Raw genomic sequence first — 144,179 nt, 5'->3', positions numbered from 1 at the left:
TATTTTTTATTTTTATGTATTTGTTTGTAATGTGTTGGTAGCCCTCAGGCATCAGGGCACAGACACTACCATTGTGTTATAGGTTAACCTTTAGTTCAGTGGAACAACCTTTGACTACAGACAGTTCTTAAATGTCTTATCTTTTGTTAATGTTACTACCATCTTTTCTTTTTAAAATATGGCTCTTAAATGTATGACATGGAATGTTAAGCATCTCAACAGCCCAATTAAGAGCCAAAGAGTTCTTGCACACATCAATAGATTCAAACCAACTATTGCCTATTTTCAAGAAACACATCTTTCATTACAGGAATCCATGAAACTGAAGAGATTCTGGGTAGGTGATGTACTTGCTAGTCAGGCAGATGGTAAACGCAATGTTGGTGTTGCTATCCTGTTCAAGTATGGTACCAATTATTAGATTCTTCATACAGACGCAGATAAAGGTAGATGGGTTTTGTCCAAATCATCAATTCATTCTCAAATCTTTTTAATTCTAAATATGTATGATCCCAAGACCCCGGATCCCATGTTTTGGTGTGAGATGAAACAGATGATCCTGCAAACTGATCTCCCGAATTTGATATTATGTTGAGACTTTAATGATATTATTGATACCTCCCTTGACAGGTGATCCTCTTGTCAATTCAAGTGCAGTAAATCACATACTGAGTTTGCAAACTGTTTGGCTGAAATAGGTGTTATAGACACATGGAGGTTTGCTCATCCAACTGATTTAGAATTCACCTTTCATTCTCTCCCACATAACACACTGTCACGCATTGATTATATCTGTGTTACCAAATCTTTAGTATGTGCAATAATTGTCTCTACCATCAAATGCTCACTAATATCAGACCATTGCCCTGTAATCACTAACATATAACTAACATAGAACTGGGATGTGCAAATAATCCCACAATTAGATGTAGATTTAACAACTCACTTCTCCAAGATAGTAACTTCCAGAAATCCTTTCTCGAATTTCACCAATATTTTTTTCAGATTAACAAAGATGAGGACACCTCTACTGGGGATGCCTAAAAAGCAGCCCTATGGGGACATATTATTTCATTTGTTGCTAAAGGAAAGAGGGAGGCTAGCAAAGACTTAGACACCCTATATAATGATTTACAGGCTCGAGAGAGAGAAGGTATAGTGCCACTGCAAGTGATGCCTTGCTAAAACAAATTCTAATCCTCTGGTTCAAATCCAAAAGGTATAATTCATCCAATAAAGCAGGTAAAGCCCTGGCCTTGTATCTTAAAATCAAGAAGGAAAGATCCAGGATATCTGCTATTAAAAATGATACAGGTGAAACAGTAACATTTGATGCAGACATCCTGAATGTCTTTAATAAATTCTATAAAAAGTTATAGTCCTCTGACCAAACTCACTTCAACAATTGTTTGATTGTATGAAGCACAACCACCCTATAAATATTGATCTAAGAAGCCTAATTGGTCCCATTCACATTTATAAAATCAATAGAGCAATTAAGGATCTTAAAAAAAGGTAAAACCCTGGGATCTGACATGTTTTCTATGGATTTCTTTGCACATTTCTCTTCTACCCTTTCACCCAAGCTTCAATCACTCTACAAATTATTTTCCAAGTTTGATAAACAACAAGGTTCCATTACGGATGCCCTTCTGATCCCTTTTCCCAAATAAAATAAAGATAGTGAACTACCCAAGAATTATAGACCGAGTTAATTAATTAATTCAGATTGTAAAATATTTACAAATAGAATCAAATCCTTTACATATAAATTAATCAATCCAGATCAAGTGGGATTTGTCAAAGGTAGAATCATTTCAGGAAACTCCAGACTATTCAGGAATCTCTTGCACTATATAGATAAAAAACACACTAAGACACCCTATATGGCGATTGCTCTTGACACAGAAAAAGCCTTTGATCGTCTTGAATGGGATTTTCTGTTTCAAGCCCTTAAATGAAATGGTTTTGGGGATGGTTTTATCAATTTAGTTAAACTCTTATATTCAGAGCCAAAAACCTCTATCTTTATCAATAATCAATTCTCTCCTAGATTCTCCCTCCCTTAGGGGTAACAGACAAGGATGACCCCGTCACCTATTCTATTCGTGCTTGCCATTGAACCACATTTAGAATTAATATGCACCAAAAAATATCGTTGGGATTAGATGTGGGAGCTCTGAGTTTAAATTGGCTGCTTATGCAGATGATATATTGGTCTTCCTTAACAACCCACATACAACTCTTCCACACTTACTGGATGTGATTGATCTATTTTCCCTTTATTCAGGATACAAGCTGAACAAGGACAACTCATAGATCCTCCCCCTTAATGCTACTGTATTAAAGAAGATTGTGTCCCCTTTGGTCTCAATTGGAATTTTACCTCTACCGGTTACCTTGGTATATCAATTGCACCTTCATTGCCTCAAATCATTAAAATTAACCTACAAACATTACAATCAAAACTAACCAAATGCGTAACTACATGTTCTCCTCTATACTTGTCCTGGAATGGAAGATTAGAGGACATTAAAATGATGTTCACACCCGTGATCTTGTACTATTTGCAAATGCTTCACATCCCTTTACCATCCACCTGTGTAAAATCTTTTTACAAGATACTTATAGATTTCCTTTGGGGTCCTAAGAAAAAGAAAAGAATTGCAGCTAGTAAACTAAGATATCAATTTCCCTAATTTCAAGAATTATCACAGAGCCTATGTTCTCAAACAAGTCAACAATTGGTTCTCTGTTAATGATGATATACACTCACCTACTTGGTTAACTGTTGAAAGGGTTATTGTTCCACCATTTGATATCAAAGATACAACATATCTTTTTAATGGACCCAAGTTGGGCTTCTCTAAAATGATTTGTTCACTAGTTTGAATTTGAAGGACTTTCTGTCTTATCAGATCAATAAACCAGCTGAGGCCCTTTACCCCTTCCTTTGGTGCAATAGGCATATAACCATAAATAATAGAACTCTTTTCCTTTGAATTAATGAAGGGATTAAATATAGTGAACAACTAATTATGTATGACAATATCCTTTCTGCAGAAGAATTTAAAAACAAATTCTTATTGCCAACATTTCCTCTCAGTCAATATCTGACTATAATGAATGCATATCTGGATGCCAGAAGCAGAAGTGATTCCCAGCAATTACTTGTTGATACTCCCAGAATGCATATTATTGAATCCCCTGGTGTAATTAAGGCATCCAACATTTATAAAAGAACCCCCAATAATGTATGGTTGTCTGACTTGCAACGGGAAGAAGATTGTGGTTACATTTGGGGTCACATTTTGGGCAAAGATATGGTATAAGACTAAAATGATTTCTACATCAGCAAGCCTAACCCAAACCCTTTAGTTTTAAGTAGAGCATTTATCACCCCTAAGAAACTTTCCCTATCTAAATTAACATTAACATACAATGATTTATGCTGGTCATGCCACTCAGCTCCTGGGTCCTTCGACAGATGTTTTAGACTGTTCATTTGTAAAGTTGTTTTGGAACCAGGTTTGGACACTCTTCAACAGATTTTCAAGATTTCTATTCCTTTGAATTTGACCAACATCCTACTTGGTAGCCTAGCGTTCATTTAAAGCAGAAATAAGTCATCTTTCATTATATTTGATCTGTTTATACTTCTGGCGGTACGTTTAATTACATCAAATTGGAAAGGTTTCAACAAAATGTCCATAAAAAGCTGGTGGAATATGCGATGTCCATACAATGGAAACACGTATTGCTACCTCACCCTCTCTCTCTCTTTAAGACATGATAGAAGATGGTGTTTTTTTTGTTGATTACTTAAATAATAAAAATATTTTATTTACCTGACTGATATATTGTCAACCATGTATATGGATATACTACTATTCTGCGTTATTCTAATATCAATTTGTGTTCCCCCTTCCTTAATGTTACCCCCATTATGCCCCTGTCTTATACTCAATTAGTCTGAGTAACTCAAGCATATACATTTATACTAACTGGATTCCTAGTTAACATGTTACATATTTCTTAAAGTTAATGAATTTCATACTATAGCTGTTCCCTAATTATTACTGCACAAATACATCTATATGAGCTTGTGTGCTTTGTTATATAATTGATATGTCATGTATACTGAGATTGTAATTGTTTACTCTTGTACTAAATAAATAAAATCCTTTAAACTCAAAAAGATAACTGGAATCAATCCATTGAGCCAGAAGCTTCAGTAGATACTCTGTAACCACACTAATGAGATATTTCAGAAGGAAACTGAAGGATTTGTGTTTTTTTGGCAGGATATAAATAATTGTAGTTATAGGGTGTGGATTGTTCAAAGACTGTTATATGTCGGCTTTATACAGTGACTTTTCAATTAATGCTATCACCCCTAATGTATGCTCATAATCTAGATTTTGATATATAAAGGAGTCATCCTGTTGTCTCAAACAATGGTCAGTATGTACCATAACTAGGACTGTACTATGTCACAGGTTTAATAATGTCTGAATAATGTGCTAAGTAAATCCATTGTTTAATTATATCACTTGTAAAATTTAAATGTGTTTTGAGTTATATTTAATCAGTTTGTATTAACTACAATTACATTCAAAATTGAGGGTGTTAGTATGGGATGTGAACCAATGAAAAACACTGTCCAATAAGAAATTGTTTTAAATAGTGTTGCATGTGTGAAAATGGTCAGCTATTTAAGCTCAAACATACAGAACAAATGGAGTTCTGGGATTCTTGGCATGTCTGCATACTGGGGATCCCTTGCCACTGCAGAAGTGCTGTTGTGGATTCTACCTTTGAGAATGCTTGAAGTTCCTCCTAGGAATGTGTTTTTGTCAAGAGGAACCCTGGTGCAGAAACCTTGACCAAATCAATCAAAAGAGAGTATGACAATCACTGTGCAATTACAGATATGTCCTTAGAACTAGTTAAACTGATGGAAGCAACTGAAACTCCTTACCAGCTCCTTCATTAAATAAGGACTGGACGTTAAGGCTAACATTGAGGAAGTGCATTTAAATATGGAATGCCATAGAATTTTGAGTGTGAAATGTACATATATATTATTTTTGACAGTAGCCAAACAAATTAATTCCTGAGCATTCACAGCCAAATTGGATCTTTGAAATGGCGTACCACATATTCACAGATGTGCAAGAAATTATGGAAACCATAGTGCATACAAATAGACTTCTCAGGTGAAGCACAATCCTTACAAGGGAAGATGGTTATTGTGTCCACTTAATTGCAATTATTTTACCTGGATTTTGTGATGTCCAAAAATAAACCCATCAATTCCAATACCAAGCATTTAGACAAAGTAGTCCAGCATTACACACTGTATCCCAAGTAGGAACTTATCGTACATTCTCTTAGGAGAAGGATTGTTTAAAGAATCATCAAGTTATATGTAAATCCAATGTATATTGTAAATTCTTTCCCTAGAGCCAGCACTTGTTGGCGGGGTTAGGGAAAATAAATTGAAATGAATATTAAGAAGTTTTTCTCTGGTCCCAACACTTGTCGGTGTTAAAGAAAATTGAGTACACAGATACATTGTCAATTACTGATAGAAGTACTTCAGTATACAGACCGACAAGTCGTGATAACTTAAATTTTCATTTAATATTGCTGTCTAGAAAACGTATTCAGACTTCATTTATGTGAATGGAGGTCTGCATTGCTATTTAGTGAGATAAATCAGGTAGGTTATTTTTCTCTTTTGGATGCAGGTTACCTTTACTGTACAAAGTATAGTAGGTGAAGTAAGGGGATCATCTTTGTTTTTGATATGCTATTTTAAATAAAGCAGAATTTAATTATCAAAAACATCCTATTTTTTGTCCCAGAGGTTTGTGGTGGGATTGTTGTAATAGGGGGCATTCGGTCAGGGAGTACCTTGCCGCATAAATATGCAAATTACATTACATTGTTTTACATATTGAATGATAAAATATAATTTGCAAATATTGAGAAACAATTCTTTAGATGTTTCCCTATGTATCTCTACTAGCAGTGTATATCATTAAGGGTGGACTATGAACGAGTTTCTGAAAGCTGTGCTGCAAAAGGTAGAAAGAGAAAAGATGAATCAGAGTCCAGACATACAGCAGCAAAAATGTGGTGTATATATTCTGATAAACAATTGTGGATTTTTTCTCTTATTGCTATTGTCAAAAAAGATCTTCATATTTCCATATCACTCAATTATTCATATCTTTGACAAATTCAGAGCAGAAAAGTCCCACAACACTCATAACATTAAATGATTCTACAGATCTGTGAATAAGCCACTTCTTTAGGTTTTGGCTCTGGTCGCTATTTGCAGATTTTCCTCACTGTTGTTTGTTACTTGTTTTGTCCTATCTTCATTGTCCTTCTTTGATTCATGAACGTATGTACTGTTCCTCAATGAACTATTCTTCTTAATGTTTGTTCTTCAACCTTTCATTCCAGCTCATTTTTAACAGAGAGTTCCTTTTCTTCACAATATATTTTCAGCAGTACTTTATAATGCTCCATATGCCACGATATGGATAGAATTACAACAATCCCTTCCTTCTAAAAATAGATTTTGTGTATGTTTCCTTGATGATCAGGATTAACTCATCCAGTAAATCTAAAGAGTTAGAGGGTTTTGCTGCACATTTTTTCACAAAGTTTCAGCAATTGTGTCAGGGGACATAGAATAAGGCTTTAAGTCACTGTCTGCACATCTCCTCACCTTAAAGAGTATCTTCTTCTATTAAGGTTATCACATTCTCATCAAGGTTTTTATGGTGACATCCTCACATTGATTCTATGAGAAGCTCAAATGAAATTCACTATCTTTGGGTGTAAACAGGCCAATTTAAGAAGTATTCTCCCCATCGGTAACCTGTTAATCCAAGTTTGAGTTTTCGAAATAATGCCATCCTCACAAAATGAGAAATAACAATGAAAAAGGAAACAATTATCCGATTATAAAGGTGAGTAGAAATGTGGGGGCCCTAGAAGCCATCTATCAACATATTCACCAAGTAATCTAGTTCTGCCACTGCACCTGTTTGCAACCATCTGTTTACTCTTCTCCCAACCTCAAATATGGTGACATTCCGTTCTTCTGCAGTGGTGACCCCAATTCATGTATAGATTTACCACAGGTGCTGGCATCATCCCTGTGAAAAGCTTGCTTGGCGCACAATTCACACTAGAATGTTGGCCGCTCCCTCACAGCTGATGTTCCTGTCATGCTGGAGACTAGCATGCCTTGATGGTATGCTAGGGGTGCCACCAGTGTCCCCGCAGACAACTTTGCTTCATCATACCTGATTAATGCTGGTGTGCTGCTCCCCTTTTAAGCTTCATGACCAGTATTTTGTGGATTTTGAACCCAGATACGCGGATTGATCTACTTATGCTTCTTTACTCTTGGGTTGGCCCGCTTGCAGAGGCTGACTGCATGCTTGAGCCGGTCGTGGGCCTCTCACCCTCGCACTTGCAATGTAACTACATGCTGCACAGGGTTTGTTGGAACATGGGGCCTGCAGGTCCATAGTGGCCCGAGCTTGAAAGGTGGGAAACGTCAATTGGCTTTGAGTTCCTGTGCCTCCTCTATGGTACTGTGTTGGGGAACTATATCCCTCACTTCAAGATTTGTTTGGAGTTTGGCGAACACCTCACATCTTAGAGCAATCCCATGCCACTTCTTTGTCTTTCCACCTCCTGTCTGCTGAGCTATTATTTCACCCCTTATTCTGGTCTCTATACCTGCCATTGGGATACCATTGTGAACTCCACGTGTTCTGTCTGTGAGACTGCCACCATTCATACCTGCTGCTTGGGCTAACAGTGTAGGATTCTTGGAAATCATAATCGTCCTTTTATACTAACTCTCTCATGGTGCTGGCCACATTGATTGCTGCACATGCATGAAATCCTGTAAAGTGTATGCTTCTTTTGGTTTGCCTCTCCGGCCGACAGTGTTCCTCTTTTCATCCAGTGACTCAAACAGAAAGATCTTCCCTTCTTATCCTATATCATTTATGCTTTTGCTAGCCATCTTCTATGCGAAATCCTGTACATTTCCAATTAGACGACTGCCTCCTCTGCTGCCCTTCGGTCACAAGAATAACTGATGCCGAAAGGTAGCAAGAAGCAAACCCAGCTTGATTGTATGAAGGCAATGCCTTCTGAATCACCACACGTGACCACTGGAACTACCAGTGCTGATGAATGTGTGCCAGTCATTGCCATTGCAGCCATCCAGGCAGAGAAACAAGTGGATTCGACTCTATGGGCCAGAAGATTGATCACTTGACATTTAAGACCCTCCAGGCAATGATCGATAAAGGAAGTTACCGAGTGTCTAAGCTGAAAACAAATTTGATGCGTTTGAGGACAGAGCAATGACAATGTATAAATAGCTTGATAAATGAGCATGCAAAATGAAGATCATCCAGGTGAAGATTACAGACTTGGTGTCTCAGCTGTGCTGTGATAACACGTGGAACCATAGTTTCCCCTAGTCAGCCTCAATACCCCACATGGAACCCTTGGTTGAATCCAGGCTGAAGCAGGTGTGACATGATCTGCCAATCTCACATCCTTTCACTTCCTGCATAGATGTCTGACATCACCTTGTAAGCCCATCCAGCCTCCTTGCCCTATTTTTGCATGCCCTTTTAGCTACTGTGACCTCATTCTCTCCAAGCCTAGGGAGCTTGGCAAACTGCAATACAGGAATGCAATGATCTCTATTTATCTCACCTTTTCAGTCATGCCGATGCAAGGGGCCTTAAGTATGTGATGCTATTTCCTGCAAACTCTGCATCATACACAAGGACAAGGACAGCTTGTTCTTAAGCCATGAGGAGGCATTTGGATTTCTTGAAAGTTTGTCACCGGGATCTACTCAGCCTCACTGGAAAGAACAAGCAGGTGACTACTTCACTGGTATTAATGTTTGATTTTTACTGCACTACTCTGATATATTGCTGCTACAGGCTGGTGGTCTGTTTTGCTGTGCTCATTGTTGCAAATGAATGCTGGACATTCAATATTTCTCTGCATTTGCTCGACTGATAATGATAGCCTCTCTTTTCACACGATCGAGATGCATGTTAATATCTACCACAACAACATTAATGCCCCTACTGCGCAGTGCCGGGGAGTATACTCCTCCACTAATTATTGATTTATTTGATGTTACCATTCCGTATTGTTAATACATGCTCGAGGCTGTCTTGCTTAGGCTCATCTGTTCAAATTGATGAGTGCAAATCATTGCTTTTCCGACTAACCTGTCATGATACAATGTGAATGAGCATAATATTATGCACCGATATTCTGATGATGCCCGTGCTGAGCGGTGCACATTTAGGTTTGCACGTGCCCTGCCTACCCCAAAAGAGTGTTACACACCTACTCCCCCCACCCCTTTTTTGTGGGCTCCCTTATTCAGACACCTCTTGGATTTGTATTGCTTTGGATATTGGGGGAGGGTATAGGTGGGAGGTGGCATTGCTTTTCTTTATTTCGGTGGAGTGAGTGGCTCACCCAGGAGGATCTCCATCTTTAGGTTGTCTGGATTCTATTGTATACCCATCAAAATCTTATTTCTGTTTTGAGTAATATTAAAATACCAACACAGACAGTTTTAGGGATGCAATGGTTAACTCTATATATTCTGCTCGCTCCTGATTTGATGCTACTGCACTTGCCTTCATTGGTGCACTGTGATGGATGAATTTGGCAATGCAGGCACTCCCCCTCCCTCTGAAAGTAGCAACGTGGCTTTGGTGGGCTGTATTTGGGTTTTGGTGCTCTCATGGTAGGTTCTTCACTGTATGATGGTGTATTTCAGTGTGTGTGTGGCAGAGGGCTATCTGGGTTTGTTGAAATGCTATTTTGGAAGAAAAGTTACAAACATTGAAGTGACTGTGTACAAATTGATCTGCCATGTGGGGAGGTTATGTAATGAGTATGTGTTGCTCTATGTTGATGGTTATGTGGGCGAAGGCCTAATGGGTTCAGTAGTTGCGCAATGATTAGTTGGATAACTATATCAAACCCATATGTGTCAAGTCAAGGCTTGTGTGCATAGGTTGGAAACTCAACTTGCATTCCTACTGAAGAGTAATTAGTTTGGCCTGTAAATGATACCATAAATATTCCTGGGGTGAAATAATTTGTATACTTACTACTCTTCATGCTCAAGAGGGCTCACTAGTCTAAATTCATAGACCACTACTCTTTGTCCCCATGATAATCGAAGTAGTTGCTGATGGGAGATGTCTTTGGGGTTAGCCATTAAGTTTCACTCTTATTATGTTTTGCTACAAATGGTGAATAGGTGCCAGAGATTCCTGGACACATGTCTTATCTGGGCTGTTTAATTTAACACCATTTTCATTTGTGCACTTGATCGAACTTCCAAAGTTTCTCAGCGGCTAACGCAAGCTGCCTGGGTGATTATCCAGTCCTTGCCTTACCTTGGCCTAGTGGATCTTTGGAGGATTCTTCACTTGAGGTCCTGTGAATATTCATTCTATTTGTCCATCCATGGCGTGTATTAAAGCATCAACTTGGTGTTTGCCTCTGCTAATATGTCACTGGCAATTTCAGAATGCTTGGCAATGTCTTATTCTGACCCATCTCCTGTTACTATAACTGTCCTTTGTCTGGAGCAGCCCCTGGAGCCTTTTGCTCTTGATGATGCATCCTTTCCGGTTGAGGTTGAATCCCTAATTGCATTCTATTTTCAACATATTTTGGTCACAGTTTCAATAGCTTTGTGGAAGGCCTGCAAAGTTCTTTTGTGACACGTATGCTTTGGAATTGAGAACTGGTTTCTCTGAGGTTGGCATCATGGAAGGAGACACAGACTACATATTCAAATTTGAACATGTTTTATTAAAGTGGAATTTTAAGGTGGAATTTCCCTACCTAAACAATATGGAAAGGTATGTGCCAATATGTTCAGCTAAAAAGTCTGCCTGTGTCAAAATCCTATACTTGCCCTCACAACTAATACAAACAATGTGTAGGGATATCAATCATAACTTAAATAGTGTGTCCAACATAAAGTTCTGGGCCAAGTCCAGCTCTGGCTTACTCTTCAGCTTCCTTTCCCAAATATTCAAAAGTTCACACCATAAAGTTCAATGTATCTTCCATCAAGCATCAGAAGAAATACAGTTTATTAAAGGGCCTGAGTGTCCTTCCCCAAGTTCAACACAGTTCTTGGGCAAAACAGTACCAGGATACCAAAACTTAGGGTTCCCTCCCTAATCTTATTATCACTAGAAAAATGAAGTATCTTGAACACAATCCCAGGAAAACACAGTTCAAAGATGCCAAAGCTAACGCTTCCCTTCCCCAAGCTTAGTCTTAATCTCAAAAGGAAATATCTTGAAGCTTTGGTCTTTCAGCTCGACTTTCACGTCTCAGGATTCACTTCCCTAAGTCTGATGGTATCTGGTTTCCTACTTTAACCGCAGTATGCTTCCTTGCTGACATTAAGCAGTTTTAGACCACAGGTCCACCCATTAGAGGTCACTCAACCAGGAAATTAACATTTGCATTGTCTTTATTTCACAAGTAGCAGCTCTCTGGTCAAGGCGTAGTTTTAGATGACAGGTTCATCCATTACAGATAACGCAACCAGCAACCAAGAGCTTTCAGCTTTCCTTCTTAGTTCAATATTTAATTAAATTAACAGTTCTTATAGTGCAGCTTTACAACGTTTACCACAATTATTTGCTCTAGACATGCCTTTTGTTTTATACATTATCTCTTGGTCTTGGCTTTTCAACTCTGTATTCAACCAAGGCCAGTTTGCTTGTTATACTCAATGCAGTATTCAATAGGAATAGCTTGTTCATAGTTCATTCAATCTGGCATTCGAAATAAGTTATTTTCACTTGATTAACTAACTTAATTATTCATTAAGAGCAACATGTTATGTTTCAATAATTGCGTTAAATTGCTTTCATCAACTTAGTTCAGTTCGATATTCAATATTAGTAATGAAGTTTCTCTCATTGAAATTAAGGGAACAACGTGTTCCGTTTCATTCATTTGCATTTTCCACTCTTAATAGTCTTTGGGGGATTTTTGCTCACACTAAGTTTCTTACATAGCTCCCCCTTTTAGTATTTATATTTTGCTCCCACTTCGTTTCCGCACACAGCTGCCCTTATCTGGTGAGACTTTTTTAGTCATAAAGAGACTATCAAGAACGTGATTTCATAAATGAGACAACTCTGAAACTATGTATCACTTAATTGTTCTAATAACAGCATGCAGAGGTTCAAACAAAAGCATCTTTCTTTCTTACACACTTGCTCTGTTTCTTTGCATTCACTCACTCAATACACATACTGGGTTGCTTCTTGCATTCGACTCACCGGTTGTGTTTCTCTTGGCTTTCCCAATGAACGTCTTTTACCTCTGAGGTCAGGGTCTCAGTGCCTGCCCCTCAGACACTCCTCGGCTCCTTTCTTAGCCCAGTGGAACAAGCCTCTTCTTGAAAACACTTCAAAAGAGAATAACACTCCTTCCGGCTCCCTTTCATGGACTTCTCCTGATGCTTCGAGGCATGACCCCCTCGCCAAGCTTCCTCTTGCTGCTTCAACTTGCAGACCCTCAGCATCTTGGCATGTCGTCCTCCTCCATCTGATCCTGTGTAACTCAGGCTGTACCACTCTCCTTCCAACTCGCTCTCCCTCTAACTGCCTTTTCTTCCTGCAGCCCCAACCTTTTTACACCTGTGTGAGGCTAATAGGTTGTAGGTGTAGGTTAAGGGTGTGCCTTGCCTGACTTGCCTGACCATAATTACGCGAGTCTATGAGACATGCATGACCTTCAGGCCTCTTCCTCGTCCCAGTACCTGAATTGTGTTGTCAATCGGTAATCTGCATTGCTCCTAGAGGCATCTTCCTCTTCTCAGTATTTTGTGAACTCTCAGGAGAAATAACGGGACATGACCCACTGTCAAGCTTCGAACCGTGGAAAGTGTGGCAAAGATGGAGGCTCCACAGAGCCACTGTCAGGACTGCAGCAGCGTTCTAGCCTTCCTAGGCCTCTGTTTATATAGGAGGCCATGCCCCCTTTCTTTGGCGCTGCAACTCGCATGTTCAGTTCCCGGACTGTTTCGCTTGCGTTTGCAGTGCTTCGTGCCCTCCCGTGCTTTGTTTATTTCCCTGGGCAGCGTATCCTCGGTTCCTTCTCTCTTGACCTGCCTTCTCAGTGCCTTAATCCCGCACCTTCATTTATTCTCTCGGGGTGCTGTTTCTAGCTCTCGCTCTCCGCTTCTTTCGGCTCCTCTCTTGTTTTCCTCTTCCCGCTCTGTCTCTTTCACTTTCCTCTTCATGACAACTGATGTTTCATTCTTCGTTTCCTCGCTTTCTCTTGTCTTTTTCTGTAGACCGAACTAGTGGCTAAGCCCGTTTTATCTCTCATCTGTCTATTCTACTTCGGCTTTCTCTTCTGCTCTCTCTCTGACCTGCTTTTCTCATATCCTCTTTCCTTGCCGTTCCTGTTTTCTTGTACTCTCTATACATTCCATACTCCTCCCTTTTCTACTCTCTTACCTTTTTTCCTTACCTTTGTTTCTTACCATTCTCTCTGCTGGCTGTCCTTTAGGAGGCTCTATTCCTCTAGATGTTTCTCACCCTGCATCTTCTTAATTCTGCATCCCTCGCTTTCCCTACTTACCGTCTGGCCAGGAGTCCGGCACTCTAGCAGTTCTCTGGATTCCCTCATTGCTTCGGACCCGATCATCCTGGTGCTGTTTGGTGCGGACAGTCATCCAGCCTCTTCAATCTCCAATCTCCAATCTTCAATCTTCAGTCTTCAATACAGCCACCATCAGCTTCTCCCAGCAAGTCCAGTCTCTCACATACAAGGGTTTTTTTATGCCTTGTACTTTGGGACAGGCTCCCTTGGGTTCGCCTGACTGCTGTCACAACCAGAGTCAAGGTGGCCTCAGGTGGAGCTCATCCCTATCTCTACAAACGGAAGAAAGGGAAGAAGATTACAGAGACAGAAGGAGACCAGGAAACCCTCAAGAAGGAGAAGAGGAGAAGAAAGAAGAAATCCCTCCAAGGCTATTCTTCAGAGGATCCAGGTGAGGAGATTCAGGGGGAAAAAGGCACAGACTTTGACACCCTCCCTTGATTACCTGGGAGGAGTTTCTAAGTGGTTTAAATGGAAGAATGCCTCAGAATTCTCACATACCCGTCCCCTATTTTTTTTTTATCTATTGTATATGGTTTACAAAAAGAAACCTTTACAAATACATTAAGTAGAAAACACAAGAAAGGAAAAAAAATGTTCATTTCATATACATTAGAAAGATACTTAAAGACCCAATTATCCCAATTATTGAGGATGAGAAACACATTAAAAATCAGTTTTAGATAAAAGAATTCAGTGCAAGTTAAAAAAAATACAAGATGATTTTGATTTTGCCGATTAAAGATAATAAAAAAGCCAGCTTCCCTTTACATAGCATCAGATCTTAAAGAGATAACAGTAATGTTACACAATGTCATCATACAGATTATCATACAATTTAATCAGAGGGAAGGCGCATACAGATCTAAAGATTTTATAAATCCAGCCACAGCAAGACCATCTTTAATATTAGACACCGAGACCAGATGAGATTTTCTGCCCCCAAAATACCCAGGGTATTGAATCTTCCTAGATAAAGATCCCTAGGACCTTTCAAAGCTATGCAGTCTAAAAAGAAATGTCGAGTAGATTCAATTACCCCAGGAGTATGACAAAACCGGCATGAAAGGTCTAAATCACTAATCACCTTCCTTCTATGAAGAACTTCCCTAATAGGGAGGAGATTCCATCTAAGCTTAAGAAGAAGTAAGCGAAAATGACGGTTAGGGAATTGAGTCAGTATAAAAGTCAAGCAGCCTCTCTTCTTATGGGCAAATTGTAGACCGTTAAGAGAAGGATAAAGATGCAGTTTTTCAAGCATGTGACTCCAATCAGCACTAAAAATGGATTCCTTGACTTTATTAGGGTTAGTTATCTGTGGAAAGGTCTGATAATGTCCTGTCACAGAGGTCACAAAAACTAGAAAAATATGGGTTACAGTCTAAGGATCTCTTTGCAAAGAGGGTTTTATCCACATCAACGTAGAGGGTGTCATGTTTGGGAGAGAGCAAGGCAGAGAAACGGATTAGGACTCTCCAAAGAATTCTGGCTCGCAGAGAGACCAAGCCCAATTTATATAGCCACTATTGGGACACAATTAGGCAATTTCATGATTTTCCTCCAATAAATACCATCAAGAGTATCCCAAAAGGTCAGAAGGGCTAAATAGGGCAATCCCATTCCATACATTAGCTTTGGGGTCACCTTACCATTGATGAAATCAACAATAGGCTTAAATGAGAACATACCATATTTTATTTTTTATCAAGCTTAATAGATTGTGAAATAAGCGGGAGAATTTTATGTCTAAGGGAACGTCTTAATTGAATGGCCGATGGCTGGGCCAGAATAAGGAATCCAAAATAGACAATATTGTGTGCTGTGGCTATGTTTTCCGCGCTAATTTTCCAGATTCTTTTTTTACTCCCCTCTCTCCCCCTTCAGAAGACCATTGTACGGGTTTTACACGGGTTGATTTTTAACCCGTTAAGAATGGCATATTCTTCGAATTTGCAGATAAGCCTCTGTAGACCGACTTTAGTATGGTCAAAGAGAAGGAAATCGTCAGCATAAGCCAACCATGAAAGCCTAAGACCCCCCAGTTTAGCATTGACCATGCCTGAATTTCCAAGAAATTCCTCAACATCTGCAAGATAGAGGATAAAGAGGCATGGGACTAATAAGCAGCCCTGTCTAACCCCAATACGAGTCCTAATCCTTCTAGAAAGTGTTCCTTCAAGACCAATCCTAATATGGACTCCTGATTTCTCATACATTGCCATTATTAAGGAGAGAAGACCTGGGGGGATCCCCCACTTTGACAGCTTTCCCCAAAGTCTTGACCTAATCACCAAGTCAAAAGCATTTGACAAATCAATTGAGGCAACATACAGAGAAGCACCATATTTTCCCCAGGTTGAGCTCTGGAGGGCAGTTAGAATGAAACCATTAAGATTGGTAGAGTGGCCAGCCCTGACACTTGTTTGTTGCTTCGGGGGAATATGATTTTCCTTAATCCAGACAGTCAAATGGGAGAGAAGCATAGAGGCAAAGAGCTTACAATCCGCATAAATAAGAGAGATTGATCTATAATTTTTGACCAAAGTTCGTGGACCTCTCCTGAAGATGGGGACAATGTGTGCCGTCTGCCAACTAGTTGGGACATTGCCAGAGTCAACGATATCTTGGAATAACAAACATAGTGATTTTGCCCAAATTTCCGGTCCCGCTTTAAAAGTATTATTTGTTAAACCATTGGGCCCAGGGGCCCTTGAATTCTTAGCTCTTGCAATGAGACCAAATATTATCTCGTAATCAATGAGGGGGACCCAAGGATCATTTAGATCATTCTGCCCCATTGTGCAAGGTTCTAGCCCCTCTCCCCCTGTGCCATAGAGTTCAGTGTAATGCTCGACCCATTGATCCTCTGGAATGGCATTCAGCTGGTCAACCACCATCACATCATTTTGGCTAGAAAAAATGGCCCAAAAAGCCCTAAGATCTCTCTTAACAAGTACTCTAAGCATAGACTCTGCATCATGTTGTAGCAAGCTAGCTTTTCTTGATTTCAATAATTTTTATATTTTTGGCGGATAGTTTTAATTTTGTTTTTTTTATTATCCCAATCAAAGTTGAGTACTTGAACCTCTCTAATAAGTTTCCGAGTATGTGCCTTTTCATTGGCCAACTCCTGATCAAACCTATGAGAATGGGATTTTTTAGGGAAACCCTTCCTAAGAGAGCCAGAGATACTACTATGGAGAGCACTGAGAAAGCTATCAAAGTGTAAAGTGTTAAATACTGCCAATTTCCACTAGAAAGAAGTATGGTTAAACGAGGAGATCAATTTACAATTAAGGAGATTAATATTGGCAGGTGACCAAAGTATCCCTGTTTCTTATCCCAATGTTTTAAGATGGGAAGGACCCCCAGTGGGCAACAATTTCATAGGGAAGGGAGAGGGAAAGATAACCACCAAAGACCCATGGTCACTCCATGGGTTAAAAGAAACCTCAACCTCAGGTGAGAGAGAAGACAAGGAGTGGTCTATATAGACGTAGTCTATATTAGACATTGAGAGACCTCTAAGCCAAGTAGGGCGTGATGGAAGAGTAGCATCAAAAAAAATGTTAATGTAGATTAGCCCAACCAAGACTAGAGCTAGATTCCAGAGTTTACCCCAATCAAATTTCTGTCCTCGCCGATTATCATCCTCCCAAACCAAAGCCAAATCATCATATTTGGCCTCGGATGAAATGGAACAGTCAGAATTAAGATCACCAGCCAAGATCAACTTCCCCTTGGGGCATGAAGATCTCCATGTAATTACCATATCCGTAAGACTTTCCAAAAACGAATCAAGTACAGCAATGCTCTTATGCCAATATACATTAATCAGAAGAATATTAACCAAACCATCAAGGGACGTGACCTCCAAAACCAAAATACCAAAAGGCGTATCCGCAATAACCTTGCTCCTGAAGCCAAGAGAAGCTCTAGTTCCAATAAGAAGGCCCCCTGAGGCCCTCCCTCCTGAACTGGATTAAGCGTTTTGAGAATGGATTACATATCCATCAACAACGGGTGGGGAGAGCAATCAGGTTTCCTGTAAGAAGAAACAGTGTGAAGCACTAATCATACGTACTGTATCAGTATTAGTGAAAAGATGGGTACTTCCCCTGGAATTCCAGGAGAGAAAAATAAACTTATTTGTGGAAAAAGCATGAGTACGATGTAACAGGGCACTTAAAAGAAAGATCACTTACACAGACCTGAGGTAACCTGGGCCCAGCTTCTTGCGTATCCATTGAATTTGGGCGTAAATTGCCTCCGCTGATACTGTGGAGCTCTTTCCTGGTGGTACACCATTGTAAGGTTTCCCCTATACTCTTCACACCCTCCATGTTTACCAGGCGGATGATTAGTTTGTAACAAATTTACTTCAAAACCAAGCTGCATTAAACCGTCCCTTTGGGCCATTATTAGTTCTAAGACCACTCTGGATTTAAGAACAATATTGCTCAAATCTACGCGTCCCTTAATGGGAAAGAAAATCCTTTTGATATCATAACAGGAAATGAGTGAGAGAGAGGGAAGTTGATGGAACATTTTTAAAATATTTCTACGATTGAGACAGATAGGCATATCCTGACCCCAAAGGCTAGTAAGCTGCAAGATATTTAGAGAATCTTTAACCTCCAGTGAATGAGGTAAAGAGTCAGTTATACTTTTAGTGAACTGACTTAGAGAATCAACTTCCAGATCAGAGCCCCTAGTACCCCTTAATATAGACCTACTTTGAGAGGCATAAGGTCCCAAAGGAAATCTTTCAGACAAATGAGGAGAAATCTCATTTTGAGGTAGTTCGGGGCTGGTGGAAGAGTTATGATGACCATTAATTAAGCCTCCATTTGGCGGCTTAGACTTGGTTAAATTAAGAGAATTAGGAACATAGAGGCCCACCACTGGCTAAATCCCATAGCACTCAGCCCCATTATAGACTCTGTATTGGTCAAATGACCATCGGAGTGACAAGATGGAAGGCTATCTATAGGGAGAGGAGAGGTATTAGGGGCCCCGTCCTGAGTCAAAAGTGTAATTGGAGTAGGAACCCCCCCCCAGTAAATGAATTTGTACTAAGAAGCTCCTGAAATAATTGTTTTACCATGTTGAGATTAACCAGATTCGCCGATAAAGGAGGGATAATAGGCTCAGGGTGGATAGAAACTGATGTAAATGAAGCATTACAGAGGGTATTAAGGGGAGCTGCGTCCGAAACGGGTGCCATCTGCTTACATACAATTTGGGCATCCGATACAACTGGAGCGTTATTGTTTATAAGTTCCGGTTGAATTGAAACCATTTTTGGAGGGCAGGTAACAGGAGTTTCCTCGACCCGCCCACTATAGCCGTCCTCCACCCCAGGGATATTATCCCCTAGTATAGGACTAACTGCCAAAGGATCAGGCTGACTAGGTATAGACAGAGTAGACGGTAGTGAGGTTAGTCCAGCAGAAGCAGTAGCTAAAGTTGAAGTAGCAGTCTCAGGTACTGCTAATTACACCGGATTCTTAATTCCCTTGGGAGGGGTAGGAATTGTTGCACACATAGGGGCACTTGCCAAAAAAAGATTTTTAAAGAATTGATTAGTATGAGTTTATTTTTTTCATATTCTTCTGATTTTTTGTTTTCTTTATTTGTTGGTTATGTTTTTTTTAAATATATGAGCAAAGGCCTTTGACTGTACCGAAAACCTTAGTAAGGTCGATAGTGTCAACCGGTTTTTCCAAAGTAAGATCAGATTTAAAATCAAATAACGGGGCAATATTGTGTCCTTTAGGTGATTCAGCCATTGCTTGAAAAGTAGGTCCTGAGGATAAACCCAAAGAGATTGGGCTTAAAGATTTAAGGATCGGCCCCTCTAGGGCTTTCTCTACTAGGGGTTTGGTAGTTACTTTTGTGGAGGTGGTAGCGAGTTCTGCATCAGGGATGTTGCTCCCTTGTACAGCCTCAGGCTTGGTAGGGGAAATCAAAGGAGGTTGATTAGAAATCCCCCTGTCCATACCATGAATGGAAGTCCCTGAGGTCCTGTTAGTGGGGTCCCCTGGGAAATTAGCCGTTTGAACACTTAAGGCTATCTTGACCGAAGGCACTTCCGTAGTTGGTTGAGTAGGAAAAGCAGAGTCTGGAGACTGTTTTATTTTTGAGGGATGTTCTTCTTTGATAATTTTTACCAATTCTTCAAATCTGTCCAGACCTTCCAGCCTGTTATAGATTTCAGAGAGTAAAAGGGTATGCGATCTAACCTCTGACCATATATTGTCATAGAGACTCACAAAAGAACTGAGAACCATGTTCAATGCAGATAAAGTGGGTTGAGTTAATTTAATTCTATCATCTGCCTCTTTCAGAGTGTGGTGCATAACAGACTGGCTATCATGATCCTTTTGTGTGTCTGAAAGTAGACCCCTTTCTCTGAGCCAATTTTGCTTCTCAGTGTACTCATCAATAAAATTAGTGAGTTCTGAGGGAGAGCCCACATAAGAGGCGTCACAAGTTTGCTAAGTTACATTATTTATGTTAATGGAATCAGAATCCAAATGACTCTCAGCTATTGCCTTGTCTGCACACTCTATAATACTAATATCAATATTACTATCTCCGGGGAGTCTTCAGTCTCCAACTTCTTCACTACATCCACCAAATGCGTGTGATCCAAGGTAGCCATTGTTACAACTGAGTGCAGAAGTTTGATAAGGGTGCTAGTGGCTGTCCTTTTTCCAAAGAAATTAGATTTGTTTTTCCCTTGGATAGGTTTACCCTGAGAACCCGTATAAGATGTTATTTTAGGAGAATTAACCAAACGTCTTGTGAGTGGAGTTTTAAACAATATGGGTTTCACTGTGGGAGAGTTGGCAATGCCAGCAGGTGTAGCAGAGAGAGTAACATGAATAGAGGAAGTATGGTTAACCCCAGAGGAAAATGCCTCAGTTAATAAGTTAGTACCAGAAGTACCATAGTTCCTATCAACCTCTGTTGGAGGCAGTTGTTGCACAGTAGACTCTTTAGAAAGAACAGGAGATTCAATAACTTTCACAACAGAGTCATCCAACAGTAAGGAAGGTAAAGGCAGACTAGGTTGGAGTGGAGCGGGGGTTGGGTGCACAGAGTTCACCGTACTAACATGCAGGTGATCAGTGTGCATCCTTGCACTAAATCGGCTGCCCGCTTCCTCCAAGTTTGAAGCTATAGTGGCTACCAGACGATCTTCCTGTGCATCTATGGAGATATCTTGTTTTCCAGAGAAGATGCAACTGTTATTAGCTGGGGTACGTGGAATAATACCCATCGAATTAAGTAAATCAGTCCTATCTTGCGAATGAATTTGGGCATGAGCCATACATTTTTTGGAAACAGAATCCTCTAGAATGTCTGCTATTGTATGTTGTGACTTCCACAAAGGAATGGTAAGGGATTTTCCTGATGGAATACAATGTATCGAGGGAGGAGAAAGAGCCAACACTACGGGGAGAGGAGAGTCCAGAGAAGCCTCCACAGCAGCCTGACTCCTAAGTCCCGTACGTGTCATTCAAGCCAGTGGAGACCACGAAGGGACAAAGGCAGAGAGCCGTAGGGTTTAACAGCAAAAATCTCTATAGGTAATAAAGTAGAGGGGCTCCTAGAGATAAAATCTATGACCAATAGAGTAGTAAACAATATTTAAAAATGCACTGAATACAAGAATTAACAGAAATACATGAAATAGTCCAACCGGTACAGTTTAAAAACACTATAATAAAATATAAGTAAATATGGATCTCCTTCAAAAATAGGGATACAAATCGGAGCAGAGTATAGCAGTAAGTATGTCAGTTGATTGTTCCGAAAAGGGTCAATACTTAAATGATGAAACCATTAGGTAGCGTAGATCTTGAGGAGCCCCGAGGCTTGGCTGACCTCTTTTCTCTCTGATCGACCCTCCCAGGTCCAACTCGGGTCCTTCCTATCATCTATCTTCCTCTCTACCTGCGGAGTTCCCCAGGGTTCTAACCTCTCACCCTGGCTTTTCAACCAATACCTGGCAACTCTTGCCCACTGCATTGCCATTTTCTGCTCAAATTTCTAGTGCTACGCTGACAACACTCAACTAATTTTCCGGCTGCCCTCTTCCACCTCCTCCACATCTCTCATCTCTGACTGCCTAACCACCATTCAAGATTGGTGTGCCGCCAATGATCTTTGTCTGAATGCCAGCAAGACTGAGATCCTCCTCATCGGCAAACCATCTCCATCCTTTTCACTCACTCTCTGGCCTGCCTCCCTTGGCCCGCCTCCTACCCCTGCCTGCAAGGCTAAGAACCTTGGGGTCATCTCTGACTCCACACTTTCCTTCTCGGCCCATATCTCTGAGGTCTCTAAAAAGTCAAACTTGCTACTGCACCTCCTAAGAGGTACTTTGCCTTTCCTCTCCTTCCCTCAGAAGCTCACTGTCTCTCAAGCTCTGGTTCTCTCTAAGTTGGACTATTGTAACAGCCTCTTTCTAAATCTACCTGTCTCTACTCTCCGCCCTCTGCAACTTATCTGTGATACTTGTCCTTGGCCTCAAGCCCTGGGATCGTATCTTTCCAGCTCTGAAATCCCTCCATTGGATCCCAGTGGATGCAAGGATTAAATTCAAAACCCTCTGTATTGTCCACAAGACTTTCTGGGGCCTGGGTCCAAAATATCCTCAGCTATCCCTCCGCGAATACTTCCCCTCTCGAGCTCTTCGCTCCTCTACCTCTATCTCCCTCCGGGTTCATCATTTTTCAAAGAAATGAGCCGGGGGTAGATCTCTATCTTCGGCAGGGGCCTCCCTCTGGGACAGCCTCCCTGCCACTCTAAAACTTGAGGAGAACCATCTCCGGTTCCGGAAGCACCTAAAGACCTTCCTCTTTGTTTCTGCCCTCTCTCCCCCTCTCCCCTGCTGACCCGCTCTCTCTTGGCACTGTGCACCTGGCCATCCTCTTTCCTCTGGGTCCAGGTGCCTGCTCACCCTGCCACCCTCCTGCATTGCCTCCCGGCCACCCCTTGGACTGGATGGACTGTATCTGTACCCATACAGCCCCCCACCCCATTTTCTTCTTTTCTGCACTTATCAGACTTACCCAGTCTTTACCATAAACACAGCACTTGCCACATTCTGGCTGCACTATCACTGTTTATTGCCTCCTTTCTATTTTTTGTATTTGTATTTATTATTTATTTATCTACTCTCCTCTGCTGTGCACTTTCCACTCTCCCCCTTCCATGCACTTTTTCCCTTTTCCCCATCCCATGCTCTTGCGCGTTCTCAATGTCACTGGGCCTAGTAAGATCGTTATTGTTTGTGTTCTCCCTTGTTTCCCCTTCCTTGCCTAGTCGCGCTCTGAAACACCTGTGTAATGAGCGTGATACAAATAAAATATCATATCATATCATATCATATCATATCATACTAGGGTAAGGAACGCCTGACAGCTAGAGGAACGGCCAGAGTCCGACTCTCCCCCTTACCCTAAAGACTATTTAGTATACGGCTAGTGATGGAATGTAGGACCTAAGTCAGTGTTACTCACAAGACCGTTACTCAATCACAGGTCACAGCAGAACAGCAAAACAGCAGCTCCAGCCCTTACTGCCTCCAGGGCTTAACGCCGCAAGGGTGGTTGGGCCGGGAGTAAATGGACCTTCAAAGTCACGTGGTCCGTCACGTGACCGCAGTTAGGTCCGCCTACTCCAGGAAGCAAAAATGCCTCAGCAAGAGCTTCGCTCGCAGTGCTGAGGACACGCAGGGCACTTGAAATGCTGCAGTGGAAAACAAACGTAGAAGCAATAAAACGCTCCTTTCAATAAATGCTGAACACCCCACTCGGGCGGTTGGGCTGGGAGTAAATGGTCCTTCAAAGTCACGTGGTCCGTCACGTGACCGCAGTCAGGTCCACCTCCTCCAGGAAGCAAAAATGCCTCAGCAAGAGCTTCGCTCGCAGTGCTGGGTACACGCAGGGCACTTGAAATGCTGCAGTGGAAAACAAACGTTCAAGCAGCAAAACGCTCCTTTCAATAAATGCTGAACCGTCCCCTATAATAATGGCCTTCCGCCCAAGGAATACCTGGTGAAGAGTTTTCGAGAGATTGACGTTGGTAATCTATTTGGCTAGAGGAATTAATCTGAATAGAGTTTTCGGCAAGAGATGTCCTTGAATTACATTTTTCTCCCTTAGAACTTTGGGAATTTCTCTGGCTACTTGGGAAATTCATTGCTCAAATTAGGGATCCTATGACCAATGGGGTTGGTACATTTGTAATCAAAGCCACAACTAGATAATATATTTTACCCAAGATGGTAATGGAGATGTGTGTGTATGGATATTGCTTTCTGTGGCTATGAATATAATTTACTTTTTCATTCCCAATTTTCTTCCACTTTTGGGGAAGTACATCTGAGTTTAGCTCACCATGTTGGTTAAATTTGTCCATTCATGCCCAAATAAGTTTTTCTTCTAGGATATTAGGGATCTGATAGATTGCTTTGGCTCCCCATATAAAAAGGCAGAGGTTGTTTCCCTATTCTAACTTTCCTTCACCCTTTTGGTAGCATTCTTTAAATTCTTTTCCTCTTCAGTCCATGTAACTGAGTATATAAGATGTTTTTGGGTGATGGTTTTACCTTTTCGTTAAAATTCGATCTATCCAAAGTGAGGTTTTCCTTTTCTTGATCAATGGTAATATCAAGTTTGTTTAGAGGACAATTCTGTGTTGCATGACCAACCTTTCTACATGAGTAACATGGAAAATCTGAGGTAGAAAATATTTGTCCCTCTTTGGTTTCCCAGGATAATGGTACTTCCTTGGAATGGGTACACAAACCATTGGCACCAATCACTTCTGGTTCTGATTTCTTTGAGTTCTCTAGGACTTGGTGATCACAGGGAGGTTGTAACAGGGATGGAGCTTCTTTTCCCTTTTGGTTTAATTCCCACTCAGAGTACTCTTTGGGCATTACAATAGTAGATGGGGATATAAAATTTTCCATCTTCAAGTCTTACTTCTGGTTGATAAGAAGCACAGGTCCTCTCTCCTATAGAGCCCTTATCAACATATCCTTCGGGAAAGTCTGTGATATACCCATCCTCCCCTATTCTCGCACCTGCCTATCCATGGGTGTTTCCCGTTCTGGGAAATTGAAGGGTGTCCCGGGACGGGCTATATTCTTTTCTTATTTATCTAAAGAAACATTTCCCGAAGATGGTCCAAATTCTTCTTTTTAAGGGTTGGATTCGCTATCAGTAGAAAACCAGGACCCTGTAGATGGTATCCCTGGGATTCGAGATTTTGGACAGGGAGGTAACACAGGTGGTACTTTATTGGAGCCCCCTAGAAGAGGATTTCCCAGGACAGTTTTTTCCACTTTGCCTGTCAGGTGTTCAGAAACATTTTCTGGATTGTTGTCACCCCCTTGCTCTCCCTGAGCCTCCCCAGTGGATGTCTCCCATGGCCTCTCCCCTTCTAATTGTCCTAATTTGTCGTCTTTGATGATCTTCATAAGGTTTAGGTTTGATTGACTTCTCTCACACTGAACTAGCTTGTCTGTTTTGTGTGAGCCATTGAAATATTTTTCTGGGGCCGATGGTTCTATAGAGGAGCATGTGGACACGTAATCCCTAACTCCAACCCACTCACCTTCGTCATCCTGGAATAGCAGAAGAGCCCTATGTGGGACACCAGGTATCATCACAATACTGCATTGAGTGTAAGAGAGACAATATGCACTCAGACAACCGTATCGAATGTAACCTCGCACTGAGAGGGTGGAAGGATGTCTGCACACACCAATGGACATCATAGAGCTATAAGTGAAATCTCACAAGAGCAGAGTGACATCATAGAGGAAAGATACTGAGTCTCACTGACACGATATCCAAATACTCAAAGAATAAAGATGTAACTGAAGTAATAAGAGAAACATGTAATCAAGTATGAAGAAATCAAATATGCAAAGAAGATAAAGTAACCTGCTGACTAATAAGTGTATATATGCAGAAATGCGAGGTACATGAGTTATATAGAAGCTTGTTGCAGAGGAAAACATAACATGGCTAGAGCGGCCATGATGGAAATATGGCCGCTGGACTCGTATTCAAACCAATCAAGCTAGCTCGGAGACAGATCAGGGGTGCAGAGTCAGGAGATGCTGGAAAAACAGCTTTATGTGAGGAATAAAGAGGAGTATGTTGGCCTGAGATCAAGGATGTTACTTCAAGGAATAATTGCAAGGCACAAGTGGAGTTAAAAGTATAAGCCATGTACGTAAGACATATTTGTCTTAGATTAAGCAAAGAAGAAAACATGTGCAAGAGCCAAGTATTAGACAATTAAAGATGCAGAAACTGGTTCTGTGTGATTTTACTCCAAACATTTTTGATGGATTTTTTACAGAATAAAATCCATCGAAAACAATCACAGAATTATTATTTTTTATTTGGGGTTTCACCCCAAACCTCCCATTTCCCTTAGTGTTTTACCACCTCAAACCTATCCCCACCTGTTTTAACCACTTACCCCCATATATATACTGTTGTAAACAAAATTGATGTTTTTCAAGAGATTTTTTCGGTACAAAATCCATCAAAAATGTTTTAGGTAAAATCACTGGATACCAATGAAAACCTATGCAAGATGGAGTGAGCAAGTATCCAGAGGCCAATAAGGGTAATGACACCCGGCTTAATTGATTCAAATAGCAGTAAATAGAAGATTGCGATGGACACATTTGTAGTTTCTTCACACGTGATTCATAAGTCGAAAACAAGGACTAGTCATTAAGCCCAAATGAAGATAATAGAGTGCCCACACTCCCTTGAATGTCCCAGAACAGAGAACAGGCTTTGAGGGCAACTACAAAGGAGAAACCTTGGCTTGGGGCCTGACTGATGAGAGATGATGGACTAATTGGGAAAGTGGGGAGTAGTCTGATGTTATTCTCAGCACCTGAGTTTCATTTTGCTTGCGTGTTGCTAACGAGCCGAAAGTCCATGGTTGGGAAAGCATGTCAACTAATCAGAGGGTCTATGTAGCAACATGCTATACAATGTTGCAAAGACCAACCCGCTGCATTTTTCCATTATATTCAGTATTATACATATTTAGATGTAGTTTGAGGCATTCCCACCATTTAAGGATCAGCCAATGATGTTAAAAACACTTATACATACTACAGATACATATGTCCCCTTCAATATAATTTACAGTTTGCCATGTAGAATGAAGTCACAGATGACACATATTGAGGTATAAAACCTTTGTATAATCACATTTAGGTGTGAGTGTGAGAAGTACGGCTTGTTGTACACCAGATTGCCCTACTTTATTCTATGCTAATAATAAAGTAGTACTTTGCCATATTCTTTGAGTCTGTCTGGTTAATTTGGTCTGAGACCGTTATTGGTAATTCCATCTAGCACACAAAATGCTTCAAAGTGCTAGAGCACATTTTGGTAGCAGTGCTCGGACTCTCGATTCATTCCACCAGTGGCTAGAAGACCATGGAGCTTCCTTTGAAGATTGACACACAAAAACACATGTGTGAGAAGAATTGGTTAGCATGTGCCCCTTTGACAATATTCCTGTCCGTGCTCCACAGGTGCCCCACAGACTTGAAGGTGATCTGGTCGATTGAGGAAGAGTCGATGCCGAGGGACTCAAGCTGAGCCACGGATGTAAGTAGAACATTGAGTGTGGCAAAAATAGGGGGAGGGACTGTATTGTTTATTTATAGAAGTAACAGTACTTCTGGGGATTAGAAAGAAGAGAAATAGATGCATCGCTGTCCTTGGGGCAGTTCCACAATATAATTCAGAACCACTGGAGTATTAAGCCCCAGATCGCACGCAGAATCAGGCATGTGCGCTGCAGCCACAGCAAAAGCCACTACAAATGTAATTGCCACAAGGACAACCATAGCAAGTGGCTACGCAAGCCCAACAGATACAGACCCAGCAAGCATATACACAACAGGCCATGGCACCACACTGGAACACAAATGTAGGGATACTGCAAACAACGACACCTAAAATAGGGAGTGTGACCATGGTAGGAAGAAATCCTTTCACAGGTGCAGGGATGAATTTATATCCACAATAGTACAGCCCACAGAGTGACTTGATGTGTTCAGTACTATCAGTGACACCGGACCCCTAAGTGGAACCAAGGGTCAAGGTAACCATAGGAGGCAAGTAATTTTTGTTCCTTGAAGACAATAGAGCACCTTGTTCCTATGTCCTGGAGGGAAAATACCAATTGTCAGGCATTGCCATGAATATGCACAGATTCTCTGGGGTGATGAGCTTAGTTACTTTTACAGATGAATTGCCAATCTCTATAGGAGAACACATGACTATGCCATTATATTTTCGGCAGACACCAGTTATCATATTAGGACATGACTTGATGGCAAAGCTTAACGTGACGATATATTTTACTGACAAAGTAATAGTGTGCTCCACTCCAGGGATACATTATATGAATGTGAAAGAGATTATATAGGCTTTTACAGGCCAGAAGGCATTATGGGGAGTCCCTTTAAAACCAGAAGTATTTTTTTTTTTTATTATCGTGGTTACCCAGGTTGGTAGGTAACATAGTGAGAATACCTGAAGAGTTTTTGTTTAGACCAGAAATACTTATGGATGATGAAGAAGGACATGTTATTCCTTTAGAGCTTGAAGCATCAGTGGTCAGAGAGGAAAGAGTGGTTGTTCATGGAAAAGATGATGAAGGGAGAGGATGGATAGCAGTGATAGCACTCAGTGAAGGATATAGGCTGACAGACTTGACAGATGAAGATCTTTTTAGAGATGATTATAGTGATGATGAATGAGTATTGTCACTTTTTGGATTAAAGTGGAGAATAGATACATACTGCAGAGAATGGCGATGTAAATAAACAAACCATCATTTTTCCAAAAAGATTTGTGGAAAATGCCAAATCTTTTATGGACCACCAGTCCATATGATGTGGGCCTATTGAAATGAGTAGGAGCAGTTAAAATCAAGCTTAAACCAGGAGCAATTATGATTTGTCTTTTCTTCCTTATTATTATGGCATTTAGATAGATAATGATTAAAAATGCAGATACGGTGAGGGAAAATGAAACATCCTTTAGGATGCCTAACACAAGCACAAGCAGCATCTGCCCTAATTTTACTAAACAAATTGTTTGACTAAAAAGAGATGTTGGGGAAGATCAAGAAGGCATAAATACATATCTTGATGAGTCAGCTCACTTAAAGAATGACCTTTGGTACAGCACATAAAGGAAGTTGGAGAGAGAACGTCAGATGAAAGCTGCTACATGTGTTCTCTCATCCCTTATGCAATGAATGCAGCCAGAACATGTATTGCAAAAGAGATGTCTGCCCATGATGCGAAGTGCCTTAGTCATATAGCAGCATCAACAACAAGAGGGCAAATTTGAAGGAAAATGGGCAACCCTATGATGGCGATCAAGGGGATCATTTCCTTATGAAGATACTAATGTGATGGAGAAAGGGATAGGTTGGACAAGCAAGAAACCTATGTATCCATCCCAGATTGTAGAACCAATGAAGGTTGTTGACATGAAGAGGATGGAGTGTTCGGACATATTGGAAAGAACAGGAATACCAGGGTGCTGGGAGAGACCTCAGCTAATGGTGTATGGATGAGTTGCTACCAGCACATGATGGGAAGAAGGAATGTTATATTGCCCTGCACACTTATTAAAGAAGGAACCAATGAGCATAGTCCAAATAGTTAATGACATGTGTTTGGAGTCATGAGTGAAGTACTGTAAGCTACTAACATGGGTTGACAATGAAGCAGGACCAGTCTCTATAATACAACAAAAATATTTGACTACACGTTTCAAGAATGAAGGCCTGTTTCTGGTTTCAGAAAATAAAGGATGTATGCAGGTGCTCAAAGTGCCAGGAATGAATGGAGGAACTGATATTCTGATGGATCGATAATGGGTCTGTGTATACAGAGCATATATGCAGCTGCTAAAAAATTGGGGAGGAGTAAACTCACTTGTGTTCATACACATTCCTGTATTAGTGATTCCTCAAAGTGATCTCAATATTGACAAATTTCCAAGAGAAGGAAGAGGTCGCTCAACCTCTGCTGACTGAAGAGTGTGAGCAACCTGAAGGTGTCTCACCTTCTAGCCCCCGGGGATCTGTCATTCAGGTGGCCAGGACACAGCCATTGCTATTGGATCCAGTTCCTGGGGGTGGAGCAGTGCGGGGGATCACGTGGGTCAGGGGTTTTAGGGGAGTTGAAGTGGCACACCGATGGGTGAGATGCAGTATCCCCTTCCCAGTACCGCTTTTTCCCCATCCTACCAGGTAGGATACCCAGAAGCTCAACCCTCCACCCCCTTTCCTGACACAAACACTTTCTCATGGACAGTTCATTGTGAGCGGCAATGGACTAACACAAGAGCCATATACCTGACATGTCCCAATACAAGGGGCAGGCAGAGTCAGGCAAGTACTGATAAATACAAACACATGACTTCCATCACACTTCCCCACACGGATAAAAGGCGGAGCATGAAAGCACACTCCGAGCAAGACCAAATGCAGGAGGAAGCAGCTATTCCAGGACGGCAGTTTAAACTGAGGAGAAAGGCAGCAAGACCAGAGAGGACGACAAGGACGGAGTTACCCTCGTCCTTTTCACGAAAGGATTGTGACTTTCAAGAAGACTCACGGAAAAGAAACATAAGACCAGGAATTCCAGCTGACAAGCAGTGTAGCATGTTTTAAAGGTACATGGGGCCCTCATGCATTGATAGATAAGGTGGGGAGAAGTGATTTCCACCGTGTCCAGTCCTTGACTCTGACAGTAAAGCAGCGCCAATGAGTTCAGCACAGCGGTGAGTCGGGAGAAACTGAGAGCAGATCAGACTGTGTTATGCTCAAGGTTGCAAGCAGCAACATTGTATGAACAAAGAACTTGTGTGTGATTGAACTTTAAGAAAACCCACTTAAGTACCAGATACAGAATGGGCTGGTGCCACATGGGTGCTTGCTTGAAGATCTCTGTTTAGTAAACCCAGAGCGTGTAAATGTTGAACAGTGAAATCGAAGTGGTCCTGCAGCTGGTTAAGTTAACTCCTTTGCACATTCTAAATACTTTGAGTGCCTAAGAACTAAAATTGATCTGAGCCCGGAAGAGGAGGACTAATTGGTTGAAGGAGATCTGAACCTAGAAGAGGGGGATCGGGGTTGAACAGTAAAACTCACCTGTGAAGATATTGTGGTGACAATTGTGAACCCGATTTAGGGATGCTTGTGAATTAAAGTTGGTCTGAACCTGACCAAGGGAGGCTAATTGTGAAAGGAGGATCTGCGCCCGGCTGAGGAGATCCTGTGCAATGAGCAAACCATCCAACTTGATGCTTTTTTTTTGGAAGGAGCTTTTCTTTGTTGTTTTGGTGCATCAGGCCCTCTGAAGCAAAAGACTTTGTACGAAAGAGAGCTGGGTCCAGAAGGCCCTGATGTTGGTAAAAGGAACTGTAACCTTGTGCTCTTGTGTCAAAGAATCCCATGAGTGTGCTGTGCTCGAGTGACCCGCCTTGTGCGGTGCTAAAAAGGTGGGGAAGGGAGGCCAATGGCCTAAACATCCTGACTTACTTTGTGTACCCTTCTTTCTTTTTGTGAACATTATCCCACACACTTTTTGTTATATAGAGTAAGGTGTGGCATTCATTTTCTTTTTAGTATAGGCCATCTTTTATTTTGACGACGCGACTAGGACAGCGTTTTCTATTATTTGATGGTTGTTGCTTGCTCCCATCTTAGATTTAGGTTTAGATAAGCATTTTTCACACCCCTGATAAAGTTCAATAAACACCCTTGAACTGTGATGATTTATGTCTGTCTTACTTTGATGCTAGGCCTTCCTTACAAAAGGGAGAACTATTTCTCATGAAAATCAATAGAAGCCTATAATGACATACCAGATGAGATAAATTATTCGGCACGACAGCAATGATAATGACATCTATATTCATACTAGTACTTCAGACTGTAGTCAATGCTAAGTGGCTGCAGATCACCAGGTGGGAGGTGCAGCAAACGATCAATGCAACATTAAAATGTTTTAATGCAATCAGTGAAGAACTGAGGGCCATTAGGCATATGACCCTCGTGAACAGGTATGTGTTGGACTTAATTACAGCAAAGGAAGAAGGCGTGTGCGCCAAGGTCAGGCCTTCTTGATGTTCTTTTATGCTTTCCCATGATGGAGAAAATGGAACCGTGACAGAAGCAATAACTATGCTGACAACCCTGCAGACGAAGATGGAGGATGTAGTTGATGAGACAGCAGGAAATTATTGGTTTTTGTCTCTGTTTTGGTGGATTCCAAACTGGCTGACAAATGCCTTGAATCTATTTGTAGCAATACTTGTATTGGTATTGCTAGAATTCTGTCTCATAAGGATCATTTTGGTACAATGCCATAAGACTGCCAAAAAAGCTGTTGCGATGAAGATAATGATTGATGTGAATGGAGACCATACTCCACAGACTGAAGACACCACCCATGAGGACAGAACGAAACGTCCCCTGGCACTACCAGGAACAAAGTTCAACTACTCTAAGGATCACAAGAAATATGTAGGACATTGGGTATTCTGTCAACCAACTGGAGAATGCTGTCAAATGACCTGGAGTCTGGATGAGCATGCAGGTGACCTGACGGGGTTGACGAAAATATAGATCCCTAAGAAACCTAAATGAGAAGAGAGGATGAAGAAGACTGAAGAAGTGGAGGTGGTCGAAGGACTCGACCAGAGGGGGGAATGGAGAGGAGCACCTGGACACGTTATCCCTAGCTCCTGCCCCCTCAACTCCATCATACTGGAACAGCAGGAGAAGAGCCCTATTTGGGACACTAGGTATCATCCCAATACTTCATTGAATGTATGAGAGACCATATGCGCTCAGACAACCATATCAAATATACCCTTGCACAGAGGGGGTGGAAAGATGTCTGAAAGATGACAAGAGCAGAGTGATATCACAGAGGAAAGATACTGAGATTCACTGAAACGATATGCAAATATTCAAAGAATAAATATGTAAATGAAGTAATAAGAGAAACATGTAATCGAATATGAAGAAATCAGATATGCAAAGAAGAAGAAGAAGTAACCTGCTGACTAATAAGTGGATGTCAGACTCGTATTGAAACCAACCAAGCTACCTCCAAGACAGACCAGGGCTGCAGAGTCAGGAAATGCTAGAAAGACATCTATGCGTGAGGAATATAGAGGAGTCTATTGGCCTTGGATCAAGGGAGTCAAAAGGATAAGCCATGGACATAAGACATATTACTCTTAGAGGAAGCAAAGAAGAAAACATCTGCAAGAGCCAAGTATTAGACAATTAAAGATGTGGAAAAACTTTGCAAGATGGAGTGAGCAAGTCTCCAGAGGCCAAGAAGGGTAATGACACCCAGCTCATTTGAATCAAATAGCAGCAAATAGAAGGTTGAGATGGACAAATGTGTGGTCTTCTCACATGTGATTCAGAAGTCGAAAACAAGGACTATTCATTAAGCCTAAACAAAGATAATAGTGTGCCTACACTCCCTTGAATGTCCCAGAGCAGAGAACAGGCTTCGAGGTCAACTACAAAGGAGAAGCCTTGGCTTGGGGCCTGACTGATGAGAGAAGATGGACTAATTGGGAAAGTGGGGAGTAGTCTGACACTACTCTCAACACGAGTTTCATTTTGCTTATCTGCTGCTAACGACCCGATGGGCCAAGGTTGGGAAAGCATGTCAACCAATCAGAGTATCTATGTTGCAACATGCTATACAATGCTGCAAAGACCAACTCACTGCCATGTTTCCATTATCATCAGTATTATATGTAATTAGGTGTAGTTCGAGGCGTGCCCACCATATAAGGGACAACCAATGATATTATGAACACGTATACATACTATCGGTGCATATGTTCCATTAACCAATCCCTCCCTTCATAGGTTTTACAGTTTGCCACAAAGGAGGACATCGTAGATGATACATATCGAGGTATAAAACCTTTGTATAATCACATTTGGATGTGAGTGCGTGAACTACTGCTTGTTGTGCACCAGATTGCCCTACTTTATTCTATGCTAATAATAAAGTAGTACTTTGTCATATTCTTTGAGTCTGTCCAGTTATTTGGGTCCGAGATCATCATTGGTAATGCCATTTAGCACATGGGATACTTCATGGTGCTAGTGTACAGTTCCTGCTCGTTATGCTTACAAGGGCAATCCCTCTGAGGCAACCTCAACTCTTGCAATGAGGGATCTGTGTCATAGGAAGAAATGAGTGGCTAGTCCGGTGATACCTCTTTTTCTCTAAGGATGTTAACTTTAAAGATCTATCCCTCTCAGAGTGTGAACATTCTTCCCCTGATCCTTTCAACAAATTAGGAAGATCATTCTGGGGGTAGTCAAGGATATTTGGGGTGTTAATGGTCTTCTTGGTAGGTGTTCCCACATACTTTCGTACACACGTTTTCCCACTAACTCACCCCTATTTATCTCTATAGGAGTGGAAGAAAAATTGAGCAGAACAAATCTTTGTTCATCTCCACAAGAGAGAAGAGGTAGTATTTTCAATTATTTTTTTCTGCGGGGCCATCACATAGACAGCTGAGGTGATAGAAAAATGTATTTGTAAATCCAAAGAGGTCATGATCTTGTCTCTTCCTGGTAATAAATAGTGTTGGGGACACAGAAGGTGATAGATATTGCCTTCCACCACTTTACTTTCAGGAGGAACAGCCTGTGAGACTAAAGCATGAAAAGTAATTGCCATTCTGCAGTTTGCATACTCATGTGTTGGGTCAGGTTCCTTCGTACTACTGCAGATATCGAATCCGATGGTACCTTATTCTGTCACTCAACTTCTTAGGTTCGAGGGTTCCCCAACTTGTATCAGTTGAACAGCATCCCACTCCAGACACCATTTGTGAGGTTAGCATCATGAACGGAGACACAGACAGCGGATTCAAAGTTGAACAATATTTTATTAAAGAAAATGTCAGGATGGATTAAGGCCCAACTTGCCCTTGCTAAGGTGGGATGTCCCTACCCAAAGAAATGAAGGAAAGTCTCTGTCAGTATGTTCAACTCACAAGTCTGTCTGTGTCAATATCCTATACTTGCCTTCACAACTAATACAAACAATGTGTTGGGATATCAACTGTATCTCTAATAGTGTTTCCAAAATTAAGTTATGAGCCCCTTCCAGTTCTGGCTTACTCTTCAGCTTCATTTCCCAAATGTTCAGACATTCACCATAAAGTTCAATTTATCTTCCATCAAGCATCAGAAGAAAAACAGTTTCATAAAGGCAAGGGTGTCCTTCCCCAAGTTCAACACAGTTCCAGGGCAACACAGTACCATGGCACCAAAACTTAGTGTTCCATCCCCAACCTTAGTATCACTATAAAAGTGGAGTTTGTTGAACATAACTCCAGGAAAACACAGTTCCAAGAGGCAAAAGCTTAGGGTTCCCTCCCCCAAGCGTAGTGTTAATCGCAAAAGGAAATATCTTGGAGCTTTGGTCTTTCAGCTGGACTTTCACAACTCAGGATTCACTTCCCTAAGTCTGATGGTATCTGGTTTCCAGCTTTAACCACAGTAAGCTTCCTTGTTGACATCAAGAAGCTCTCTGGTCAAGGCACCGTTTTAGCCCACAGGTCCACCCATTACATGTCATGCAACCCGAAAAGTAACATTTGCTTTTCCTTTATTTCACAAGTAGCAGCTCTCTGGTCAAGGCATAGTTTTCGAGCACATGTCCATCCATTACAGATCACACAACCAGGAGCTTTCAGCTTTCCTTCAGAGTTCAATATGTAATGTAATGAACAGTTTTTCTAGTGCAGCGTTACAACATTTGCCACAGTGATTTGCTATAGACATGGCTTTTGTTTTACACATTATCTCTTGGTCTTTGCTATTCAACTCTGTATTGAATCAAGGCCAGCTTGTTTGTTATACTCAATGCAGTATTCAATAAGGGTAGCTTTTTCATAGTTCATTCAATCTGGCATTCAAAATAAGTAATTTTCACTTGATTCAGTAACTTCAGTATTCATTAATAGCAGGGCTATAGTCGAGGGTACACCTACATTTTTCAGAGGGTAGACTCAGTCCCCTCTAGCTAAAATGAGAAACATTGAAAGTTGTCCTTGAATTCATGAATTTAAGCTGACCTCAGGGATCGAACGCAGTCGCCAGGTTTGCAGACCGGACACTTCACCACTGCACTATACAACCTGATGACAAATAACAAACAACTAAAGGTCAAATATCTAATTTCAGGACTGTATGTTCCAGGGAAAACATTTGTATTGGTTCTTGGAGTTTAAAACATGAACACCTTTTACCATTTTCAAAAACACTATTAGAAGAAAATGTCCTCTCTTGGTTTTGTGTATGTGTTGATTTTATGAAAGGCAAATGCCATTCGTCCTGTGCAGTTTTGGGTTGTTATAAAAAGCCAATTTAATGAAATGTGAATATTTCACCTTGATATGCTAATTTCTGGTGATGCCACATCCCATTGCATTTGTTAATCAGTCCCACCACTTTTATTTTTATAACTTGACCCCTAATTAAGAGCAAAATGTTCTGTTTCAATCATTACGTTAAATTGCTTTCATCTACTTCGTTCAGTTCGGTATTCAATATTAGTAATGTCGTTTGTCTCATTCAAATAAAGGGAACAACGAGTTCCATTTTATTTGTTTGCTTTTTTCACTCAATAATCTTTTGGGGATTTGTGTTCACACTACGTTTCCCCAGTAGCTCCCCCTTTTCAGATCTTTATTTTGCTCCCACTTTGTTTCTGCACACAGCTCTCCTTCTTTGTTGAGACTTCTTGGATTCATTCAGAGACTTTCAAGCACATGATTTCATTCACGCGACAACTCTGAAACTATGTATCACTTCATTGTTCTATTAACAGCATTCAGAGGCCCTAACAAAAGTGTCTTTATTTCTTTTGCTCTTGCTCTGTCACTGTGTATTCACTCGCGTAATACATATACAGAGTTGCTTCTTGCATTCGACTCACTGGCTATGTTTTCTTGGCTTTCCCAATGAACGTCTTTTCAGGGTCTCATCTACTGCCACTCATACACTCCTGGGCTCCTTTCTTAGCCCAGTGGAAAGAGCCTTCTCTTGACAGTACTTCAAAAGGGAATAACACACTTTTCAGCTGCCTTTCATTGACTCCTCGGGCTCTTTGGAGGCGCAACTTCCTCGCCACGCTTCCTCTTGCGTCAACTTGCAGGCCTTCAGCATCTCGGCTTGTCGTCCTCCTCCAGCTGTTCCTGTGTAACTTGGGCTGTTCCACTGTCCTTACAACTCGCTCTCCCTCAAACTGCCTTCTCTTGCTGCAGCCCCAACCTGTGTGGGACTTATAGTCTGCAGGTGAAGGTTAAGGGTTTGCTTTGCTTGACTTGCCTGACCATAATTAAGCGAGCCTAAGGGAGATGCTTGGCCTTCAGGCCTCTTCTTCGCCCTACTACCTCAATGGTATTTTGCATAGGGAATCTGCATTGCTCCTGGAGGCATCTTATCAGTATTTTGTGAACTCTCAGGAGGAATAACGGGACATGACCCTCCCTCGATTTCCTGGGAGGAGATTCAAAGGGTTTTAATGGGAGAATGCCGTCAGAAGTCTGACAATCCTTAAATGTATCTTCCATGTGATCACCAGGATAGAATGTATGTAGCGTTCATTAGAGAATAAGAATGCATTGAAGGGGGACATGTCCGTTCTGCAATTGATCATGTTAAACATTGATTAAATACACTCTGTAGAATACCGTGAACTAACATTTAGATTGCATCCATTGGTCACTCAGAGGTATCGAGGGGGTGACAGACAGGGAAGAGCTTTAGCCAAAGGCAGCATGGCTCAGATGGCAATCACTTCAATTGTGGACAATGGTGGAATTTTAAATTGAAATCAAGTGTAATACTTTTACAAAGTATGATTATTTACTACTTAGCCAAGTAAAGTATGATTATTTACTTTACTTGGCTAAGCAGTGTGATGTTGGTATCATGGATGGATACACAGACAACAGATTTAAAGTTGAACAATCTTTTGTTAAAGAAAATGCCGGTATGAAGTAAGGCCTAACTTGCCCTGTTATAAGGTGGGATTTCCCTACCCTACCTAAATTATCTATGGAACGTTAGTGTCAGTAAGTTCAACGTAAAAGACTGTCTGTGTCTAAATCCTATACTTGCCCTCACAACTAATACAAAATGATGTGTAGGGACATTAACCATAACTCAAATAGTGTTCCAAACATAAAGTTCTGAGCTGCTTACAGCTCTAGCTTATTCATCAGCTTTCTCTCCCAAATGTCCATAGTTCACCACAAAGGTCCATTTCTCCTCTTTCAAGTATTAAATGAAATACAGTTCTTTAAAGGTCAGGAGGCCCTTTCCCAAGTTCAATACAGTTGTAAGATAACATAGTTCCTGGGCACCAAAGCTTAGGCCTCCCTTCCCCAAGCTTAATGTTAATATCAAAAGAAAGTATCTTGAAGCTTTCATTTTTAAGCTGAACTTGCGTAACTCAGGGTTCCCTTCCACAAGTCAGATGTTTATCAATATTTGGTTTCCTGCTTTCACTTCTGCAAGCTTTCATGTTGACGTAAAGAAGTTCCCTGGTCAAGGTGCACTTTCAGATGACACGGTCCACCACCAATTACAGGTGATGCAACCAGAAACTTGACATTCGCTTGTCCATCATCCTCTCTTTCACCTTAAGTAGCTCTGGTCTTGGCGCAGTTTTAGACTACACGGTCCACCGGTTACAAGTCATGCAACCAGGAACTTTCAGGTTTCTTTAAAAGTTCAAGATTTGATTCAACAAACAGTTTCTTAAAGTGCAGCTTAACAATTTTACCATCTTTGTTTCTTTCCTTCAGTTTGCTATAGGTGTTGCTTTCATGCAGTTCAATATTTCTTTGCTTCTGCATTCCAATAAAGGTCAATTTACTTTTTTCACTCAGGGCAGTATTCAATAATGGTGGCTTTTGTTCAGTTCCTTCAGTGTGGTTTTCACCATAGGTTCTTTTCACTTATTTCATTAGAAGCAACGTAGTTGGTTTTATTCGATACGTTAAGTTATTTTCACTTGTTTCATTCAGTTTTCAATGTAAGTAAAGTTTTTCAATTCATTCAATGTGCTAGGCTACTTTTGCTTATTTCATTCAGTTACGTATTTAGTATTAGTAATGTTGTTTGTTTAATTCAACGTGCTAAGCTACTTTATCTCCTTTCATTCAGTTTGGCATTTAATAAAAGTAGTGTAGTTTGCTTCATTCAATACGTTAAGTTACTCCTGCCTAATTCATTCAGTTCAATCTTCAATATAAGTAACGTAGTTTGCTTCATTCAATTGACTGTAACTGCTTGTTCAGTCTCCTTTGAGCACCCTGGCTATTTTAAGTGTCTCAGATACTTACCCAGTATCAGCTGCTCCTTCTTTCTTGTTTTGTCTTTCGAGGGACAGCCAAATAGCTGGGTGCTCCACTTCACACTCGCTGGCTGTTATGCAAAGCTTTGCCTTGGCCTTGCTGCTCACCTATCCCATTTTGGGAACACCAGTCATCGTTCACCCTCCACCAAGATTCCCAAGGCTTTTTGTGGTGTAGTGGCATCTCGCCTTCTCAACCCGCACAGCTTCCACTCTGGTCCTTCTGCTCTCCAAGTTTCCTCTGTCTAACTGACTGCTGCTGATTACTCCATCTTGTATGCAACTGTGCACCAGTTGCAGGTGCAAGCCAAGGGTTTGCCATACCTTATTTGCCTGACCATAATTAAGCAAATAAATGGGACATGCCTGACCTTCAGGTCTCTTCTTCGTCCCAGTACTTGAATAGACAATGGAGGTAATCTTCACAGCTCCTAGTTGTTTCTTCCTCATCGAAGTATTGTTATCCACATTAAGGGGGAAGTGAAGTGGAACATTTTTATAATGACTCTTAAAGGTCGGGTAAGATCAAGTTGACTATCCTGGGGATAAGAGGGATACTGAGATGTATTCCCATGCAGCTTATCCCTATCTTTTCTCTTACTTTTAAAATAGCTGGTGTGATACGGATTCCCACCTTTCTCAGATACCATGGAACCAGGTCAACAGTATCCCATAACCTTTTCTGGCATAGGGGTATCTCCCGGAAAGGAAGATATGGAATACTGTGTCTCACCAATGGGCATCCAACTTCAAATCTCAGTGGATTCTCTATCCAGGTGATCCTCCCTCGCTTGTCCGCCACCAGGTGCAGGATCCAAAAGCGAAGGCCTTTCCCTCGCACCTGTATAGAGGACCCCAGGTGAGTAAATGTGAAAACTGGTTTTCTCACAGTAGGTTTTTAGACAACATTTCTCTCCATACATTGCCAACTAAATCAATAGCAGTAGTTAATGGGCCTTCTTCACTCTGAACATTTTTGTGGGTTTCAAGGCTCTCCCTTCTTCCAAAGCACCTGGAATAGATGGTCTTAAGTCTGAACTTTCTAAAGAATCTGGGATACTTCTGGCTCTAAATCTTCTAAATGCCTGAGAGGAGACTTTTGGTTCTTCCTCTCTACACAGCACTATGTGTAAAATCCTGATTAGGTTGTTTGAACCCAGCAGAAAATCCTGTCCTCTGTGGGTCATATCACCTCCTCAAGTTATTAAATGCAGATATCAGGATGTACTCAAACATCTTGGAAGAGCAGTCTGGTTTTATCCCGAGCAGGTCTATGGAATTTAACTTACCTTGGTTATTCTGCATCCTGATCCATTTAAATCCCGAAGCAGTTGCAGAAAAACCATTTCATTCAGCGTAATGGACTTACCTGTTTGCAGTTTTGAAGAAAATGGGATTTCAGAGATAGTTTCTCGATGCGGTCCAGCTGGTGTATAGAAAGCCTGTGACTAAAGTCTCTGAAGCAGGTCTCTAATGTGGGGGTGTCTTGTTGGGGTACGTAACCAGACAGGGGTGTCTGTTGCCTCCACATGTATTCATTCGTATGATGGAGCCTCGGTCTGCATTAATCAGGGAAAGGCACACACTACAAGGCTGGCATTGGGTGGCCACAGATCCATCATATTGCTTTCTGCATCTGATATCATTCTTTACATAAAAATTCCCATGTTGTCATGGAATAATGAGGATTTTTAGGGTAACATATTAATTCTGCAAAATTCTACTTATTTCCTTAACTGTCACATGCCACCCTTTGGAGATAGGGAAGAACAGACGGCTCCAGACAGGCTTGGACATGTGATAGCCTTGCATTCAATGGCCTTTCAGGAGGTGGGCCAGCTCACGCCTCCGGTCGTGGATTGGTTAACATATGGAATACTGCAGCCAATTGTAGATCAGGGCAGCAAGTAGATGGGCTGCGTGGAGGATATCAATAGGATAGGGGGGCCATCTTTGAATGGATTCTGCCTCGTGGAGCCCAATGGTGAAGATATGAAACACTGACTTCACAGGTGTAGTGTAGCAGAGAAAGAGTTTTTGCAGCAACTAGGTATCTGAAGCACAATAATGGCAGAAAAATGCCACCAATTACTGCGCTGGATGCGCTAAGAGTAATCTTAATAGGAATTCCATCAGAACGTGGTGCAGCCTGAATGCTTACCTCGGGCAGCTGGAGAGAGATGTGTGCTGCATGGCGCTGCTCCGGCAGCTTTGTGGAGCTCCTGCTCCTCCGATGGCCTCTCCCGTACAGACTCATGAGTGATTGATGTGATGTGAGTGATGAGTGAGTTGAAGAAGATATAATTCCGTCTAGAGATCTACATCTACACAGTAGGTAGTCTAGTCACCCAACACATCAGATCCCCTTACAGGACCACCACCTGGGTACATCCAGCCAACACAGGGCAAAATACCTCTGTTGTGGTGCACTGCAACTGTCTCCATGTTGACTGAGAAAGGCATGGGGGATGGGTGGCTATCAACTCTGTTGAAGGGGGTTACGGACCCCTGGCTCCAGTTTCAGCATGTCCACATGGCCAAGGGTGAATTACCATTGGCACACACTCCGCTGGCAACCATCCCAGCATCTTTCAGGTGTCACCAGGTTTAAGGAACTCATGGTGACAAAAGTAAAGACAGACACAAGTGATCACAGCTCAAGGGTGTTTATTAAACTGTATGTGCAGGGTGGAAAAACACCTAACCTAAACCTAAATCTAAGATGGAAGCAAGCGTCGATCATCAAATGAAAAATAAGGCAGTCCTTGTAGCGTCTTGGCAAAGTAAAATGCCTATACAAAAAAAAACCTGATGCCAATTCCTTACAACTAATTACAGAAAGAGTGTGGGATAGGATTTTCAAATAAAGGAAAAGGTGTTCACAAATAATAAATCATGATGTGATTGCCTTAAGGTCTCTCTTGCCCATGTTTTTTAGCACAGGACAAGGTGGAGCTTTGGAGCACAGCACACACTCAAGCCTTCTCATCACAAGGCAGCAGTTCAGTATGAGCTATCAGGTTCTTGGATGATTAAGTCTTTTTTCAATAAAAGTCTCTTGTCTTGGAGTGCCAGATGTTCTCAACACACAAACACAAAGTTCTGTTCCACGAATACTTTAGGTGATGGCTTCACCCCTGGGACCCCCTCTTCCGAGCACAGACCCCAATTGACAGGGGGGAAACTTCACTTCCCCTTGTCTTGCAATGCTTCTTGCTTTCACAAATCTTAATGTCTTCTTTTTAAACATTTGCTCAGGATTCATCCCCGTTTGTCGGCCTCCCTCTGCCGGGTTTACTCAGGCCACCTTTTGCAGAACAGTTCACTGTGGACATCCCTTGGTAGGGTTCACTTGTGTCAACACTCTGTTCATAAGGACTTTAGACTTTGCCCCTTTCCATTAGTATCCCTTTGTCTGGTTCACTCTTGCCAACCTTAACAAAACAGTTCACTCTTCATCACATTCATTTCACTAAGCGGAATTCATTTCCCTTAGTTTCCCAATCATCTGTCGGTCAAAGACTTTCTATGGTGCAGATGATTTTACAAGACCCCTGTATGATCACTTTGACCTCTTCTTGCCTTTTCTCAATGCTTTTTGGGTATGTTAGTTTACAAACGAGTAATCGTTCAGTGTTTCCTGCATGAGCACCCACGTGGTGCCGGACACCACTGTTGCTGTGGCTTTCCCCCTCTTTCACCAATAGTTTTTTTTAAACCGTTCAAAGTTTAAATTAGCCATTTGCTACTTTTTGTTCAAAACAGTTTGGCTTCTTATTGGCTCTGCCCTCGACTCACCAGCTGTTATGAACCTCTTGGCCTTCTTCCTCTCCTGAGTCAAGGTTGGTACCACGGAGACCAGCGTGACTCCCCCGTTTGGTTATCAGTGAAGGTTGGGTTTTGTATACCATAGACATCTCCTGCAAAACACATGCTGGCTATTGTTTGTGGTTTTATGATTCCTTATGCAGAGGTTTCACAGGCCTTGGTCAGAAAGGGAGAGGTTGCTTCTCTCCTTATTACCTCCTTAGTATGCACTGTCTTTCTCCTCCTCTTTATCTGCTGTGCTGAGTTAGCTCTCACATCGTGTGGTCGGCCTTCCTCCTCCTGTGCTCTTGTGCTCCACATTATATCCCTGTGGGTAAAGGAAAGGGCTGTCAGGTGTGTGTGATTTGGGTAAATTGCCTGACTCTGCCTGACTCTTGGGTTGGGGCATGTCAGGTAAACAGTTTTAACATTAGTCCATTTTTTATCACAGTTTAAAAGAGTGTTCGTATTGGAAAAAGAGGGGTTTAGAGTTTCTGAGTGTCCTATGGGGTAGGATGGGGAAAAGGTGCCATAAGAAAGAAGGTGGTTAGGCAACTCGGAAAGGTAGGATTTGTAGGGGTCCGGAAACAAACAGTAATGGTAGGGTTTGTTCAAATAGGACTGGGAGTTTGGAAAATAGTAATTCAAGGGACGAGCAGAAGAGTGACCCGGAGTATTCGGATAGGAATCAGCAAAACAGGGTTTGTGGGAGTTGTGGTTCTTAGCAAGTTTACAAGATGCAAATGGGTTGTTGGCTTTACCTTTAGGTAAGGGAGATTCAATGGGTGCAATGGATGATAAGCGGGAATAGCTTATAAAAGCTTTGGGGACTTTGTTCCCCTCTCCATCCTCCCCGTGATGGTACCACATCCCACCTGGGGTATATCCCAGAGCATAGCCCTGGGCTCACTACCCAGGTGATCCTCCCCTACTGGGCCAACCCCAGGAACTAGGTCCAACTGTGATGGCCTTGTCCCGGCCACCTGATTAAGGAATTCCTGGGATCTATCTAGGGAAGTATCCTTAGGTTTCTTACATAGGGCAGAGACAAGGTAAAGAGGCCCCAGCTCCCAGTGCAACTGTCAACTGGGGTGGACTGTCCTCAGTGTATCCCAACCATGTAACACCACCAGGCAGGGAGGCCCACCAAGGGTGTCAGGGGTCTGCAGTGATGTTGTTTACCCACCCTACTCATCGTGTGACACAGACCAACGTGTACAAGTTGGTGAGCCAAACCAAAGCCTATGGCACCATGTAGGTAAGGCCAATGTACACCAGCTGAAATGTGATCCCATTGCACTGTTCATGCCACCTGCACCTCTCATCCACTCTGTGGTGGAGGTGTTACATGAGCGTGTGTGACAGGACCTGAGACATGGTGCATTATGTCTGGCCAGTGTGATGGCAGAAGGTAATGCGGTGGTGGTCCATAGCAGCTCTGACATGCTACTCGTTTGTCCAATGTGTATGGGGCCAGATGAACATTTAGTCCATCTGGTGCTTGGTTCCCTCTGACGTTTCACTCAAGATAGTTGTTACTCTAATACTTCTGTTTAAACTGGTGAGGAAAACGATTACAGTTGTTGCATGGCGATCAGGGGCCACACAGGGGTGGTGTTGTGGGTGGGATTGTGTCACTCTGTGGAGTGTTTTTCAGTGAGTTGACCTGAGGTGAGCGGGTCCAGCTGCATGGGTTCGGAGGGAGACATGGAGATGGGAGGCTGGTGAGTCCTTCCCTGCAGTTGCTGCATGGCACTCAGAGGGGCACAGGGTACAGTGTCATTGGGTGCAGGGGCTGTGTTAGCTGCTCTGACAATGTGCTTTCCTTTCTTCTGAGGCAATCTACTATCAAAGACTGTTGCTGCTATGCAAGGACACATAGCTTTGGAATGCCTGCACGACACACCTCGACAGTCTAGGTTGGTTTTAGCAGTTACAGAGTAGTGCAATGCCACTTGACAGGAAATAGCTGGAGGATACTCTCAAGGGAAAACTCTGAGGTGAGATGAGCATCTTTCTTGAGCTGAACTTGAACTTTTCTCAGTCTATATGACTATTTCTATATAGATGTGTTTAATGAGATGTATTGTTGGCAGGCAATGGGGTAGCAACTTCAGTGTATCTGTGCACTTGATTTGACACATATTCTCCGGGTTTTGTTTTGTGCACGAAGGATTAACCCCAATTCATCATTGAAGGGCACCAGGTATGTGGCTTCACTGTGTGTGCTCCACAGGGGCTGCTATTCAGGTGAAGTAGGTTTGCTTGATATGATGTGTGCATCCGGTCCCTGTACCCTTTGGCCTGCCAATGGGATGGGTAGTGCCTGTGACTGATGGTGTAGTCACTCCTGCAAATCGACAGGTATTGTCATGATCACTGGCAAATCATCATGTGGGAATTCCCAAAAGGATTGGACAGCAGCCTACCGTTCCTGTTAACACACAAATAGAGTATTACAGAAGAGGAATTGCAATGAGCTGTCAGGGAACTTCAGTCGACCCAACATGGCGGCCCTGTTGGTACCCAGCATGTAGTGGTGTTGTTCGAGGCTTTCAGCTCTGGTTCCCTTTTAAGCCCCGCCCACCAGCAAGTCTCCGCTTCGCGTTGAATATGCTTCGCGCAGTGTAACGTTTACCGCGGCTCTGTTCCTGCTCCTTAGCCCTTAGCCCCTCACAGTTCCACAGTCCTTGTTCTGTTCCCATTTCTATATTCTTTTTCTCCTGCTTTGTCCATTTCTGCGCACTCCGAGTTTCGAGTCGTTTTCCATTTTTTTCTTTTACTCTCACCTCAGAAGCAGCTTCAAGTCAGGCACGCGTACCTTGGAACTCCTCAGTCTTCCCATTGTTCCATGTGTACGCATTGTCGGCGAACTACAAAACTGCAAGTACCATCGCAAGTCATGTTAAATGAAGGACAATGTATTGCCTCATAACGTTTGTCAAGAAGCTGTTATCAGCACTTAAGTAGTGTTTCCTATCGTTGCAGTAGTTACGTTCTGTTTAAGCTGAGGCACTTTTGACCCTGTTGTCAGTAGTTTATCTCAGCTATAAGCTTTTCATCAGTTCTCTGTGTATGTGGACATTTACATTGCACAAGCCATTTATTAAAAAATAAGTAGGTGATGTAGTAGTGAATTAATTCTACTCCCAATTATAGCTACGCTACTTATTATGAAGAGCCTATAAACTTTGATCTTCAGAATTCTCTTCAGTCCTCATTTTCTTTCAGTTGTTTTCCACAGCACTACACAGTTGCTGGAGACTCATCTCTGAATAGACATGAATTATCCGCAGTCCTTACATCAACTAATTACACATATAAAAACTCTAATTCCGCTCTCCAATTGTGGTAGTTGACATTGCCAGCTAGAATCTCCATAGACTGTTTCCCATTGGAGTTTTAGACGTCTCACTTCAGAATGTACTGTCCAGTGATTCCATTCCTCCTTTGAAAGACTTAAAGAAGACTTCATCCGTCTTGAAATCCGCTTCAATATTCCTGCCAGTCTTGGATTAATTCTTCAGAACAAGCGCCCCTGTATGCATGCAGGATGGAGAGCTCATAACATAATCCATACAGGTGAGCAGTGCAATCTACCGTATCTTAGATATACATTCTAAGCACGACTGCTAAAGAAAGGATTAGACCCAAGCCTATGTTTATAGAGAGTGTTCACTGTCATATTTCCTCAGAGCCTATGTGACGGATTCTTCCATAGTACCCTTCCTGAAGAACTTACGCAGCCAGGGTGTTCCCGCAGAGTTCAGGTAAGCGTTGCAGAACGCGAAGACGTACTAAAACTACTCTGCCTGGACACCATGTAAACCCCAGAGTTGGATCAGTTGGCACAATTGTTGGGTGAATTAAGTGCCAAAGTACAGTCCGCTCGTTCGGAAACCAGTGCACTTAGGCAAGAGTTGGTGGTAAATCGTGACCGGACAGAAGAACTGGGCCATCAGTTGATACAGACCCAAGCAGGGCAAGTTCCCCTTCCCCAAAGGAATCCGCAGGCTTCAGCCCCAGTTGTCCCACTAGTTCCTGTTTAAGTGGTTCTGCCTGGAAACATGATTGGCACCTCCAGAGCGTTTCACGGGGGACCCAAAGAAATGTGCGGTATTTTTAAACCAGTGCATACTACATTTTCTTTGCAGACCTGGTGTGTTCCCTACAGACCAATCTAAGGTGTCCTTTGTGTTATCTTATTTGGGTGGTTATGCAGCGGATTGGTCCATTCCCCTGGTAAATAAAGATGATCCGGTGCTATGGAATTTACAAGGTTTTCAGCGGGAGCTGGAGAAGCTCTTTGCCCGCCATACCAAAGGACAGGCATTGGACAATGAGTTGTTATGCCTACGACAAGGCAACAAAGATTTACTGGCTTATGTGGCCACCCTCAACCGATTAGTGGCAAAGACAAATTGGCCTACTGAAAAAAGGACAACCTTGTTTTATCGAGGCCTTCACAGTGAGTTGAAAAATGTCTTGACACAGGTGGTGAATCTCCCGGAAGGGATAGCTGAATATAAAGATTTGACCATCAAATTGAGCCATCGTTTGCAGGAGCGTAGGGCGGACCGAGCCCGTCCAGAGAATCAAACATATTTTTTATCCAAAAATAAATCCAGTGAAAGGGGTATCCGAGACTCGTTCAGAACCAGTGCAGCTGGGAGGCATCAGATGATCATGTCAACAACAGTTATGCCTCTATTGTGAAAAGGCTGGTCACTTTCTTAAGGACTGTCCGGTGAAGCCACCCCAAAAACCGTTGGGGTGAGTCAATCAAGATAAGAAAGACCAGTGTCTGGAAAACTCCAGTGCCTGACAAGTTTAGAGGTCAGCTTGTCGAGCATGGAAAAGGTTTCAGTGACCTCACACTTTGTGTTACCCATAATCCTAATTAGTCAAGAGAATCCCACTTGAATGCATGCCTTACAAGCTTACATAGATAGTGGGGCTATCTGCTATTATATGGATTTAAATTTGGAAAGCAAGTTAGGGTTTTCCATAATGGATAAGTTAAAGGCCGAGAACGTTTCAGCTATGGACGGCACTCCATTAGTGGCACACCCTGTAAAACAGTGCACTAACGATCTTTTATTGCTCTGCCAAGAAGAACACAGAGAGAGGATCTCTTTTTACATTATTAGCGCTCCACAGTTTCAGATAATTTTAGGCATGCCTTGGCTGGAAAAGCATAACCCTGCAATAGATTGGCGTTCAAGAACTCTGACCTTTACTCAAGAATGTAACGCCACTTGTAGTCAGTCGGGAGGTCCCAAGAAGACAGCGCACACCTTGCTGTCTGTAGACTCCATCTTGGGATTGATTTGTATATTACCTCCAGAGTACAGATAATTCAAAGATGTGTTCAAGGAAGAAAGACAAGCAGAGGTATTACCCCCTCATCGTCCATACGACTGCCAAATTGACCTTACCCCAGGGGCCCACATTCCATGCAGTCGGATATATGCATTAACTGAGAAGGAAAATACTCATTTGAAATCATATCTGGATCAGTACCTGGCAAATGGATTTATCAGACCATCTAAATCTCTGGCTGCTTCCCCCTCTTCTTTAAACCGAAGAAGGAAGGAGATCTAAGAAACTGTATTGACTACCACGCCTTGAATCAAATCACAGTAATGAACAGGTACCCGCTTCCTCTCATCTCCACCCTTTTGGATCAAGTAGAGCAAGCGAAAATCTTCACTAAACTTGACCTCAGGGTAGCTTACTATCTAATCCATTTAATCATTTCATTTTACGAAGACGCGAGCAGCAAGCTGTCCGCGCCACTGTGAACGCGATCCTCTGAGCCTTTGCTGCTTGGATTCTGAGATCCTGTGGTTCTCTCGCCCCGAGGAAGGCTGGACATTGATGCCGCCAATTCCGGCAAGCCGAAACCTGATATAGTGCTTGAACATTTGTAGGAAAAACGCTTGCTATTTTAATAACAGCAATCTCTGCAGAAATACCTGTGTCAGCTGCAGCACTGCGAGCCTGCTAGCTCTTGCTGCCGTGCATATCGCTTCCTGGAGGAGGCGGTCTTGAGCTCGTCACATGACCAATCACGTGGTTTTAGACATCTACTTCAAGGCAAGCAAGCCGCCCGAGCGGCGTGTTTGAACATTTGGAGGAAAAACGCTTGCTATTTTAATAACGGCAATCTCTGCAGAAATACCTGTGTCAGCTGCAGCACTGTGAGCCTGCTAGCTCTTGCTGCCATGCATATCGCTTCCTGGAGGAGGCGGTCTTGAGCTTGTCACGTGACCAATCACGTCGTTTTAGACATCTACTTCAAGGCAAGCAAGCCGTCCGAGCGGCGTGTTTGAACATTTGGAGGAAAAATGCTTGCTATTTTAATAACGGCAATCTCTGCAGAAATACCTGTGTCAGCTGCAGCACTGCGAGCCTGCTAGCTCTTGCTGCCGTGCATATCGCTTCCTGGAGGAGGCGGTCTTGAGCTCGTCACGTGACCAATCACGTGGTTTTAGACATCTACTTCAAGGCAAGCAAGCCGCCCGAGCGGCGTGTTTGAACATTTGGAGGAAAATCGCTTGCTATTTTAATAACGGCAATCTCTGCAGAAATACCTGTGTCAGCTGCAGCACTGCAAGCCTGCTAGCTCTTGCTGCCGTGCATATCGCTTCCTGGAGGAGGCGGTCTTGAGCTCGTCATGTGACCAGTCACATGGTTTTAGACATCTACTTCAAGGCAAGCAAGCCGCCCGAGCGGCGTGTTTGAACATTTGGAGGAAAAACGCTTGCTATTTTAATAACGGCAATCTCTGCAGAAATACCTGTGTCAGCTGCAGCACTGCGAGCCTGCTAGCTCTTGCTGCCGTGCATATCGCTTCCTGGAGGAGGTGGTCTTGAGCTTGTCACGTGACCAATCACGTGGTTTTAGACATCTACTTCAAGGCAAGCAAGCCGCCCGAGAGGCGTGTTTGAACATTTGGAGGAAAAACGCTTGCTATTTTAATAACGGCAATCTCTGCAGAAATACCTGTTTCAGCTGCAGCACTGCGAGCCTGCTAGCTCTTGCTGCCGTGCATATCGCTTCCTGGAGGAGGCGGTCTTGAGCTCATCACGTGACCAATCACGTGGTTGTAGACATCTACTTCAAGGCAAGCAAGCCACCCTTGCGGCGGTAAGCCCGGTGGAGACAAGTTCGCTGGCTGTTATGCGGCTGTTAGGCGCTGGTGGCTCCTTCGGACGGGAGACTGCGGAGGTATTTCCTCTTTGATTCCTTCTGGACATCTATGATTTATGAAGAGCCTTGAGTGATTGTTTTGTGCAGGACATTTGAACAGCACTTTGCTTCCTGTAAATTACTATGGTAGCTCGTAAATATACATTGAAAACTGGCATGCCTGAAAACATGGTGGACCAGGCGAGCATGGTAGCCGGTTTATCTTTAAAACAGTAAACTTTACATTTTGCAAGCTCCACTGGTCTTAAGCATCAACGTTCAAAATCTCTCTCATCTGGGGTCGGTTGTCAACGCATGCATGAAACCCTTCCAAGTGAGACAATGATTGTTGCACCCCAAGTGGTATCAATGGTTCCCCCGATCACGACCATCTGCGGGGCACAAGACTCACCACTTGTAGTGACCAATACTATTTCAGAAGTGCCTGATTCTAATATTCTAGTTCAATCAGAAGCTCCTTGCTCCCCCCCAGGTGTGGAGATAAGCCATATTAATCCCGAAAGTTGCGCAAATAAACATGCCACTGCAGAAGTCACTTACATAACTTTAGAATCCGCCTGTCTTGCAGGCGAATTACATGCTGATGCTCACCTGAAATCATCTAGCCTTGATTCGGTCAACCCAGCTATTGACATAAATACTAGTAGCAATTCACAGGGCACGCCAATTACAGCACTCCCTATGAAACCTGAGCTATGCTCAGTGGCCGCCCAAGTGCAGCTACGCCAAGCTTATGGGCAACTCTGCCTCACGGGTGATGTCGATGATGATGCCATAGAGTTCATGAATTCGTCTAATAACTCCTCTTGCCCCGCATCTGACATACTATATATATGTTCAAATACAGGGGATCTAATACAGCTACAAGAAGATCTTTCACATAATAGTACCATTATACCTGCTAAAAATTCCCTTCCTTCCCAATCCACTTCCACCAATTCTCCAGCCTCACTTATCTTGAACAAATCTCACATAGATATTGTAAACAAATCACTATCCTTTATAGCGCCTACTCCTCGTCGGACAAGATTTTGCGAAGTCGATAAGACCTCAGAATTCTTTATAGAACGAGCACAGGACAAGCGCTTTTCATTCCCGGAGGCCCCAGCACTGAATAACACCTTGAGTGCAATGAACACCGCCTTATTAACCATTGCAAAATTGTTTGAGGCCCTAGATAATATGGTCACTCGCCAATCAATGCTCATAGAGCAATACTTCAACAAGGATCTTCTAGATGAAAACAAAAAATCCATATCTAATGCCTCAATAAATCCCATTACTCTAATGACTACAGATTTTGCAACTCAGACCCAGGCGACCAGGTGCCCCCAACCTGCACAAATACTAGTGGTTGAAAAAAATAAGGCCATTGTCTTGGCAGGTGTTACTGATGCCTGTCTTTCTCTACCTCCCTAGATTAATATTGATGATACCATACAATCACCAAGTAAAATTGTCTCAACTTCGAATCCCAAATTGCCTCTTAAAGACTCTGCCAATATTTTTTAACTATTCGCCCCAGCTGTCACCAATTCCTCATCCAAATCTTCTACCTCTCACCGTTCGAGAAAAGATTGGAAAAGAATGAAAAAAGCTGTGCAAAAAACAAAATCTTGTACAAAAGTAAGTGAGAACTCCTGAAAATGTATTAAAATCCCATTGCGACTAGAAAAATCTGTAGTATCATCTACTCCTGAAGTTTTAACTAAGGTGGTTCCAGCAATAATACCACATCAACCACTTGATGATCTTATAGCCCTAGCAAAGCAGGCTATCACTACTTCTGTCACGCCTCCATTCATGTTTCAAAATAAACCTGGACCTGGCTCGCTAATGCCACCTGACTCAAGAGTTCCACCAGGCACCATTCCATCTATGCCAGTAGTCACTACACTCAATCCCAGTGTACATGTTGAATCAGTCATTGCCCAGTTAAGAGAAGAAATTAGAGCTTCGATCAATGCCTATACTGCGCATTCTAACTTGACTTCACAATTGGCTCTTCCATCATGTACAGATCAAACACAAGACATGAAGAATCCAACTATATGGTCACCCATGAGTCACATTGAACAACTCCCTATCTTAAAGCTTGCTACTGCACACTTATCCAATGGCTCACAGGCAGAATATGTGCAGCCTAATGCATCTGAGTCTGTAAAATCTGTACAGATGCAAGTAACGTCTGTATCAAATCCTATACCAATTAAGGATTCGCATATAGAATCAGTTTCTCAATTGCCAACTTTAAAACAAGATCTAGTAGAATATATTAAATCCTCCATTGAGTCTTGTTTTGCGGAATTAAAGTCCACTAGTCAGGACTATAAACTAACTTCTGCAGCTCTCACCTCAAAAACAAATACGCAGCAACAAACTATTAAAACACCAAACGAACAGCTGCCTCACGCTCTGACCGAACCCATGCCTTGTGATTCAAGTATGGAAAAGTCAATTGTGAGTCCTCAAAATTTGTATTCCAATGCCAAACTGCAATTATACTCACTGAATATGAAATGTCGTGCAGCACCTTTTTCAATGTATGTACTTAATAGATCAAGTATACTGAACATTTGTGCTGATATTGCGATTCTTAAAGACTTATCCACCACCGATATTGAATACATAGAGTTTGTTAATCAAGATGACCTGTCGGAAGTTAAGATATATGTACGCTCAGGTCAAGTGTTTAACATGTTGTGGCAGGCGCGAATGTCATTATTTGACCTAGGATTTATTCTGTCTCAAGATATTAAACCAGTCAGTGACAAAATGGAGAAACTCCAAGTCCCGACGTACCAATCAAAACAACATGCCACATCTCAAAGTCTAAACTCTCATCAAGCTTCCGTAGTCATTGGACCCCAAGAGTATGTGAAGCAATCATAACTAACTCTCAATCAAGACGTTGTTTCCTTGCTGTGCTGGAATACCTGAGGTCACACTCACTTTATAAATTCAACCGTAAGTGACTTGCCTCGATTTGATATTATAGCCTTGCAAGACACATGGCTTATAACTGCCCCGATTTGTGCTTCGCATACAATTGTTTCTTCATTAGCGGTCAAAAATTCCATGGGACGCCCCTCTGGTGGCTTGTTGCTAGCAGTCAAGCATAATAGTGTTTTAAAGTGATCCAGTATCCCTCCTCATCCCCATATTTCCAAGTAGTTAAATTAACTTGGGACATGGCGAGCTTAGCCATTATTAATATATATTGGAGTAGGCAGAACATAACGGATGAGATGTTCTTCATGCACTTGACCCTACACTTGGACAAAATAATCGCTGACACTAGTATCGTGTGCTCTATTGTTCTTGTTGACTTAAATTTACATATTTTACCAATGACCAATAGCAGGTCTGGGCTCGATGAGCAAACCTGGTGCACTATTATGAAAGAAAGGGGGTATGTAATGGTAAACAACACTGTGGACGGTGATGTCCCTGCCTGTGTAACTTGGTCTTCCGGCTCTCGGCAGGCAATTTTAGACTATATCTATATAAACAAGAAATGCCTACCCCAGGTACAGTCTATGAATGTGATTCCTTCATTAGTGAGCGATCACAATAAACTCGTCATGCACTTTAATTTTTCAGTGGGGCATCATTTATTAGATCGAAACAGCTATCCATACTCCTTTAAAGTGAATAACAGCGGCACCCGTTTATGTTGGAATCCAATGACATTGAATCAGCTTAAACAGGCTTTGATGGACTCCCATAGACCTCTATCTTCCAAAGATTCGCAGTGCTATGTCACTACGATGCAAAGTTTCAGGCAAGTAAAAATGCCTGACTCTAGCATCAGACATAAGCTTACACACAGTTATGATGCTGAAATACAGCAAAGAAAAGCACAGCTAAGGCAAGCCATACGTAACCTAAGGGATGACCCAGCCATTAGCAGACCAGCCTCGAAGAGATTTCTGAAAGCCAGATATAGAAAAAGGCTGAAAGGCCATAAGTGCTTGCGATATCAAGAAGATGGAGAGAATATGTTGATGCAAATGCTCACTAAATCCACCAGTGGCATTTGGAATTGCCTAAATACAGCCACCCATAGACTACAGTCTGCCGTGCTTACTTCTGCACTCCCAAGTGAAAAATGGTCTGAACACTTCAACACCATATATCGTTCTCCATTCCCAGATCTCCTATTAGAATTTCTGAATATACACTCACCTCATGCCTTCAGAATGGACCAGGTAGACATTTTAAGTTGCATCAAAAATCTCAGCCGATCCAGAGCGGTTGGCCCTGATGGCCTCCATAATGGCATGCTTAAAGATTACCCTCTCCAATGGGCTTCTATTCTTCATGACATTTTTCAACACATTTTTCATGTCGGGGAAATCCCCAAATCATAGAAGCGCTCTATCATTCTGCCAATTTTTAAAAAGGGCGATAGGGCCGATCCTACAGTTTATCGTCCTATCGCCCTTCTTGACTGCCCAGGCAAAATGTTTGCCCGCCTAATTTTGAGGCAGTTCAATCTCTGGCTTCATTCAAGTGATTCTCGTGATCCATTTCAAACAGGATTTCTACCTGGCTTAGGCACCGCCATTAATGTCATCACACTAAATTCCGTTATCCATCAGGCGCGTCAACGATGTCAAGTATTATACATGGCTTTCAATGACTTCCGCATGGCGTTTGACGCAATTCCACGGGAGCTGATATATAAAAAACGTGTGGATAGAGGCTGTCCTTGATTTATTCTGAAGTGGGTTATTCAGTTGCACTCAGGCACCTCTATCCAGGTTAGACTAAATAGTGAAGGCTTATTGTCGGAACCAATAGAGACTGCACGAGGCCTCAAACAGGGCTGCATTTTGGCATCAGCGATATTCAATTTTTTTATTTCTGATATAAGACAAGTTTTTGCTTCACTTGTCACAGACTCCCCGAAACTTAACAACATCCAAATCAGGCATTTGTTGTATGCTGATGATATGGTTTTACTATCGAAGACTGCGAATGGCCTTTGTGTCCTATTGAAAGCTTTGGATCGCTATACTGTGGAAAATCGTATAACTGTTAATATAGCGAAAACCAAGGTTATCCAATTCAGCACAAGAAAACAGAGATGTGTCAATCATCTATGGCCCTTACAATGCACAATACTGGAAACCGTACCATCCTATATATATCTAGGCAACTTTGTTACAAACAACATGAATCTTAACGCTCATGATCATCATGTAAAACAAAAGATTACGACAGCTGTCTCACAGGCACGCCTGATTAAAGCCAAATATTGCAAGTTCTCCTTGGTTCCGACAATTGTTTATTAAAAGCAAAAGTTTGTTCCAGTAATAACGTATGGAGTGGAGGCTTCTTTGAAAAAAACCTATATTTACTGGACTGCCATAGATGGATGTTATTGGAAACGAGTCTTGCCTATACCACTTTCCTATCCTATGTGTATCGTGAGACACGAGTTGGACCTAGTGTCTTTATATGCCATTTGTAAATGGAAAATTTGTTCACTTTATAGGAAATGTGTTATGGCAGATAATAAATCGGGTCTAATTAAAGTGATTGCAAAATATCTCTTACAGTCAATGGATGCATTTCCCTATGGTTGGAGGCAAAAAGCGCAGGAGATCATTAGCGAGACCGGGCTTACAATAACATTGTTGATAGAGAACCCGAACCGAGCAAAAATACTTTTATGGGAGTACGATTGGATACAGACGCGACCTGCGTGCATCCACTATTAGGTTTTTGCAGATACTCCATTCAATCTAAAACGCTATGGTGCAGTCGAAAGTTACTTAGCCTTGTTTCCTAGTCCTCAACTGTGTGATGATTTCCTTCGCTATCGATTGAACCTTTGGCCCACAAATGAGTTACTTTACAAACGCAAATTAATACCTGAGAATGAGCGCCGCAATGAACACCGCCTTATTAACCATTGCAAAATTGTTTGAGGCCCTAGATAATATGGTCACTCGCCAATCAATGCTCATAGAGCAATACTTCAACAAGGATCTTCTAGATGAAAACAAAAAATCCATATCTAATGCCTCAATAAATCCCATTACTCTAATGACTACAGATTTTGCAACTCAGACCCAGGCGACCAGGTGCCCCCAACCTGCACAAATACTAGTGGTTGAAAAAAATAAGGCCATTGTCTTGGCAGGTGTTACTGATGCCTGTCTTTCACTACCTCCCTAGATTAATATTGATGATACCATACAATCACCAAGTAAAATTGTCTCAACTTCGAATCCCAAATTGCCTCTTAAAGACTCTGCCAATATTTTTTAACTATTCGCCCCAGCTGTCACCAATTCCTCATCCAAATCTTCTACCTCTCACCGTCCGAGAAAAGATTGGAAAAGAATGAAAAAAGCTGTGCAAAAAACAAAATCTTGTACAAAAGTAAGTGAGAACTCCTGAAAATGTATTAAAATCCCATTGCGACTAGAAAAATCTGTAGTATCATCTACTCCTGAAGTTTTAACTAAGGTGGTTCCAGCAATAATACCACATCAACCACTTGATGATCTTATAGCCCTAGCAAAGCAGGCTATCACTACTTCTGTCACGCCTCCATTCATGTTTCAAAATAAACCTGGACCTGGCTCGCTAATGCCACCTGACTCAAGAGTTCCACCAGGCACCATTCCATCTATGCCAGTAGTCACTACACTCAATCCCAGTGTACATGTTGAATCAGTCATTGCCCAGTTAAGAGAAGAAATTAGAGCTTCGATCAATGCCTATACTGCGCATTCTAACTTGACTTCACAATTGGCTCTTCCATCATGTACAGATCAAACACAAGACATGAAGAATCCAACTATATGGTCACCCATGAGTCACATTGAACAACTCCCTATCTTAAAGCTTGCTACTGCACACTTATCCAATGGCTCACAGGCAGAATATGTGCAGCCTAATGCATCTGAGTCTGTAAAATCTGTACAGATGCAAGTAACGTCTGTATCAAATCCTATACCAATTAAGGATTCGCATATAGAATCAGTTTCTCAATTGCCAACTTTAAAACAAGATCTAGTAGAATATATTAAATCCTCCATTGAGTCTTGTTTTGCGGAATTAAAGTCCACTAGTCAGGACTATAAACTAACTTCTGCAGCTCTCACCTCAAAAACAAATACGCAGCAACAAACTATTAAAACACCAAACGAACAGCTGCCTCACGCTCTGACCGAACCCATGCCTTGTGATTCAAGTATGGAAAAGTCAATTGTGAGTCCTCAAAATTTGTATTCCAATGCCAAACTGCAATTATACTCACTGAATATGAAATGTCGTGCAGCACCTTTTTCAATGTATGTACTTAATAGATCAAGTATACTGAACATTTGTGCTGATATTGCGATTCTTAAAGACTTATCCACCACCGATATTGAATACATAGAGTTTGTTAATCAAGATGACCTGTCGGAAGTTAAGATATATGTACGCTCAGGTCAAGTGTTTAACATGTTGTGGCAGGCGCGAATGTCATTATTTGACCTAGGATTTATTCTGTCTCAAGATATTAACCCAGTCAGTGACAAAATGGAGAAACTCCAAGTCCCGACGTACCAATCAAAACAACATGCCACATCTCAAAGTCTAAACTCTCATCAAGCTTCCGTAGTCATTGGACCCCAAGAGTATGTGAAGCAATCATAACTAACTCTCAATCAAGACGTTGTTTCCTTGCTGTGCTGGAATACCTGAGGTCACACTCACTTTATAAATTCAACCGTAAGTGACTTGCCTCGATTTGATATTATAGCCTTGCAAGACACATGGCTTATAACTGCCCCGATTTGTGCTTCGCATACAATTGTTTCTTCATTAGCGGTCAAAAATTCCATGGGACGCCCCTCTGGTGGCTTGTTGCTAGCAGTCAAGCATAATAGTGTTTTAAAGTGATCCAGTATCCCTCCTCATCCCCATATTTCCAAGTAGTTAAATTAACTTGGGACATGGCGAGCTTAGCCATTATTAATATATATTGGAGTAGGCAGAACATAACGGATGAGATGTTCTTCATGCACTTGACCCTACACTTGGACAAAATAATCGCTGACACTAGTATCGTGTGCTCTATTGTTCTTGTTGACTTAAATTTACATATTTTACCAATGACCAATAGCAGGTCTGGGCTCGATGAGCAAACCTGGTGCACTATTATGAAAGAAAGGGGGTATGTAATGGTAAACAACACTGTGGACGGTGATGTCCCTGCCTGTGTAACTTGGTCTTCCGGCTCTCGGCAGGCAATTTTAGACTATATCTATATAAACAAGAAATGCCTACCCCAGGTACAGTCTATGAATGTGATTCCTTCATTAGTGAGCGATCACAATAAACTCGTCATGCACTTTAATTTTTCAGTGGGGCATCATTTATTAGATCGAAACAGCTATCCATACTCCTTTAAAGTGAATAACAGCGGCACCCGTTTATGTTGGAATCCAATGACATTGAATCAGCTTAAACAGGCTTTGATGGACTCCCATAGACCTCTATCTTCCAAAGATTCGCAGTGCTATGTCACTACGATGCAAAGTTTCAGGCAAGTAAAAATGCCTGACTCTAGCATCAGACATAAGCTTACACACAGTTATGATGCTGAAATACAGCAAAGAAAAGCACAGCTAAGGCAAGCCATACGTAACCTAAGGGATGACCCAGCCATTAGCAGACCAGCCTCGAAGAGATTTCTGAAAGCCAGATATAGAAAAAGGCTGAAAGGCCATAAGTGCTTGCGATATCAAGAAGATGGAGAGAATATGTTGATGCAAATGCTCACTAAATCCACCAGTGGCATTTGGAATTGCCTAAATACAGCCACCCATAGACTACAGTCTGCCGTGCTTACTTCTGCACTCCCAAGTGAAAAATGGTCTGAACACTTCAACACCATATATCGTTCTCCATTCCCAGATCTCCTATTAGAATTTCTGAATATACACTCACCTCATGCCTTCAGAATGGACCAGGTAGACATTTTAAGTTGCATCAAAAATCTCAGCCGATCCAGAGCGGTTGGCCCTGATGGCCTCCATAATGGCATGCTTAAAGATTACCCTCTCCAATGGGCTTCTATTCTTCATGACATTTTTCAACACATTTTTCATGTCGGGGAAATCCCCAAATCATAGAAGCGCTCTATCATTCTGCCAATTTTTAAAAAGGGCGATAGGGCCGATCCTACAGTTTATCGTCCTATCGCCCTTCTTGACTGCCCAGGCAAAATTCTTGCCTGCCTAATTTTGAGGCAGTTCAATCTCTGGCTTCATTCAAGTGATTCTCGTGATCCATTTCAAACAGGATTTCTACCTGGCTTAGGCACCGCCATTAATGTCATCACACTAAATTCCGTTATCCATCAGGCGCGTCAACGATGTCAAGTATTATACATGGCTTTCAATGACTTCCGCATGGCGTTTGACGCAATTCCACGGGAGCTGATATATAAAAAACGTGTGGATAGAGGCTGTCCTTGATTTATTCTGAAGTGGGTTATTCAGTTGCACTCAGGCACCTCTATCCAGGTTAGACTAAATAGTGAAGGCTTATTGTCGGAACCAATAGAGACTGCACGAGGCCTCAAACAGGGCTGCATTTTGGCATCAGCGATATTCAATTTTTTTATTTCTGATATAAGACAAGTTTTTGCTTCACTTGTCACAGACTCCCCGAAACTTAACAACATCCAAATCAGGCATTTGTTGTATGCTGATGATATGGTTTTACTATCGAAGACTGCGAATGGCCTTTGTGTCCTATTGAAAGCTTTGGATCGCTATACTGTGGAAAATCGTATAACTGTTAATATAGCGAAAACCAAGGTTATCCAATTCAGCACAAGAAAACAGAGATGTGTCAATCATCTATGGCCCTTACAATGCACAATACTGGAAACCGTACCATCCTATATATATCTAGGCAACTTTGTTACAAACAACATGAATCTTAACGCTCATGATCATCATGTAAAACAAAAGATTACGACAGCTGTCTCACAGGCACGCCTGATTAAAGCCAAATATTGCAAGTTCTCCTTGGTTCCGACAATTGTTTATTAAAAGCAAAAGTTTGTTCCAGTAATAACGTATGGAGTGGAGGCTTCTTTGAAAAAAACCTATATTTACTGGACTGCCATAGATGGATGTTATTGGAAATGAGTCTTGCCTATACCACTTTCCTATCCTATGTGTATCGTGAGACACGAGTTGGACCTAGTGTCTTTATATGCCATTTGTAAATGGAAAATTTGTTCACTTTATAGGAAATGTGTTATGGCAGATAATAAATCGGGTCTAATTAAAGTGATTGCAAAATATCTCTTACAGTCAATGGATGCATTTCCCTATGGTTGGAGGCAAAAAGCGCAGGAGATCATTAGCGAGACCGGGCTTACAATAACATTGTTGATAGAGAACCCGAACCGAGCAAAAATACTTTTATGGGAGTACGATTGGATACAGACGCGACCTGCGTGCATCCACTATTAGGTTTTTGCAGATACTCCATTCAATCTAAAACGCTATGGTGCAGTTGAAAGTTACTTAGCCTTGTTTCCTAGTCCTCGACTGTGTGATGATTTCCTTCGCTATCGATTGAACCTTTGGCCCACAAATGAGTTACTTTACAAACGCAAATTAATACCTGAGAATGAGCGCCTCTGTCGTTTTTGTAAGGTCTCCCCAGAAACTTTGAAACATCTGCGTTCAGTCTGACCTGCGTTACTTATACAAAGAATCAAGTATATGAAACCCTTGTTGATAGATCACATAATACTTACCAGTGACAGATTGTTGGAACTGCTATTTCATACTAATAATCAGCCATTGAGATGTGCAATATTGATTTTCTTGCACAGTTTAAAATTGACAAACAAAAGATCGACTCAGAGCAAATTATGATCGTATGCATTTCTTTCCTGTGATATCTTATTGCTTTTCATTTTTACTGCTTAAATAAGAGTTGTTGTTGCTTTACACTGCCAGTTTCATTGATTAAGTGGAGTTGTTATGTTTACTTTATAGTTTTATTTCTTATTTTCTTTTTTTCTTTTTTCTTTTTCTTTTGCTTGTTATCTTTTTTGAGATTTGTTGTATTGTCTTAATGAATTTTAATAATATTATGTAATTGAATTTGTTGAAAAATCAAGTTTACTTGATTAAAACAACTTTCTAATAAAAAAAGAAGGTGACGAATGGAAGACGGCCTTCTGAACTCGGTTTGGTCTCTTTGAATACCAAGTTATGCCCTTTGGGCTATGTAACGCACCAGCTGCATTTCAATCTTTTATGAATTATATTTTACGCGAACTATTGGATGTTTGTACGGTGGTGTACATAGATTAATATTTTTGTTTTTTCTGTAAATCCTCAAGAGCATGTGCAGCATGTGAAATCTATTCTTCAGAAGCTTAGGGAAAACTCTCTGTATGTCAAGCTGGAAAAAATGGTCCTTTCACGTTCCCGAAGTTGAATTTTTGGGCTTTATTCTCTCCTCTCAAGGAGTTAAGATGGACAATCGAAAGGTTGACGCAATTCTCACCTGGCCAGCCCGCACTTCGGTGAAAGGAGTCCAAAGTTTTTGGGGGTTCGCGAATGTTTATCAGCGTTTTGTGTCAGAATTTTCTCAGTTAGTGCATCCCATCACATCCTTGCTTCGAAAAAATAAGAAATTTGAATGGACCAGAGAAGCAGGAGAAGCCTTCCTGAAATTGAAAGAAAGGTTCACAGCAGCTCCGATTTTGCAGCACCTGTGACCAGATCTTTCCTTTTTCATTGAGACAGATGCATCTAATGTGGCTATGGGCGCAGTTTTTTCTCAACGCAATCCCGACACTCAAATTCTGTATCCAGTAGCATTCTGGTCAAAAAAATGAACTCAACTACACTGTGACAGATAAAGAACTGTTGGCCATAAAAAGCACACGAAAAGAGTGGAGACATTATTTACTTGGAGCTCAGCACAAAGTTACAATATTTACTGATCATTGAAATCTGCAGTATCTACGTTCTGCCATAGGCTCAATCTTTGCGGCAGTTTACGATGGGCTCTTTTCTTTGCTGAGTATGATTTTGTTATCACATTCCGGTCTGGAGTGCGAAACGGCAAAGCTGACACATTATCTCGCATTGGAAATGGCAAAGAGGCATATGCAACCCCAGCACCAGTGGATATTATTTCCGGGGAGAAAATGCTTGGAGTGGTGAGCAACCTTGATGCATCCCTCGAAGAACTAAGGAGAGAGGTTCAAGCAAGCATGTCCTCAACCGAAAAACAGGAGTGGCTGAACGGCAAAACCCAATGTTATATTCAGGCTGGCTTGCCATTTTATCAAGGTCGATTGTATTTACCAACCCCAAAACTGCAGACACAGGTGATTGCCAACTACCATGGTTCATTGATCGAAGGTCATCCTGGGGTCACTAAGACCTTGGAAAAAATCAAGAGGTGTTATTGTTGGCCAATTTGGTGCAAAGATTTAGTTCAGTTTTGTGGAAATTGTGCTCAAAACAAGGCTCTGAAACAGAAACCTGCAGGACTGCTCCAACCTTTGAGGTTGCCGCCTGCTCCATGGCACACCCTATCATTGGATTTAATCACTGATTTGTCCCCATGTCAAGGACTTGTTACCATCTTGGTTGTGGTAGATCTACTTTCGAAAATGGCTCATTTCGTGGCTTTAAAAGGGCTTCCGTCTGCACCTGTTCTAGCAAAAACATTTCTAGAAAATATTGTGAAACTACATGGTTTCCCTTCAATCTTAGTATCTGATAGTGGGAGCCAATTTATTTCAAGATTCTGGAGAAAGTGTTGCGAGTTGGCCAAGATCGATGTACGTTTATCCACCAGCCATTACCCCCAAACAGATGGACAGACTGAGCGAACCAATCAAACTCTGGAGCAGTATCTGCGATGTATTATTCATCAAACAGAAGATTCTTGGGTGGATATTTTGTGGGTAGCAGAGTACGCCTACAATATCTCTGTGCATTCATCCACAGGACTAAGCACCTTTTATACTTTACACGGTCGACATCAACGAACATATGTCTATGATCCTCCGGAACCATCCAGATGCCGGCAGTAAAAACCCTGCATGACTACATTGCCAATGCAATTGAGAAATACAAAACCAGTTGTCCACTGCCAAAGACTCTCAGAAGAGCTTTGAAGACCGCCATCGTAGGGAGGCTCCTGACTATCAAGTGGGGGACTTAGTTTGGCTAGTCTCTAAGAATCTTGTTCTAAAAAGGGTCTTGAAAATTTCTTCCAAGATTTCTAGGCCCATTTAAAATTGAAGCTGTTGTCAACCCAGTAGCTATGAAGCTAGAACTTCCGAAGAAAATGAAAACTCACCCAGTGTTTCATGTATCCTTGCTAAAGTCAGTTTGCCCAAATACCCGTATTCCCGAAGCCCCAGCACCAATTGATCTGGAAACGATCAGCCAGAGTATGAAGTCAAGTCAATCCTGGATTCAAAAATGGTGCGTAAGAAGCTAGTCTATTTGGTAGACTGGAAGGGCTATGGACCACAAGATAGGACCTGGGAACCCTTTGATAATATCTATGCTTCTAGGTTGTTGAAAACTTTTCACCAGAATCATCCAGAAAAACCAGGAAGGGGAGTGTTGAACCTGAGAGGGGCCTTGGGGGGGAATACTGTCATTGTCACTGGGAAATCATCAGGTGGGAATTCCCAAAAGGATTGGACACCAGCCTACCGTTCCTGGTTAACACACACATGGAGAATTACAGAAGAGGAATTCCAAGGAGCTGTCAGGGAACTTCACTTAAACCAACATGGCAGCCCTGTTTGTACCCAGCATGTAGTGGTGTTTTTCTAGTCTTTCAGCTCTGGTTCCCTTATAAGCCCCGCCCATCGGCAAGTCTCTGCTTCGCGTTGAATCTGCTTTGCGCAGTGCAACGTTTACTGGGGCTCTGTTCCGGCTCCTTAGCCCTTAGCCCTTAGCCCCTCACAGTTCCACAGTCCTTGTTCTGTTGCCATTTGTATATTCTTTTGCCCTTTTCTTTGTTGATTTCTGCCCGCTCTGAGTTTCGAGTCATTTTCCATTTTTTTCTTTTTCTGTCACCTCAGAAGCAGCTTCCAGTCAGGCGCGCGTACCATAGAACTCCTCAGTCTTCCTATTGTTCCATGTGTACGCATTGTCGGCGAACTAAAAAACTGCAAGTACCATCGCAAGTCATGTATTGCCTCATAAAGTTTGTCAAGAAGCTGTTATCAGCACTTAAGTAGTGTTTCCTATCGTTGCAGTAGTTACGTTCTGTTTAAGCTGAGGCACTTTTGACCCTGTTGTCAGTAGTTTATCTCAGCTATAAGCTTTTCATCAGTTCTCTGTGTATGTGGACATTTACATTGCACAAGCCATTTATTAAAAAATAAGTAGGTGATGTAGTAGTGAATTAATTCTACTCCCAATTATAGCTACGCTACTTATTATGAAGAGCCTATAAACTTTGATCTTCAGAATTCTCTTCAGTCCTCATTTTCTTTCAGTTGTTTTCCACAGCACTACACAGTTGCTGGAGACTCATCTCTGAATAGACAAGAATTATCCGCAGTCCTTACATAAACTAATTACCACATATAAAAACTCCAATTCCGCTCTCAATTGTGGTAGTTGACATTGCCAGCTAGAATCTCCATAGACTGTTTCCCATTGGAGTTTTAGACGTCTCACTTCAGAATGTACTGTCCAGTGATTCCATTCCTCCTTTAAGAGACTTAAAGAAAACTTCATCCGTCTTGAAATCTGCTTCAATATTACTGCCAGTCTTGGATTAATTCTTCAGAACAAGCACCCCTGTATGCATGCAGGATGGAGAACATAATCCATACAGGTGAGCAGTGCAATCTACCCTATCTTAGATATACATTCTAACCACGACTGCTAAAGAAAGGATTAGACCCAAGCCTATGTTTATAGAGAGTGTTCACTGTTATATTTCCTCAGAACTTATGTGGCGGATTCTTCCATAGAACTCTGCCTGAAGAACCTACGCAGCCAGGGTGTTTCCACAGAGTTCAGGTAAGCGTTACAGGTATGCCACGCAGTGTGGCAACATAGTGCAGGATACAAGATGCCACAATGATCTTGCATACCACTGGTGGGGCATGTAGCAATATGTTGCCAGAGTGGTCAAGGGAAAGGAAGTGTCACTTAAGCAACCAAAATGTACGCCACCACTATGCTCCTAGTGGCTATGTGTGCTGCGTTATACCTTACCTCAGCTGGGGTGGCAGGATTCCCGAATGGCGTGTCCCCAGTAAATGTGGAAATGGTTGTTGTTAGCATTGATTGTCATGTGCTGTTATTCCGTGTGTCATGTGACTGCTTGCTGATACTCAGCGATGATTTGGGTGTTGCCAAAGGTTCCCAATGCCAGGGTTTGTTATCGGAAGAATAGCAGTAAATTATGCGTTCATGTGTGCTTCTGGAGAAATTTGCAATCAAAAGCATGATGACTCCCATTGCATCACAGATAACCTGTGCATCAATTAAATGCCAATGCTTCTGGTTGCGTTACATGTTCTTGTACACTCCTGGGGCGTGTTATTGCATAAAACTCCTGGCAAACTCTCTGTGGGGCGTGTTATGGCATAAAACTCCTGGCACACTCTCTGTCTTGCCTGCAGTGTGTGTGACATGTATATGTGCCAGCGCAAGCATGATGTAATGCAGCGCAATACCTGGTGTACTCACCGGTAATTGCGTGGCCTCCGATATGCCTCCACATAGACAGAGGTGTGCTGAAATGAGCCCATAGCCAAAAGATGTAGGGCTGGCAGCACTTTATCTAGGGGTGTGAGTGTATGGGAGCAGATGTTGGGTGATGTAAGGTATTCCACCCATTCCTTGCCCAGGTCTAGGATGAGGAGGAAATCTGTATCTTGCATACACCTCGTCATCTGGCATCCAAAAAAGTGTTGTGCGACAGTGTAAAATCCTGCCCGTCACCAATCTCCCCCTCCTCCATCTTACATGAACATGTACGAGTGCTTCCACTGCTGTGGGATTCATTCAGGAAATGCAATTTTGTAATGGTGTGCATTCAGTGCTTTTACACGTGCCCTTTGTGATTTGTACGTTGCGTCGCATATCATTCACTCTGGTAAATTGTGGTTGGGAATCCATGAATTGCATGTCAATTGTGAGTGGGCCTTTTAATTATTTACATGCCTTGTCCCTCAACACGCCCACATTACTCCTCGCGCTTCTTCATTATGCAAAAAGAATGGGGAATATGCATGTTCTGCCCCCTATTTATTTCTTTGCGCAGGCCCTTCTCACACGTGGCGCTATGTGTCACCCAAAGCACTCAGCTCCTTGAGTTTTGCATGGTGCAAAGTGCACTTTTTGTGCACAAATTGCTTTTGTGCCACACAAAACCTTCTCTGAATCGGGCCTCCTGTGTTTAACAAAAGTGTCCAGAGGTTATTACACCTTTGAAACTGTCAAAACATACTGTTAAAATACTATCTAACAAGCCTGTCACAATATTGTGCATACATGCTAAAATACATTTGCAGAAAAAAATATTTTGGAGAACCAACTAGGTATTGTAAAGACAGAACTGTTGAGCAGACAGATATAGTAACTCACAACACAGCTTCATCACTGGCGGGCCACTTCATGGGAGCAAAAGCTACAGGGCCCAATTCTGATGTCCACTTAGAAAAGTTATGTTCCATGTCTGAACAGCACTTTCCAATCCTCCTCCATGCACGCATCTATAAGAAATGTGGTGGCTCCGGCAGGTGTTTGCCATTTTTGGGCACTGAATATTGTTTGTCTTTTACAGAGTGGCAACTTCCCTGCTGATCGCTGAAAGGGGTGGGGGCTAAATGTGAGGATATTCTCCCTGTGCAGCAACACTTGAACGCCTGAAAAAACTGGTGCAAAGATCCTGCACTGTGAGAGGTGTTGATGACAAGGGAAAATTACCGGCCTGAATGAACCTTTGGCTTCCGGTTCACCCAAGGTTGAATCTTTCTTTCAGTTTTTTGGACTGAGTATGGCAGAAAGCCAAACTTTTGCCTATTCTTTAGAGCAAACTGCAGACATCATTAAAGGACCCTCTATTTTTGACCCCAGTGGATCAAACCCTGGAATAGCCCAATCCACATGTAGTGAGGACCTGCTTAAATTAAAAAAGAAGAATTTCCAAACTGAACTACATGGACGTTTCTTACGGGAATACTTACGAGCAGACACTATTCCAACCGGCCTAATTGTTAGGAATGAGCCCTGTCTTTTTCTCATAGACAGGGAGTACACAACCAAATTTAGTCACTTTGCAATTAAATGCAGTAGGGACCTTATGGTGTTGACTATTACAACAGCCCAACGCCTGAGCATTGAGGTCCAAAAAGAATTAGATATTGAAGAAAAACAGTTTCTCGAAAATCAGGCTATCACTAATGCATTAGACAAACTAAGAGAAACTAATAAACTCTTTGATGAGTTTAAAACATCAACAATTGCCAAAAAACAAATAAATTAAATAAAGATATTCAGGAATTCAACTCGAAAAGAGTTTTCCTTACACAACAGCTAAATTTGCAGAGGCTGCCAAAAAACAACAAGTCACGCAAAATAAAGGGCGACGCCCTTGGGTATCATTTCAAACTCTAGTAGCAGCGGTTCGGACAACTAGCAAAGATACAATCAATCACAGCAACGCCAGTTTCCTAACTTCCAACCCCTACCACCGCCCCCTTTTTTAGGCAGTGGAGGGCAAGGAAACCCATACTGGGGTCAACCATGGTTCCCCTAATATGCACTCCTGCGCCGTCAAGCATGGGGCAGAAGACGCCTGACACGATAAGAACAGATGCTAAAGACATTCCAATCTTCAATTTGGCTAAGGTAGTTTTGACACCACCACAAATATCACTTATTTCAAAGGGCTTATCATTTGTGCCTTTTCGAACAACGGATTGGTTCACAACCGAAATGGAGATCCGTCGTTTTTTCAGGACTATTCGCCTGAAAGCATTTTTTGAGGACATTCCAGCAGAACCCTCAGACACAGACTCTGGTTTACATGTCCCATCCACTTTTAGACCTCAAGATAATGAAATCCCCAAAGAAATTATCACCTTCGAATAATGTATTTTGAAGGAGTTGGGTAAACTGAAAGATGACTACAACTTTTCAAACCAAAATCTGTCCAAAATGAACATAAGGCGCTGACTGAGCTCTCAAATAATCCCAATATAGTGATAAAACCAGCTGACAAAGGCGGTGGGATTGTGATCATGTCCAGTGACCAATATTCCACTATGGTCAATGACCTCCATCAAGACAAGGAAAGTCACAAAAAACTCAAAAAGGATCCAGCAAGTGAAATTAAATCTGAAATAGAAACTGTGGCTCAATATGCCCACGAAAGGCATTGGATTAGTGACAAGGAACTAAAATTCCTAACCACAAGTCAAGGTCACACCCCATCACTATATGCACTACCTAAAATTCACAAAAACCCTGATAATCCACCAGGTAGGCCAATTGTTTCTGTCTGCGGTTCAATTTTGGAACCAGTGTGCAAATTCATTGATGTTTTTCTAAAACCCTTAAGCGTAAATACAGCAACTTATTTACGAGATACTACGCACACCATACAAACATTTGAAAATCTTCCCTTTGATTCCCAGACTCAGAAACTAGTGACAATGGATATAAAATCATTGTACACAAGCATCCCTCAAGATCAGGCTATTCAGTGTATACACCAAATACTCACCCATCATGACCAACAAAATAGGTTGCCTTCCAACTTTATTCATGAATTAATGACCTTGGCCTTATGTAAATATTTCTTCTAATTCAATGGCCAATTCTATTTACAGATCAACGGAACAGCGATGGGCGCTATGTTTGCCCCTTGTCTTGCGATCCTATATATGTCTACCTTCGAGTCAAATAACATTCTGTGCGACAAGAATCTGTATAAAAACTGCATCTCATATTGGAAACGATATATTGATGACATTGTCTTCATATGGAGTGGTTCAGAAAATGACCTCGATCTTTTTTTGATCTGGCTTAATAACATTGACAACAATATCCAGTTCACCATGGAATGCAGCAATGCTGAAATTCCCTTTTTGGACCTTAAAATTAGACATGAACATGGCTCCCTGAAATGTTGCCTTTATCGCAAAACCACTGCATGTAACACTCTTTTACATTTTTGAAGTAACCACCCATGACATTTGAGAGAAAATCTGCCATATGGCCAGTTCCTCCGGGTAAGGAAGCTGATTTCTACCAGCAATCTGATGACCTTGACAACCGCCTGATGGTAAGAAGCTACCCAAAAAAACTCATTTCTAATGCCAAGAAAAGAGCAAGGTTTACTGACAGAGACATCCTTTTAAGCCAAATACCATCCAGAAACCAGAGTCAGAACCCAACAAAATGACCTGTGTGATTACACATGGTTCACATACCTTTTGAATCAAGAAATTGATTTGCAAATATTGGCCCATCGTCAAATTAAGTCTGCCCAACTCACCAATAACACATTTTGCCTTTAAAAGAGCCAAAAACATCAGTGATACTTTGGTACATTCCAAATTCAAAAAGACAGCTCCCACAACAGGTCTCTGGGACCTCAGGAAGACAGTGGGACATTTCCCGTGTGGGTCCTGCTCAGTCTGTCAATTCACTTGCAAAATGAAGAATTTCAACATTGGGACAAGGACCTGGAACTTGAATTCAATGACAAACTGCAAAACAAAACAAGCAATTTACTGTTTTGAATGTCCGTGTGGCCTACGGTATGTAGGCCAGACAAGCCGATCGGTCAACATCAGAATTTCTGAGCACCGATCTCGCATCAGGTGCAAAAATACTTCGGCACCGTTAGTAAAACATTTTTTGGAAAGGCACCATACTCCTAATGACATCAAACGGTGGATCCTAGATGTTGTCAAGGAATCTGCAAATATACTGCGCAGTCTCCAGCTCAAAGAAGCAAGATGGATCCACAGAATTTCTAGCCATAGCCATGGTCTGAACGAAGAATTCCTGCACTTAATTTGATGCACATAGGCTAATCCCCAACATGAAGTCGGAGATTTAACCACTTCATACCCTATGAGATGATGCCATGTCTGTCATTTCATACAATGACATCCTTTATATCTTTAGCATTGAGAGCGCACACGTTTTACATCATTTTTTGTTTCAATTTTACATGTTCCGCTCCCATCAGTTTTACAAACGGTCCCACAAGTAAACACACGCGTTTCTTCCTTTTCTGTTTCAACATATTCTGCTCAACAATGCAGATTACAACCCTATGATCACTCACTCATACAAAAAGTATTTATACATGCCTTATGCATGTGCCCTGCACACGCTGCGGCTTCATGACGAGTGAGGCAATCCCAAACCCTCATTCTGAAGAAATAGTAAAAAACTCCTCCCTTTCTTTCCACTCTTTTTCCCCCCTTTTTTCTTTCCCCCTTTTTCTTTTTTCTTCCCACCCCACAGAAACCCCTCCTCCCACCCTCCCCTCTCTTTTTATGCATTGGGTCTACGAATACAGACTCACCATTTTGTATTCACGATTCTGCACGCACACTGCACAATATTATCTGACTCAGACTCTGGCTGCCCTATCAGATTCTGCAATGATGAGACACATCTCCTAGTTGTGGTGATTGACAAAGCCCTGGACCAATCCGTGCGCGAGCACACGGACCCACCAGGAACTAATGTTCATCCAATTACACTCATGCATTATGAGACACACCCGCGGGAGCGACGGCGGTGCCCCAGTCTGTAATGGTGACTCAGCTCTTCGGTGCGTTGGAGTCACTGCACCGTACGAAGAGAAAGCAAGAATAGCTGCCTTGCAAGGCTGCCCTGCATCATTTTGCCTGCTTGACTTCTTAATGCCTAGCCAGGTACACAGATATCTATCGGTCTTACGGTGCACATTCGGTAATGTTTATTTTAACCGGCACTTCGAGATGATTCAATGTTCGTCTCCTCCCTATTGATTTAACTAAAAAATTCTATTATTTTTCAGTTCCTTTTCCCTCTGTTGTCTTTCCCCTCCCCCCCTCCCTTTCTTTTTTCCCCCAAACCCCCCCTCATTACCCCATCTCTCTTTCCCCTCCCCTCACTTCTCGCCCCCCCCCCGCTTTTCTTTGTCTCATCTACTGTTTAGGTTAACAGTTGAGCTACCACAGCACTCTCTCTGGAGGCATCCTTCGCATGAGTGCCTCTACAAGCACAAGCCTTACCGGTCCTAGTACTACACAAACACAGCTGCCTGACATGTTTTTTCAACTAGCCCTCTTCCATTAAGGTATGAGACTTTTTTCATTGGGGATTACCCTGTGCATGGGCCAAATGTGCACAACCTTTTTGAAATAGCCTCGGACCTCATGGCTATATTTTATTATTTTTTCAGTACCAGTCCGAATGCTGAGAGGCAGATCCTTGGCTGCCCGGGGGTACGAGCTGCACTCTCCCTACCAGTGGGAGGCTCCAACCCCAACCTCTGTGGGTTTGTTTTAGTCCTTACCTACGATTTGGGTAAGGATTTTGTTCCCACGTTTTTTTTTTTTTGTTTCTTTGCAATGTATAAAAAAATATGTGACTTATGCAAGCGCCTAAATAACTGAAAACATTCCCTAAAGATTCTATCTGTCTGCCTTCACACATGGTCAAGTTTATTTTGTCTCTCCCTGTTCCCGCCCTGAGGAAGGCTTCAGTTTAATCACCTTGCCTGGCAGGGGGCCAATCCGAAACGTGTTTTGGATGTTTGTTTCCACTACAAACAGGAAGAGCATGGTTTCTGAACTATTTTTTTAGCTAAAATCTGCTTGAGATCAGTACATATAGGTTCTAGGTTATCTTCCTAACACACACACATCGGCAGACCTGCATTTATGGAACTGCGGAACCTGCAATACTAATTTAGGCTGTCGTTTTCTTTCCTTTTTCTTCATTTCTTTACTTACCTTTTTGCATTTATTCACTCCAAAAGCTTTGGGGCTTCATTTAATAAGGTTCTTTTTGTTCTGTTTTCAAATTTATTTTGAATGTTTGTGTCCTGATGACTTTTTTGACTTCCTTGAATTGTGCTTAATCTTTGTGTTTTCAAGTTCTTTCTGCACTTGTGTTCAAATTTGTTCATATTTTCTTCTATGTGATTTTGAGTTAAAGAAATTCTTAGAAAGAAAGATATTCTGGAATTTGTCTCACCAATCATGTATCATTGATGTTTGTTCATGTTTTTAAATATTCCATTAATACATCTTTTTCAAAAAGAAGGAATGTTTTCAGTATTTAGAGTGGCGCAAAATAAATGTGATATCCACTGTTAGGATACACTATAATTAAGACTGATTTAAATTGTATTAGATTTTTTACCTCATGACAGCATAGTGGATACCATTGGTATAACAATATATGATTTTCAGCATGTCCCAATCCACATTATGCTTTAAGGGACTATCCCTACCTCTTTTTTATGTTTGAAATGAATGAACATGTAAGCACAAAAGTTTTCTGTTGACTGATTTGTTTGAGTAAAATGAACTATAAGTAAATTAATCAATGCCACTGACTGTTGACTCCATATGTGTGATAGAGGTGGAAAAAAGAATCATGTTTGATAATGTTCCAACTAATGACAGGGATATGACACAGTAATCAATGCATGCATTTGTCAGAACTGTGGGCCTAATTACAGGTTTGTGGGTATTTCAGTGTTAAAACTCGCCAAAATATTGTCAAACAGATTTACTGTTAGCGGCACTTGGTCCTGCAGATTTACCACAGGATTAGAAGTGGTGGTATTCGATTTAAGGGCCCATTCTTTGGAGTCCATAGGACTCAATGGGGACTTATGGTGGAATTACCGCTAGCAGTAATTCCGCTGGCAGCAATACTGCTGATTTTGCCAATTTTTGGCAGCAAGGTGGAGTGCTGGAGGAAAATCATCCACCTTACCACCATAGTTGTAGTATGGCGATACGGTAATGCTGCAGTAATGCATTGGTAAATGAGTTGCCACTGCATTACCACCATTTTTTCCCCCACACCACTGTACTCGTAATGAGGCTTTGTTTGTTTAGGAAACTGAATTGACCATCTATGAATATGCTTATTTATGTTGGTTAGACCATTGTCTGTTGTCCAAAAATAGGACAATGCATTATGGTATAAATTGGTATTACTCATTAAAAGTAGTCACATTCTGGAGAAACTATGACCCTTAACAAGTGGGGGTCTTAGGAGTCCTTCTGCCAGACATTAGTCCTGGTTATGAGAGCCTTACCCAGAATCTTTAGCTCACTATCTTTCCCAGAGGAGAAATATCCAAAACATAGCAGTCTTTGTCCTGCCCTGGGGCAGTCCAGCATGGAAACGATAGGCAATTTTCCTCTGAACAAGAGTACCAACAGCATCCCCAGACACGTGTTTCGGTCTGGTTGGACCTCTCTAAGAATAGTGAGCAAGGCTTCCACGTCTGGATTCCCCTAGTAATTTAGGGTGACCTAAATTTACTTAAATTATGCAAATTAACAAGGGGGTCCTGGGAGTCCCTCTGCCAGACAAGAGCCTTACCCAGATTATTTAGCTCACTATTTTTCACAGAGGAGAAATATCCAAAACATATCAGTCTTTGTCCTGGCCTGGGGCAGTCCAGCACCAAAATGTTAGGCAATTCTCCTCTGAACAAGAGTATGAACAGCAACCCCAGACACGTGTTTCTGTCTGGTTGGACCCAATCAGTAGGGTGGAGCTGTGCCTCTCTAAGAATAGTGAGCAAGGGGTCCATGTCTGGATTCCCCTAGTACCTAAGGGTGACCTAAAGTTACTTAAATTATGCAAATTAACAAGGGGGGTCCTGGGAGTCCCTCTGCCAGACATTAGTCCTGGTTACAAGAGCCTTACTCAGATTCTTTAGCTCACTATCTTTCACAGAGGAGAAATATCCAAAACATATCAGTCTTTGTCCTGCCCTGGGGCACTCCAGCACCAAAATGCTAAGCAATTTTCCTCTGAACAAGAGTACCAACAGCAGCCCCAGACACATGTTTCGGTCTGGTTGGACCTCATCAGTAGGGTGGAACTGTGCTGCCATGTGGTTTAGAGCTTAGTACAAATTAATGTTATTTTTACTTGGCAAATGTCATTGAAATGTCTGAAAACCATAGGGGCTGAGTAATAGAGAAGTTCTTAAGCCGGGCTCAGACTTTCTGTCCGAGGGGCGTTCCTAGTGACTTCCTTGTGAATGAACTAGTCCTCTTGAAGTTTAAGTCAGAGGTGAGTCAAAGTTGCTCATTGTGACTCCTTCGTGGACCAGCCCCTTGCTTTTTACAGATTCCACCTGATAAAGGGATGAGTCACTAAAGGAAGCGCAGCGATAATTTGACTGGGAAAAAAATCTTCTCTGGTGATAAAGTTGTTGATTTGCACGTTATGTTATTCAATATTTATACTGTGCCCTTCACCATTGTAGTGGTTTTATGATGCCTAAACCCTGTCCAAGGTTTGGCGTAATGGGACCCTGCCGGGGTGTCGCAGGACCTTATCGGAAAAAAGAGCAGCGGCTGTCGGGGAATATCCAGAATCCGAGGACATGGGTAGATATATAAAGAAATTACGTAAACTAAAATAAAGTTGAGAAAAATTGAAAAAAGCAAGGTAGGAAAATGAAAGCAACATTATAGATGCAATGATAGGGGACTTGAATCATTATTAAAGAATGATAAACAGAAATTGATGAAATTAACAAATGTGGGCACTGCCATGGCCCGAAAAATGGTGTACAAACACAATTATCTAAGTATTTTTTTATAACGCGCTTAATGCACAAGAGGTCTCTAAGCAGGGACCAGGATTCGAACAAGACGAGCTAGTTGCCACTGAGCTATACTACCCGTGCATCAACAATGTGCAGAGGTTTTTTCAAGGAAATCAGAAAGGAGCAATTCGAGCCTGCTTGAGGGGCATTACCTGTCAGACCATCCCTCACTTCCCTTGGGCACCACCTCTTGGTGATCAAATGAAAGCCACCCACAGTCAATGGGGTTTCAAATGGAACATAGCAGACACCCAGGAAATAACATGCACATTGAATGATAACTAATAGCTGCTTAAAGTGGATACGAATATTCCATTTTAAAAATTACTTTAAAAAAAATAATAAGTATACAAGGTTTATTTACAAACCAAATTATTCTCAATATATGTATTTTTAGATACCAAAAATAGATCAGATGTCTCAATGATTGAACTGCCTCCTCGGAAGTGTTTCAACTTCCTCTTTTTGCAATCCCCATAAGCTCCCAGGCTTCCCAGACCGTTTAAATTCCAGACGCACCTTCTTTCCACAGCAAAGCGGGCATCGTACCATAGCGAGTTCTTCACCACCCGAGGCTAAGGTAGGACAATGTTAACTTGCAAACTAACGATGGAAACGGGGGTGTTTTTATTAAGGTGAATCAGCCGGGTCTGCGCTCAATGCAATACGATGCAGTAACATTAAAATAATATTAGACTAGCCGTTGTTTTTGGCGCACAACGCAGACTGCACTGTTCGTCAATGTAATACCAGTATAGGCTTCTATTTTGCAGCGTGCGTCCACTTCAGAAGGGTAAGTCGTAGCGAAGTCGGGTCGATTCAGATTTAAGTCTGTGGCTGTGCATACTGGCAGCTCTCTGAAGTTAGCACACGACCAACTGAGCTGCATTACTTAGCAGCGTATCTGGTCATCATATAAAAGTGTTCGATTCTTATTCATCCAAACTTTTTTGATTGGTTGTCATCTGAACGTGGTCGCATTGTGTTATCTTTTACTTTCGAGCAAAACATGGATTCGATTTTATGATGTGTGAAAAATTTGGTAGCACTCATGTCATTGGCTTCTTATTAACTGACTACCCCAACAGTGATTATGATCTGGTATTTATTCATGGAAATTCAAGGTTTTTTCCTTCACGTCTCGCGCCATGCATGGAATTAGCTCGGGGTGCAAGGACTGTTTACACGGGTTGCCACGCAGTTTGACAGGGAACGTAAATGCTTTCCGTGAAACTGTATGCATGTCCTTTTTATTAGCATTTTTAAAGTGCTCACACAGCCTGCGGGCATCGAGGTGCTGGTACATGAATTGTTTGTTTTTTAGTTGCGTAATTGTTTTTTTTTGTCTTAGTTACGTATTTATAACACGCTTAAACACCCAGAGGTTTGTAAACCCGGACCAGGGGATCGAACCTGTGCTGTTTCGTGTTGTCTTGCTTCTATGGTGCACACGTTGCTGCTGAGCTATGCTCCTGGGCTGCTGGTTACAGTGGACCCCGCTGACAGGGTCCCCGAGATGCAAGCCCGCTTGCGGGGGACCTCAGACACTGTCTGAAGGGTACTTGTAATTGCACCCGGGGGTGCACGCAAAGGTAGCTGTTCTGGCTGTTTTTGCTTTGCATGTGGGCGTGTTGAGGGCGTTCAGGGCGCGGCTTGCATATACAGTTACTTTGCGCAGTCAATTCCATGAATATACGGTGAACGCATTTTTTATTCTGCGTGCAGGCTCGCGCAGTGTCGTTCTCGTCACGCGCCAATTGCAGGAGAAATGCGCACTTTTCCATGAATATATGTTGAGTAAACTGTGTATATCATTGTCTGCGCAGCTGGTAAAATACTTCAGCGACTAGGCACTCTCTTTTTGCAAGATGCATGTTGAAACCCTACAAGGCTATCAGAGGTCTTCATCGCTCCTAGGACAGTGAGTGTGATACCATAAAATGGGACAATTTAAGTAGTATAATTTCATAGCATAGAAGCTGGGTCGTTGATCGCAATTTACCTAAAACTCTGGTCAATTATGATGGCCTGGTGGAGGGCCGCCAGAGAACGAAGATTTTCGGTAAGCCAGCATTGATTACCACACAGGCAAAGCAAGGTACGTGTAAATGCAACAGGACACGTGCTTCCATGAGTCATGGTTTTAATTACTGTAAAATTCCATTTCAAATCCCCTGAAAATAGAATTCTCGCCACAAGTGCTATGCAGTATTAACCATAGCCGCTGATTGTTCTGCAGACACAGGATTGAGATGTGCTAACTCAAAAACTGCGCTCCTCGTGATTTCCCAGTGTGGCAATGACCAAGATTGCATAGCCCAGACATTCTTTGCGTGGTTTAAGGACCATTAGTGGATCATTGCGATTACCAACCAACCAGCCCTTAAAAACAGCCTCCACTTTAGGAAAGCGCTTCAGAACGTGTTCAAGAAAGCCTTTCCCTATAGTCAGGAATCTGCCAGACCATAAACCGTTGGCCCAGGACCAGCTGATGGAAATAAAAGAAACCTCATCCTCGCCCTTACTTCCAGGCCCAATGTTCCTCGTCACAGTACTCACTATGTGAGGTCCCATCCTTGTGAGTGCAATTCTTCCAAATCTATTCCCTTCATATAATTCCGTCCACTGCTACTGGAAACATATAACACAATACACCAGTTGTGTATCTCAGCAAGCTATGGGCTCTACAACCATTTTCACGTGTGCGTGGAAAGTGTGTGTTTTGTTTAGGACCCTTCAGTAAGGAGTACCTCTTAGCCTCATGCTCTCAGCATTCGTTCCACAGTATAGAGACACAAAGAGCAACAGTACTCTTGAACTTTATCCTTGAGTCCCCTTTAAAGATCTGAGCCCCGGGCTCTATTAGCCCTTCTTCTTCCTCCCCCTTCCCTCATGCCCCCAGTCTCTGCCCTCCTCTTAAGGTCGTTCCTCTTAAGGGCATCCATGTGTGTTTATGACCACAATATCCCCCCCCCCTGCTTATCATCGTACTGCCCTCATCTTTCTTCTGCTACCCCCGTGACCTTCTACTAGTGCTTTTGGGTCACTCATTCTCCTTCGATGTGGTATCGTCTTCCGGGGTGGAATTTCACCAACCTTTCCTTGCCTTTTCCTCCTCATGGTGTTGTTCTGGGACTTCCTGCACCCCTTCCTTCACCCTTTCTCGCTGAGCTGCCTTCGCGTTTCTTTGGACATTGTCTGGGGGTTTCCGTGGGATTCTTCTTAGTCTTTCATCTGTGATTCCAAGTCTAGCTTGTTTCCTACTTTGAGGCTTCTGTCCTGTGTCCTCCCTTTCAGCGCGTACTGGCTGGTATCTTCCTTTTTCCCCTTCCCCTAGGTATGCCATCCGCTCCCATTGTTGTTTGGGTGCCAACTTCTGAGTCTTCCTCCTGTGCTCTCTCTGCACATCATTGCCTCCTTTCTTGTGTCTGATCCTTGCGTCCTGCTGTTGAAATCCATGTTGTTGTATGCCTTTCGGCGCTCTCATATTCAAAGTTGATTTTGTGGCCAGTCCTATTCAACCGTACATCTGTTGGAATCGGGTGGTATGCTTCGGTCTCTTCTCACCTCCGTGCTGTAAGTTTGCTTGCTACTGTTGGACTTCACAGTTGCCTGTGCGCCTTTTGTCCCACACTGTTTCACACTCTTTTCTTCCAGTGCCGTCAGCTCTACTTTGGTCATGTTTGCTAGGAAAGATTTCCATTTATGTGTAATTTTCCCTTTAGTTGTGAATGCCCCAACATTTTGCTGTTGTCTGACCATTCTAGCCTGACTTTTACCAGTTGAGCTCAGGCCTTCTGCAGCTCTCCGCTGGGCGTTAGCTCATTTTGTTATGGGGAAACTAACATGCCCTTCAGACTCTCAGTGTGGGGAAACTTTGCTTCCCTCAGTCTTTCACTTTGTTGCTATTTCTTAGCAACATTTTATCAGTGTACAGAGCTTCAGTTCCCATTAAATTATCAATGCATATAAGGCCCAATATGCCACTAAATCTCCAGAAAGAAGAAGAGCAACTACTTTGTTCCCTGGTCCCACCGTCCCAGCGAACAGCAAACAACACTCAGAGGCACTACGGGATGCGTGCGACCCAAGCCTTAAGTACTGTGCCAACTGTTTGTTGGCAGGCTTTCTGGTGTGAACAAACAGAAACAGAATATGGCGCTGTTAAGGGAAAACAAAAGCAGTACTATGCCTAATACGATGAGTCTCTTCTTGGCATGCAGTTCAGGTGGTTTATTTTAGCAATTTAGTCATTCCAGCGGTCTCCAATACCTTTACATCCAGTGTTACAAACAACGAATGTGGGATGGCATCTCCAGGCAGTAAGGCAGCAAACAGCACTAAGAGGCACTCCGGGAAATGCACGCACAGATGCGTGTGACCTGTGCCTAAAGTACTTTGCCGGCTGTTTGAAGGTGTGGTTTCCGGTGTGAACAAACAGAAACAGAATATCATGATTTACATCCAGTGTTACAAACAAGGAACGCGGATTGGCGTCTCCGGGCAATAAGGCAGCAAACAGCATTCAGAGGCACTCCGGGTAGTTATACTCCCAGACAAAACTCTGATTATAGTAAGCCTCCCTATGCCCCAAGACACAGTGGATCTTGTGTGGATTGTGGAGCAAATTACCATGTGAAGGGGACCCCAGATGTAATATCCAAACCTTGGGGGTCCAGTCTGTGAGTCTGACCTTCCTCTCCTTTGAGGAGGAAGAGTCCACAGGGGCATCATTCTCCTCAGACTCCTTCCCCAGTGAGATAGAATCAGAGGTAGACCTAGTTTCCCTGGGTTCCTGGGAGTGTAAAATCTCAGAGGCTTATGCTAGCATTCCAGACAATACCAAGCACTACTTTAAAGACAGTGCAAGCACTATTTTAAAGACAGTGTGCTAATCAATGGAGTAGAAATTCCTACCCTCAGGGATAGTGGGGCCAGCAGAACTGTGGTGTATCCCACTTTGGTAAACCCAAAGGAGCTTGCCAGAGCTTCCATGAAGCCCAACAAGTTAGCCAATGGTTCCTCTCTCAAGTTCCCAGTAATGCCTGTCAATCTTACTATAAATGGTACAATGGTCAGGATTCCAGTGAGCATAGAGAGGCAGGTCCCAGGTTAGGTCCTGCTGGGGAATGATCTCAGAGACTTAAGTCTTGTGGGTGAATCAGCAGAGAGACCATGCACTAGGTCACAAACAAGGGCTGCCTTATCCAAGACCAAGGCAAAGCCCAATCCAAAGGGGCAACCCAAGGCTAAAGGAAACATTCCCCCTAACTCACCTACCACTGAGGTGTAGGTAGTTGGCCAAAAAGCCAAACCTTACAAGGAAGAGGTTCTGCCTGAAATTCTCAATCCATATGACCATAGTGAACTCCAACGTGTGTTGGTTGAAAGTGTTCCCGATAGGGCTGAGTTTAGTAAGGGCCAACGTGAGTACCCATCTATGGAAGGCCTAAGGGGATAGGCCTGCTCCCAGCTTGAGGGTGAACCTCCTGGGAAGCATCAGATCTATTGGGAAGGTGGGCTCCTGTACAGTGAGCCCACATAGTCTACAGAAGGAGACCCTAGGAGGTTGGTCGTTCCCCTTCATGTAAGACCCTTCCTCTTGCAGCAGGCGCATGAAGTCCCCCTTGCTGGTCACCTTGGCATCAAGACAAGCAAGCAAAGTTTAGACATGCACTTCTACTGGCCAACTTCTGCTGGTCGACCATGGCACCAAGTATCCTGAGGCCATTCCATTTAAAACAATAACTACCAAGTCAGTTGCTAAAGCTTTTCTTGGCATTTTCACTAGGGTTGGCTTCCCTAAAGAAGTTGTGTCTGATATGGGCAGCAACCTTATGTCCAAGTACATGCAAGCCATGTGGAAAGAGTGTGGGGTTAGTTATAGGTTGTACTCAGCATATCATATCACCCCCAAACCAATGACTTAGTTGAGAGGTTCAATAGAACCCTCAAAAGCATGATTGGGGCACTGGAAGAGCCCCAGAGGAGAAAATGGGATCTCCTTCTTCCTTGCTCACTGTTTGCCTATAGAGATGTACCTCAAGAGGGGGGTGGCTTAAGCCCCTTTGAGCTTCTTTTTGGTCACCCTGTTGGGGGACCCTTGGCTATAGTCAGGCCATTGATAAATTGAAGGCTGGGCACACTCTGGTGAAACACTGGTATGATCAGAAAGCTTCCCTTGTCAATTTTACACCAGGCCCGCAAGTCCTGATCATGAACCCTTTAAGGCCTAGAGCTTTACAGGATACATGGTCAGTCAATAGTGGAGCCACTGGGTGAGGTAAACTATTTAGTGGATCTTGGAAGGGCTGGACAGGCTCCAAAGGTGTTTCATGTGAATAGGCTGAATGCTTTCATCCCTAGCGTTGCAGTTGCTGCCCCGCTCTTGGCACCAGGGGTAGAGGAGGAGGAGTCCGAACCGCTTCCTCTACTGTTCCAAGGCAGTCCATCAGACAGCTCCATTGAGGGTGTCAAAGTGGCCTCTCACCTGACTTCTGTTCAGCAAGATCAGGTGAGAAGTTTGCTGAGGCAATTTCCCCCCTTGTTTTCCCTAGCTCCTGGTTTGACACCTTGGTGCAAACATGACATTGACACAGGAGATACTGTACCTGCTAAAAGTAGGGGATACAGGCTGTCAGATAAGGTGAGATCTTACATCAAGACAGAGGTCAACAAGAGGTTCAATCTTTGGGTGATTAAACCCTCCAGTAGTCATTGGTCAAGTCCTGTGGTTCTGGTACCAAAGGCAGGTTCATCTGAGCTGAGGTTCTGCATGGACTACAGGGCTCTGAACGCTGTCACCAAGACAGATGCACAACCCTTACCTAGAACTGATGAGCTGGTGGATACCTAGGGTGCTTCCAAGTACCTCAGTACTTTTGACCTCACTGCAGGGTATTGGCAAATAGCCCTAACAGAACATGATAAGGAGAATCAGAATTCTCAACTCCAGAAGGCCTTTACTAGTTCAGGTTAACGCCAATTGGATTGAAACATGCACCTGGCACTTTCCAGAGGCTTGTGAACCATGTCCTTAACTGGGTTGATGCATTCTGCCTTGCATATCTGGATGATATAACAGTGTTTAGTGCCACTTGGGAGGATCGTGTGAAACAGCTTAGAATTGTGTTGCAGGCTCTTCAGAAGGCCCACTTGACCATAAAGGCCAGCAAGTACCAGATTGGTCAAGGTTCAGTGGTGTACCTTGGGCATTTAGTAGGTGGAAGGATGATTTAGCCTGTACCCAGTAAAGTACAAACAGTACAAGACTGGCCTACCCCTACTACTAAAACCCAGATGAGAGCCTTTTTAGGTCTCACTGGGTATTACAGAAAGTTCATGGCAGACTATGATACCATAGCTGCCCCTGTGTCTGCTCTCATATATCCAAACAAACCCAAGATGGTCTCTTGGTCTGGGGAGTGTGGAGGGCCTTCAATGGCTTAAGAGACTCCTTGTGTCGGGGTCCTGTTCTCAGGGCCCCTGACTACAAAATACCATTTATTGTGCAGATATTTGCCTCTGACACTGGGATAGGTGCTGTACTATCACAGGTAGATGAGAAAGGCAAGGAACACCCTTGTGAATGCATAAGTTGCCAGCTTAAGGACAGAGATCTCAGGTGGTCCACAGTAGAGCAAAAATGATTCTCTGTTGTGTGGGCGCTAAGGAAGCTGAGGCCTTAACTCTATGGGACTCACTTCACTGTGTAAACTGACCATAAGCCCTTAAAGTGGCTCATGAACATGAAGGGAAGGAATCAAAAGTTGCTTAGGTGGTCCATAAGCCTGCAAGGGTTTGACTTTACCAATGAGCATAGGCCCGGTGTCCAACATAGCAATGCTGATGGACATGAACAAGAAGCTCATCCAGGGGTGGATTAGTTCCCCCCTGTCCTTGGTCTGGAAGGGGCGAGTGTTAGGAAAGATTTCCATTTATGGGTAATTTTCCCTCCAGTTGTGAACCCCCCAACTTTTTGCTGTTGTTTGACCATCCTAGCCTGACTTTTACCAGTGGAGCCCAGCGTTCTTCTGCACTCCGCTGCACTTTTGATCATTTTGTTATGGGGAAACTGACATGCCTTTCAGATTGTCAGTACTAGGAGACTATGTTTCCCTTAGTCTTAGACTTTCTTGCTATTTCTTAGCAACATTTTATCAGTGCATAATTTACCTTCCATTACAGTGTGCTGGGGTCCCTTTTTCATTTTTAAGGCCCTAGGCACCCTCAAAGGATTTTTGGTGGATGTACATGTGTGCCCAGGACAGAGCTGGTGGCAGCAGTTACTTTTAAAGCATTTGTTTACTATTTGCTATGGTCCAAACCGTGTTTGGCCCAGGACAGCGGGCAGTGCCTAAAATGGCCATGCTACAAGGTTCTTTGTTCTGTCCTTTGGCCATTTTATCAGACCAGTGAATTTCTTTATTTGGCCATGCAGACCACCTCACAAACCACAGCTTTCGCAGGCTTCTAAATGCCTTGTGTGTGTGCACCCAGGGTGTGGGCTAGAGCTGTCTAGTTCTAATACACACTGAGAATGACTGGGACCACCATGGTCCGTGATTGGTCCACGTCTGGGATGGCTGAATGTGAGTAGATCTCTTATTGGTTTCTCTGTGTTTTCGCGTGAATGGGATTTTGGATAAGAGAAGGCACCTTACACTGGTTCCAAATCGATCTTCTGAGTTCTCAGCGAACTTAGTAAAGGAGCCTAGTATTCTGATCCCGAAGAAGCAGATCCGTGGAACCGCTTGTGACCCACTTGAAGGTTTGGCACCCTGACCCCACTGTTGTCCAGTCAGAGCCCCGTTTCTCCTCGATCATAGAAGTCCTGCAAAGACGCTTCGACCCATTGGAGTAGTGGGACTAACTACACTCAGCACTTCCTGCTTAACCTGCAAGTGAGCCTATTTGGAAGTGTTCCTGCACCGCCCCGTGAACTGACCAGCTCGTACGGGACCGTTGCTCTGGAACTACCACCCTTTCCAATATTGACTTCATCCTTTGAGGACCATAAGCTCTTCATAGAAGGCACTCTCCTGCCAAGTTTCATATACCTATATACCTAGCATTCCTGGGTCTGGCATTAGGAGAATCTGCCTGAACCCGAGGATAAACGGTTCTCGTATCGCCCCGCTGTGGAGACGACCTTCAAGGGTGCCTTGCTGATGTGCGCCCCTGTGCCCTAAGATGAGCTTCAGTGGAACTAGCCCGATCCCTTTGCTAGAAGCGTAGAAATCACCACTGCCCCACCACGGACTGAGGTCCCAGAATTCAGTCCCTAAAAGTCGAAGGGAGGTACCAACTGCGGTATTCGAACCTGCGAACGATCTGGACTTGACAGGCAAAGTTTGGCCCGGAGTGCCCTGAGGGTTGGTAACTACTTGCAACACTTACTGGTAGCCCCTAGTGCATCCATAGACTTTTACGCACAAGTATCCCCCAAGGGCCACTCTCCTTCATTAAGGTAGCCTGTGCCACCAAGCTATTCCTGATTCTTGGAAATTGCACTACCTTCTTGTGGAGACCCTCCTTGAATAGTGGGACCTTATTCTTCATCACCTCACCCACCTTCCAGAGCCACTACAGCCCTCTGAAGAAGGCCTGTGTTGAACTTAACCACACAATCAAGTGCTCCGGCATTTAGTGCACTTTGAAGCGCAAGACTCCACACTTCTTAGGCACTGGACTGCCTATTAGTTAGGGTTGAGTTGTTGAAGATATGCCTAAATTATATTTGCTCTAACTGACCCCTTTCTGTTTCAGGTTGTGGATCTCTACTCGTTGAATATTCCTTTAGGCCACGAGTTTCTGTACATATGTTTCATAGTTAGTGTTGTGTTTGTTTTTTTTAATATTGCTGGGGTTTCACCTTGTGTTTGACTTAAAAGGCCTTTAATAAATATATATATATTTTTGATATGTACACCTGACTGAGATAAATTTGTGGTTTTGTTTACTGTGTGTGCTCATTGTGGACTTTCGATCACCCTCACCACTCCTGCGACCTAGTCTTGACTGCCGCCAATGCTTCCTTGAACGAAGGTTACCCTGTTCCAAGAAACTAGGCCGGCCTTCTGAACCTTTGCCCAGCAGGTCAGAGTTCAGAACTCCATCTTAACAATGTTCACTGGTGGCCTTCTCCTTATTCTCTTCTTGTTCCTTTGTATCTTCATCCCCTTAACGCCTGTTTCTTTTGTGTTTGTCTCACTAGTGGAGAGTGGTATGTTATTTTCTTTCATGCAGGATACGTGGTTGTCCCCAGTTTCCTTCTTCGTTGCTGTGGTTAGTTTCCTAACACTCGCCCCTATTCTTTTTTCTTGCCTTACTTTATTGTACCCACCCCCCTCTCGTGTTGTTTGTTCTGTTTGTACCTCTCTCTCTGACTTCTCAGAACGGAGCGTCCTTTCCAGGTCTCTGTCCTCATCTTTCTTGGTGTTTCCATTGCAGTCTTTGTGTTCTGCCCCCTTTCTCAAGGTCAGTGACACTATTTCCATATCATCCCCTTTTGGCTGGTCATTTTGCACGTGGGCTCATGCAATCTCACCCACTTTCTTGCCACTTGTGTCATGGGGACAGACGACATCCCTGGCCGGCACAGTTGGCTGGCTGTTGGAGTTCCTTGGACAGCTGAGCACCCAATGAATGTGAGTTCAATGCTGCCATTTTCTTTGTGGGCACTCCGCCCTTTCTCAGGAGAAAAAAATAATTAGATGACCTATCATCAACAAAAACAGAATTAACAAAAACAACTACGTTCACAAGGCGTGATTAAAAAACACTGCAGAAAAACGAAAAAAGCACTTTATATCAGAAGGTGTTTCTCAGACATTCCGCTCTATTCTTTGTGGACAACAGACCAGAAGATTTACCACTGGGGATTGGAAGTCTTTCCCGTTATATTCACTTTGTCCTGAAGATGGCCCAATATCTATATTGAGTGACAGTCCGTGAGAAGGAGTAGTACACGTATTGAGGGCCGAAACATATGTCGACCTAGTAGGGCACTGAAAATGCTGTATTTCCCTGTTTCTCTGTTACATAACTAAATTACTGTTTTGGCATTAAGGAAAAGTAAAATTTAGTTACCCCCTGAAAAAGGGAAATTGTTGTACTCAAGTGGTATTTTTTTGAAGATGAATTGTATGCTAAAAAGCTTTTTTATTGTGTTTTAAAAAAAATTTAAATAAAATAAATGGAATTAATGATATTTAGTACTGTGTTATAATGGAGTGCCTAACAGGCCACAGGTGGGTCACTCTACAAAAATTGTAAAGTAGAGGCTGTATTCACTTACCAGTTGCATCCAAATGGACCTCTAGAAAGGTGTAGTCAAACTGTCTTTTGTTTCTCTTCCATACAATACTCCCTATAGTACAGATTCGACCCCCTGAAAACAAAAATATGGGAGAACCCACTATTTTTTCTACCTCTACCCAAAGGACCTTTCTTCTGTGGTCTTGCCAATACATAGGTGAGCTCTCAACATAGCCTGAACTCTGTTTGCATGGTACTCAGGTAAAATAACTCGACATCTGGATGTCCAAAATCTGGTTTATCTGAATTGTAGGTTGTTTGATGGTGTCATCTTCTGATAGACCAATAGTTCCAGGGGTGAAAAAGATGTTTTGATGACTGATGATTGGAGGCACCTTGGACCTGCCAATTGTCCAGGTAGGACAAGATGAAATCCCCTCCTTGAGGAGGGGAGACACCACAGACCAGAGAACCTTCATAAACACCTGCAAAGCTGCCTTTAGGCCAAGGGCAGAACTTTGAACTGGTGGTGACATCTAACTAGTGCAAGAATCAGGTACTGCTACCATGATGTATGGCTTCGTATATGGAAGCACACATCCTGCAGATCAAACAGTGCTAAGAAATGCTGCTCCTTGTTCATGAATATTATCCGCTGAGGCCCATCTATTTTGAACTGAGCCTGAGATCCTTCTCCTCCTCGGGTACCTACAATATTGCACTCTTTGTCTATAGGCCCTGAATACCTGTGATCAGAGACTTGCATTTTGCCTCCTTCTTGGGAATCAGAGTGATGATCTGCCTGGGAGGTCTATGATCTTCTGAGGGTTCTATCACACTGCCGGGCATTGAAAAATTAGAGGACTGTTGCCTTGCATCAGGGTGCCTGGCTTCTCACTGGAGGGAAGGTTTTTTTAGGTGTCTGGTGCAACCTCTGTTTAGGCTTAAAGTCCTGTCTAAAAGAAGACTTGCCTATTTTGTGGCTGACCATTGATCACTCTGCACTCTGGATTCAATGTATGTGCATATTGATCAACCATAAGCATTGTGTGTCCTCTGCCCTCTACGGAGCCCCCCAACCGAAGGTGACCTTCGAAGGTAATTCACAATGCAGTAGCTTTTTGGCGCAAATCTGTGTGCCAGTTTTGAAGATGTAAAAGCTACCTTCTTGAAATAACAGCCCCCGTGGTTACCAGTGGCCCTTTCACCCCCTTATATGCAAGATCTGGAAGTTGTTCCACCTGAGACTGCAGACTCTTTAGGATTATGGCCCAATTTCTACATTCCCTTATTGCGTTAGATAGTTGCACAGCACTCTAAAGCACTGTGCACAATGCGTATGTGCTTCTTCAGAGGGATACATATGTTCCTGCAGAACTTCTTCGTCATACAATCAGCATTTTTGGCAACAGCATCCTTGATAGCAGCTTTCTCTGGGGACACAGAGACCAGAGCCACCGGGCTTGGAAGGAGGGCATCGATCTTCATAGATTGGCATAGTGACTTGACCCTTCAAAGTATAACTTTTTGTCAACATTTGAGAAGATTGATACTGTCCTGCTGATTTATACACAGTAATCCGTGAAATGCGTGGCATACAATTTACTCTGTGACATACCTTGCTGATGCATACCCTCTCATATATGATATGTGCCCCAGGAAGTGTGTCGGAGATCACTTTGTATGCACTAGCAAGGCATGCGACAAATTGTGTTTGTAAAATTATAAGGCAGAGAGGACAGGTAACATTGTGTACATCGGCAAATGATGTCACATATTACTCTGTGTGCACAACTAACGTATGCCAGAGATTATTTTGTATGCACTAGCAAGGCATGTCACAAAATGCAACATATGCTCAAGCAATGTTGGTCACTGATCACTTCTTGGTGTGCACCAGCAAGGTATATCACGGCATAACGTGTATGCACTAGCGATGTGTGTCACAGATTACCTTGTGCACACGTGCAAGGCATATCACAAATTACTTTTCTAAGCATGTGGTCCAGAGATCGTAGATCGCTTTGTATGTCACAGGTTACCTTGTGCACGCCTGCCAGGCAAATCCCAAATCACTTTTCTAAGCATGTGGACCAGAGATCATAGATCGCTTTCTATGCATCAGCAAGACATGGCAACATTAATGCAGAACGACAACGGCCCTCCTGTGCTAAAGCCCATCAGTATTCTCAACATACATACACTCACACGTTTCCTCGTTTGTCAACTAATGATTGTGACTTCTCAAAGACTGTTCTTTAAAAAAAAAGAAATCTAAAAAGCTAGTCTTTAAAGAAGCGTTTTAGCTGCAGTTGGAACTTTGCAAAAAGTGCTGCATTGCACATGTCATGCTGACCCTGGAAGCAGGGGTGCTGAGCTCCTGTATCAGCCCTAGCATATTAAGAGCAGTGATGCCATTGTCTTATTAAGTTATTGTTGATCTGTAATGAGAATATCATGCACAGACTCTGACAGTCTATAGAAAAAATATTAGATGGGTGACACCCATTGGGCAATTTAACAACTCAATAACCAGATCAGCACAATCATCTGATTTAAACTCTTTAAAGGATACGGGCAGAGCCACGTCAATGGTTTCATAATGTAGCACTCTCACCCCACATCTTGCATGGGAAGCCAACTATTTTGTAATCATGTTTTTACATTAAAATAGAAAAGTCGATCAAATATGAATTGTACAAAATCAACACATCAGGTGAGTTCACCTGAAACACTGTCCGCAAACCCAAGCTTTCCTGCAAAAACACTTTGTTGAAAGCAATCTGTCTGTTAAAATCTTACTTCCTAAAATGAACAAGCCATTCTTCAAATAAAACCTCTATTTAACACCAACATAGAGGAATAGCTTTTCTGAGTAATGTGCAGGTCTAATATCTGTATAGATGGTACATGTTTAGTGCAATAATGCCAAAAGCATGTACCTTACATGACGTTGACACTGAATACATTATTATAAAATGATAATTTCAACCGGATACACAACAAAAATCATGTACTTAGGAAAGGTCAAAAGGTGAATTGGAATGATGACCTTTAGTCAAGAGGGCATTCATTTCTATGATTCTTTCTTAGACTGAGGACCGTTCAATGGTTGGATCAAAGGGAACATTTAATTTAAAAGGTACAAGTGTAACTTGATTAAAATCATAGATTCCTGAGATTCTATTCATCATTCACAATGCTTTGGCATGCCCTCTATATGTAAACAAAACACGTTGCCCAGTAAGGATATTAGTTCGATTAAGGGTGATAGGTCTTGTAAATCCACTGGCAATCTGCAAAGACAGATGAATGCAGTGATGGCAGATTCTGTAAAACCCTTGATTCTACAAATGTACTGGGAATTAAGTTATGATTTGTATCATGCATTGGTAGCTACTCACTCTAGTCTATTTAAAATCGAATGTGTGGACTGGAAAATGTGTACAATGTATCGCAAACTACTAGATCCCCCTTTGGGGTCGTTGTGCAGAGACCTAGCAGATGCTATGAGCTGTAAATTGTAATCAGATGGTTATTGAGTTAGTTTCTAACCCAACTGCTGTTAGGAAAAGGCTGTTTGAGCATGACTGGATGCAGACAATGGGCAAAATGAAAGCTACAGGGTTATATAAAAGCTTAACACCTTGTGAAAAGCCACTGGGCAATATTCCTAAGTACCTTAAAAAGTTTCCCAATGCTTACTGGTGAATAAAAATTATGAGGTACAGACTTAATTTGCTACCTACGGGTGAAATCTGTAGCATTAGGTCATCATCTGAGGGGGAACAACAAAGTTGCAACCTATGTAAGAAAGAGGAGGTCATGCAGACCAGAGACCATATTCGGATCAAATGTCCAGCCTTGCAAGCTCAGAGATCAAGGTGGCTGGGCCGGTTCTCGGATTCACGAATTTTGTAATGAAAAAACTCATCAAATTTGTATTTTTTATTTTTGAGGGGGGGTTCCCCCAGACTCCCTATCCCCTTTAATTTTGTATATATTGCCAAACACCCACACCCCACATATATATATTTTTCTAACCCCCCCAAAAAATGTTGATGGGTTTTTTTCGTTAAAAAATCTGCTGGAAAAAATCCTGTGAAAAAACATCTTGTGATGAAAGGACATCGTGCCGTTGGGCCAATTCGTACACAAGGCCATTTACTTAAATTCAGATTCATTAATTCAACAATTGTCGAGTGCTGAGGACAGTCTAACAGTAGTTGTAATTAGCTTACTTCAACATGCAGGAGTGGTGTTTATCAGATGGTAATTTGTGGCAAGTGGCATTTTCAATGTGTAGATGATGTATAGATTATGCTTTTATTTTGCGATGGATATCTGTTGTACTTTTACATTGTATAGTGTTTTAATCAGATTTGTAATTTTTTAACTTGATGAACTGTATTGAATGGTGGTATTTGCGGAAATGTATTTTGTTTTATTGTATTAAGTAGATTTTGTGGATGTATTTGTGTAAGATTGAGTATGTGCAACCAATAGCACAATAACACAAACAAAAAGAAATGCCATGTTTATCAGATCACCTCTTAACATTATCCAGCTCAAACAATAGTTTGGTTGGTCAAATAGTAAAGGATTCCCTCATGGAATGGCTCTTCACTGGCACCTTAGTCACTGGGCTAGAAAATGTTCTGCTCAGAAGACTAAGATTAGTATTTCTTTGCCCGTTGTCTGATCTCCACAATCTTTTCAGTGTGCTCCATTTTCAAAGCAGTATGTTCATAATGTAGTCCTTTGAGTGAAAGTAGCACAGTGTTTGACATGTAGAACCAAGCGGATGGACAATTCTGTGAGTTGTATTTGTGTGTGAACGTGTCAAATGCACTGGCTCTCGCCCATGTGGAAACTCTAATCCTCACACAACTATTCTCTAGATTGTGCTTGTGTGCTTATCCAAACTGGGATGTATAGTCTGACTAGATCCCTTTCCTCCAGAAATTGTTAAAACAATGATGGTAGTATTGTTAAACTGTTTATGTAAACCCTGAGCCTGGATTTAAGGTGGGTGCCTGTGCTAACACTGGAAGTCAAAGTGGTGCTTCAGGGTGTACAAACCACAGTGCAAGAGTTGTCATCAACTAACATCTAATAGCAAAATGGGGAATCATGAAGGATTCCAGTGTAGGATGTGTGCTCAGCAAACACAAAGCACCACAAGGAGCAAATTGAGATACACAAGCTACTTCATGGTTTTCATCCCTCTTTGGGAAAGACTTTGACATATTTGAAGATGGTATGTCCTTGATAACCTTTTGTTTCCAAAATCTTTGGTATCTAATTGTGCATTTTAAAATATTATTGATGTATGTGGACTCCAGAGTAACTGGCAATACATTGATATAGTCTGAGTTTCACTACCGGTATAAAAATGTTGATGGTGTATGGATTGAATGAGTAGGTTGTTCCAGAAATAGAAGGGGTCTTTACACTATATGGATGAATTGCTTGTTCTTATGGAATTGTTTGTTTTATATATAAGGATATATCACAAGCTCAAAGGCCTCTGGCAACACAAATGCCTTCAACATCACATACTGATCTATAGACTCTCGGAGCGCACTCATCATTTGCACCCAAACACCAAAAACCAGTACACCCCTTCATGCGCAATTATGATAGCAAAACATAAACCCCATGTGTCACAGGAAAACCCTTACACTAACACCCAACGCAAAAACAATCCCACCAACACCCCACAAAAAGCACCCAGCACAACCTCAGCACGCCCACAGGCCTGCCCAACCCAAATCCCCTGCTCCCCTACAACCAAACAGCCACAATTAGGAGCCTGACTTAATGTAACATCCCTTTGCGCCCATGCCATAGACACACATGATCTTATTCTAGAACTTAATTTAGACATTCTAGTGCTAACCAAAACAGGGCTACATACAGCTGCATGGCCACTGATCACACCAGCTATCCCTTCGAAGTACACCATACTTAGAGCAGACCATCAAGATGCCATAGGCAGCAGGGTGGCTACCAGCTTTAAAACTACACTTCAATTCAGGGAATGCAAAATGGAAACCCTACCAGGATACAAACTCCTATCCCTCAAGCTAGCCATCAACCCCAATGCCACTATGAATGTTCTAATAGTATACAGCGCCCTGAGCTCTACAAACAACCCCGACATAGAATTACCGTTCCTAATTATACCTCATCTCAAACCCAAAACTAAATATATCATTTTAGGAGACTTCAATCTAGGCTACAATGACCCAATTGACCACAAAGCCACCGCTTTCCATAATGCATTCCTAGAAATGCAATTCAGGCAAATTGTAAATCGCCCCTACCCATTCAAAAGGTAGAATCCTTGACTGGATACTCACGTTGAATATTCCAGTCTCCATAGAAGACATCTTTAAGATACCATGGACTGATCACTGCTTAATCAAATTCAACCTAAATATAGCTACCGACCCAATAGTAAGCAAATGCACCCCTGTACCTATACTGGTCAGAAATACACGGAAACTCATACCTGGAAATTTGACCCCTCTACTCAATAGATTGCTCAATTCCAAATCGCCAGACAACGCCAATCCGAACAGTATCTCTCTACACTATCATCACTGTCTAAAAACATCTATTAACAAAGTAGCCCCACTCAAATCAAATCTTCCCAAGACCAAACACAGCTCTCCCTGGTTTATTGACAAACTTATAGAACTTAGAAGGAATAAAAGAGCCTTAGAACACCGATCTAGAAAAAAAACACACCTCAGAATTCCAAAACAAATTCCAACAATTGTCCAAAACCTACAAACTCAGAGTAATCACCCACAAAGCTAATTCACTAAACCAACACATCACCAATGCTGCTTCAAACACCAAAGAATTATTTACTATTGTTAGAGAACTTGAATCCCCTATCCTACCCACCAGCTCAGTCAATACTAGCAAAGCCTGGTGTACCACCACTCAGGATGCACTGACCACTAAAGTGAACACACTCCAAAATAAAATCGTTCTGCAAAGAAAGCTATTAAGCATTCCGCTAAATCTCCCCTCCCTTTAGTCACAGACACCAGGTCTAATGTGCCCAATTTCCATTTCACCCCAGTTACTAACGACCAGGTACTCTAAACGATAGCATCGCTTAAACCATCCAACTGCAAAGGAGACAGCTTCTCTACTAAAATAGTTAAAGATTATGCCCCCACACTAGCACCCATCATCATCAAATTTGTTAATGCTTCCTTCAGTTCTAATGAAATGCCAGCCTCCATAAAAGTAGCTTGGTTTACACCCCTAAGCAAAAAACCTACACTAGACCCCACCACCCCCCACCAACTACAGGCTGATCATAACTGTACCATTCCTCCTCAAAACCATTGACAAAATCGCATACACCCAAGTGCAAACCCACCTAGAAAAAAAACACTTATTAGAAGACAGACAATCAGGCCTCCGCCCCAGACACAGCACCGAGACAGCCCTTCTGGATTAAAAAAAAAATGATGGATGCCATCAGGGACTCAGGAAAGTTATGTATATTACTATTACTAGATCTCTCGGCTATCTTCGATTTAGTGGACCATGATAAACTATGCTAAACTCTAGCTACCAACTTCCACCTCTCAAAGGAAGCCACTAACTGGATACAACCCTTCCTCTCTGACAGCACCTCAAGAGTAACCATAGGTGACGAAGCAACTGATCCCATTCCAGTACCACTGGGAGTACCTCAAGGATTTTGTCTCTCCTCCACACTATAGCGCTTACACAAAATTACTTTTTGTGGCACTAGACGCACTTGTAGTAATTTATACAATTTTCGCTGTTGACACACAAATACTAATTCCAATCACAGGCAACCTCGAACAAGACACTTTATGTGTTAACAAAATGTATTGTGTTATCCAAAACTGGATGGCAAAAAACAGTCTCTGCATCAATGGAGAAACAAGGGAGATCCGTGTAGTGGGCGCCCCGGCCTGCCTAATCAAGCTCCAGCTAGAATATACTGCCATAGTCATAGATGGTACTCCAATCACTATATCACACCAAGTCAAAACGCTAGGGGTATACCTGTACTGCAGGCTCACCATGGGAAAACATATTAGCGCACTTGCCTCCTCCACTGCATATACAACCAAACTTATCGCACTAAGAAGGCCCCTACTCTCCCTAGAAAGTTGCCTCACACTCGCCAGAGCCCTCATCTTAACAAAGATTGTCGATTGCAACATCCTCCTGTTAGGCACATCCAAAAAAATATAAATAAATTGCAATTACTACACAATAAAGCCCTCAGAGCAGCACTGGGCATTAACAGAAGAGAACACACATCGCAACACATAAGAGAAGCAGTACAAGCAAGAATACTCCACAAAACACTCACCATCACACACAAATGCATTTCAGACAATGCCCCTATCTATCTCTGCCAAAGCCTCTCACGTAAAACCACTGCTAGAACACTCAGAACCAGCAGCAACACACACCTCACCATCCCAAGCTTCACTTCTACTAGATCAGGGAGCTGCAGCTTCCCGTAGCAGCCCCGTGAACCTGGAATTCACTGCCCACCAACATATGCCACGAAACCTCTTACCCAAAATTTTAGAAACTACAAAAAACCTGGCTTTTAACAAATTCTAAAACTTCATGGACAGCTCACCCACACCACCCACCCCATTGTGTGTTTTGCCTCTTACTCTTGTAAGATCTCTCTAAGTCTATAAGTAACCAACCAGTTATGTAAACAGTAGTTTCTGCTGTTGATATGTGTAACTAAATTTGTAACTGTTCACATGAAACTGTTAAGATGCCAAATATACTTGTAACCTAACCGAAATACCTAAGGGTTTGGGGGTAAAACCAAATGAAATAAATAAATGAAAAATAAAATAAATAGGTTGGTGTTTAATCGGATTCCTTGTCAGAAAATGATCACTCTTCTGCCTACGTTGGATTCCTGCTAAATGTAACAAATGGGCTGAAGTCATCTGTAGAAGCTGCGAGAGGCTCTGGATAGTCTGTCAGGATCAATCCTGAAAAATGGGTGCTCTTTGCGCATACATCTTCTAGACATGCCTGGAAATCTCTTAGAGCCATTAGCAAAACTGTGAAGATTTTGTTCAGTTACTGCTTCTTTTGATGGAGCATCTTTCAGTAGATTCTAGTTCTCTTATCAGTACATAGCATCTTTCAAAAGAATCAGGAATGGGGATAAACGTGACTTCAGGGAGTATCCTTCCTCCATCCTCATGGAACTGGGCCAGAAGGTGAAATATGGAAAACATGCCAGGGTCACACTGGGCTCTCATAACTGAAACTTTATGCCTGACCAGGAACAAGACATGAGAAGTGAGGGAGAAGGAAGGAGAACCTTATTTAGAGAATCTGAGTTAGGACACACTTAAGATTAACCTCTCCATTTGTCCTTTTACAGCAAAGCAAAAGGGGTGGCAATGAGAGGAAGGGGGGAAGTAGTAGATGTCGGAAGTCATTGGCAAGCTAAAGTATGGACTTTGCATCACATTGAAGCAGATAAACACACATACACACATGTTCTTTAAAAGTTCTCCAATGTGTCAATGATGTTTTTTTAAAGTTATTTTAAATCCTTTGGAAGACAAAATCTTATGGGCACTTTGGTCCAAACAGTGCCACCAAGCACACACAGAATGAGTGTATTGTAATACCAAAATCCCCATAAGGATTGAAATCCATGCGTGTGTGCACGCACACACACACATACACACTTAGACCAAATTGGCTTTGTGTAAACTCACAGCCAGCAAGGAGAATGACACAAATAATACGAATAATTAAGTAATAACTGATGCCACATGAAACGAGGGTTAGTTATCCATGTGTAACCCCTGCAAACATTCTGAGAATGTCTGCATAAGGGTGAGGATTTCTTAATTAAGTACATATAGTTCAAAAGGATCAAATTAATGAAGGAAGACATTTGGTGAATAGTTAATGAAATGTTTAAACAGCGCATACACCATGATGGTTTTCCAAACGCTAAAGGGCAAAACCTTTTCAATAACACTATTTTATTTGTGAAGCAATCGCTACAACCAGTTTGAAGATCCAGAGCTCTGTCTATGGTTCTAATACTATGGGCCTCATTCCGAGTACGGCGCTAACCAATGGCGCTATTAACGCCTTGGTTGACGCCGTACCCGGACCGGCAGTGCCTTGGTGGATGGCGGAATTACCGCCCCATTCCAAGGTTGGCGGGGCGGTAATTCCCCAATCCCCATTTACCCTTCCCCATTCCCATTCTTGCCCCATAGGGCATAATGGGAGTGGGGAAGGCGTTAATTACGCCACCGTAAATTACGGTGGCGTAATTAACATCAAGGTCCCTTAGCGCCATGGTTTTTAACACCTGCTAAAAGCAGGTGTTAAAGCCTCCATGGCGCAAAGGGAACTCGGAGTATGGCGGTAAGGGATTACCGCCACCGCTCTCGTTAGCGGTGGCCGCCATCCCTTACCGCCATACTCGGAATGAGGCCCTATGTCATGTGAAGATATCTTTAGAGAAAGGCATGCTATATGACATGCTATATAAGCATTCTGGCAAAATGTCACTGTAGTGGTTGAAGGATGTTCCTCTTGTCCTGAGGAGGACCATAACATCCTGGTCTCACGTACAAGATGGAAACTGTCTTCACTGTAACAGTATGAGAAGATACTCATCACTCTTGCTTGTTAAAACAATCAGCTAAAGGAGTGTGTTCTAAAACAGTGCACGTGCAACTTGCACTGAAAACCTAAAATAATCGTATCAGGTCCAGCACCAGGCAAGACTGCCCTTGTAAGATCTTATACCAATAGCATCAAACACATGCAGCTGTTTGTGTCTCCTCCAGGAGAAGAGGGGCCTTAGGAAGAGTCAAAGCCACAATGGAAGGCAAGTCTGAACAGTGGTGGATGATGGAGGTGCAGGAAGGAAGATGTTAGAGCATTTAAATTTGACCATACTTTTTTGACACCCTTAAATAAGCTGAAGGAACAAATGAAACATGAATTCAATTAATTCCACACAAAAGATCATAACACCTGTGAAACCCCCAAGCCTTCGTTTTTTTAGGGATAAAAGGTTCATTTTGCAAAGCTATGTTTCCAAACAGATATATGTTTACTCCATTTTGGGTGCACATGGGACTATCTCTCTGTTTGGAAATACGTGCACACAGATTATACATCAGTAAAGGTGATTAAAAGCTATGTAACGTAGTGTGTTAAATGGTGTATAATGGCGTTCATTGTGCATACAGCCTTTGGGACAGAGAATGAACACGTTTCCTGTCATGTTACTGTGAAAAAAGCAATGAGAGACAGAGAAAGTCGTCAAAGGCTTCCGACATATAAATTCAGACATACACTCTCTCTCAATGAATTGGGGTTTAATAAGTCATCATTGGTCACTTAACCGGACATACCTTTGTCTAAGGTGAATAATACTGTTCTTTTCCTTCTAGATACAGCTCAGCATGAAGAAACTCTTCGTCCTGGTCTGCGCGCTGTCCTTAGCTTTGTGTGCTGTGGTAAGTACAGTGGCCTGCACCTTTGCTGCCCCCAAAACTCTGCTTCTCATGTTGGCATTACTTCCTTAAATCACTGTCGTTCTTAATGGATTTCGCAAACATGCTCTACTTGCTTTCAGTCTATTCTTCATTCGGCAGTTTGGATTGTATTTAATTTGAAATATATTTCGCACCCTCTTTGGCTCGTGCACAGTGGCTGCCAGGGGTGGACTGGGAGTCAAAAGAGGGCCTGGAAATAATCTTCAAAGTTGGCCCAAATTACACATTTTCGGCAAACCTAGCACTTTTCCTATGGGAAAATTTGGAAATACTAAACAAATGAGGCCCAGGGTGCAGAGGCCTACCGGGAAATGGCCAGAGTTCCCTGCAGACCAGTTCACCCCCTAGTGGCTGTGTATCGCGTTCAGATTTGATTTTCATTTTCTTTGTGTTATATTTTAATGTATTCATGGGCGTGCTCCTCCCTCCTGAGCTGATCATCTTTCTCTATATCAACCCTCTCGCTCACGAGGATCTGCTTCTTTTTGTCTCGCCTGTGTTCAGCGTCCTCCTTGTGCAGCTTCTCGTTTCCACTCATTCCAACTTGTAGCTCCTAAATGATGCATTGCTTTGCGCTATACTTTTAGCATGTGTTGTCCTCAGCCTTTCCTACTTAAATAGGCTTATGTTGGTTTGACTGTTTTTTGGGTGTACTTTTTAACATGTAACAGTTTGATGTGTTTGTGTGCTGATGTTGTAAACATTGTTCAGCACTTTGGATAAAAGCGCTATAAAAATACAATAACATAAATAAATAGACACAATTGTAATCAGGTTTTCATGCGCCAGATGCCATCATAAATAAATAAATAATACCCCCATGTTTGCCCCTACTAAAATCTGCTAAGGTTATAGCCTACATCGAAAGGGTTATGAAATACATAATACAACAATGACTTGACGTGGCAGGATTTGGAGCATCAAGATCCTTGATTTTTGTTGTTGCAAAACCCCTATCATTCTGGGTACACATTCACAAAACTTGTTCTTAACTTGAAAATACTTTGTACACTAAATGAATGCCCTGGCTCATGGGTGTAACCTGCAAGTGCATGGTGTGGGCTGCCCACTCAGAGGCACCTGTGTGGAGAGGCTTGCATGTGGTGAGTGGGAGGTAGAGCATGGTCAATTTTATGAGGCGCTATTGCCACTAACTCGGCGAGTCTGGATTCCTACGGTGAGCACAACTAAATAAGCGGACAATCACATCTTTAGCATGGTTTATAGTTTTGTGTTTGAGGTGCTAGTGTTTTATAATAATGATAATCCAGTACAGAGAACTCCAAAGCGAAAGGTGAGGTTACCCCAGTACTGACAGTAATAGATCGGAATGTTGTTATGCTTTTTTAACATGCCTGTTTTCTCTCATTCCTTCAGACCGAGGATAAGCATAGACGTCGCAAAAGAGCTTTAGATGTAAGTGTCTCTTCAAAGGCATGTTTTGTGCAGCAGCAAATGAAAACTAGAACATGATCTGTGGAGGTCTGTGTGCTGTCGCAAATGGTCGTGCAAAGCTGGCACAGACACACAATGCTGGACACTGCAACAACACATAAGCCGCACCAACAGCACACGAGTTCTGACATCGCTCCGATACTCACACCAAAGCTCAACGGTGTATACCAAGTTGAAGCTGCCAACAGAACACCATTCCTCTCACTATACTACTCCCTCTTCACGCTACTAACCCACCCCGCCTTCTCGTTTGCAGATCCGCCAGAGCGCCTGGGGACCAACTCAGTTGTTGACGGTGCGCAGTAATTTAACACCTAACACTGCGGTCATTGCGAATTATTGAGCGGGGAGTTTGCCAGCTGGGACACAGCCCACAAATGTAGAGCAGGCATGCATGCTAATTAATACTCATTGTGGAAACAACTAATAGCAGACTGCCTGTGTGCCGTGCGTTAGCAGCATGCAGCCTTAGGGCAACACCTAGCATGACTGTAATGCCTTTGCTGACATTATATTTGATGTACAGTGGTTGCGGTACAAAATTGCAGAATGCCCTTGCAACATGAATATTACTGATCAATACTTAATAAATACCAATAAAAAAACAAGGCGACATTGTTTGAACCCTTTTGAATTTAAGAATAGTGCCAGATATCTAATGTGTGAAGATTTTCTGCAGGGGCAACAGAACAATAGATGCACAGGGGAATGCAATGACAATCTATTCATGGCACATTTGCAGTTTAGTGCTCCTGTTCTGGAGCATATGTTCCAGAGCGATGACAAAGGCGATTTTACCCATCTCAACTTGGTGAGAGCGACACTGCTCTATGTCCAGTGGGCACTTAAAGTGCTCATCCCGTCCTCCCCATGTAATGGTGTATTAAGAGGCCAACCTCAAAACAGGGAGTTCCTCCGCTCCCCAATCTAGGTGTCACACAATAAACCCTTTAATGTCAATTATTTATTCAGCCCTATTTCTGATGCATATCATACCCCTTAGATCTCTCCACCTGAGCTAGCAATGAGCCGCCAAGAACCAGGCCGGTGTACAGGAAATATATTTGTATTTCTTTGGATGATAGGTAATAGAAAATCACAAAAAAAGTCATAAACCACTCTATCCATGGCACAACACAATAACATTCTCTCTACATAAATAACTCACACAATTTGGTTGGGAACACTTACATGATCATCAACACTGGTCCCTGGATAACATGACTTTACATTGGCAAAGCTGTGCAATTTTGGTTGTCCTGCATGCTTAAAGGGCTAGCAGAAAATAAACACAAGGTAATTTAGTAGTGGGTTTTTCAGACCCCCCCCTACTTTGATGTTCGTTGGTGAAGTCAGACAGAAAAATTGGGATGATTTTAGTATTTGGGATTTCACACCCCTGTCCACTTAAAGGACACTGTTGGGAAGGCTGTATGGTAACAATTGGGATGATTTGAGAATTTTGGATTTCAGACCCCCCTCCACTTAAATGCCTGTGTTCGGGAAGCTGGATGGTAAAAATTGGGATGATTTGAGGATTTTGAATTTCAGACTGCCCTCCACTTAAAGGCCTGTGTTGGGGAAGCTGAACAGAAAGATTACCCAATGAAATTACTGTCTATATGTTTCACCGCACACTGAGAGCAAGCCTTGTTAATTTTGAATTTTAGCAAAAATTACCCTCTGGTGGTCTGCCAAGGGGAATTAATTAAATTAATATTTTTAGTTAAATAGGCTAAGGATCTACACAGTTTTGCCCCCATCCGCAAACTGAAAATTGAAAGGTTTTAAGGCAAGTAGATTACCGCAGCTTGGGTTTCAAGTGGCTCAATTCTACTTATATTGAAAGCCTCTGTTTAAAGTTCAGGAAAAAGGATACACACTAGGATGCCAATGATTCTGTGGGGTTCATCCCAACGATTAAGTTATAACATGAAAAGGGAACAATACCCGAAATGTATTGTACAACAACAACATTAAACACGCTATTCCAAAAAAAGGCCCTGAAAAGAGCACTTGTACGGAATGCAACAGGAGAGGACCCATTATGAGAGAACACGTTTTAGGTTCAATTGTACATTCTAGGTCATTACATCACCTGTTTTATTAAATTGATAACTTGGTTTATCTTGTATTAACATCTTCACACATCGGGTTAGAACTACAGGTCATTCAAAATGTATATTTGTGTTATGAAGTTCAGGAAAGCCATCTGCACCTCAGGACCCTCTTGGAGAACAGGGTAGGGGTCTGGGAACTCCACTCGCAAGGATTACACCCAGCTATTCACCATGGAGCCAAGACAGATTTGTGGCCTCCCTTGCAACAAACAGCTTCACCAAGATGCAATGCTCAGCAATCACCTCTGGTGTTTCCTTGCGGCTGTCAGTTGGTACATTTCAGCAGCTCTGTCCTTTCTCACATAGTGCATCCACTTTATGTAGCAGTGATGACACCATCAAGATTTCAATTTTGGGCAGTTCATTGCAAGAGTTCTCGTAACCAGGATTGGAGTGTTACCCTCTCTCTCCTCCCAAGTCCAACCTCTCTCTCTCTGTATTGGTTTATGAGTCTAGAACAGTCATATGGCAAAGTCCATGTGAAATCCCCTTTTGCTTTCAAATCTGCTTTTTAGCAAAAATTATTTATGTGGCAAAAACTTCAGAATTAACTAGCAATTCACATAATATATATATTCCAATTCGGCTAATCATGGGGAATTAAATAAATTGACAGCCGGGTCTTCACCATGTTGCACAGCCGTTTGGCAATTTTCTTTCATTTTTTTTACAAAAAGTAGGATAGTTAGGAACATATGATTTATTACCCACATTCCTAATTCCCCCCACCAGTTCACCAACCCTTAAATCCGGGACAGTTCATAGCAGCCAGTACCACCTTTTATCTCACCATTACCATTCCCTAAGTCACAGGTGGATGAATATCAGTTGACCAAAACCGCCTAGAAATTACCTTAAAAATGACACATCAGTGAAGGAAGTACGACGTATGGCTTATGAGAAAAAGGACTCATTCATAATAGTCCTTTTATATTAATAGGAAATGTTTAAGTTATGCCAACTGGATCCTTACTGTCCCCATTGTCATTTGCCTCTCTTGGCCAGTGTTTTTAGTAGTCTCTTTGTCATTTGAATAATATGCTGCAGCTCATAAACACCTGGGGCCTTGGCAACACATAGATCCCCCTCTCCCCAATTCTCCCATGCACTGGCTAGAGCCATTTACATGCTCAGAACTGCCTTCAGAGACATCAGGTCTAGGGAAACGTGATTTTTGACATGCTTCGGACCACGTTTTATTGCATTTGTAAACAATTAGGATGTACAAACCAGGCTGGCAGTGGGGGAAGCCATTTGTGAATTTTGCCCATTGTCCTTTTCCTGAAATGAACTCACATTCTTCATGTTTCTAACATCACCATTTATTCTTTCACACACAGTGTGTTTTACTGATCAGAGTTCACTTTGCTTTGCGCTGAATGTGTAGGGCTCTTTCTTTCAGTTGTTACAAAATACACTTTTAATTACTTGCTGTTAATTCCTCTGCTGAAAAGTGGGTCTGAATGGTCACAGTGCATCCCCTTTTGATGGGTGCTAGTTTCAGTAAAAAGAATTGCCGCATTTATTTTTCATCCTGCAGTGTGATGTTCTTTTGCATTCTGTACTCAGATGACATTTTTGTTTTGCCTTCTCTGGATTTCCCCTGCAGAAAGACACCTGCATAGCCTGCCTAAATTGGCTCAGTTGTCTAGTGTGTAGGTTTTTCAATGCTGGCAGGTCAGTTTCCCTGTAGGCTCTTCAGTTCCCTTGGCTTGGGGCCTTTGATTACACCGCACATGCCCCTTCCCTGTTCTTCCAGGATTCTTTGGAGGGGAAGAGCAGGGCAGAGTGGGGTTTTATCCAAAGTCCCTTTTTCTTTTTCTTATTTTTTTGTTTTCATTGTAGCCCGTCTGGCTCAATTTCCATCATTAAGGAGTGAGCACTTCAGACTCCCCTTCTGTCTCTGGGTTGGGGGTGGAGCATGGCTCCCCTTTTTTCCTTTTTCCCGGGGTTGCTGGGTTTCTCACCATACTCCCCTCTTGCCTCCAGGCTGGAAGTTCGGGAAGTTTGTCATTTAACAAAAGAAAGAAAAACAGGTTGAGTACTTTTACACATTACATTTCCCCAGAAGATGGGCATGCAAGAGAAAATATTTACCTAGAAATAAACTTTGATTTTAAAACTTCAAATTCAAAAGAATATCAACTAAAATACTCACCTGTTATAATTCTCCACCCAGGGTTTTCACTCCTTGGATGGTTTCCCTGCTCGACTTTCATTTCACTCCTCAATCAATCGTAAATTGTCTATGGGATTACAGTTTTCAACTGATTGATGTGGATCCATTTTTCTTTTGTCTGTTCTTCATTTGGGATGCAGATCTTGTAGGCAACAGGTGATATTTTTATCTACAATTTCAAAGGCACAAGCGGTAATTGGATGTCCCAACTGGGTGCAGAGTCTGCCACAAACTTCTTTAAGATACTCACAATTTTTTGGTTGTATCTCTCTACAACCCTGCTTGAGGCCAGGTGCTAGGCAATGTGGAGTTTTCTTTTTACCCCTAGAATCTCCCACATCTTTGCCATCACCTCACTGGTAAAATGACTTCCTCGATCCGACTCAATCGGAGGCCGAAACGAGAGAAGAAGTGATTGATCATTAGTGCAGCAGCTGTCTCCGCCTCACAATTCGGGGCTGGAAGAGATTCTACCCACTTTGTGAACCAGCATGTCACAGTCAACATGTACTTATTTCTTCTAGAAGAATGAATCACTGGCCCAATGAAATTGACTTGCATATCTGACCAAGGCAGTGTCATTCCCCTTTTTTGTAGGGGAGCTCTGTCTGCGGGTGAACAGGGTTGATATTGAGCAGAGAGTTCACTATTTGCATGAGTTTGTGATCTGTTGACAGCAGAAACTTGGATTTCGCACAGCAGATATTTGGTTTCTATGAAATCCCTGTGCAAGGCTCTGTTTTTTTCCCATCTGTTTTGGAAGGGCCTCTGATCTTCTTCCAATAGATAGTCATATCATTAGAGGTCACCAGATTAGTTTGACATGCTTTAAGGGTTTATTGTTGGCACAAAGAACGCCTCGATTCTTCCAGTTGATCTGGTGTGCAACAAATCCATTCCTGATATAATCAGAGTCAATGATTATGACCAGTTCATTGAGTTGGTGGTACACTGCAGTGAGCATGGCTTGATGAACGACAATCAACTCTGCAACCTGATTTCTTCAGGATTACTATTTGTAACCATCAGGGGGTTCTGGGGTATCATTAACCCAGGCATTCAAATACCAGCCACCAGTTATTTTCCCTGCTGTTCTCAACATGGTAGGAGCACCCATCCATATAAACTGAGAGTAGCCCCTGACTCATGTCTTCTTCATATACCTTGTGTGGGGAAGTTAAGTACTCCTTCATGTTGTTGTTGGTCATTAGACTTTCGTCCTTGAGGCAGTTTTATTGAGCACAATCATGCAAGTCCGCCAGTCCTTGTAATAGGGGACTCTTCTTGGTTTTGCCATGTCTGACATCCTCAGGAAAGCCTTGCATTGACAGAATCCAGGAATTAAGTCTGGAATTACTGACATTCACCACCCAGATTTTGTCACTTTGGAGATATTGCAAGGGTTGGTGAGGAGTATCAACAATGCTGTGCTCCCCGTGGATGAATGGGCGGTAAGATTTCAATGCCCACCCCGTTGACAGGTGTGCCTTCTCGCAGTCTGTCACGTCTCGGCTAAATTGGAAACTGCCTTGGCGATTGTCTGAGCGCTATCCGGCACGTAAAACTCCTTGAAACTACAACTCCCACAACTCTTGCTATTATAGCCACGTGACATACACGCATGACGTTGCTGTGTTTTCATTTGTTGGGAACTACATTTAACTCCCATCTATCCGGAGATCAAGTGCTCCTAAACTGCTGTTAGTTACGAGCTCTGTTCCCGGATACCCGTTTGAATCCTTGACTACCTGGCGCTTGAATCAAGTTATTGTCTTTGCCTTGTCCTTGTCTGCCTCCCGACGCCTGCCTCCTTCGATTGTTCCCCTTGGAGTATATGAACCCGGCTTACCCATTATTGACCTCCCACTTCTAAATCCTCAAGTTTTGGTGACCCGATAACCCGAACATTTCCGTAAGGGAAATAGCGTGAGGTGAACGCTCGCTTCCCGGATCTTTTCATTTCTTTCCTTGCCCACTCCTGTTGCTTTGAACCTTTTTGGGACGCTCTGCTGTTTACACTTTGGATTGCTTCGAACCTTTTTAGGGACGCTCTGCTGTTTACACTTTGGATTGCTTCGAACCTTTTTTGGGACGCTCTGCTGTTTACACTTTGGATTGCTTTGAACCTTTTTGGGACGCTCTGCTGTTTACACTTTGGATTGCTTTGAATCTTTTTTGGGACGTGCTGCTGCATTGACACTGGATTACTTTGAACATTTCTTGGAACGCCCTGCTGCTTTCACCGTGGTGTTCCTAGGATACTGGCACACCTTCTCTTCACCCCTTCATCCTCCTTGTTTTCTGCATTTCGATACTAGTAGGTTACTGGTATTTAGTTCCTACGGAGCAGGTAAGAGTGGGTAATTGTGGGCGGTGTTGGCTGTTTATTCTCCGGCACAACTTGGCTGCATTTCCTGAACAACTGTATTGTTCTTTGTCCCTCTAGCTCTGATGATTCTGCTCCGGCCTTTTCGCTCAAGCCCCCGGCCTGCCAGGTGTATTGATCCCTGTAGGCTGAGTTCTTGGGAGGGAAGTCTTTGGCACATCACCATAAAGACCCAAGGTTCCTTGAGTGAAAGGAACTTCCCTAGGAGAAGGATTATCTGCAACGACCAGAAAACAACCTCTGAGTTGTGACACAGTCATTGAATTTTTCATCCACAGAGGACAAAGTCTTGCTCACATACAAGATGACTTTGTTGACATTGTCATGCTTTTGATACAATACCACTGTTCAGCAAGTATCTGAGAACCCCGTCTCAAAGAAAAACTCCTTGTTCTTTGTGGGGTAAGCCAAACAAGGATCCTGGGAAAGTCTTCTTTTCAGCTGTTTAACTGCCCCAGCTTGTTCCAGACCCCACACCACTTGACTCTGGCCTAACAAATGGACCATGGGACAAGTGACCTCAGCGTAGTCTTCATTGAACTTCCAGCTATAATTAGTGAGTACAAGAAGGCTTCTTATTTCTCAGAGAGTAGTAGGGTCTTTGAGTTTCAATAAGGGTTTCACCTTCTTTGCCTGGGGATTAACAACCTCAGGGCCCATCTTTTCCCCCAAGATATTTACTCGAGTCTTACACCACAGTGCCTTCTGAAAGGACAGTTTTGCTCTGGCTTTCTGTAACTGTGTTATAACACAACCGATTTCTGCTATATGTTCCTCCACAGTTGAGCTCTTGATCAGATTTTCATCTACATAGGCCAGGTTTCCCCTTTTGCCCAAGTGAGGCATGGCCTCATGTAGAAAGATGTTGAACTCATTGCTGGAGTTTATGTATCCAAAGGGGGTTCGGGTTGCTGTATACTGCTGCCCCTCAAAAGTAGAGGCAAGCTCATAATGGTCTTCCTTACTCACAGGTACTGTGCAGTAGCCGTTGGTCAGGTCAATGGCGGTGTATACCTTTTACCCTTGGATCTGGGGCAGCCCCTGTACAATGTAGGGAAATGGTAATCTTGACATGTGGACCCGTTTGTTCAACTCCCGCAGATCTGCACATAGTCTCCATTGGCTGTTGGGTATGAGTATCTCCAGTACTAGGTTGTTGAAGGTATTGTGGATCTGATGAATTATCCCACAGGATTCTATATTCTCAATAGTGGACGCAAGAGGTAATTGGTATTGTTTCACAAATACTGGAGCCATCTTGGGGTCCATGGGAATGGTGTTTGAATGAGGGTGGTGCGTCCACAGTCGTATGAATCCATTGAAAAGAAATCTTGGCATTCTAGGAAGACCTGTTTCAGCCTTTGTCTTTGCTCCTCGGTCTTACAGGCATCAGCAAGATTGATCCTTTCCTCGACCATCTGCTTGAAAGACACTACCACCCTCTGTGAGAGCACCTCAAACCTACCACCAATTTAGGCGTAACTACATGCAGTGGCTTAAGAACAAAGACCAATAAATGACACCCTGCAACTACTACAAAATTGTTCAACCTGTAACTCTGTCGTAATTTTACTCTGTACCCTTGTAACTGCTTCTACTCACTGCACCCTTGTATAATAATGGAAATAATGTACAGTATTGTAACTAAGCTGAGAATATACCTGTAATGCTTGCGCCCTCATACCTTCTGGTCCGGTACGCCATATAAATAAATAAACAAACAAACAAACAAACCTGGAAAGACCTCTGGCTTGGCAATTTCAACGCTATCCTCCAGTTGAGTGGAATGATCTCTTTGATGGTGTTGACCTGGCGAGGGATCTGAGATAGTGGTCCTTGACTCTGAACACTACCTCCTCCCACCTGATGGCACAGGTCACCTCTTCCACCCCGTAGGAGCAGGAAGAGTACACCATGACATTCCACCCATGCCTAGGAAAAAGCTTTCCTGGAGGAATATTGTCACTGATGTCAAAACAGTCATTTGGGATTGGTCCCATGATTTTATTACCTAAATAAAGAGAATAATGTTGGACATGAACCACCATTCCAATAAAAGTGCCTGCCCCCAAAGTGATACTTTGAGGGTCACTGTTTTCCACCAATATTCAAATGGAGTACCTTTCTTGGTCTACCAATGGTGTTGGATTCAAATGCAAACCTTGTTGTTGGAGGAGGGAATTGAAATGTATATAGGCGTCCTAATGTTTGAGGTTCCCTCCATGCTTAATTTTGAGGGGAATAGTGAATTGTCGCACCTGTCCTGCGATGGTAACCTCTTCTCGCACCTGAACCTCAACCGCAAAAGGTAGCAATGTAGCTGACCAAAATGCTTTTGCAGTGTTGTCAAATCCCAGGGGGTTAGCCCCCCATTCATGACCAGGCTTTATTATTAATTAGGTCCAAATTGATTGTTAATTGATTGTGAGTGTCACTGACTAAATAAAAGGCAGAAGGGACATCTCTCACAACCTCACAATTAAGTTCTAAGCTTTTGTTGCCAACAGACATTTTTAGCCTACACCTGCTAGGCAGGAGTTGCTTGGAATTTGGGGTTTCCAGACCTATTTCCCATTTGTCAATCAATGTAAATGTGAGAATGGTCTGATCTTTTTGGTGATTCCTGATTAATCCTTCACTAATGAAGTTCCTTCCATTATTCAGGCATACTCTGGCGAGCACGACTCCTTCCCCACATTTAACTGTATGGGGAAAAACAACAGTTTGCCTTATTCACAATGCCCACCAGACATCGAGCTGGTTATTTCTCAACTGGTTTACGGGACTCAATGGTTATTCTGATTTGGACTTCCAGTGTGGATTGCCACTTAAAACTGGGTGGAAGGTTGATTTTCCAGAATGGAGAATGGTTCACATCAACATTTTGATCTCCTACAGAGATGACAGGGATGTCTGGGACTTGGTTATTCTTGAAATGGGATTCTACATTCTCAGAAGATTGATCAATTAAATAACAGGTAGCATTCATGCTTACGTACTAATTTTCAATTTTGTAGTCCGGTTAATCGGGGACCTTGCTTACACAGTCGATCAGAGGTGATAACCTCCTAAGGAGATCGCTCCCAAGTAAACAAGGTGTGTCCTCTGGAGTCACGACTATCACCGAATGTTTAACTTGATGTCGCCACATTTCTATTACCAGATCCGCAGTCCCTTTGACGGAAATGTCATTCCTGTCGACATTATTACGTTTTCCAGGAAGTGGTGTGAGGGGAATTTGGTGGCCCTCCCCCAGTCCTGAGTTTATTTGGCCAAAGTCCTTTCTGGACAGGAGTATGGCTTGGGATCCAGTATCCACCAGATCTGATCATTCACACCGACCCTCAACCTTGACCGGTGCATACAATTGGCCTTCTTTCTCCTCCAAAGTGCAAAGAAAGTGTTAGTTATTTGACAACGTGGTAGTCATTTTCATAATATTGAAATCTGACACTGTGATCTTGGGCAATTTTCTGTGTTGGAGATATGGAATCTGTGAAGAAAATGTTACAACTAACAATGGGTGGATTAGGGTAGTCCTCTTTCTCCTCTGATTGTTTGAGTCCTCGTTTTCCTGGGGGCAGTTTTCAGAACCTGTTTGGGGAAGCACACGTTTGTTTCTATTCTATCTGGCTCACATTCTTGTTCTGGGTCAATCTCCATACTTACCCTTTCCCACTCAGGGACCCAATCCCCCGATCCTGAATCCTCCAGGAATTATTCTCTTTTAAAGGGGATAATCCGGAGTTCTTCAACAAAGTCGGCTCTTCATAGGCCTCTATTACTTATTAATTGCTCTTTGTGTTCTAACATTTTGGGGGTAGAAGAGTCACTATCAGGCTAAGAGGTTTCTAGGGGTTCAGTCTGGGTGTGAAAGGAAGCTTCCTCTAGGGCTTGGTATCTCCCATTCACCGGGGCCCCATTCTCAGGAACTTGTGGATTGTCAGATGTTTCCTCCTGTCAGTTCCCATCGGGGCACCAGCCCTGGGCGTTGGGACATTTTGGGAAGCATGGTTAGGTTGAGAGTTGGACTGAACCCTCAGCATGTGCCCCGGGTTGCCAGACAGTTGCTGGACCTGTCGCTTGAGTTGCAAGACCTTTTCTGGTTTTTAGGGAGGCTTCGAGTCATACCTCTGCTTCTCCCGAAAAGATAACTGTCCCTTCTGCAGGATTAGCTCAGGTACTGGAAATTCTTCCCCATAATGTTCCATCCCGAATCTCCCTTGTTCCAGGGTCAGGGATCTATTGTCCTTTAATCAGGAGAGAGAGGAGGATTATTTTGAAAGTTCTGGTTCAGGGGATAACTGGGGAAAAGTCAGAATGGGAGGTGGAGTGATGCTTCTCTCCCGTGGGAAGTTTGGAGGGAAGTTTCTGGGGGCAGTACTTACCCAATTGGTTCCCCCCCTTTGGGCCGGGGGAGTGTATATATACCCCCCCAGAATTGATTTGGTACTGTTGTACCTATGGGTGACATAGGTGAAAGGGTCAGAGGGATCAGTGTTCTAGGACCCTGCCTGAATACCATTCGATTGGGCTGGGTCTGAGAGTCTCCTCTGCCTTTCATTCTGCTTGTTGCCAGAAGGAGTATGTTTAGACCCCCCCATCTCCAGCCAGAACCAATGTAGGGGAGGTTTTTACCTCTGATACCTAAGCAGCAGCAGGGGTGTTAGATGGTTTGGAGGTTTTGGGGGTGTTTTTACTCTCAGCTGGCTTCTGGACCTCATAGATCCTGGTGGCCTGTTCAATTGCCCAATCCAGGGTACTGTGCTCGTGAAAACCATGCACCAACTGAGTCATTATGTACTTGAGGAGCTCATGAAAATATGTAGTTATGAACTCACTACTATTTGTTTTCACCTCAGGGAAGTCTGAGCAAATGCCAGCTTGAACTCCTGGCAAAGACTCTATAGTTGCTTGATCTTCCCCACATCGCAAATTATATGCAGCCTTACGGACAACTTGTGGGTTCCTATGTATGGAAGAATGTTTCAAAATGGCCACCTTATAGGTGGACTATTTATAATGATTCTAGTCCTCCAGTCCCGAAAAGAAGCTGGAGTACTCTGGGGAAAACGTCAATTTTACAAACTCCATACAATTTACATCATTTTTTATTCCAAATGATATCATTTGTTCATACAATTTTAGATGTTCACACACCGAATACGTAGCATTTTTTATGGTATGGGGTCATGAAGCTCTTTATGACCTTGATCTGTCTAATTGGGTCTTTGACAAAACCCTTTCTTTGTTTCCCTGTCTTCCTTTTTTCTCTGCAGTCCATTCACCTTCTGACTCAGAGCTTCTATTGGTACTCCATTCCCTAACTTCCAGGCACTCCCTCTCTTGCTATTAGACTGTGAATACCTCCCAGAACCACAGGGTCTACGCTTCTCTTTCCTGTGCTTCCGTGAATTCTCAGGGTCATTACCCCTGTAATCACCTTTTGGCACAGGATAATACCCAGTCCTTCCTCAGACTGACTCAACTGTGTAGTCTCCCCCCTTACAAATAGTCTGGGGAAATGTACCCCATTCCCTAAATGTAAGGAGGTTTTTAATATGCCCCTCCTGGGCTGAAGCTTTAAATGTTCTTCTCCAGCGAAGCGAACTAGGTGGTCTCTCTGCAATCTGATTTTCTTTAAGTCCAACTCCTTAATTTTCCCTTCAAGGGACTTTTCATGGTCTGCAGTACTCACTGGACTATTCTTAACTTCCCAGGACACACTGGTCTGGCCAAGTTCCCTTCTGTGTGATAGAGGTGAGTACTCCTCAATCTCAGATAAAGACTGGCCTCTGGATAGGTTTGGCTAGGTGTGGGTAAGTCTAGTTGCCTCATATTTCCTTGGGCTTTGTAGGTGGAAAACATGAGGTTAGTCGTTGTCAGCCCATAGGAAATTGTGGTTAACTGGCATTTAATTATATTTATTTATGTTGCATTTGTTAGACATTTACACAACAAGTAAATTGTGTTTGAAAACACCCAAAGGGCAACTTGGAGGGAACCTGGTATTGAAAACAATATATACACTGAGGGATAATGACAAACCTCCTTGTGAGTATTCCGAACGTGCAAGTGCAGAAAGAGAAAAGGGGAGGATGGAGTGGGGGAGTGCTGGAGTGCCTGTACTGGTGAGTGAGTGAGCAGCAGATGAAGTGCCCAGTATAGTAAGTGCTAGTTAGCATTGATCTGCAGTAGGTAGGTAAGTGGAGGCCTTCAGTGCTGTGGCCATTGGGTGCAGAGGCAAGTGCTGTGTGTAGGCAGAGTCTGGGGTGATGGGTGTGGGAGGCCAGGGCCCCAAAGGACACATAAGGGTCCTGGTCATCAATCAGAGTGACTGTGAGGTTAGCAGAGGAGGGAATAAGGGAAGGAGGAGGTGAAAAGGAAAGTCTTAAGGAGCTTTTGGAAATTGATGGAGTCCGGCTCAAGACGAAGAGGAAGGGGGAGGCTGTTCCATCAGAGGGAGCCAACTGAAGAAAGAGATCACCCTCCGGCTCTCTGTTTAGTGAGATGCTTTACACACAGAGAGTTGCTGCCAGAGGAGCGTAGAGGTCTAGAGGGAGAGTATTTAGTAAGAGCAAGCTTCAGATAGCATGGTCGCCGGCCCCAGACAGCCTTATGGATGATGCAGAGGGAGTGATTTTTTAGGGCAGGAGAGATTCGGTTCCTGGGCTTGAGGCCAAGGATAAATCTTGCTGCCCTATTCTGGATTAGCTGAAGGGGTCATAGAGAGGAAGAGTTGAAAGTGGGCTAGATGAAGGAGGCCTCCGCCTTTGAAGCTTTTCCGAGGAGGGGTACAGGGGCATGGTACACCAGTCAGAGGGGGAGAGACAGAGAGAGTGTGAAGGGGAAAGGCAGATGTAGGAAGGAAGTTGATGAGGGCTGGCAGGCGCCGGTCGAAGAGAAGGAGGTTGGGTTAAGGACCCTGAACCCAGATAGTGCCAGTGTGGTTGACATTAATGGTACACCTAGATGATGCGAAGCCCGCAAAGAGGACTTCCCACTTGGTGCCACCATCAATGGAAGAGGACATGAAAGGAGAGAGTAGAGATGAGATGAGGAGTCCATAGATCAGGGGAGGGTACGGAGAAGAGGATGTTGGTGAAGATCTGTCTGGAAGTTGCACTGACATAGGTGTCTGCAATGGGTAGGCCATGGTTGGCGGTCAGGATGTTTTTTGTGCTAGGTCAAAGAATGCAATGCAGATTGGTAGAATAGGTGAGTCAAACAAGACAGAACGAAATAGGCACAGTTTGTTTCTGGTTCAGAGTCTGTTAAAGGAGGAGGCAGTTGAACATTCAGCCATTACTCACTTGATGGTCTGAAGAGAGCATGGTGGTGTAGGCTACATATGGAGGCTGGTTCATTGTTCGAGGGAGGGGGAGAGTGTAGGGACATTCCAGCTCTCACAGGCTCAGACAGGCTCAGACAGGGGCCTTTAAAGTGGGCCTTTGATTCGGGGGCCTGGTGCCCACCTGCCGTTCCCAGAATTGGTGCAGAAGATTCAAGTTGCAGCCGATCACTGCAAGGACATCAGGCAAGCAGAAAGAAGCCCAGTGCTTCTGAAAACAGCAGCCATTTGCGAGGGTGTAACAAAAGGTCAGGAGAATGCATGATGCACAAAGCTAAATGGGCCAAGAAGAGCACTCAGCATCAGAAGGCACTATTATTTATTAAATGCATACAATGCATATATCATTCATAACATGTAGCATCCGTTCTGAATAAAGCAGCACGGATGACCCTCAAGTCCAGTAGGGCTTACCTGGTGACTGGTAGAGTCATTTAGGACTCCTGATGGTACTGGAGCCTTGTGGTGGACTGTCCATCTACATTGCTTGTGCCCCGTTGCTGCAGTTCGCCTCCAGTGCTCGCATCTGATGGGGAGGGCATAACCCCTGGATGAGAGGGCCCTTTCCCATACCCTTGTTGGTCAGTGTGCCTCAATGCCTGTATGCAATTTTCAATTTCATTTGCCAAACTCTCTCACCTGCTTCTCTCTATCCTTATTTCCTTATGGTGTTCAGAGAGCTGGATTTTTAACTCTGTGACCAGGGCCTGATTAGCCTCAAGCACTTTACTCTTGACCATTAATCGACCATTCAATTCCCTGATTTCATTCTTAGTTGACGCATTTTTGTTTTGTGCAGCCTGCATTGTGCGTGCATATTCAAAGCAGTTTGCTTTCAAAATACCAATCTCCTTCTTGTGCGTGTTTTTACACTGTGGTGCTCTGCCGGTTACAGATCAGCTTCCGCTTGCCTCACATGCTCCATGAGTTCTACATTTTGGTGCCTATTTGCAGTCAGTCATCTATTTTCAACTGATGCACCTCTTGTGCAAGGACACTATTCTCCTGGTTAACAAGGTCATTTTCCTTCACTAATTGAATTTTCTGTTGTTTTAATGTATGTACCTGCTTGTATATCTGATCAAAGTCTTTTTGGGAATTAACTCCTTTTATAATTAACTGACTGTTTTCATTTTTCAACTCCTTTATTTGTAATTGAAAGGCCATGCGTTCATCTAACATCCTTCGATTATAAATATTCGGAGCATTTATCTTATATTGCAGTGTGGTAACATTTTCGACACACTCTTTAGTGCATTTTGCAGTTCAGAAAACTGTGTTTCACGCACTGCACTCTCTTGCTGCTGGGTTTTTAACTAATTGTGTAGTTGTTCCATGAGAGTTTCTTATCTTAACTCAAACACATGACTCTGTTGTGCTTGATCTTCTGTTTAAGTTCTTTCTGCACCTCATTTAGATTTTCAATCTGACTCCGCGCACAGGCCTCACTCTTCTGCACTCGCTCTTCCACTATCTGTAAGTGGAACTATAGATAAGCTGTGACTTGAACCATTTGACTCGGATTTTCTTGAGCATTTCGGGCCATAACGTGTCTGGGGTTGCTGTTGGTACTCTTGTTCAGAGGAGAATTGCCTAGCATTTCGGTGCTGGACTGCCCCAGGGCAGGACAAAGACTGATATGTGTGGGATATTTCTTCTCTGTGAAAGATAGTGAGCTAAAGACTCTGGGTAAGGCTCTTGTAACCAGGACTCATGTCTGGCAGAGAGTCTCCCAGGACCCCCCTTGTTATTTCATATTTCAAGTAACTTTGGGTCTCACCCTAAATTACTAGGGGAATCCAGACGTGGACCCCTTGCTCACTATTCTTAGAGAGGCACAGCTACACTCTACTGATGAGGTTCAACCAGACCGAAACACGTGTCTGGGGTTGCTGTTGGTACTCTTGTTCAGAGGAGAATTGCTTAGCATTTTGGTGCTGGACTGCCCCAGGGCAGGACAAAGACTGATATGTTTGGGATATTTCTTCTCTGTGAAAGATAGTGATCTAAAGACTCTGGGTAAGGCTCTTGTAACCAGGACTCATGTCTGGCAGAGAGTCTCCCAGGACCCCCCTTGTTATTTCTTATTTCAAGTAACTTTGGGTCTCACCCTAAGTTACTAGGGGAATCCAGACGTGGACCCCTTGCCCCACTATTCTTAGAGAGGCACAGCAACACCCTACTGATGAGGTTCAACCAGACCGAAACACGTGTCTGGGGTTGCTGTTGGTACTCTTGTTCAGAGGAGAATTGCTTAGCATTTTGGTGCTGGACTGCCCCAGGGCAGGACAAAGACTGATATGTTTGGGATATTTCTTCTCTGTGAAAGATAGTGAGCTAAAGACTCTGGGTAAGGCTCTTGTAACCAGGACTCATGTCTGGTAGAGAGTCTCTCAGGACCCCCCTTGTTATCCCAATCTAGGTGTTACACAATAAATGGTTTAATGCCAGTTATTTATTCAACCCTATTTCTGATGCATGTCATACCCCCTTAGATCTCTCCCCTGAGCTACTAATGAGCCAAGAAACAGGCCGGTGTACAGGAAATATATTTGTATTTATTTGGATGACAGGTAATAGAAAATCATACTGAAATGTCACACACCACTTGATCCATGGCACAACAGAATAAACCTCCCTCTAAATAAATAACTCACACAATCTGGTTGGGAACACTTGAACCACAATAGTTTTCTTTATAAAAATTTCTAAATAAATGATTATCCACACTGGTCCATGGATAACATCACTTTACGTTGGCAACACTGTACAATGTTGGTTTTCCTGCAGGCTTAAAGGAGTAGCACTACTTAAACACATGGTGATTTAGCAGTGGGTTTTCCAGACCCTCCCACCCCTACTTTGGTCTGCATTGGGAAAGTCGGACAGAAAAATTGGGATGATTTAAGAATTTGGGATATCAGACCCCCCTCCATAAATGCCTGTGTTGGAGAAGCTTGATGGTAAACATTGAGATGATTTGAAGATTTTGGATTTCAGACCCCTCCCCCACTTAAGGGCCTGTGTTGGGGAAGCTGAACAGAAAGATAACCCAATTAAATTACAGTCTATAAGTTTCAGCACACACTGGGAATGAGCTTTGTTAATTGGAAATTTTAGCAAAAATCACCAAGTGGTGTTCTGTCAATGGGAATTTATTAAGGTAATGTTTTTAGTTAAAAAGGCTAATGATCTACACAGCTTTGCCCCCCTCCACCCACTAAACATTTAAAGGTTTTAAGGCAAGCAGATTCCCACAGCTTTGGTTTCAATTGGCTCAATTCTACTTACATTGAAAGCCTCTGTTTAAAGTTCAGGAAAGCCAGCTGCATCTCAGGACTCTCTTGGAGAACAGGGCAGGGGTCTAGTCACTCCAATCTCAAGGATGACCCACAGCTCTTTAAAATGTGGTCCAGGCTGCTTTTTAGGTGTTCCTTGCAATAGACAGCTTCACCCAGATGCAATGGTCAGTAAACTCCTCTGGTGTTTCCTTGTGGCTGTCAGATGGTACAGTTCAGAATCTCTCTCGTTTCTCCCGTAGTGAATCCACGTTATATAGCAGTGAGGAGACCATCAAGAGTTCTCACAACCAGGATTTAACAGTTACCCTTCTCTCACCTCCCAAGCCCAGCCTCTGTCTATGGATTGATTTAGAAGTCTGGCACAGACATATGTCAACTTCCATCTGAAATCCCCTTTTGTTTTCAAGTCTACTTTTTGGCAAAAATATGTTATGTAGCAAAACTTCAGAATGTACTAGTAACCTCCATAATATATATATATTTTCCAATTCAGCTTATCATGGGGAATTAAATAAAATGACAGCTGGATATAGGAACATGTAATTTATTACCCACATTCTTAATTTTACCCCCCCCCCCCAATATCCCACCAGTTCGCCAACCGTTAAATCTGGGACATGTTCATAACAGCCAGGAACACCTTTTACCTCGACATTACCATTCCCCAAGTTGCAGGCGGATGAATTTTATTTCAAGAAAATCACCTAGATACTATCTAAAAAAACGACACATCAATTAAGGAAGTATGAGTTATGGTTTCTGAGAAAATTGCATAAATGATAATAGTCCTTTTAAAAATTAATAGGAAATCTTTAGGTTATGCCAAGTGGAGACCTCCTGTCCACAGCCCCATTTTCTTCTCTTGGCCAGTGTTTTTATTAGTCTCTTTGGGCCTCATTACATGTTAGGCGGTAAGGGTTTACCGGTACTGGTAAGGGCACCGGTACCGGTAAACCCTTACAGCCTTACTACGTGTTCCCTTTGCGGGACCCGACCTTAACGGCTGGTTTTACCAGCCGTTAAAGTAGGGTGCCGCAAAGGGACCTTGGAGCTAATTACGGTACCGCAATTTGCGGTACCGTAATTAGCGCCTTCCCCATTCCCATTATGCCCTATGGGGGCAAAAATGGGAATGGGGAAGTGCCTTGGTGAATGGGGAATTACCGCCCCTGCTCACCTTGGAGTAGGGCGGTAATTCCGCCATCCACCAAGGCGGACACGGTAAAATACCGACGGCAACCATGGCACTAATAGCACCATGGTTACCGCCTACCGTGTAATGAGGCCCATTGTCATTTGAAGTGTAGTCTGCAGCTCGTAAACACCTGGACCCATGGTAATACAGAGATCCCCCTCACCACAATTCTCCCATGCACAGGCTAGAGCCATTTACCTGCTCAGAACTGCCTTCAGAAACATTAGGCCTAAGGATACTTAATTTTCAACACCCTTCGGGCCACCTTTTATTGCAGTTGTAAACAGTTAGAATGCACAAAACAGGCTGACAGGGGGGGAAGCCACTTGTGAATTTGGCCCATTGTCCTTGTCTGAAATGAACTCACATACTGCATTATCTGACATCAGCCTTCATTCTTTGACACACAGTGTGTTGTACTGATCAGCGTTTGCGTTGCTTTTGCGCTGAAAGTGCAGGGCTGTTTCTTTCAGTCATTACAACATACATTTTTAATTACTTGCTGTTCATTTTTCTGCTGAAAAGTGTTTCTGAATGGTCACAGTGTACCCCCTTTTGATGGGTGATAGTTTTAGTGAAAATAATTGCTGCATTTATTTCTCAGCCTGCAATGTGATGTGTGTTTGCAATCTGCATTCAGATTACATTTTTTTTTAGCCTTCTCTGGATTTCCCATTCAGAAAGACACCCGCATAGTCTGCCTAAATAGGCCCCATTTCTCAGCGTGCAGTTTTCTAAATGCTGGCAGATTAGTTTCCCAGTTGGCCCTTCAGTTCCATTGCTATGGGGCCTTTGATTATACCCTACACACTCCCCTCCGCAATTGACCCTTGTTGCGGAACGATAACATTGCCATGTCCACAGCTTCTCTTTCAGTATTGATTTTTGACAAATGTACTGTTCATAAAATATGTTTGGCTTGCTCAGGTGTTCTGTTCATGTTGGCAAATCAATAGCCCAATCCCAACAATGATACCATTAGTAGCCAGGGTAGTCTCTGGCCAATCACGTGGCCAGGAAAGTGGATGTAAATATGTCACTTACTACCTCTGTTCTCTCAGCCACCAAAGCATCTCCCTTGGTTTTGCCACAACTTTTTTTCTATGCCCGGCATCCCTCGCTTATCCCTCCCTCATTCTGCCCCCAATTCCCAGTTCACATCTCAAACCACTGTCACTTTCCCCTCGGTGCTCCTCTTAGCTAGTCGACCCTGTGCCCTCTCCTTTGCACTCCGTTACCCTTGCTTTAAGGGAATTGCGAAAGGGAAATATTCCCTATTTTATTCCCATGGCCGCAGCAATGTTTTTATGAGGATTTGGGCACACGCAATACATGTGCAACCAATCACTGATAGAAAAAATACTTCGGAATGTTTTGCACACCAAACAGAACCTCAGGGAGTGAATAGCATTCACCTCTGTGTTTGGGGGTTTGCAGGGCCGGTAAAGGACGTGAGTCCTCACTGAGGATGGCAATCCATTATTTTCCCTTTATGCTCCGGAACAGGGGATGATAGCTGTATTCAGCTATAATATTCTGTACCTACTGCCACTTATTTCACATGGCAATTCGTTATAGCATTGGACTTATAATATCCTCCAGATAGCATATGAGTGTCCGGTGTGCTGAACATTTTGCCATATTTCTGTGGAGTTCCATTGTGGATTTGTGCTGGTGACATTAAAAGGATCTAGATTGCAGCCTATATTAAAGAGACTGCCACAGATGAATGTAGCAAAGTGGAAAACAGGAAAACAGGAACAAAGTCTGTTTTCCCTGGCAGTTGCCTGGCCCGGAATGCTCCGCCTCCTGCTACCACCCGCTAGCAGTCATAACCTGGCTGCTTAGCGAAGCATAGCGGAGTGCAGCTGAGTTTCCGGTGTCGGGTGTCGGCGGAGGAAGGAGAAGGCTGTGACCTTACAACCGGTAAGTGAATATAGTAACTGATGGACATGGAATCTAATTTAGGCCCAATCTTAGAGACTTTGGAATTCCCAACTGAACCTCTTTTAAATTCAACACCGGCCCATATAATGGTAAAATGCCCCCCCAACAAAAGAATCCCTTGAAATGAAAGAAACAAACGTATCGGATTCATCTACCATAGATTTGATGGACATGTCTACTTTTACAATATCGGAAGAAGAAAGGACAAATAGGGAAGAAGATACACCATTAGAAGACTCAACTGATGATGAAGGTGAAGAAATGGAAATGACAGAACAGACCTCTGAAGAAATAAATCAAGCAGAATCATCTGCAACAGAAAATCAGGTACATTTAGAAAAACAAAAAAATAATAAATTATTGCTCAAGAAATCCAAACGAACTTCAAAAACTTCCAAAAATAGAGAAAGAACAACTGAAGAATTAAAGAGTAGAGCTAAAATAAACATAGGAAGTATCAAGTTAAATAGGGAGACTGATGACAGAGAAAAAATAGAGAAACCAGAAGTAGACCTGAGAGAACCACCCCAAAAAAAATCAGGAATTGAACCAAAAGAGAATGTGGACAATAAATGATATAAGGAAATGGGTAATTCAAGACTTGTGCCAAAGTTATTGGTGTTTCCAAAAATTAAACTTGCCCAAACAGAGGAGGGAAAAGACCTCTTCTTGGAAAGAATCTTACAAATAAACAATGGTTTGATCCTAAACCGCAATAATGTGGTGAGATTGTTTAATCAGGTGCCAGCGCTGAGACTAATTACATCAAAAGACTTTGCCCTAATAGAATTTCCAGATGAGCAACAATGCCCAGATCGTGTTTGTATTCATACTGTGTCAAAACTAGTGAACCAACTTTTATTGATGGAAGCACATAATCTGAGACAACTGGGTTTCGACCTAAATGAAAAAATCATAGAACTATTGGTCAAAATGGGAAATAATCCATTAACGCAGCAGCAGAAGCAGCAATTTCAAGAGGACTATGACAACCACAAAAAATCAATGCAACAGAATCGAATAAACAGATAAGTGACGAGGAACAAACTAAATGGGTGTGGTTGGCAAACCTAGCAGCAGAAAGGATGCAAACACAGTAACTCCCAAAAAACTCCCAAAAAAAAGATGTTCCCTTACAACATGGAACATTAGAGGCTTTAGCCATTTGATGACAAAAAACGAGTTTGGTAAACAAGACTCTGAAATCATATGCCTACAGGAAACCTGGTTAAGGGACATTCCATTGATGGAGGGCTACTATATTTTCATAAATCCTACCTTGAAAGGCACCAAAGGAAGACCTACGGCTGGATAAATTACTGCAGTTAGAAACTATTTGAATTGGCATATCCTGTACTGTGAAAATCCGACATCATACACATATGGTGGCACTCGAACTTCCTACATTATCCAACGCTCAAAAAAAGCAGACTTTAATATTAATTAACATCTACTGGAATCCGGTGATTGCTCAGAACCAAATGCTTCTGTCAGATGTTCTCCACTTAATAGATGAACAGAGGGAAAAAATTGATCGATCCGTTTTTGATAATTGCAGGGGACTTGAATTGCACATGCATTGATGAAAACAATAATGTAATTTTGGACGACTTACTGAGAACAACAGAAAAACTAAAACGGGGAGTGGCATGGAGTCTTGCCTTGCAATCAAGAGACTGCATAATCCTCAACGGGAAATCAAAAGGAGACATTCCGCGGAAACATTTGTGGCATGGGAACAAATCTGCGGAAATCTTAAACTACATTACAATCTCAACAAACCTGTCTAACTTTATCGAAAAACTAGAAGTAATTGCCACAGACTCCAGTGACCACACCCCAGTTAAGGTATCCTGCTGTAACATGCCATTGTATGAGCAACAGATTTATGGATACCCAGTTTCAATGAATCCGGGAGAAATAGAGTGAGAATCCAAATGGAAAAAATTCCACTCCTGAATGAAAAACAAAATTCTACAATTATACAATTACAACAAAATGATTCATCACAACCCATGATATGATATGATATGGCATTTATAATGCGCCTATATACAAGTGTTTCGAGGTGCGACAAGGCAAGGCAGGGGGAACAAAGGGAAGACAGAACAGCGATCCTACTAGGCCAGGTACCATTCAGATCGTGCAAGTGCATGGGAAGGGGGAAAGGGAAAAGTGCATCGGGAAAGGGAGAGGGGAAAGTGCAGTAGATTATATGCCACTATTGAAAATGTTTCAGACATCTTCAAAAAAGGAATTAGTAAACCGATAACATTACATCGCCATGCCTATGATAGAGCGGTTGCGGAAAAGAAAAAAGCATTGAGGGTTACCATCAAACTATTGGAAAACAATCGGAAATTTGAAAAATTAAACAGAAACATCATAAATGGCTACGAATGCATACAAAAATGATGTTAAATCCAGATTCAGAACAAATGCTAACAAACATTGGGAAAAGGAACACTGCAGATATCTGGCCACTGATTAATGAAATGGAGGCCCCTCAGGAATCATTAACTGCCAACCTGATTTCAGAAATTCAGTGGTGTACTTACTATAACCAATTGCAAGATTTGAAAGTCCCTGTGACAATAAAAACAAAAGTGGGCAAAGATGGAAACAATCTTTTAGACATTGAGATAAATACAATAGAAAGTCTCATCAGAAAATTAAATAACTCAAGAGCCCCAGGCCCAGATGGGTTGACGAATGAGGTACTAAAAAATGATCCAGAGGAATGGGCAGAATTTCTACACCATCTGTTCAAATATATTGTAACATTAGGAAGTGTACCAAAATCCTGGAAAGAGAGTGTTGTAGTCCCAATCTTTAAAAAAGGCCTAAGAACAAACCCAGACAATTATAGGCCGATAGCTTTATTGGACGTGGCTGGTAAGATCTATGCCTCAATACTGCTTAAAGCCCTAATAAATTGGAGTGAACCGACAGGACATAGAGACCCATGTCAATTGGGATTTGTTAGGGGGAGGGGAACTTCCCCTAACAAATTTATACTCAATTTACTGAAAGTAAGAGCGGCAAGAAACAAAGAACTGAAATTCTATGTTGCCTTCATAGACTTATCAAAGGCCTTTGACATGGTCAAAAGATCTGCCTTATGGACGAAATTAAGAAATTAGAATTGCCCGGAAGTGGTGATCCAAAATTTGATGGATCTACATGGTGATATTTTACAGATCAAAGGTCGTGCCAATACTGATTTAAGGAGCATAAACATCATCATTTATGCTGCCAGCCAAAATATGGCCAATATTGGAAGGAGTATTCTGGAGAACAGAATTGCAATTGCCAAAGTCATTCCCTATTCAAATACTCAGAAAAGATTTGGCACTAACATCTCTAAAAGCTATAGCGGAATGGAAAGTCATCTCGTTTTATCAAAAATGCTTAGAAGAATCATCAGCTGGAGGATTTAAAATCCTGAAAATAGCAATTGAGGACCACTCGGATCGAACACTGACAGAAGGGGAAACAATTTGCCACTCTATCTTGGAGGATTTGAACGAATCGGATGATACGCTATAGAAGAACCCGGATAAAGTTAAACAAAAGATGTTTCTGAAAGATTGGATTCAAACACAGGAAGACATCTACAAGTATCAAAGTTATGAAGATTTTTGGTGCCAACCCAGAAAATTGAATCAATTGCCGTCATACTTGTTGTTATTCCAAAACTGGTTTCTGCGATCTTACTACTTGAGATTTCATCTTAATATTCTTCCCTGTAGAGACAATCAGTATAGGAAAAGAATCATAAAAGAACCTAAACATTGTAGATTGTGCCAAGATATCAATAAGTTGGAAACGTTGAACCATCTGACACTTGAATGCACTCATCTTAGAGAAGAAAGACAGCTACATTTGGGTGCTATCTGGCAAGACCATCATTCCAGATGGATAGATACATAGTGGAGAATTCTCATCGAAGGGTCAAAGATGAAAGTCAATCTAGCATAAACAAAATTTCTATTGGCAATTTTTAAGAAAATTGAAGACTTGTCAGTTTTAAACGGCAAGGAAATAAAATGTAAATTGACAGGTTTTAAGAAACAAAGAACCCAATGAAAGGATTCTAATATCGCATGAACTACATTGGTATAATCCGATTGCTGTTATAGATGCATTTTCCAAGAACAATTGTGTCTGCAGAAATCAATGTTCTTTTTAGTGCATTTTGTATTACATGTGAAAGTGACTGTATGATAATTTCTTTTTTTGAATTCTCTAAATTTTTTAATTGAAATTCAAATATCTAACAGCTAAAGGTTTTCACTTTTGTAAACCAAAATGCTAATTAATTTTTTTTAAAAAAAAGATAGCGTATTCCTAGTTTCTGATGGGTGCAATGAGTGGAAGCTGCTTCTGGAAGTCACAAGCTGAAATGAAAGAAAGCACTTCCTTTCTTCAGCATGTTAAAGGCCAGCACCAAAAAGGTCTGATGGTAATGCTTTGACAGAATACGTTTTTTTTAATGAGTGCAAATGGGACACTTCCACTGACCTAGTGAATTTTAGTATGCTGCAATTGCACTGACTCATCTTAATAACCTGTTTTTCAATATTGTGAGAATGTGGTCCCTTAATAGTTATAGTCAAAATATTGGCCAAATGATCCACCCCAACAAAAATTGAGGAGGAACTGAGTGATGGGCCCAAGTCCATCATACAAGATTACCGCTCAAACCACCTTTATTTGTTTAGGAAGTGTATGCAACTGAAATGACAACATTGCCTAAAATGTTTGCTCTAGCCCCTTTTTAGTTGGGCTATTTGGTGGTGCTTAAGCACCAGCTATAAGCCGAAACTTTTGCATTGGAGTACACCGAGGAGAAAGATGACATGTAAGGCGGGATACACAGCTTGTAGGTGTTGTTTGGCTTTTACCCACCCGTCGACTGCCCCTGGCTATCCTAACCCCTATGGCCATTTCCACCCCCCTTTCCACCACAACACTTTCTCCTGGGATATTTTGAGCATGATCTGTCAAGCAGTAACATTAAACTTTAGCCTGCCAAAGTTATTTTTTCAGCAGTCTGATGTTCGTGGCTTAAGTACAGCTGTAAATGACTACTACTTTAATAAACATTTCTTAGACAAATGTGCCTTCAGCCACTTTATTGTCTGTTCCTTGCATTGAAATCATGGTTAGAAAACAGCCTTGATAAGCACTGCTGTCATATGTCCAGGTAAACACACAATTATCCAGCCATTGTATCTTCATTGTCAGGTAACAACACTAAATTAGTGAATATCAAATGCCTATCACATACTTTATCAAATGCCCACACTGTTGGCTAATGCTTGTTTCAACTCCTCACTACCTCCTGAATTCTGCTTCCTGGGCATGTTGTCCAAAGGTACATTGAACCCCAACGAATGTGTATTCCTTTAAATGGCCTCCTGCCTTAGTGTTGGGATCCAGTAGGGGTTGGTCTGGTGATCCCTCATAAACCTTCTCTCCAACGCCCAGTCCCTTTGACCACACCAGGGATGTCCCTAAGGTTAGGCAGCAGACTTTGTCTCAAGACATATATGGATAATTAACTATCATCATTTGCTTTTCCCCTTAGCCATTTTATTTAAGATTATGGCAATACTACAGAGCACTGGGATTCAGGCCTCGATTTGTTCCCTACTTTGTGCCAGCTACAACCACTACAGCAACGACTACAACCACTACCACTACTGCCACTACTACTACTCCCACCACCACCGCCAGCACTACTACTCCGGCTCCAGCTCCGGCTACTGCTGGCTCTGGTGGATAGAAATCTTAATTAGGTTTGTATCAAAAAATCAAACTGTATCAAACGTTATTTTTTCAATGTATACTTGACAGGTGAAGACCCCAGGATGTATAACATTACAACTGATAGTCAATGCAAATATTTTGCACAGTTGAGAGGGTTCTAGGTTGTTTTGTCGCATGTTTTCTTTTTGCACGTTTTTAAACTAACATGTTTCATCGTAAAAAAACTCAGCAACATTGTTTTAAAAATATATTTGGGGATCCCATAAAACCCATTTCCTATTATTTAATCCCTATCCCTAACGCCCCAACCCTTTCATACACTCGCCTTCTTTATTTTTTGAAGAGGTTTTTCGATGAATATTTTTTGGTTAAAAAAATTATTTTAAAAAAACCTGGCGGCTAAACAACTGTATACTGTAGACTGACTGAATGGATACACTATTGGCTTTTTGCTCCCACTGTCATCGGATAAGCATACTATTGTTTTCTAATGCTTTGTAACTTACTGCTTAGCTGGCAATGCTTCATTTCACAACAAATAGCATACTTGAAGTTTTCCATTAGAATCAAATAATAATATTGACAAAAAATATTGCCATTTTATATAGCTCTTCATTATATATTACTTGTGCTTCTAAGAACTATAATGGATGAAGTTCTGGGTGGAAAAGTTGCAACCTGGAGAGAAGCACAAAGAAAAGTGCAAACTGAGAGACATGAAGGGAGTCAATCGTATGGAGGGCGTAGGCATTTTGCAAGTCGTGGATGATTTGTAAACATTCTTCTACAGTCGTGAACATCTGGATGGGCCAAAGCGGACAATTTTTTAGGAGGATGGACTCATTCCCTCCAACACACTCACACAGAGTGTATGGTGGTACTCATTTCTCATCTGGAACTGGCAGACACTGTGACGGCAAGAGGCCGTAACCAAACACCACAGAGCGATGGCCTCCTTCCAAACCTTTACACAAATTCTGCAATGTGATAAGCTCTGATCCTTTGGTCATAGCTAGGGAGAGCATTCTGGAGGCATGCAGCAGGCATCAGTGCAGAAGAGACCCATAAACCATCTCTTTAAAAAAAAGAAAGGGGAGCATATCTGATGAATCCTACACCTATTACCCTCCCGATCATGGGCAATCAAATGGTAGCAAGGGTGTTCCCCAAAAGATAGAAGACAGTCATTGCACAGCTGATACATGTGGACCAAACTTGTGAAGTCCCAAGACAAAGTATAGCAATTGTTTAATTACATGAGGGGTGCACTCTGGGATGCCGTGGCAGTTGACAAATGCTCTGTGTCATGAGTCGCAATATCGATAAGGCCTGTCATTGAGTGGCACACATTTTGTATGACGATATTGGAGTGGTTGGGATGCCCAGGAGAGTTTCTCAACATTCTAAAAGCCTTATATTCAGATGAAGTAAGAAGCTTTGAACTCGACAGTGTACACAGTGATACAAGTGTACTAAAAACGTGATGAAACTGTGATTGCGTTGGTAGATGGGGTAGGCAGGAGCAAAGTGACAAGGAGTTGCAGCTGGGGTAGGCTGACGACAAAGTGTGTGCAACCGGCAAGAGAAGGCACCCTGTATTGTTTTGCATCATTTATATATTTCCTAGATTCTCTAATCGTAAATCCACTAGAACCTAAGCCTAACATCTACCTGAGCAGATGCAGCTTCAACAGGGGCAAGGAACAAACAGAATTTGGTAATTTACTTAAAATCCTAGGTCCCAGGAATGAAAGTCTTATCTTCTCTGGCCTGACAGAAAGATTTAGGGATGAACAGTCTGTGTTCCTCCATATGCCAAAGGTTCCATTCTGGGAAATCCTGTGCAATGCTATCCTGAAAGTAGGCAGAAACTGCCCCTTGGATTTATTTATTTATTTATGTATTTCATTTGTATAGTGCACACACAACCTGGAGACATTGAGGCGCTGTTGCAGGTACAAGTCAAAAAAACATACTTTGTCATACAATTGTGATTTTTAATCACGAAAAAACAATGGTGGAATAAGTACAGTTACAATTCTAGTACAATTACATAGTTGAGAGACATTACCATATATGTTAAAGGTACAGTGTGGAGGTGTCGGAGATCAGTTTTTGACAAATAGGCGCGGTGTGCAGGTGGGGTTGCAGTTTAAATGAAGAGCTGAGTTTTTAGAGCTTTATGAAAGATCCAGTAGAATTACTCAGCCGTCAAGGTGCGGGGGAGGTCATTCCATAGTTTGGCAGCAAGGTACGGGAAGCTTGAACCTCCGGCTTTGCATCTCTTTACTTTGGGCATTACTAGTCGATCAGTGTAAGGGGTCCTAGTGGGACTTGAGAAGTGTGATTTGGTGATTCTTTAGATGAGGTATTGGGGCACTGTATTGGAGAGGCACGTGTGGCTAGTGGAAAGTGTTTTAAAGGTGATGCACTCATGGAAGGGGGGCCAGTACACTTCTCTTCTAGCTTTTAGATGTGTTCTCTTTTCAGGATATGGAGGGCTGCTCTTGAGGCATTTTTTTGGGATGACCTGTAATTTCTGGATATTTCCAGAGGAGGTGCCTGTCAATAATACATTGCAGTAGTCGATCTTGGAGCCAATGATGGCACAGGCAATCGTAAGGCAGTTATTTTTGGTGAGGAAGGGTCTAGCTGCATTGAGGACCTAGTGGCATTGGCTGCGGAGAGGTAATGGTGCTCACTTGTCTAGACATAGTGAGTGAAGGGTTGAGGTAAACACCTAGAGACTTTACAAAGGTTGAGACGTTGAGACAGGAATTAGGCAATTGTCAATCTGGAACGTAGTGTATTCATTATTGAGAGATTTAAGGGCATTTGGTGAGCTGACAATTAAGATTTTCGTCCTGTCACTGTTGTGACAAAGATGATTAGCTGCCATCCATGCCTGTTTTGTAGAGTAGATGTTGTTGAGCGTGGCAGAGTCATATATTTAGTTGTTTGAGAGTGAGATCAAGATTTGAGTATCATTGGCATAGTTGGTGTAAGCTATGCCGAGGGAGTCTAGGATGTTAAAAAGTGGCCGGGTAAAGATGTTGTAAAGGGTTTGGGGAGCTGCAAGTCCCTTGCGGTACACCACAGCTGATGAGAGAGGGTGAGGCATTGCCAATCTCTGAGAAGACCCTCATGACCCTACCTTCCAAGAAGGAGGCAATCCAGGCAGTGGTAGGTGGTGAGAAATTAGTGTAGGTGGTGAGGTGGTGGCAGAGGATTTGATGGTTAACCAAATCGAATGCTGCAGACAGGTGTAGGAGGAGGAGGGCAGTGTTTCCTTCATCCCTGATTTCGTCTAGCTGATTCTTTAGGTCGCAAAGGGCAGATTCAGTCCTGTTCCCTGGGCAGAAGCCGGATTGATGCATCCCTAGGATTTTGTTGTCCTCCAGGAACTGCCGAACTTGCAGGTAGGCTGCACAGTCTAGTATCTTTACTAGGACGGGGACAGTGGTGATTGGCCTGTAGTTGAATGGAATGGCTGGGTCTAGCAAGGTTTTTTTTAGCAGAGGGAGGACACCCACTTCTTTGAGGCTAGGTGGAATGGTGCTTTTAGCAAAAGATGTATTTATAAAGGCAATGATGATGGGGGCTAGCACATCAGCACAATCTTTGATGAGTGATGCAGGACATGTATCTCCTTTGCATTTGGAGGGTTTCAGGCTTTTGATCAACTTTAGTACTTCACTTTCAGCGAGGTCTCTGAAGAAGAACTGAGTAGTGGTAGGGGTGAACAGGGGAGGAGTGCAGCTGATACTGTTGGTTATGCCGTCTTTGTTGAATGTGGCTTGTTGAGAGAGGATTGTTTGTGTTCAGGATGTCTATTTTACCTAATTGAGCTGCCTGGGTGTCTGAACACCATGTTGTGTCTTTAGTGAGGGTGGTGGGGGGTGGAGCAGGAGATTCAAGTTCTATGAAGATGGTAGAAATGTCCTTTACATCAGAGTTGGGATTGTGAATTCTAGAACTGAAGGAGTTCGATTTAGCTGAGATTGTGGCAGATTTTTAGAGTCTGGATATTTGATGAACTAATTTTTCAGAAAGAGTTGGTGGGATCCTTTAGCCAGGTTAGCTGGGCCTTTCGTTTCTGCGAGCACAGTTCCAAAAGGTTGGTGGTAAACCATGAGTTTGAGTGTCTGACTCTTTTGGATTTGTGAGGAGCTAGTGGGGCTTTGGTGTTCACTGCATTAGAAAGGATGGAGGTGAAAATATGCACTTGAGAGTTGTGGTTGGATTTGAACAGTGGCTGGAGGACTGGAGTATTGAGCAAGGGCAAGATGTTGTCTCTGGTGAGCTTCCGCGAGCTTTGTGTTACTGCTGGAGGTGGAGGGTTGTGTGTGGTTTTGGGTTTAGAGAGCTGTCGGATGGAGAAGTGGATGATGTGGTAGTCTGACCAGGGACATGGTGTGGTAGCGCTGGTGAAGACATCGCCATTGTGGTAGGCAATCCAGACAAGAGTGTGTCCTTTCCTGTGGGTAGGATTGGTAATGCGCTGACAAAAACCTAGGGTGTCAAGGGCGCCAGAGAGTGATTTGCTTGTGGGACATTTTGGTCATGAAGGCCTAGATTAAGGTCTCCTAACACAATGATTTTAGAAGAGGCTTTCAGATTATCCTGGAGAATGTGAAGTGGGTTTCAATCTAAATTTTTAGTGGGGCAGGTCGGCGGTAGATGAGGTGGATGGTAATAGTGAAAATGGCTGATGGTGAGAGTTTAAGTGATAAAAGGTCACTGGTGACATCGATGGCAATGTTACACCATCTGAAGGGAAGGGATTCTCTAGCTATCAGGGCGAGGCTGTCTCCTCTTAAGGGGGATATGTAAATCCAGGAGATAGTGTAACCCGAGGGCATAGCGAGGGATAGGGCTGGGCCCCATGCCTCATGCAGCCAGGTCTCAGAGATGGCTAAGGTGTCGAGGTTATGTTTGGTGATCAGGTCGTTGATGTCCATGGCATGGTCCGGCGGTGAGCGAGTGTTGATGAGGGTGCAGGTCAGGAGGGGTTGAATGTGTGTGCTGGGGGTGAGTGGCCCTGGGGGTGAGTCCTGAATGGTAGTGGCTTGGCGCGGGCGTATGACAGGTTCCTGGTGTCTTGCTGGAAAATAGTTAGTTGGGCTCTTATACGGTACGGCAACATCCTTTCTAGTGTTTGGTGAAAGATTATGGTTGACATGGGTTTGGGAGTGGTGTGATTGAGAAGTCATGAGCCGGCATGGCATTGAAGGGATGTGCTTGGGGTTGGCCTTCAGGGAGCCAGTGGAGGTGAAATGACAGTGTGATGAGTTCTTCCTCGGACATATCAGTATTGTCAGGCCTGAGTTGAGGGCAGGGCCTGTGTATCTGGGGGTTAAATGCACAGGACAATGATTGCTATAATTGGCATTGAGAAAGGCAGGTAGCGCTGTGCTTGCCCTCATGTGCAAGAGGTTTGCTGCTTGGTGAGAGGAAGTGCTGCAGAAATGGGAGCGTAGTCTTAGATTCCTAAACACTGAGCTACTGGATGTTGAGGTCAAGAGGGAACATATCTTACGAAGGAGGGTCTCCACAGGATATGTGAGGTGGCTGTTGGAGAGAATATGAGCTTGAATGGACTGCTTGTGCTGTATGCAGTCCAGCCCTTTCTCAGCAGGCCGGGCGCAGCTTACCTTTGCGAGGATGTGTACTTCAAATGGAAGGGACATAATGGTCTTGTGGTGGCCGTCAGGTTCTGTCGAGGCTGCGGAATCAGCAGAGCAGAGGCTTGAAGTTGGGGTTGTTAATTCCATCATGGCAGTGAGGTCCTGATGCATCGAGTGCGCATGCACACGCAACGAGGATTGTGGGGATGTGGATCCCGAAGCGGGACTGGTGCGCAGTGTTGTTATTTTGTCCCTGCACAGTGAGTAGCAAGAAGGAGAATTCAGGGAGTGTGGAGGGCAGTGCTAGCTTCTGGGACCCAGTCTGTGCAACATCTATTGTTACTGTTGGGTAAACTTGTGAAGATGAAAAAAGCGTTTGGGCTGTGTTCATTGGCTTTAGCATGAACTGTCTAAAATAGAGAATGCTGGCAGTGCCATGCGTGGATGTTCTGTAGGTGGTTGTAGAAAGGTGCTAGGCGGGTGAAGAGGGATCAGTGGGTGACAAGAAACTTGTACATATTGTACAACATTAGCAATATTATTGCCATGCATACCGTGATATGCCTCGAAGCTGTTATCTAAACAAGTTATGCTTGTGCTAGTGTTAGGACTGCACAAGCTATCCTGACTTGGAAATCGTGTGATAGGCGTGTTTGCCTCAGTAATAGCTATCTGTGCATTACGTGGACACTCTGCGTTCACTAATTCGTTTTTGAGGACATAGCTAGGGGGCACCAGTGCAATCAATGGCTGTCAGGTTGGTGACCATGCGGAAATATAGTCACAAATATTCCTTGAGTCCAGTAGTACTTAAGGTGTTCAACGCCTTATGCGCAGTATGTGTAGCTTCGCACTCGACACGGCTGAGACCAGCAGAGACTTCTGGTAGAGGCCTTGTGTTTGGGCTTCTGTGGGGGCCGGTTTCACCTGACGGTGTAGGGGGTTGGCTGCTTCAAGCTGGTTCACCAGCCAATCATGGTGCTGCAGGCCCAGGGCAGCCTAGAAACCTGGTGTACGCTGAGGCACGGTGGCAGCCATCTTAGATGGTTTGAGAAGGTCTCCGGACCCAGTGCTTCTTCCAGGGCAGATGGGGTTGCAGGTCTCACTGTAAGGAAGGTGGACCTGTGTCACAATGAGACCGGCAGAGACTGCGGAGTCTGCTAATAAGTTTAATTGAAGTACAAACAGGAGTGTATAGCGATAGTCCAAGTCACTAGTCACTAATGCTCCCACTACAACTTTACACTTGTCCAGGGGGATGAACGGACAAATCACAAGTAGCCACCAAATCTTAAAAAATATTCAATGCCAATGACATGAACCTTTAGAAACTATATTGTCTTACTATTTTACATGACATAACAAATTGTGAAGATTTCAAAAGATCAGGGGGAAATGGAGTGTGAGGATATATTCCTTCTTAGTGTTAGCAGGACCCCTGCTACATTCACCTTGCTAAGATGAAGCCAGCTGGAATCGATTGATACTATATCATTTAGGCTTTACAAATGTACAGGTAGGTAGGTATGATATTGTTTATTTATAAAACGCCTATACACAGGCTGTGTTTCAAAGCGCTCAAGGAGGGTACGAACATGGGGAAAAAACAATAGTCGCTCAGAGCCCTTGAAATTCTGAGACGATAATAGTCTGCACAGACAGAGTGCATACAACTAATTTAACAATTTGAGATACATCAAATAGGCCTGACAGCAATTCTGCAGTTTTACCAGTGCAATTAAGGGGTGAAGAATAGGGAGAACATACAGACGAACCTCAGGCATGGTGCGCATGGATCATGCCAGTGCACAGGCGGTCAAAGGGAGAGGAGTTCCAAGTGCCCCCGGTCGGCGGAGACTGGAGTAAGTGAAGAAAGAGCCAATCTCTTGAGTTATTTCTCCAGTGCAGTGAGTGTGGGTTGGCAGTAGGGTCCAGAGGCAAGCACGAAAGAGGATTGGCGGTGGTGCTAGTGACTTGTGGGGCTGTGAGGTACATCTTGAGGCCAGCCAGCAAGCTGTAAGGAAGAGGAGGGAGAAAGGGGAAGAGCAAATAACTAGGTTAGCAGGTTAGAGGAAGAGAGAAGGAAGAGGAGAAGAGGAAGGTATTGAGGAGTTTCCGGAATTTAAGAAGATCAGGCTCAAGCCGCAGGGCACAGTTTATCTGCAACTGATATAAGATGGTAAAGTGAAGAGGTATGCTATAACTTCAAAATTTACAGTTCCTGAATGCTGAATATGTTTGTAAAAAGTAGTGGAACTCTTTAATTTTATTTATTTAGTTTTTGTTGTTGTGTATTATAGTTCACATTTGTACTTTTCACACATTACATCACTAATACAGAAACGATCAATACAATTTCAATACACAAAGCTTTATTCCTAAAGTTGTTAAAATCCAAAACAGTTCAGTGGAACTGTAAGCAGTAAAAAAATAAAAGTGGTGGAACTCTGCTCCCGGCCGTTCCCATTCACTTCAATCTCTCAGTGTACTAAGCGATTTCATACTGACAGCAAAGCTCTGAAACACGGATGCTTAACATGGGCATTACTCTTTATTATCTAGCAGACCTTCACTCAGAGTACTACATCAAGCCTTCCTTCCACTGGCGATACAACACAGAAAATGCTAAGAATACAAAACAGGCTTGATGATAAACACAGATGAGATCACACCACCTGTCTCCCTGATGCAAAGAAGTCTGTGCCAATGTGTGACAAAACATAGATAATACATGTCATCAGATTGCACAGTGTGCTGCTGAGGCTCCGGGTCAGTTGCCCTGCAGCTGTTGACAGTTAGTTTCTGATCCAAATTATAGAGGCTCTTATCCCAGAGTTGCCATTGGATAGTACTCTGAACCAATACAGATAAGGTTCAGGGACAGATAAGTGGGGTAGGGGCATCTTATCCTACTATACATCGCAATGCAAGTGTTGATCATCATCACCCAAGCAACAATCCTTTAGTCTTTAACAACAATAGTGTGTTTTCCTGCTTCACTATCATCCAATGCATGTATCAATATTTGACCCCTCAAGTTCGTCGTTCAGTTAATGTTACATTTCTCCATTTCACTTCTTAGTTACTCCTTGATGTCCCTTTGGTCATTTCTGGATCACTGGTTTCCTACTACAAACTAAGCATGTGTACACAGATTGTAGTGGCATGGTGCCATTTTATCCTTGTGATACTGCCATGACAATTGGCTCTGCCACTCCACTGAGAGCCCCACTGAGGTGCTCCTTAGTCTCCCCGATTGATGGATGTCCATTCTATAGTTGTCCTACAGTACGATACTCGTTGGGGGGGTACCTTGCGCAGTCCAATTATATATTGGTAGATGTTTAGTAAAGCTTAGAGAGAGGGCTGCATATTCCTGAAAGTTTCTACTATCTAAGTGAAGTGTACTTCAGGGATCACACATTTAGTGTTCTTTGAAATGTGTGTAGGGTGATATGATATGCTATTTTATTTGTATCGCGCTCATACACAAGTGTTTCAGAGCGCGGCAAGGCAAGGGAGGGGAACAGGGGAGAACACATCAACAACCTTACTAGGCCCAGTGATATTGAGAACGTGCAAGTGCATGGGAAAAGGGAAAGGGGAGAAAGTGCATGGACGGGGGAGAGAGGAGAGTGCGGAGCAGAGGAGAAAAGATAAATAATAATAAATACAAATAAATAGATAATAGAGGCCATAAACAGTAGTAGTGCAGCCAGCAGGTGACAAGTGCAGTGTTTACGGCAGCAGACTGGGTAAGTCTAAATAAGTGCAGAAAAGGAATTAAAGGGGGGAAGGTGGGGGCTGTATGGGTACGGATACAGTCCCCATTTCAAGGGGCGGCCAGGTGGCAGTGCAGGAGGGTGACAGGGTGAGCAGATACCTGGGCCCAGGGGACAGAGGGTGGCCAAGTGCACAGTGCCAAGAGAGATCCGATCAGCATGGTAGAGGGGGAGCGAAGGCAGAAGCAAAGAGGAAGGCCTTGAGGTGCTTCCGGAACCGGAGATGGTTCCCCTCATGAACATATCAGCAGGAGAGAGGGGGAGCGAGAGGGTGGACAGAACCCTCAATTAAAAGTCCAGTAAGTTCCTAAGTATGAACCCTAACGGTGTTCCTTTCCTCCGGCTATTTTCCCTGGTGTTGCCTCATCTAAGAGTTCAGCTAGATGAGTAGTGTCAAAGTTATCAGGCCTTTTGCCATCAATGCTTTATGTACAATAGGTAGGGTTTTGAGCTTGAGATTCTGTTCCGTCTGTAACACCTGCAATAGTAAGTGAGGACTTTTCTCTTGTCAATATAACAACCTCTTACTTGGGTCCAAAATTGGGTTTGAAAGAGGAATGTGATCTCCGATAATGACCTGCAAAATTAGAGATGTGTGTCAATTTACTGCACTGCACATGATAAATGAAATGACATGAGGTCTCTTAACGATGTCCTTCTTTTTCAGATTTCCCACCTTAGCACTGAAGCGGAGAATGGGGGCTCCTAGTACCGCTGCAGCAGTGCACCACGACACCTAATCATCTGTGTGACACGTCTATTCCTAATGTCTTTGGGATTTCCCTGTTTAGGAATTGTGTGCACTTTGATTATCCTGTGGCAAAATAAATAACGTATACAAGCTCCTCTTTCAAATTCTGTTGATCTTCATTTATTGTGAGGTACAGTGTAATGCATTTTAGGTGATCGACTTGTAAGTCAGATTCTCTCCAGACATCACAGAGATATGAATACACTGACAAACATTCCCATGTACGGTTGCATAAAATAGGCAATTGTATGTGATCACCTAGATTGCTGCTAGCAGGAGGGTGGTGCCATACATGTTCTAAAATCCTCAAATATGGGCCATTGAAAGAGGGATTGACAAATATGGCATCTAGCCAAAGGTGGGTTACATTTTAGCACTGGTCCTGTCATCTCATGTTTACTCACTGGTTTGCTCAAGTGATGTACCAACCCAGCAAAACCATTCTTTACAGCAAGGTTATGTGATACACACACTCAACAGAGAGATATGCAACTAAGGCTGCACATTGTTAAGTCAATGGTGTGAGTTAGACCACATAGAAATGACCTCTATTCAGATGGAGTCTTCCTCAAATAATTGGGCATGAAGAAAAGAGCAGAAAAAAGCAGCCCACCCCATTTACCATTTCTGACCCTTTCTTTTTAAGATTTCCAACATGTCTAGGGAACAGAAACTCTGAACCATAAGTTCCATTTGGGGCTCGCTCTCTGTGTGGGGAATATTCAAGTAGGTTTGGAAGAATGTGTTTCCTGATCCCTGTGGAGTGGCCTGATTTCTGCAGGCTCTGCCTGCTTTCCCTGTGCCAAGGAAAATCAGGCACAGCCCGTAGATGTTCATGAGGCAATAACCGCCACCATTTTTGCCATGCTGTTCACCAGTGATAACTGCTGAAGTACTCATGGGCACATAGTTAAATCACTCATGACTCACACAATGCACTGGTGAAATGAGTCCAGTATCCACCCAGGTCCTGCATGCTGTACATTATCAGAATGTGGTTGAAACAGCCAAACCCAGCATGGGTGATAGAGGTTGGCTTCCTTTGCCCTGATCTACAGGCTGATTAGACTGAGTTGACTGTGCACACTGGACTTTAATGTGGATCTCCCATCACACTGTGATATGCTTCAGCAATGCACCACCATGAAAAGAAACAATGATATCCTTAAGTAAAGGAAACTCCTGTCCCCAGCACACAATTGTTACTGTTAGTATAAACAGTCAACACTAAATATATATATGTAGCATATGTTCTAGTCAATATGTATTGAAATAAAACTTGAGCAATTGTTAGAAAAAGAACATTTACAAAAAAATCTTTAATAGATCAGAAAGAAGTAGCTCAACGCGTATCCGATTATTCCCTTCATCAGGAACAAAATAATAATGAGTTGTTCTCTTCTTCAACTTTCATAAGTCATTCAAATTATAAGTAGAAGATTACAGTAAGTATCGCCCATTTTAATAACATTAAATGTTCCTAACATTAACAGTTCCTCACTTTGAATCTCACATGGAATAGTATTATTATTCACCTGGCTCACTTATGTCACTCATCCTCTCTAGATAAACTCTCTAGATTGTTGTTAACTACAAACATTTCATGTCTCCCCTCACCTTTTGGACCTAGGTGAAAAATTGACAAGATGGATAAATCCTAATTCTCTAAATAAAAGTTTGTGCAATTTCCCAACAAGGGCTTGCCTAGCAACTGATGACGGACACTGGAATGGACCTCTGTCTCTTGATATGATCATCAGGATAGTTTGTTTGAATGAATTGCTGCTCGTGTGGATTCAAATACTGTCCACTGACAAAAGAATTGAAAAACAGATTTCAAATCTATGTTTAAGTACGTCTTGTGGATGAGGCCGATGAATTTAAAAAAAATGTTGTCTAATAACGGGAACTCAATGTGGTTACAGTTGGATCTTGGTTCTAGAAAGTTAGATTCAGTGTGATGGAGTCCCGAGCCTCCTCTGTTCCACCTTTTTTGTCGTGGGTATTTATATCAGTCGAATAGCAGGCTCTGTTCAAAGATTAATTGAATGTATCAAACCCTTGATCTTATTAAAGGATTCTCATATCTTATGCTAATGTTCGGAAGCTCATGGCTAGGAACTTGCACACAATTAAGGTCAGTTACCATACTTCACAGTTGAAGCCTGATGGTCTGGTGTCGATCTGCAAGCATTTTCAACAACCAAGATGGCTGTCTATTTGTACGGGGTTAGACGCACAATGGTTTCATCATGCAATTGTATCAAAGTGTAAACAAAGGAGTGCTCGGCTAGAGCGATCTTCAAAGACAAATCTCTACTTATTCCTAGATGGTCTTCAAGCAATTGTAATTACATGTCTATGGCCACGACATATAACGGGTATCAGTGATGTTTTTGTATTAACCAAGTACATACTTCTTCGATGTCTACAGTTCTCTACAGAAGTTCCTTTCCCTTCTAAAGAAAGTATACCAAAGAAATGTAAAGTAAACGGTTACTAGGTCACAATGCTATTAGTGCTTGCTCTACCCTAAAATGACCAAATTCAAAAGCATTTTAATATCTCTCACTCAGCATAAGTCCACACGGGTGCAGTAATAATTCATTTACCACATTTACCATCTGTGGATGGATAAACTTCCCTATTTTCCTCATAGGTATGTTAATATTTGAAGTATATGACAGTAACAATCAATTAGTTGTCCATTTGTTCTTTGCCAAAGTTCTCTCTATGGCAGTGTCAATGTCTAAGAGATATATATTTATTCCTCTAGATAATCACCCAACCATTCTTTGTTTGACATTAAATAGATTTAAAGTTTTTCATTGGAGAAACACTTCCACCCATTGTCCGGAGGTTACATCAGATCTTAAATAATACCCAGAACATTTTTAGTTTCACATCAACTAAATTTAAAGTTTTACATTGAGGAATCACTCAGACCCATTGTCCTGAAATCACATCCGATCTCGAATAATTCCATTCTCATGCATCATTGAGTAAAAGAGGGTGTGAATTGTTGCTGTTACTGAACATCTGATAGTAGTTTTTATCATAGATGATAACATCATAGGACTGGGACAAGTGTAACATCCTTGTTCATACCTGTGGGATCAAGCGGGTCTAGCTCGTGGATCTAAAACATTGCACGTTTTAACATCAATGGATGGTGTGCAAATCAATTCTAGAGCTACACATCTCAATTGGGAGACTGTGTGTCTCATTGTCATGAAGTGCCTTGTTACTGGGGATTTCTGATAGTTCATGCCAATGGTAAACTTGTGTTCTGTCAGGCGTTCCTTGATCTTTTGTGAGGTCTGCCTTTATAATATTAGCCACACGTGCACATCAAGCCATAAATCACAGATTAAGAAATTCACAACCAACAGAATCACTGCAACACGTGTGCAGGTTTTCACACAGTGAGAAGGGAGAAAGAGGGAGAAAAAGAGCGAGAGAGAGCGGGAGAGAAACAAGGAGAGAGAGAGAAGGAGAAAGATCAATAATAATAACTTGGCATTTATATAGCGCTACGAAACCTCAGGTATCTGAGCTCTGCTTATTATTACCCACGGTGTGTGTCTGCACGGATATCAAATCGAGCGCTCTACTCGCTGTGCCACTTGACTGGCTGTGAAATAATGTGAAAGAACAAAATGACAAAAGTGGGAAGAGAAAGAGAGAGACAGAAATGTATACATCGGCATATGAACACAGCAAAAAACGTTACTTTCAGTGGCATTACGTACATGTTTCAAAAACTCATGATAATTCAGTTACAGCACTTTAGTTTAAGTGAACTTTAAGATTGCAGTGCAATATAAAAATACAAAAAGAAGACAACAATGATGGTAAACTATGCAACCACAACTAAAGCAGCCTTCATGCACTGCACAGAACAACTCACACGCCATCACAGATGGCATCATTGACTATTTCACTGTTGACATACTTGAGATGTAAGAGATAGTTACATCTCTATCACCCCTGCTCTGGCCTTCATCCATAATCTAGGCCTACCGACCAATCAACAGCAAGCACTGCAACTAACTACACCGAGAGGTCTTTTTACTCCCATAGCAGGTTTGTGAGTCACCACCCATGCACAAAACCTACACCAAGGAAAACAGAGTAGCCGCTGAACCAGGAAAACGGCATAATACACTTGTAAACACATTCCCTGTTTTAATCATGGTTACAGGCTGCAAAGCCACTGCCAAAGTATACACTGTGCTTCACCTACCAAATCACCCAAAACAGAAAGTGCATCTGACCCTTGGCTTGGCACACTTTCCATTGTAGCCCCATACAAAGTATGTGGACCCCAACCATGACTTTTAGCCATGTCCAGTTACATTTTCTTTTTAATTAGGTCTAATATAGACTTTGTATACAAAAACACAATACACAACGGAAACCACAATCCAAACAACATTACACAATTATTTCAATTCATGTCAAAAAAGTAAACCATATTTTAGTAGAAAAGAGCATTTAAAATCTCCATGACATAATCACAAAATGTAACTAGATAGTATATTAAATTTGCATTGTTACTCTTCATAAAATGTTCGCACACCTCATTTTAAAATATCCTATCATGTTCATTGCTATATGCCATCAAATATGTATGTCGAAGTGTTTTAAGACTAACACATTCTATTAGAAGATGCTTTGTAGTTTCCAGTCCTGCCTCACCACATAATCTGCAAGATCACTCATTACGTGGTATACCCATTCTTGCACCTTCAATCACTAGAGAACTGACCATGTTAAATTTGATTTTTAGATATCTGCTTATCATGTTATTTTATGGCATGGGCACTAATGTAGGCTGAAATACAACTCCTTTGCTGTACATATTCTACATAATGGGCCTCATTCCGAGTAGGGCGGTAAGGGTTAACGGTCACCGGTAACGAGACCGGTGCCGTTAAAACCTTACCGCCCTACTACGAGTTCCCTTTGCGGGCCCCTCCTTAACACCTGCTTTTAGCAGGCGTTAAGGATGGGACCCGCAAAGGGACTTTAGTGCTAATAACGGTACCGTAATTTACGGTACCGTTATTAGCGCCTTCCCCATTCCCATTGAGCCCTATGGGGGTATAGACCAGACTCCGTAGACTAGTCAGGGAAGGCTGCCTGATGGCAAATGCTAGTTAAGGGGGATAGCGGGACTGGCCTAGGAAGGCCTGGACCTGGAAGACTCATAGGGGACAAGGCAACCAGTTGCAACTGCAGGGGGCATTAGAATGGAAGCTAGAGAGGGAAGGAGGAGGAGAAAAGGAAAGTCTTGAGGAGTTTCCAGAACTTGAGGAGATCCGTCCTAAGTCTGAGAGAGGTTGGGAGGCCATTCCAGTGGGAGGCCCCTGCCAAAGAAAGGGATCTACCCCCACTCTCTACTTGGAAAAACATATGATCTGCAGAGAGTTGGAACTATAGTACCGAAGGTCTCTAGCAGGGAGGTATTTAGGCAGAGAGAGTTGGATGTAGCTAGGTCCCATGCCCCGGAAAGCCGTGTGGATGATGCAGACGGTCTTGAATCTGATCCTTGCAGCCACTGGGAGCCAATGGAGAGATTTTAGGGCTTGAGAGATGTGGTCCCTGGTCTTGAGGCCAGGGATAAGTCTTGCAGTCCTGTTCTAGATCAGTTGAACTGGGTGGAGGGAGGAAAGAGGCAGGTTGAGGCTGTTGCAATAGTCCAGCCTGGAGAGTACCAGAGCTCTGGAGATGTTGATTTTCTGGGGGAAGGTGAGGAAAGGGAGAATGACTCTGAGAAGGTGGAGTTGATAGTGGGCCCTCTTGGCAAGGTCAGTGATATGAGGAGAGAAGGAGAGAGGGGAGTCAAAGATGACATCCGAGTTGTTTGCCTCACACGTGGGTGATGGGAGAGGGCCCAAGGAGGGCAGCCAGAGAGTAGGAGGAAAGGAGGGGGCAGGAGTCCTAATGAGAATTATCTTAGTCTTGCTGGCATTATGGCAGAGATCATTGGCAGCATGCCATGCCTGAATAGCAGTTAGACAGTCAGGAATGAGAGGGGAAGAAGAGGAGGAGGAAGAGGAGGGGAGCTTAAAGGAGAGCTGTGTGTCATCCACATAACACTGGAAATGAGGAGAGAAGGTGGAGATCAAGTGGGCAAGATGGGCAAGGTACATATTGAAAAGCCAGAGCAATAGGATGGAACCCTGAGGGATACCACAGGTGGAGAGTGTGATAGATGAGAGAAAGGGGCCCAGTTGGACCTCAGAGGGTCAATCAGAGAGGAAGGAAGTCAACCAGTTCAGTGCCCGGTCCATGATGCCAAGGGTATCATGGAGCAGATTTATGAGGATGACATGATTGACAGTGTCAAAAGCAGAGGACAGGTCTAGGAGGATGAGAGCAGAAGGAGAGTTGGAATCAAGGTTATAGAGCAGGCCTTCACAGGTGTTCAGGAGAGCAGTTTGTGTGCCTATGGCCACTCAAATGAGACAGCCAGCAGATTCAGTGTCAAGGATTATTTGGGAGATGACCAATTTCTCCAAGAGTTTTCCCAAGAAAAGGGTAATGGAAATATGGCAGTAGTTGGCCCGGGAAGGAAGGGTCCGCAAATGTCTTATTTTAGGAGGGGCTGCACAAGGAAGTGCTAAGGTTATAGTGGGAAAGAGCCAGTGGCAAAGAAGTGGTTGCAGAACTCAGCCAAAGAGGGAGCATGAGAGGCAACGTTGTCCTTGAAAGTTCTGGAGGAGCAGTTCAAATAATCTGTAATATATGACCTCCATTATTACCCATAGATTTATTTAAAGCCACAGTTAACTGTGTGGTCTTATAGCAAAGCGTCTGCCAATGAGCCGTCCTCTTCAGTTTATCATCCAGCTTATCATCCACAATCACCCCCACATTTTTGTATATTTGTACATTGACACCTGTTCTAATTTATTACTATTTAGTGTCCAACAGTACTTCTTATGCTTTGCCCGGGTTGGCATAAAGGCTATCATTTTTGATTCATCAATATTTATTTTTAAACCATTATGCATCGAATATTCACTTGCAGTTGTTACAGTATATTTTTGGTATGACAATCCCAGCTGAAATGGGGGCTGATTTTTACAGTGCCCATTTCTTTGACAGGCTGAGAGTTGATAATAAAGCATGTGATGTAGAGTGAAGGGGATTGACACAGCAGGGGCGTGCATTTTCTTGCCAATGCATAATCAGCAAGGACATTCAATCCCTTTTCTGTTGCCACAAAGCTCAATTGCAAGCTGTGAGACCTTAAATCCGAGCTTCCATGAAGTTGCCTGCTGCCAAACTGCAAATACATGCTGCCCTCTTGTATTAGATTGGGACCCTTCTTGACTGTTGGAGGAAGGAAAGACCACCTAGTCAGATGTTTCAACCGTTAGACGGTCAGATAGCACAGTGAGTAGAGCGCTTGCTTTGACATATGAGCAGAGCCTGCTTATGTAGGTTCAAATCTCAGAAGGGCCAAACTCAACCTTTCATCCTTCCGAGGTCATTAAATGAGCACCACACACCGTGGGTAATAAGCAGCGCTCAGATGCCTGAGGGTTCATAGTGCTATATAAATGCAGATTGTTATTATTTAGTAGATGATCTGACCACTAGTTCACAAACTCATCATGAGAATGACATTTTGGCCCACGGATTTGCTGTAGTACCCATCTCACAGTAGCCATAACCATATTGAACAATTTGGGTACTGCTTTGTGAAAGAATGTCGGCCAGGAACGTCCTAGCAGTGATGAACTTGTCGCACAATGTGCTGGAATCTTGCATTTTCCATAAATGAGGAAGGCAAGATATCATTTGCCAACATTACAGCAAAGTTAGCATGTACATCATGAGACTTTTGAAAGTATCGGCCATGATCAAATGCTTCCATAACACTGCCCTTTTTCAATGGGTGATCACTGCTATGCACCACTAGGCTGCAGGGGGTAAAACATGGTGACTTACTCCAAAGCACTGATACAGCTGAAGGATTTTAAGCAGTCATTATGCAGGCCGATGGAGGTATTCTATGCTCTTTGTCTGATGGTATGGGGATGGGTGCTCTTTAAATCTTTTGACTCCATTCTTCCCATATCTCTGCATGGTGCCACTGCATATGGGGCCGCTTAAATGTGATACCAAATATAGTCCCTTCCTTCCCTTGTCACAACGCTTTCCAGCAGAGTAGGTAAGTGGCCAGATTTGGCTGCTGTTTACCCTTTATGAAGTACTTAAACACTTTTGATATGTGTAGTGATCTAGCAGAACACATGTGAGCATAATGTGTGTGACCATATGGTCCTGGTAGTGG

General features: G+C 42.6%; 1 protein-coding gene across 1 annotated transcript; it reads left to right on the top strand.

The window, feature by feature from the left end:
- The first annotated feature begins 69,523 nt into the window (after nt 1-69,523).
- Nucleotides 69,524-135,972, top strand: LOC138515182 (uncharacterized). Its single transcript, XM_069630158.1, has 6 exons — nt 69,524-69,619; nt 75,633-75,731; nt 97,894-97,959; nt 99,376-99,414; nt 125,527-125,737; nt 135,785-135,972. The coding sequence occupies exons 1-5, from the start codon at nt 69,524-69,526 to the stop codon at nt 125,722-125,724; spliced, it is 498 nt and encodes a 165-aa protein (XP_069486259.1). The 3' UTR covers nt 125,725-125,737; nt 135,785-135,972.
- Nucleotides 135,973-144,179: the final 8,207 nt, after the last annotated feature.

The sequence above is a fragment of the Ambystoma mexicanum genome, chromosome 6q (genome assembly GCF_040938575.1).
Source record: "Ambystoma mexicanum isolate Mex_15411 chromosome 6q, UKY_AmexF1_1, whole genome shotgun sequence".
NCBI lineage: Eukaryota > Metazoa > Chordata > Amphibia > Caudata > Ambystomatidae > Ambystoma > Ambystoma mexicanum.
This window is presented reverse-complemented; position numbering and strand designations above follow the sequence as displayed.

Coding starts and splice junctions, on each gene's coding strand:
- LOC138515182 (XM_069630158.1), top strand. CDS start 69,524: ATGACATTTGAGAGAAAATCTGCCATATGGCCAGTTCCTCCGGGTAAG. Junction 69,620..75,632: donor ACCTTGACAACCGCCTGATG/GTAAGAAGCTAC, acceptor AATCCCCATAAG/CTCCCAGGCTTCCCAGACCG. Junction 75,732..97,893: donor CTTCACCACCCGAGGCTAAG/GTAGGACAATGT, acceptor TTTTCCTTCTAG/ATACAGCTCAGCATGAAGAA.